The sequence below is a fragment of the Falco peregrinus genome, chromosome 6, assembly GCF_023634155.1.
Source record: "Falco peregrinus isolate bFalPer1 chromosome 6, bFalPer1.pri, whole genome shotgun sequence".
NCBI lineage: Eukaryota > Metazoa > Chordata > Aves > Falconiformes > Falconidae > Falco > Falco peregrinus.
In genome coordinates this window covers 30355584-30499762 of record NC_073726.1, presented here as the reverse complement: position 1 = coordinate 30499762, position 144179 = coordinate 30355584, and positions in this window count along the sequence as shown.

Sequence of the window (144179 nt, the reverse complement as noted above, 5' to 3'; positions counted from 1 at the left end):
CTTATAATGGCCACAGACCAAGGCATCTTACCTGGTCTTGTGTTCCTAAAACCACTCCTCTTTGCTCCTCTCTGTCTTCTGCTTCCATGGAAATATGCACAATAAAGGAGGCAGAAACTCTACAGCACCAAACACAGCCTGGGTGAAGTCAGCCCAATGCAGAGGCAAGATTTAGTGCCGAGGCTGGGGAGGAAGAAGCAGGTAGAAGTGTCTCACATCCCAGACAATTATCTGATTAATGCTTAGAGCCAGAGGGAGTCAAAGGGAGGACTTCATAATTCCTAGGCCACTAATCTCACAATCATTTAATGTCTATAAGAGAAAGAATCCTTCTTTTTCCACGAGGGGCTCTGGCTGAAAAATTTAAGTGACAAACCAACCAGCTATCAATTAACTTTATGAGTCAGCTTCTCTCTTGCTGTGCCATTGAATTCATCGTCCAGTCCAGCCCACAGTGCCATTTCTACTGGCCTTTTCTCTTCAAGAGTAAATGTGCTTTCATGCTTCCCTGTCAAGCCTTTTCTCAACACCCTAATATTTTAGACATGCTCCTGTCTACCTTGCAACATGACAGAGAGCTTTCCTGCTTATTGCTGGTTATTAGAAGACATTTCTCCTTCTTCTGACCTCTGCAGTACTAGCTCATTCATGCAGAGAAAGTGGATGCATATCCTATTATCCCTTGAAGTATTTTATAGCCTATGTTAAGGCTTTGGGCTCTTCATAGTTTGTACCCAATTTTAGGATCACAATACCTCTAAGGAGAAAGTGCTGGGATTTTTTCTTAAAATTACTCTAAGGTCCAGAAGAAGATAAATTAAAATATTTAGTTATAAAATCTAAACCAGGCAATACAGCTAGCAAAAAATGAGCAGGAGAAAAAACCCAAGCAAATAAACCAGTTAACCAACCACAAATTTACCTAGAATTTAAATGATGTGAAAATTCTTTTTCTCTGAATTGCTCAGCTAGCCAGAGGACAGACACCTCCCTGGCTTCCCACACAATCCTTAGTTCTTGAAGGTGCTTTAACAGAAGACAGTCTAGCATCGGAGCCCATATCCATCTTCAGGGATATTAGAGTTCAAACTTTCCTAAAAACTAGCATCTCTTTCACCCATCAGCTGAAGCAATGAATCTACTCACTTTTGTCTCACTTTGCGGATACTGATGTTCTCACTTCAAACACTCAGGTACTGCAGGCATTATATCTTGAATGGCTTTGTGGAAACACATTGCTGCACAGGCAGGAGAGACCTTATTACAGCAGTATCAGCTTGATCTTTGTGAGATCTGCAAATATAATCCATGTGAAGGATGGAGCAATTGATGGCCCAGCCATGCAAGGAGGATCAGCACCTATGTAACGCCAGCGAATCCGCCCATAAGTCTAAGGGAGGCAGCTGGAGCCTGTTCTGAGTAGATGCGCTAGTATGTTACTAAGGATCCACTTATACTGCAGCTTTGGCAGATTTCTGTTACAAAATAACCACTATGGAATACAAATCCGTAGGAGATCTGCTTTGATCAGTAATGCCCTTCAAAGAGATAACTGTTGAGATACAATGGACAATATAAGGGACTAAAATTTTTCCAGGTTCCCAAATGGTGCTGAATTCACATCCTAGCAGGGGCCATTTCAGCATCTGGCAGCTGTTCTTACAGTACCTGTTGATCATTCAAGGTAGAAGATAAATTCCAACAGTTTTTGTTAGTCTGGACTTGTAGTCCATTTGTTTAACTCACTAGGTGAGTGAAGTTTATTTCCTCAGCCAAGTAGGCCTTCACCATAGATGAGGCTTTGGGTCTTTCCTGCACAGGGTTGTTACTCCTGTTCCAGGCTAAGGAAATGTTCTGTGTCGAGGCAGCTGCTGACCAGGACATCTAACTCTGTTCCAGTGCTAGTGAAACAGAAGCCAGTTGTCCATCTTCCTGGCAGTGCCAACAAGCACCAACCTCAGCCGAACTCGGTATGTCAGCTGGGCTCCAGCTCCTTATCTGCCCCTAAAATGATATCTACAGGAGAGCCCCACAGCTTTGCCCTGTTGGCACTGGGATGCTGGCAGGCTGCCCTAGGTTGTGCTAACATCTAGCACACAGTTAATTCAAAACAACAGTGGTCCTCGCCCAGCCATGCACTGGACAGCTGGCTGCTGGTCACCGTCCAGCTTAGTTCCCATATGTTGATGTGGGTTTCACACACAAGATACCCGAACACCATAGTAGAGGAGAAATACAGGCTGGAACACAAATGCGTTGACCCCATTGCACCCTTGAACTTACCCAGAGGCCTTCTAAATCTATGCTCATAAACAAAAGACAACCAAATACCAGTTCCTGCCCCTAGACATGTGGCGACAACTGGCTCAGGTCACATTGCTCAGGGCTAACTGCCTGCAGGGCAGAGGTAGCACACTTTAGAAAGAGCAAGACACAGTGGTCCAGAGCAGAGCCAGGGAGTGCTACACACAAGCTCTTATGAGCAAAAGGGACACACCATACCTCTGGAACCAAGAACCTATAGTTAGTCTAATTCGAGTTTTACACTCCAATCAAAAGGAAACACATGGCTGTTACTAGCCTACTTACAATGGCACTAACACAGTCCAAAGTAGTATAGAAAAGTCTCAATAATACCCTTAAAACTGTTATACAAGAAAATGCCCTAGTATTTCCTCTTTCTTCTGATGTGATGTTCACTCTGCCACCACCCCTCAGGGTGCTGGAGAGACGGTGGTTCTGCTTGTTACCTCCAGCAGAACCTCCAGTTGTCACCCCCCTGAGCCCTTCCCTGGCAGGGTGTGATGCCCATGGTGGGGTTTCTTCCTCCTCACTCTCGGCACCCCCGGGGGTATGTGGCCACCCCACCGCCCGCTCCCTTCTCCCCGGTGCCCAGCACCAGGGCAGAGCTGCCCAGCGCCCAGCCCGGGCACACCAAGGGCTGGTGTTTGCTGGGCAGCGCCTGCCCAGGGCGGCAGCCCTTGGCCGTGCCGGGTGTCCCCAGCGCGGAGCTCAGGCAGGTGGGCACCAGCCCCTTGGCCGCGGGACACGTGTGATCCCAGGGACACCCAGCTCAGGGCACGGCCAGTCCTCAGCATGGCTTTTTTGCACACAGCAAATATTCTTTCCATGCTGCATTTAAGATATAAATGAACAGCATAATTCCCATTAGTTTTTAAGAAACTGAGAGAACTTAGAATTGAAAAAAAGATCCGAAGTAATGTGATTTAAAGATGGGTTCTTGATTAATGTGATTTTACTTGCTGAAATCAAACTGTGAAGTCAAGCATTAGAGAACTAAAATCCTTTTCTGTATTTTATACTTTCTCATGGTTGGTTTTCAGGTAGAAGTTACTGGTGTGACCAAAGGATTTAGCATTTTTTGTGTTAACTTTACTCTTCAGTGAACTCATTATATCATAAATTTCTTCTCATACAAGATCAGGTTGTTTTACTTTTATGAATGTACGAGAAAAAAAAATAATACATAAAAACCCCAACCAAAAAATCCACAACTGAAAAAAACCTTTAAACTTTTTTGTGAAAGGAAATAAAATCAGTTAGTTTTCAGTTCCTAAAAGTATCACCCCCACCTTCATCATCCTTCAGAAATCTGAAAATTAAAACTAAACAATCTTATTCCGCCGTAATAGTTAATTTCCAATAACTGGAAAAAATCTGAAGACCCACTCAGGTTATACAGCCATCCATTTAATGGTGACATTCTTTAGTGTTTTAATATATTCTACAGTGAAAGCTATTAAGTATCTTCTGTCGTTCTGAAACCCTTTGCCAGATGAGGAAAAGTGATTTAAAACTTATATAACCTGCAGAACCAAGTGACAACTTATATATAGCATACTTCGTTGTACGAAGCAGTATGTGAACTTAGCAATTAGTCAGAAGCTAATATTCCTCTTATTTGTCATTAGTTTGTAGACAAAATGGTTTTTCCCAAGGTTAGCATTTTCATTATCATCTGCAAATGATGGTACATTGTCAAAGTTCAAACCATTTGAATGCAGTGCACTTTTAAATTTTTTAAATATTCCTAATACAGTTTTTATGGCTCTCTTGAAAATAATTAGGCAGAAAATGGATTAGTCCCTTTTCAATGAGCAAGTATTGGAAACATTTTGAAATTTCATGCTTTCAGGCACCAGTGGCCACAGAGAAATATGCCCTTTTCAACCAAGCCCTTAATTATTTTATCAATTGAAAGAGGAACTAATATGTTGTTGGCAGTACACAAACCATTGTCCTCGAAACCTGTATGATTTTTTCTATCGGCTAGTCTTGAAAAATAATTAACTGACCCAATCCAGTGATCTGTACGGAGAGCTATGAATAATACTACAGTGCACTTCTGTTGCTCCTCCAGAACAAAAAAAGTTTCAAGAGGTTTTGGGTTTTTTTAGAAACTGTAATAGAACTATTTTTATTATCTTTTATACTTCCACACTTCATTTCCCAGTCCAGAACAAGTAACTGGGAAACAATATCTGTGAAAGAGAAGTTAGCCTTTTGCTTTCTCTATGGTCCATTTCCCTTTGTTCTGAAGGAGCAAAGGATACTGGCAGGGTGTTTGACTTGCTGACCGATGGAGACTAATGCAGTGACGGTCATGATCCATGTGGAGATGTAATTCAATTAACTAATGGAAAACATATATGTAGTACTCAGACTCGACGCAAAGTCATGATTACTTTGCTTGATTCATACTCTGCATGTGTTGGTCCAATGATTTCTAGAAATTATCCCACATCTGGACAAGATTTAGGGCATGATAAACGTGAGATAAAGTTTTCTTTGGAGACCAAGAGGTCAAATGTCTAAGGCTACTTTCAGCAGATCAGATCTGGTTTTGAAAGCACAGCTTTTTGCATTTTGGTGGAAGAAATCATTCAGCATAACATTTGTAGAAGAGTCAGACACCTGTTTAAGAAAAAAAGATCAGAGACAACCAATTATGCTTTATTTAAGAGATGGACAGTCACACGCTGAGGACTCCAGTGATCAGCCAGACCAAGTACACTCCTATGTGTTCGGTTGTCATGGAGACAGGCACATTTTATGAACCTCTTCCCTAAAAAATCACCCCAATTAGATCTGCCTTCATGCATCACATATGCTTGAACTGTTCCCTAAGGTTCCTTAAATAGTTGTGACTGATTCATTCTCCTTACTGACATCTAAAAAATAACCTTTACTTCCCACTTCCTGAAACCCTTTGCCAGATGAGGAAAATTTAATTCTAGTATCATCTATCCATAGTTTCGTCACAGCCCAACCCAGGCCACTGGCTGCTGTGCTGCATAGTGCTCTTAGGTAAAAAGCTGCAATTCAAAATTCCCATCAGTGCTCGGTCAAGGAGAAATGTGGGTCAAAAAGCATGGAAAATAAAAAAAAAAAATAGAGGGAGGAGTTTGGGAAGGAGGAGCAGGCATCAGCATGTCTATCTCATGCTGTTTGACAACTACAGAGATTGCTCATAATGAAAGTTACTGGTGTTTCACAGCATGATCATACCCAGTGCAACAGAGGGAGCATCAGGCAGTTTTGTCTGGATCAGGGACTGGGACAGGTCAGCTTTTTGCTTCCCTTTTTATTCTGAGTTCTTCAGTGCAGCTCAGACAGCACGAAGGTTGCATAACTATCAACATGGCATTGCTGCGTTGCTCAAAAATTATCTCTCAGGATGCCCATCATCTTCAGACAAAATCTTTCAAGACTGGTAGGTCCTGCCATAATTTCAGATAGAGAAAAATAAGGACAAACCCATTGAAGACCCGGGTGGGATTCATTTGACTGAACATAGGCATCTCATAGTAGAGATGTTCACATATGAGTCAGTTGTCTAGACTCCCTTTGTAGTCTTTAGAGAGATCCTGACACTTCCAGGGCGTGATTCATTTCACCCAAACGCAAGGCTTAGATTAAGGCAGGTGCTTGTTTTACTCCACTGCCTGTAAAAGGAGAGTTCAGCTCAGCTGCGGGTAGTGGCATTAAGGGCTTGACTAAGTCCTTATTGGCAGGTAAGTGTCTGTGAATTGAGCCCCATGGTGGGACTCCGCTCAAGACTCAGCAGTTCCTATTGACTGTTAATGTCGGTGTTAGGGAAGTTGTAATGACACTGGTTTATGCAGGTTTAAATAGAAATCCACCATTTATTGATTAATCTTTGGTGAATTGTTGTGAAATTGTAGGGGGAGGGGGGATAAAATTAACATTTTGGAAGGCAGAAAGTGTATTATGTTAATTAACTGCAATCATAAAAGAAGGAGACTGCTTCTCCAAAAGCTGCTCCGCTGTTCTGATTTACAAGGATTTCAACTGATGTTGCTGGAGCTGGTTTTGAACTCGATGATCTTAAATGTCCTTTCCAACCTAAATGATGTTAAGTTTTAAGGATGAAATTACTATTTAAATCTTGCCTTAAAGTATAAGGCAATTGCATAACTGTATTATAACTGGTTATGAAAAGAATAACGGGAATGCTTTCAGTGGCTAAAGCAATTTTTTTCGCTTAGATTTTATGATGATTTTGAAGCTGAATGCAATAGGATTACAATGTTGACCTCTACAAGCTAACACACAAGCAACTTCTTTTGACTATTTAGTCTTGAGAGTCTGCAATCCCATTAAGAGTTTCCAAATACAATACAAAGGTTCAAAGAACCGGGAGGATTTTTTTTTACTATTTTTGGTTTTTTTTACATCTCTGTCTGGATTGATACTACTTTTAATGCTTTACCAAACACAGAACAAAAATTCAGACTTCCTAATGGTGATTTTGAAATCAGATGAGATTCTATTCTTCACAGGAAGCTCTTTACAGGGATACATATTCACCCCTTGTATTAAGTCAAGGCCAGAAAACATCTTTTGCACTGTTTAAGCCATCCAAACCATACGGAAGACTCATAGCTTTAAATTTATGAGCCCTATTAACTTCCCCAGGAAAAGTCTTCTCTCTTATTAAATCATTCCCTGGGAGGAGATGACTGAACAAAGCATCTTCGGAGGACTGAGAATACAGCATTTCTTTATATGGTTCCTGATAAAAATTAATTAGCAAAACTTACTGTGTAAATTCAAGAATATGCAAATGAAAGCAAATCTGAAGGCATGTGTGCAGACTGAGTTGATGCTGAATTAATGTTACATTATGCATAAAAATGTATAAATAGTTTACCTGTTTAATGAAATATTAAAAGATTTGTGAGTTAATTGGGTATAATAATGATTCTATTAAATATACATATGTAGATAGAAAATATTTTGTATAATTTATAGCATCTATGGATTGTACATTTAGAGTTTATACATTTCAATGAAAAATTATTTTTTCAATTTTAATTAAAGTTTAACAGGTTATATGTTGCTGTGGTTCTTAATATTCTCAATAATGGTGAAGTATATTGCTTGAAAGCAAGTGAATTGTGTGTGTGGGGTGAACTTTATTGAACGTTGTTTCATGCTGTTGAACAAGAATTACCTAAATATTGGTCATGGGCAGTATTTTTCCCACAGTGTGCTCAAATACAGACACTTTTACATAGCTGGCAGCTGTTGATTTGTGGATACCCCAGGGACAGGAGTTACAAAGTGTGTGTATATTTACTCTTGCTAAGCCAGGACATGAATTGTTGCTCATAACATGGACCTCCATTTGTGTGCAAATGTGTTGCGCTTAAGATAACAGCTTTATCTATTGCTAGGAAGAGAGAAAAGAGCAGCAAAGTTGTTGAAAAGAGTTCTGGACAATTATCCACCACCTGTCTGGGAAGGCTGGGCAGCAGCTCCAGTGTTGAGTGCAGCTGAGGCTGGATGTAGCCCAGCATGGTTGCTACAGCTGGCATTCATTTTGTCTGACCTGAGACATCAGTTGGCCACAACACAGAGCTTGTGTTGGAACCAGTCACCCTCAGACCTCTTTCCAGTATGTAAGGTACAATTCCTCATTTCCCTTTGTGAGTCAGTCGCTGCAGGATGAGGTGAAAGGTGTCTAGAAGTGCTCCTTTCTCCCACTGCTTTCAAGGGTAGTCCAAATAACTGGGCAAGGGTTGGCATTGTTAAGAGTCACTTGTTAATTAAACAGGGACTGATGGGCAAATGGAAGCTCCCCAAGCAGCTCACTAGCAGCCACACTCAAGGCTACCTTTCTCCTGGTGCTCAGCTATAGTCCCATTGACTGACTGTCTTTGGTGTTCAGGTGCTCAGCATTTTTTAAGCCAAGCATTTTGCAGAATCCACCCAAGGCTGGGTAGATTGGGATGGCTAAGGAGTAAACTACAGGGGTTACAAGGCATACGGGCAAGGAAGTCTCATTAGCTGTGGCAGCTAGTGACCACTCAGGTCAGTGCTCTTACCTGCTAGCACACATATCTCTCATGCAAGTAGGCTGCAGTTCTGTTCACAGAGGTTATTTCTTTCCAGATTCATGAAACAAGCACTAGTTGCCACCCCTACCTGGAGCAGCCTCCTTGCACTTTAGCAGGAATAGTTACCTGCTATTCACAGCCATACTCTGAGGGCAGTTTGTGCTCCCTGTGGTTCTCTGGGTCTCACTGCATGCCAATATCACTTCAACCGACCCTTCAGTTTAACTGCCTCTCAGAGATGAGCTCTCCTTCCCCTTCTGGCCCTGGGGTCCTGTAGCACGTCAGGACTAGACTGGCTCCAGATGGCCCAGAGACATCAAGCTGCAATTCATCAGCGTGTGACTGGGCTCCATACTCATTGCTGTCCCCCATCTGCGCTGTCAGCCTCGCTCGCTGCCTTTCACCCCTTGCTGCTAATGGGAAGAACGTCATCCTGCCCCAAATATTTCATGTTTTGGCTGTGGATTTTAATTACTCTTTGTAAATTAGATCAAGAGAGACAAGGAAGGAAGGAACATCACAGTGATGTAGGGGGACTTTAGCCAAACAGAACTGCTTTGTTGAATGTTTTGAAGAGTGTTGAGAGAAAAGCAACATATCACTCTCCAGTGATGAAGGACCTAGCTACGGTAGCACTTGAAGGCTTTTAATGTCAGTACTGGACCAGGATGCAGTCAGGTTGCTAATGCACCATTCTGCATGTGAACCATAAATCCAGTGTAATGGTTATCCATAAACTTGATGTTTTGGTTGTATCCCAGCATGAATTTCATGGGTGCAGCCTGCAGCATTGGCTGTTTTGAACCTCAGTGTGGCTGCTCTCACAAGCCAGCTATGCTTCACCCTTGAAGTGTTTCTCTGGTTGGACCTGTACTGTTACTTGTCCATTTCTGGCTTCCTGCTGCTTCCATGACAGAGTAGAAATCAGTAAATTTGGTTCCTCATGTAGGGGCAGGACCTGGAGGTATCTCACTGGTCTTGAAGTAGGCACTCCTCACCAGTGGTGGAGATTCTGAGCTGTCACAACTTCCACCCTACTCCCACCCCAGTAGCTTACATGCTGGGCACAAATAAACCACATCTAGAGGCAGGAGGATAACAAGATGTCATTGCCTCTTAGCCAGGAAAATGGTCCCAATGATTTTCCAGTTCCTTATGTTCCTATGTTGTCTTCCTAATATGAGCTGTACAGCAATTGCATCATATAAAAGTCATATATTTGAGTTGTGGATATTTTCATTAGACATCTGAAATGGGGAGAGATGAATCCCAGCACTATTCCACTTGGTCAAGTGGGCAACTAACCTTTTTTCCCCCTTTCACCATTGAGTTATGCATTTATATGGTAAAAAGGGTAACAAAGAAGTGCTTCAATGTGAATTATTTAGCCCAAAGTGTTACCATCTGTCTTTCCATCATCTGACTTATGTCATAGATCTTGCTGACAAAATGTGCCATGAAGCAGTCTGCCCTCAGGCACCTTCATAGGAGCAATGTGGAACCTTTTCATAGAGACTGAGGATGAGTGAGAAAAGTCTAGGGTTATACTGCCGCAGGGGAGATTTAGCCCACGAAGAAAGACTAGCTAAGGACGAGGTCATCAGGGTGCTGGAACAGTGTAAGGTCCCTTAATCATCAGTCATCTAGGAAGAAGTTGGACAAACTTAAGAGCATGGCTCAAGTCAAGAGGGGTTTAGAAGACCTTGTGGGTGCCTGACATCCCTATTAGCAATAATTCCTTGAATTTTGTGCACGTTGTCAATGCCTGGCTTTGTTTCATGAACATGCTCCTGCTGAAACTCAAGGCCTATTGACTGTCTGTGATCCACTGTCACTGGCTCAGCTGCTGGAACCAGGATGGATTTTCCCACTTAATTGTCCATGCAGTGGGCGGTGGTTATGCTCCCTGCTAAAGCAATGACCAGGATTGCTGCAAAGACTAGAATAAACCTCTTAATTCCTCCTTATGCTTAGTGTTTCCTAATATCAAGGCTAATGTCTCTGCTGCAATTTAACCCCGTGACTTTCCTGTCCTGCCTCCAAAGGCCTTGTAGATTCCCACCTTTACAATATAAAAAAGGACTGTGAGGTGGATATCACTGTCAGAGAAAGGGACCTAAATTTGGGGTTATAATCACCCCAAAGGGGTGTAATATTACCATTGCCAGAGCAATAGGTAGGAACCAGAACAAGTACCCATGAAGAGCAATGGAACAGACAGAAAAACAGGTATCTTATTTATTTTTCTTCTTCAGGTGAGAAAACCTGAAACTTATAAAAATTGCATGAGTTGGGTCACATAGGAATTCTGCAACAGAGCTGGAAACTGCATCCAGATCTTCAGAGAGCCTAGAGGAGCTGTAATAGCTTAGTTGTAAAAACTTGCTTCCTTTCCAGCAGCTGCAAATGCTAATCACACATCCAGATAAACAAAACCTTTGCAAACCCCACAAAACTAGCAAATATCCCTTTCCTGGTCTCAAAGGATGGTCACCTGAAACCTGCACAAAATCCAGGGACAACAAATATAGATGTACATGCAGTAATGTCTAGGACATTTTAGTCCATGTTTGGTGGGATTTGGCAGTGTTAGGTTTATAGTTGAACTCTATGATCTTAAAGTTCTTTTCCAACCTAGGTGATTCTATGTCAGAGGCATGCTAGAAGTCTTGCATGGAAGGTGGCTGCCTGTCAGGCTTCCACTTTAGTATAGTCATGTGTTCCCCAGGTGCTGCTTCAGAGCTGGGGTTGGCTTAGAACTCAGGCTTGTCTTACCTGATGCTGGAAAGTGAAGGATATACTGGGTTTTGCTCACTTGTTGCCCACCAACACACTGGATGGTGCCCGTTTCATCTGATTCCTGTTCAAGACCAGAAAGTAGCACTGCTGCATTTTCTGCAGTCTCCACTAATGGGGCTAGATCTGGAAAGAGAGCACAAGTTTGGGCCTGGGAGAACCAAGGCACAAGTTTTGTCATGGCAGGGACACATGTGAAACAACCAATTTCTCCTCTCCTGAGCTCAAGAAGGAACTGAACTCTCATCAGAGCACCACAGCCTGCATGCTGTTGCACTCAGGCACTGCCTTCTAGCCACCTTGTCTGTGTTCACATCTGCCTTCACTGCTCCTTACAGAAAAAAATGCAAACAGGGTGTCCCCAGGAGTGGAGAACTTGATTCAGGTCCTGTAGTTTCAGATAGAAAGCAGGAAAAAACAAAAGTTAATATTGCTGTCCCATGTTATTTTGTCAAAGAAAAGGGGATTAGCAAGTAGGAGATTAAAAGCCTCCACTACATCAGCCATCTGGCAATGCTAGTTAATGTAGACATAATCACGAAGCCCTTTCTGATCTGCCAGCCTGTGGGCTGGTGGGCTGGGAGATAAGATCAACCTGGATGGGTGTTGCAACGCTGAGCCCCACCAAGAGCTACCCAAACCCTCAGTGCCTTGTCAAAATCCCTGTCTCAGGAATAGAAACTGAGGAAAGAAAACAACCCAACCCAAGCCCCCCCCCCTTCCTCTGAGAGACTGATTTATTCTAAGCTGTCAGGAAAAAGAGGAGACGACGTGAACCAGAGACAACAAACGCAATTAGAAGGAGAGGGGAGAGGGGCCTCCCCGGTAATCGCTGTTTCCGGGAGCAATATGCTGTGGATTACAGCGTCTCAGGCCCGGAGTGCTGCCATATGGTGAAACTCTGTTCATTCGACATTAAATCTTGGCATTTTGCAGCTGTCAAGATAAAGCTGTTTATATGAGTAACATTGTAGTTTGTTTATAGGGAAATAATATGTAGCGAGTTATGATTAATCAAGGTGTCCGAAACCTGCTGCAGGCACCTGAAATAGATTGGGTTTCATGGCAGAAGCTTTCTCCCTTAAATTACTGACGTCTTTTTTTCTTCCCTCCCCACCCCTTTTTTTTTTTTTTTTTTCTTTTTTTCCCACTCTTCTTCTGTGCACCTGTGTGTGCTGCTGTTTCTCCCTCCTCCCCAGGGCACAGGCAGAGGTGGGAAGCAGCAGATCTGGTCCCCAGCAGCTCCCCGGTCCCCGGCTCTGCAGCTCAGAGGAAGTCAAGGCAGAGGGCTGGTGCCATCCTTCAACTGAGAGATGATGGCTTTGCTGCACTGACCCAAGCGAGCACAAGGCTGTTCCTTCCAGAGCAGAATATGCCCCTTTTTCCCCACAGTTAGCTGCCTTTGGAGGTCTGGAGGTTTTTCTCTGCACTGGTTCATGGTATTTTCATTGCTAGAGATGCTGGCCACCCTGTAATTAGCAGGGTGGCATGTATGCAAAGCCACCATCTCTTGCCTACACACTTTAAAAAGCCAGTTTGAACTATCCTGTGGGATCCTGGAGTGGGAGAGAAGTTCAAATGCAACGTTGTTGTGAAGTTTCTCCTGATGCTGCTGATCTGCCTCTGTCATATAACCTGATCTTGCACCTCGTCATCACAACAACTCTGCTAACAGTTTTCGCTTGCTCAGCAGCTCCATGCTATGAACAGAGTGCGCAATGCAGGTCAATGAAGAGCTGGCATGGCAAGAATGGCTGCTAAAGCTGTACTGCACAGCCTCAGGTCTTCAGTCACCTTGCTAGCTAGTGTACGTTCTTGAGCAAACTCTGCAAATTTGGGTAGCACCAGAGAGAGCCAAGTTGTTCATATCCCTACATAACTGTGACCATCATTGTCCTTTGGACAGATGCCTGTGTGCCCTCCCTTTTGGATCCTCCTTTTGGTTGGATGCTCTTGCCATATTGGGAACAAACCCTTGCACAAATTTGTCTAAATCTTGTTCTTCAAAATGTACATAACAGGAGTTAGCTAGCAGTTACTGATGGAAAGACAAAGAACGAGCTCTGTTCCTGGCTGTCTCTTCACAGGGGCGGGTATAAAATGTGACTATTTAGGGCCAGAAATCAGCTGGTTTGTAGCAGAATAGCTCCAGAGAAATCAATGCAAATTTACACTAGAAGATGTTGTATGTTGTTCTGAGATCCTCCTGGGAAATGTTTTACACCTAGCTTGCCCTCCCTCTGCTGCAGCCTCCCATTTGGACAATTTAGTGACTGACCATTTCAACAGGGCACCCAGATCTCACTCGGTAACCTTGGACAAGCTTTTTATTCTACACAAACACACAGGACCAAGGTTTGGACCTGGTTTAATACACACACACATACACGCTATATCCTTTCTCAATGGTAATGCAACAGCCTTTTAATCTGCAGATTCATCACTGCTATCATCCTCACAAAAGCCCCCGAGGAGATTTATACCTCCTCCTTTGCCACTATCAATGCTGGTTGCTGATTAGTCAATATTTTCTGGTTGATCTTTTGGAATAAGATGCCTGGCAAATGCAGCCACCCCTCTTCCCGGATGAGACACTTACAGGAAACAATCCTATCCATAGGTGGCTGTTAATAGGGGCTGCAGCAAGAGTTATAGATAATCAATCCAGAAATCACATTTGTAAATGGCCCCTGTAGCTGCTTAATTAAGCACAGCATTCTGGCATTGGACATTAAGGTGCTTTAAGGTCTATTTGTCTTCACAGAAAATATCCCAATAACATATTTGCAACTCTGTGCTAACTCATCCTAATCTCACCTGCCCTTTGTGGATTAACAGAATAAAGTGATTTAAATGAAGGTAAGTAACTTCTGGAGTAGGTGTGGAATCAATGAGAGTGGCGAAGGAATATTTGCCTTTGACGCTTTGCTGAGCAAATTGTTTCTTTCTTTCAGCTTCCCTCTTTCATCACCTTGGTTGTGCTCTGCAAACCCTGGAGTCACCATGAATCTTTCCCTTTCTTACAGAGCTCGGGATGTGGCATGGAGCAGAGCATCAGCCAGGTTATTCCTGCCACAGGGACAAGTGAGAAAAAGTGGGATTCAAAGCCAGGTAGGAGACGGTAGGACAGTCAAGTAGTGGGACAAGCAGGCAGGAGTAGTGGTGCCTGCTTTGCTCCCAGGGTCAGCAGCACCCCATCTCCTAGCTTGGCCAAGAAGGCAACAGCGTTACAGCTAAACAGGGTTACAGCTATTTGGCTGCTCTGGGCAACCACCCTCTTACTTGGTGCTGAGGGAAGAGTTCACAATAAATACCCTAATCCACATTCATGCTGTTGTTGTTGTCATTATTATTATTGCTGTTGTTGTTGTTATTATTATTATTGTTATTGTCTTTTCCACGCTCCCTCCTAACAGATGTGCACTTTGGAAATCTGTGATTATTTTTTTTTTCCTCCACCTCCTCTAATGTCTCTTGCAGTTCCTCTTTCTTCAGCCCTCTACTGCTTACATCTCCAGTGAAAACTCTGTCTTGAAGCGTGTGATCAGCTGCTCTTGGGAGACTGGGCTGGGTCTTGGGAGCACCTCAGTCACCTCTATGTCCCTTCCAAAATCCACCTGCTCCCCAGGTGCAAGGCATCCAAATTCCTTCTCACGTTTCCAGACAGGCAGCAGCTGAGACAGATTTTCAAGGGAAAGTCAAACATGCACCATACAACCCAAACAAATCCCCAAATGTCAAGCTTTTCCTTCCTTTCTCTCCACTTTTCCACTAAGTCACAATACAGATAGATTTTTCTGCGTGAATTTTGTTTGAGTCTAAAAATGCTGTGAAGAGGTGCAGGCAATAGCACAGAACTGAGACCAGGGATCCTGAACAAGCATTGTGACTTCATCCCATGTTATTATCTCAATTTGCATGTCAGTTAGGGACCTTAGTTATTTAGAATAACTTCTTGATTTAGAATAACTTCTTGACGTATGATATTTGTCTCACTAGAAATGAAGATGTATTTCATAAGACCATGTCAAGGAGAGCTGCAAAACAAAGCCAGGCTGTGCCAGACTGAACAACTAGCTGTGGAATGCCCAAAACATATCCCACCTTCTCAGCACCACAACACCATGGTAGGGAAAAAGCCAGTGATATGAGTCCCTCTTATAGATGCAGGCTACGATAGCCCTTTGTTAAATGAACAGGATCCTTTTTATCACCAGTCCTCACCATTTGTTGTGCATCTTGGCAGGGTAAGAGATTGAGCCAGAAATCATCACTACATAGGAGGGGTGAGTGGTGGTGGGATCCAGTCATGGTTCAGTGTGCTGCAACCCCCCTCTGCCCTCCCAGCTTTCATTAATCTGCTGGTGACAAGGACACATGAAGCAGTCGGTGCTGTTGCCCCCCGGGGAAGGAGGGGGCAGTGATGCAGGAAGCCGTGCTGGAGGCAGACAGCCCCTGCGGTAGGTAAATGCGAGGGGGAGACCAAGTGCGATGTGCCCTGATGGCTGTCGACAGCCTTTGGCTTGTACACGGCACAGGACGTGTGAGAGACATAAGGGAAGGAGCAGGTAGGCGTAGAAAAAGATTAAGTAAAAGAAAGTACTAGAAAGAAGGAAAGGGAGAGTGTAAAGGAAAGTAAAAGGGACAGGGAGAGGGGAGGGAGAGGGAGAGGGGAAGGGGAAGGGAAAGGGGAAGGGAAAGGGGAAGGGAAAGGGGAAGGGGAAGGGGAAGGGAAAGGGAAAGGGAAAGGGAAAGGGAAAGGGAAAGGGAAAGGGAAAGGGAAAGGGAAAGGGAAAGGGAAAGGGAAAGGGAAAGGGAAAGGGAAAGGGAAAGGGAAAGGGAAAGGGAAAGGGAAAGGGAAAGGGAAGAAAGAAGGAAATTAAGAAAGAAAGATCAAAGGCAAGACAGAAAGTCAGAAAGACAGATAGACAGGAAGACACATAGACAAACAGAAAGACAGAAAGAAAAAGAAACATTTCTCCCAGTGCAATGGTTTTGGTTTTTTATAGTACTGGATGACTGTAGAAGGAAATGCCTCTATCGCAAAGCTGTCTTCTTGTATAGAGTTATAGCTGCTGGATGCATGGCAGAACTGTGGAAGAGCCCTTCCAGATGCCCTGGGGCCCCAAGCTGTTCCCACAGCGTTTGCTCCCCATCTGACAGTAATGTCATCCCATGGCCTTGTGGGATGCATGCCTCCTCCCTGTCCCCTCCCACACTTGCCTTCAGCAACCAAATTCCTCCGGGCTGGAGCTCTGCACCCAGGTGCTGCTGTGGCATCAGCTGCCACCGGCATGGTGTTGCTGTGGGTGGACAGCCACCAGGCTGCAGACCTAGATGAAACACAAGTTGGGTTCCCAGGTGGGGTTTCTTGACGCTGTGCCAGTGAAAAGAGATGTGCAATAACCTTAACAGGGTATGCACTGATTGCTAGTGGGTCAAGGAGACATTGTACCCCTCTTCTCATTGTAGTGTGGCAAGCCTGCTTAAGCATGAGGAAGGGATGTGTCCTGAGCCTAAGGGACAGAAAAGGGAGGTTTGGTCCCAGTCACCAGAAAACAATTTGGCTTTTCATTAGTGCCATGCTCCTCAGTCTCCCTCCTTTCCTCTGCCAGCCCTTTGCTTACACCAGGTCTGGCCTGGAATAGCCGAAACTTTTGTGCTTTCGGCAGGGATCCATCCACTGTGGGGCACAGCAAGTCCCTGGAGAGATGGGAGCAGATGGGCACCACAAAGGGATGTATCTGTCTCACCCTCACCTGTTTCCTGCTGTATTCCTTCTCTACAGGAGACCCAAGCAGCCTCCAGCACTCCACAGATGTCTGACACCAGAATTACTCTTCCCCAGGCTGGGGTGTCCCACTGACCCTGTAGGTTTAAATTTCTCCGCAAAGAATCAATGTTTCCCTTTTCCAGACATTCTTGGAAAGCAAAGTAACTGACTTACAAAAGCCCCATTACATGTTCTTTGTTCATATTCTCTCCTGGGAATATTTAGACTCTTTCTTCCATCCCTCCCTCCCCTTCTCCATTCTCCACCATCACCTTCTCTTCTTTCCTTCCCCATCTCTGTTTTTAATTGTTGCCAGTTTCTGAACTCCTCCCTGCAGCAATTATTCAGAACGACTCTTATAATTGAGTAAGAGTAGATAAATCAAAACTCAACAACAATAATAGAAAGAAGAAGAAGACAAGGAAGAGGAAGAAGTAAAAAGGACTCTCCCCACATGCAGATGTCTAAGTAGAACAAGAGAAGAAAAATAACAGTATGCATTTTGAACTGAAAAGCAGTCTCAGGTTCTTGGAAGACCTGTGCTCAAGTGTTCTGCTCCCAAGACTGCAGCAGGGACTGATCCTGCCATACCCAGGCATTCTGTGGCCCAACCCAGTCCAGTGTGTGTCACATCCCTCTCTAACACCTGAGATGTCCAAAATGACAAATGTAAACATTAAAACATCCTTTCTACTCCAGTAAAGGAGTTTTGAATCCTAGAATCAGGTGTGAAACCAAGTGAAAAGCTTTTCGCTGCCATGCTGTCTGGCCAGACTCCCTCTCACACCTAGAGCAGTAACACAGAAGATACCACCCGGACAGAGGAAAACCTTTGCAGATCATCCCAAGCACCTGCTGCTTGCCAGGATGTAAAGGAGGAACTCCAGTGTGGTGCAGCTCAACTACCATGATGGCCCAACCCCAGTGGACTCCATTTCATGAGGGCATCGGTTGATGATATGGTTCCAGAGCTGCACAGGCAAAGCTCATGATGTGGGGAGCTGCACTGAAGATGCATGGAGCACTAGGAAGCTGTTATGGTTTTATGAGTGCAACTTTGGGGAGGGCTGCTCCAAAAACATGTGCTGGTGCAAATAAAATGAAGCACTACTACGTGCCTTTAGTTCCTCAGCACTTCCATGCCCCTGAAATATTCAAGACCAAATGCAGCAAGGCCAAAACCATGTTGTTGAGACTCCTGGCCAGAAGCAAGAACCACTCTGTGGTCTCAGAGAAGCCACAAAGGCATCATCCTCCTAGTGCTGCCTAAACGACAGACAGTACATGAGGCTATGCAGCTTAACGCAGTCACATGTAGCCATGGTTTACCCACTCCAAGTACCAGGGCAGAGGTGGTGGTTGATGCTACTTCCTACCCCTAGAGCATCCCAGATGCTTACCCCTCTGAGGCATTATTTACCACGTCTAGTATTGGACAGCCACACCAGATGATGACCAGGGACTTCCTTTGGCTTTTGTGGTAGAGGATAGAGTGAGTAGAAGTCTGGTGAGGGCATTTCTGGATGATATCTACAGCCAGTGAGAAGTATGGTGTCTCCTACTGCTCAGTCTCTCCTCTTACAGCCCCAGGGTCTTCCTCACTGGAGCCAGGAAAGATGCCTTATAGTTACTAAACAGTGGGTCACAAAAGGTTTGCAGTGAGGAGGGATTTGATTTCTTCTGTGTATTTTAGCCAACATTTTTCATCCACAAAGCAATAGATGAACACAGCTGTTTCCTGCTGAGATCCATTACCGGTCCCTAGCTGTGCTATACCATACTTGAGGACAGCAAATGGAAAAGTTTACCATATCCACTGCAGAGGAGTGGAGAGGCTGAGTCAGGTGGGCAGTCAGTACCCAGATTAACCTCTCAACAACTGCAAAATTCCCTGCAGTATCATTGATGGTTAGAGCAGACCAGTTTTAGATATCGTTTATCTTTTTTATTATTATTTTCCTTCAAGATTTAGCATTGTACATGCCAAGGCTCATTTGTTCTTGGACAGTTTGCTCCCATTTGGTAAAAGCAGCTGCTAAACTTGCATTCAGGTTCCAATCCAGGTGCTAATGTCTCCTCTGCTAAAGCCTGTGCTTCCATGACAACCCTCTCCTCCTTCCCCAGTGACATGTAGAAGGCTCTGAAAAAAAATAATCTCCTCTTTGCTCTCCCATATTTAAGGTTGAATGGGGAAATCTTTAAATGTGTCCCCACCACATACTCTGTGACCTTGTTTCTTGATTATTAGTCTACCAGGAGACAGTGGACTTCTAAAGTCATAATAAGTCTTAAGAGCTTAATGTTAATATTTTAAAAACTGTCCAAACACCTTGAAAATACCACTAAGTGATGACCTTTACTCTTAACTATTGAAATATGCTTGAAAATAGGGCTGGAAACACTTAGGAAAATGTGGCTTTGGTTCATAACTTTTGTCTTTTCCACCTCTCATCTAAAAAGTTCAGTATCCAACAATCCCAAGTCAGGATACAGTGTTTGACTTGAAAGTAGGAGACCACAACTTTTTCCTGTGTGCTTCTTATCCCAGTGCCAACGTGACTGCTCACTTCATGAGGGAATTGGGGACTCCCACGAATATCCACAGGCTAGAAGCCAGTCTGCTTCTGCAACATGCATGCTAAGTACTGGGTTCATCAGGTGGCCCAAGAGATGGGAGGACACCTCAACACTGTTCTTCACTGCCGGAAAATTACCTGCTACCTCTCGTCTCTGGGTCTCAGTTACTCTGGCTAGAGAAGGATATTCATGTTACTTCTGTTTTCAAAATTGTATGAGACTTACCACCCCTCTAGGATGGGAAATGTTTATTTCTCAATGGTTACATAAGGAAGGCTGTCCATTGCTTAGTCATAGGCATATTGCTTCTTTCAGACCTAATACTGAAGAGGTCCATGTTGAAGTTAATCCCAGAACCCATTTTCTGCCAAGTTTGCCAAGGTTCAGCATAACCTGTGCCACATTTTTTCTGGAGCTGCCAAGGGGTCAATTAAAAACACAAACACAGTTTGATTTTTTTTTTTCCCCTGAACACTTAAAAAAAATGTTGAAAAATAAATTAAAAATATTTTGGGAGTATAAGGCAAATCCTTTTGAAGCCCTCAGAATAAGAGCTGTGAGGTCCATAGATCTTACTTGGACTTACTGCAGAGGTTCTTTTTCAGGGGGACTTTTATACAGTTTCTTAGCTCAGAGTTCATAAGAACTGTCATTTACATTAGGATGTTTAAGATGCCAGAGTGTTTATCAGCAGAACACCTTGGATGCTTTCATATCTCTGTGAATTAATTTCCCATGCAATCTATCATATCAGTATGACCAATGTTTACACAATGTTTAAACCCCATAACTGGGGTCTAGAGTTCACTGGACTTTGACCCTCCACTGTGCTCTGCCTTGCACATTGAGTCCTGGGTTCATCTCAGATGACTTTTTCCCTCTGAAGCACAAGCATTTCCTATGGGTGGGCTTTGTCTGACAACTTTAAGGGTGGGAGTCAGCTTCAGATGTGAATACCTAAGCTTTGGAGTCTGTGAGGCATGGGTTTCCATATGATCAGGGTGTCCATTCTTCTGCAATATCCAACAAAAACCTAAAAACACTAAAAAGAGCTTAATCTCACTCAACTGTAGACTGCAGCATTTTGTGAGTTCTGGGTTTCATTGGCTTTAGTGATGAGAACTTCACGAACACACATGTGAGCCTGTTTTCATATCCATCCATACCTACAGCATCACAAATGCCATTGGATGTCTGTCTTTGTTTACACAGCTAAATTCCTCTCCCCTCCTTGGGTATTTTTAATGTATAAGTCTGCACCTGAGCTAGGTGTCCTGGCTCCCTTTCCAGACGATTGAGATTGAGTCAATATCAGCAGTGGAGTTTAAGCTGTCATTCAAGCGATGAAAAGTGGATGTCATCTTTGGAAGAGATGAATCACACTAAATTTCATTGCCCACACTGACTGTCTCTTCTGATAAAGAGAGCTGAGGATGACATGCTCAGAGACAGATTCCGTGTTGTAATTGCTGGATACCATCCCTAGAAAATTGTCTAGACTCCTTCCAAAACCACTGATGGGATTGGCACCTAGAGGCGGTGATTCCACGCCTCTGTCTTAGATGCCTCACACAATGATGACACACATCTTCTTTCTACTGACTGCAGAGGGGATGTGCATACTCCACCCTTGCACATCTCACATCAACAACCTGTTAATTTGCTTCAAGCCACGGGACACCACCATCACCATGGTCAGTCAGAGGTGGTCACCCACAAAAGCTGGCCTTCTGCCAATGACTGCTGCAAGTGTGTGAGGAACCCTGGAGATGCCATATGTAGATCACGAGGTACCTGTCTGTGGAGGCACATTTCACTTGCTCTGTATAATTCTGTTCAGATATATTAGAGACCAATTCTTGCTGCAGTATACAGAGGTCAGTGAAAGTGTTGGGATGGGCACGATGCAGCTGGATACTCTGCTGTGTATCTCAACACCCTTCCACCAACAGAACCACCATCCTGCAGGATGGGAGGTACAATCTGATTACGAATGACCTTCAACCTCACTACAGGAGAGATAATTAAGAAGAATGTACCAAGGGAAAAGCTATTTTGATTCATGCCAGCTGTAGATTGGCCCCACCCCAGGCTTGCACATGTCCGTAGAAGCAGAAGATGAAGCAACTGTTGCAAAAGATTCAGTAAAGGAATATAAATGCACATTTGTTTATTACGAGTTCCCTTTGGCTTTGCCACTGAATCCCTCTACAAAAATATTCCTGTTGTTCTCCTCAGAGGGATTTTTTTTATCCTTTTCTCCACTGAAAATTGAGAAATATGTTGTGTGAAACAGCAAGACTAATTAGACCAAATGGTGCTCAGATCTGTTGCTGGTTTTTTGGAGATTGCTGACAGCTTAGGAGACTTTATTTTTCTTTCTTGTTAACTAATTATGAACAATTCTTCACATAGTTGAAAATTCCTATGGAGACCTTAATGAATAAGGGGTGTCTGTGGGAATAGAGAAAGTCCCAGAGCGCATGTTTGTGTTGTGTGTGGAAGGGTGTAGGTTTGAGAAAGGGTCATGTCTTCATGGTGGGCACATTTCTGAATGCACAGCACGTGGGGAGGAGAGCACACTTGGTCGCAAAGGGTGTGCTGCCCACAGCTACAGCGTGGCTGTATGGGAGAGGAGTTGTCCTTGCTTTTTAAAGGGTGCATCTATGTTGTATTCATGGTTTTCTGAAGGGAGCAGTGGTTAGGGCAGAAATTTTTGAGGTCAGGGAGGTTAATGTGTTTCTCTTGTGGCGGGAGGGTTTGCACGAGGAGCTGCTGATCAGGGTGCGGGTATTGCTGGAGGTGTGGAAGAAACATGAGGGGTTGAGAGGCAAAGCTGGCTGGCTGCAAGGAGAGAGGCTGTGGGATGGCCAAAGCAGTACAAGCCTGGAGAGAGCAGCCAGAGCTGGTGTATGTGGCTAAAGATGGCAACCAAAAAGCCAGAAGTGGCTGCAAAAAAAGACTAAGGCTGAAATCATGGAGAGGACAGCTCCTGGGAGGGCTGCTGAGCTAAGCGAGTACCTCAGGGTAGATGATGAATCCTCCCTTTCCATGGTTTGTATCTTGTGAATAAATGTCTATCCTGCACTGAATCCATAGAGGTGTCTTAATCCCAGATTGGTGCCCAAAAGTGAGAGTTGTTAGACTGAGTGCCCCATAGTGGCCCAGGTATGGGGTACTTCAAAACATTGCAAACAAATGCAAAATGCCACTGCGGTGTTCCCTTTCTATTGTGCTAGACCTTGTAAAGTGTAAAAAAAACCTCACCATTTCTCTGACCAGAGATAGGTTTGTGGGAATCTGTGGTGTGAGACATGAGAATCCAAAATTTACCTCCCACTCACAAGCTAACGGAGGTCACTCAGCAGCAGGATCTGATCAACATTCCTGGCAAGCCTGGATTTCACCACCTCCTACTCTAACACAAAATTTGGCCCAGTCCTGGACACTCTCTGCTAGTCTACCAAGTTTCCATTTGAGTGTTTCCCCTCCTTTCCTGTTTTTGGGGTTTTTTTGTTAGTTTTTGTTGTTGTTGTTGTTTTTGTTGTTTTTGTTGGGGGTTTTTTGGCTGGTGTTAGTTCCCTGCACACTGAGCTGACAGCTACATTAAGAGACCTGAAAATACTGTAGCAGAACTAAAGCAATTATTGTAATGTAGCTTTAACTGAGGCTGTAATGAGAGAGAATTAAAAATGTGCCAGTCTCATCACAATTTGATGTTCCCATGACCTTCCAGGGGTACTGTCAGATGAGGCATCAAGCATCCCCTCCACTGTTCCCTTCTTACCTCACAGTAAGGAAGAAGCCAGGGGGAGGGAAAAATTAACCCAAATCCACCAGCGCTTCCTCCAGGGCTGTCTGTGATTCACAATTACTCTGGTATAGAAGGGTAGAGAGGTGCAATCAATCACAGAATAAAGCCCATCAGTCCTAATCCATTCACATCAAACCTGCCTAGCAGACCCCACCACCACTGTGGTGAAATCTAGGATATAAAGAAACCATTGGTGCTGGAAAATGATGTGGATCTGGGAGATGGGTTCTGAATGCAGCTCATGAGAAGAGGGACAGCACAATGGACAAGCCAGCACCATCAGCAGGGGGATAAGGCAAGAAGAGGTGCATGACCAGAAGCAATATCTTGCAAGTGAAAACAAAGAAAAACTTTTTAAAGGCTTCAAGAAGGGATAAAACTAGTATTAAAAGAGGTGGGTTTGGTTCCTAAGCCAATGCCTACCCAAGCTGCAGTCATCTCCTCAGGTCTGAGAGAGGGAGCCAAGATCATACAATCCCCATGCCTCAGTACCAGTTTGCTCCTAATTTTTACATTACAGGCTGTCTCTCTTCCCTGCAGCCTCCACTGACCTCCCAGCTGCTTTCCACCATGCTGATGTGTGAATCGCTCAAGAAAGGTCGCACCAGGGTGTTACCACCCTCCCCGTGCACACCTGTGCCTCTTCCTGCCTGGTGCAGACCAGATATCTCAACACATCCAACCTGAATCTAAGAAACCCATCTGCAAATAAGGGTCAGCAGCACTTCAGCTCCACTTCTCCCCTCTTTTCCACTTCTTTACACTGTGTACACAAGTGCCCTGACTAGTAACATCATCACCTTATATCCTCCTCCAGGTTATGGGCTTTCAGAGGTCCCCAGGAGGTACAGGTAATTCTCCCTTTCACTACCTCAGAGAAGATGGATTGTTCAGCGTGGCTGGGAGAATTCCATGGTTGAACCATGACAACTTGTTTCTTCATCAACTCAGAGTAGGCTGAGAAGCTGCCAATAAGCAACAAGCCCTTGGCCTTGATGCTACTAGACACAGGTGTGCAGGAATCCTTTTTCTCAACAGGTCTTGGTGTACGCCATGCTTCAGCTAGGAAAGCATGGCTATGACCACTGCAAATCACCAGGCCTAATATCTAGAGCTAGACAAAGCTCGTTAGCAAGAGATGAGGTGAGGCAACAGCATGCCTCTGTGTTTCTGGAGACATGGAACTAAGCAGCACTTCTAAAACATGCTATAATTAGACCTTTCTAATCTAGTTCAAAATATAAGCCTTGTAAACATAGGAAAGGTTCCTCATCTCATGTAAACAGGCTGTTTTAGAGAAGCCAGGTGAGTGCTTCAGCAGCAACCAGAGCAGCACGTGCTGTCAGCAGTAACAGATGCAGGGAGGCTCAGTCTCATGTTTATTTGCAAGACACAGAAAGATTTGTGAACTCAGGAAAACTGGATTTTACTCAGGGGAGAGATACAGAAGGTTTGTCCAGGATTGCTCTCTGGGGACAGCACATTTTACAGTGTAGTTTTATTTTCAGCACGAAGCTTATCCCAGCCACTTAAAACAAGATGGACTTTCCTGTTTGCCTTCTGTGCTGCTGTTGAAGCTGTAACTCTGTCAGAGGCAAGATTAGGGCCAAAAAGCAAACATCTGAAAATGAGAAAAGCCTTGCAACTATTTAGACGAGTCAAACTGCTTGAAAACACCAAGGAAAAGTGGTACCAGTCACCCAACTGGTCAGGAAAGAGATGACAGGGAAAGTATTATACCATCTACCAGCTCAGAAACAAGTGCTGGATGCTTGCACCCTCCATTAAGAGGTAGAGTTTCTACTGATCAAAACCTGCAGGTTGTGCTTTGGTAGTAGACCTCCCACCTCCCAGGCTAGCGTTGACATATCATTGACTATAGACCTCTACAGAGCATCCCCATGGCTTTATGACAGGAAAGCAAGTGCCAATCCTGTGCCTTGCTCTTCTTCTATAAGATATCTGAAAGGGAAAAGAGACTTAAGAAATTGTTAAGGAAGAGAGTAGGAGGAGGCTGTTACCGTCTGGCAAACTCTGATATGTTATGTGCTGCTCCATGCCTCCTTTCTTTAGGATCAGGAGCAAAACCACAGGAAAAGATGTTCTTTGAAAACACTTTTGTGTGCATCATTAAAAAGGACTGTGAGAGGTTGTAGCAAAGGGGATGAGCCCAAATACAAAATGAAGTGAAAAACAGTCTGGCTTTCAATTATGCTCTCACAAAACTGAGAGGAACAGGCCTCTGAGCCCAGCAGAAAATGTTCTTTCTTTTTTCATTTCTGACTTTGGAACAATTTGGAGACAACAGCCCCAGCAGCATTCAGACATCTCTGCTACCTGCCTATGTTTAGAAAAGCAGTAGATGTCAGACAGCCCACCTGGCTTGGAGGTCAGAGAAGTTGCAAAGCATTTTTCTAAATCTGTCACCAAGTGCCATCTGAGATGCCCCAGGGTGCCTCAGGCTGGCAAATATGGCACAGGGCCAACTGGAGAGCTGTGCCCTTCTGGGCTGGTAGTGGAGGCCAGGCAGGACACCCTGGGGCATCTCAAATGGCACTCAGTGTCTGAGTAGGCAACTGGATCCCACTCACTGCATTATGGGATATGCACGCTAAAGTGCATCTGGTTGACTCGGGGGAAGCCTTCATACATCTTCATTTTCTGCCTTCTTCAGTCCCATCAGTAGGATAGCTGAACTTGCCTTTACTGCAGTGGGGGGCATGGAAGGGATGGTGATGCAGAAGAACTCGAGGTCCTGCTGGAGACAAGAGTGGACTATGTGCTGACATGGCTGTGTTGTCCTTCATCATTACAACCAAGCCCATTGATTAGTATCTTGTGCATAGCTGTAAGGCAGGAGAAGCCCATATCTCATTTCCAGACTTGCTGTGCTGGTAGCTGCAGGAGCCTGGTTTCCTAGCTTGAGCCTTCTCTGTCTCCATGGGATTGGCTCAAGTAGAGCTGCTTCAGTCTATGCAGCTGGTTGTGGACCTTGCCCACCATGCTGAGGTGTGGATGGCAATCATGATAGAGATATGTGCACTTGCTTGTTTTTAGATCCATCACTCTTCCCCATCAGATCTGCATGTTGCAGTCCAGATCCCGGTACTAGCCCCTACAGAGGTGACTGTTTTCTACTCACTCCAGGCATGTGCATGCTCCTTTCTAGATACTGTTGTCATCAGTATAGTAAGGCTTAATTAAGAAAATAATAAAATAATCTAGTTTGGAAGGGACTTCCAGAGATCATCTAGTCCAGCCCCCTGTTCAAAGGTGGAGAGGATTTTTCCAGACAAACACATGTTGGTTTTGAGACCCTTCTGTGTTCAATTTTAGTGTCATGATTGGTCTAGTACAGACACTTGCTTCGCTGTAGGGTAAAGTCTCTGTTCTGCTGGCAGCAATGGGATGAACACTGTGTAGCAGCGCATCCTTATGGCACCAGCAGTTATGGAAGAGTCTCCTTTAATGCAAGTCTTTTAAGCTGATTTGCTGCACAGTGCAGCCAAGGTCCTAATCCCATGTCGTCCCAGGAGTCATGAATGACTTGTAGCCCACTCAGTATGATTTTAGCCACTGACAGTGAAAGACTACAGGCTTTGAGCTGACCTGACACCGCAGGGTCTCAGACATCTCTGGGCTGGCCGTGCCCTGAGCTGGGTGTCCCTGGGATCACACGTGTCCCGCAGCCAAGGGGCTGGTGCCCACCTGCCTGAGCTCCGCGCTGGGGACACCCGGCACGGCCAAGGGCTGCCGCCCCAGGCAGGCACTGCCCAGCAAACACCAGCCCTTGGTGTGCCCGGGCTGGGCGCTGGGCAGCTCTGCCCTGGTGCTGGGCACTGGGGAGAAGGGAGCAGGTGGTGGGGTGGCCACATACCCCCGGGGGTGCCGAGAGTGAGGAGGAAGAAACCCCACCATGGGCATCACGCCCTGCCAGGGAGGTGAAGATTGCAGTGGCAGCCCTCAAATTTCTGCTGTTGGATGCTGGTGCCTTCGACTGTAGGACCTGGAGGGATGCTAACAAGGTGAGCACCACACCAGAGAAAGGGGAAGTTATCTTGCATCGTGATTTCCCCTTCATTATTAATGATGCTTTTCTGTGCTATTTTGGACTGTGGCTGTCAGCATTAGTTGGACTAAGTATTATATTTTGATCCAACTGTTAATACTATAATTAGGCTAAAAATAAAAGGTTGTTGGGTTTTTTTTCCTACAGATATAGTGTGTCCTTTTTGTTGATAAGAAGGTTTTGAGGGTCACGAGATGGAGGGGTTCTGAAGCTGCAGAGCCTCCTCTCTGTGATCAGCCACTTTCCATTTTTCTAAATGACATGTAAATACAAATCACAGGCCCAGTCTCATTGCCAGTTGCTCTTTGCCATTCTCTCCAAAACTGGCATATTACTTTCCAGAAGGCTTAGGCAGAGCTGAGTAGAGTGTTTGCAGCTTTGTGTCCTTTAAAATAAAAATCCTATGATTGGGGGACAAAAATGCAATGAAAAAGATTGGATCAAGATACGGTGCTCATTAAAGTCAGGAAATAGTACTATCTGAAAGGTCTTAACTCTCAATCCAAAAATAAAAAGTGCCTCTTTGTCTCCCTTTTATTTCCTCACAAGCCATTATATCAGTGCTTACTGCTGCAGAAGTGATCTTGACAAACCTTAAAAATGCTGCAGATACCCTAACTTTATCGGAATTCCCTGCTACAAAATCTCTTAGCTGAGGACTGAGCATGCTGGGCATTGAAACCACTGAGCTGTGTGCTGTAGCTCTCAAACAGACAGCACAGATTTGCCTTCAGGTGTCATTTTTTTGAAAACAAGAGGACTTTTTTTTAAGGAAAAGCATTGCCAGATGGTTGAGGGGGTGATCCTTCCCCTCTGCCCAGCCCTGATGAGGCCACATCTGGAGTGCTGTCTCCAGTCTGGGCTCCCTAGTACAAGAGAGACATGGACATATTGGACAGAGTCCAGCAAAGGACCACAAAGATGATTAATGGTTTGGACCATCTGCTATATGAGAAGACAAGAGAGATGCGACTGTTCAGCCTGGAGAAGAGAAGGTTCATCTTAAGACAGGGATATTATCAATGTGTAGAGAGACCTGACTGGAGGATGTAAAAAAAAACACAACAGAGCCAGACTTTTCTCAGTGGTGCACAATGGACAGACAAGAGGCAATGGCCACAAATTGAAATACAAAAACGTCTGTTTAAAATTTAAAAAAAATAAAATAAAATAAAATAAAATAAAATAAAAGTTTTCCTTGTGAGGGTGGTTGAACATTGGAGCAGGTTACTCTGAGAGGCTGTGGAGTCTCTGTCTCAGGAGATATTCAAAACGTAGCCAGCCAAAGGCTCAATCAACTTGTGCAAGGTGACCTTACTTTGAACGGAATGGTTGACAAGGCAATCTCCAGAGGTGTCTCCAACCTCATCTGTCCTGTGGTTCTGTCCTCCACTGATGCTGGAAGGCTCTGTGTACTCCAGGGTATGCGATAGCAGAGTAGTGTTTACATATTGCTTCACGTGGAGCCCACAATTACCTGTGCAGAGAGTGCAGTTTGGTTGCAACTGTCGATATATTCATTTGAGACAAACACCAGGAAAAATCCAGTCAGGAGGGTGCGTTTGGTTTCCAAGCAGCCTTGGAAACAGTGGCACAAAGTCACATTCAAAGCATATACCAAGGACTAGACATAAGCGTGGAAATCACCCATGTTTGGAGTTAGATTATCAGCCTTGTGAGGAAGTTCCAGTGTCTCTGTATTTGCTGGAGAATGGTTGAGTTGAAAAACTAGTTATATGTCAAACCATAGCCTAAAGGGTGAATGATCCATAAAACCAGATGGATGACAGCAGGCAAGTAGCCATGCATGGCTAGCAGAAGTTATTAGATTCTTTGACATTCTTGTGATATCCAGAAATAAGAGATATTGTACAGAAACTAATGAAGTAGTATTTGGAAAAAAGATATCTCTCTGTGAGGGAGTTGCTTTGATGTTAACTGGTTCTTTGACACATTGCGGTCTTCCTACCATCTGAGACCTGCACTTCAAAAACCTATCCAGCTGGAAATAAGCTGAAACCCAACAGATCTTTTCCTTTTATAAAAGCACTTTTCTAAATACACCTGGGGCAAACACCAGGGAGGATGAAGAGGTACTTAAGAAAAGTGACAGTGATAACATGAGTAAAAATGAGGATAAATAGACCAGGAATCAGTTTAGGGTGAGAATTAGAAGTAAAACTCTGTCTCCTGTAGATCAGCGTCCCTCTAGGACCAGTACAGAGAAGAAACAGAAGTATTAAGGTGTCTCCTCATCACTTGATATGATGGAGTGAGTGTGACAGTGGAGAGAAGGGCCTGATGACACAGTCTATCCTAGTCCAGATTACAGGGACTGGTTTTGAGAAGAACTAAAGAAATTATCTCATCTCTGCAAGAGAAACTTCAGCTCTCCAGTTACCAAAAGCTGTCACTTGGACTCCAAGTACTCCTGAAGCTGTAGATAGATTTGTCTTGGGAGGAGGTCACTTCATGTTGCAGAAGAAAGGCAGAATTTCTTTTACTGAGCCATACAGCAAGCTTCTGCAGACTGCCCTGCTGCTTATTGTCATGTGGCTGTGAAGGCTGATATGGTAGCTCAGAACTCATGTTCCTGGAAATACGCTTCACCTTTTGCAAAAATTCTATAACATCAGGAATCTAACACTCTCAAGAGCAAACAGATGGGAGGAACCTTCCTTAAATGCCATCTGCAGCAACACTATAATTTCATAACTCTTCCTGTCACAAAAGATCATCCCTTTTCAAGTCAAAAGAAGCCTGATCTGGGGGAGAAAAAAGGAAATCTGAGCTCACACCCCCAGTTTCTCTATATTGACATACAAAGAGGAGCTAAGTACAGTGATTACAATTTTAGAAGACTGGTGGGTGCCCTAAATAGGTACAGGTATTTATGATGGCACGTAGGAGCATAATGACTGGCCAGTCACTTGGGTTCCTTCCTTCACACCTCCAGTGACCACTTCATACTACCTTGATTTGCACACTTAATTCAGGAAAGGGTAATTTTCTCCTTGGAAACTCCATTCTCCATTGATGATAGGAAACCCCTAGAAGACCAACTCAGACAAGATGCCTGTTACCTGGCTAAAGCTGTGTGTTGAGTCCAAGCCTACCCAGCTCACCCAAGACTACACAGGATTGGAGAATTGAGCTACATTGCAGCTGGGTACTCCCATCTCAGACTCCCCAGCCACTGGGCTCTGCTTTCTCAACGATGCCCATAGCTTGTCTGTCACCACAAATGAGAACAGGAGAGCTCATAGCTACATCTTTAGGCTAAGCCCTGTGATTTTCAGGAGGTACTTACCAGTTTTCAGCAGGGAGGTGCCCAAGCAGTGCTGTCCTATAGCACAGTGTGCATCCCTTTATCCTGTAGCTTCCTCCTGTGCCTGGCAGCAGCAATGAGGTCATTTTGTCCTCCCCTAGGCATGAATGTTAGTCATCTGCTAGGAGACCCCAGTGTGCCTTTAGCATCCAACTGGTTCCCACTTAGTCTGAGGGGTACTGGCCACACTGCTGCTACCACCTCATTGGTTTACTGGGGCACATAGCTGGCCTCTAAGATACCTATGGGAATGCCAAATCCTAAATAGCTCCTGTGGGAGATGCAGGCAGAAAAACTAAGACCCTCCACCCTAAGGAGACAAATGCTTGTAGAGGAATGAAGCTGGGTTAATTAGCATTGATAGTATACAGCTGTGAGCTGGCTTCAGGGGTGGTGGGTTGGCTGATGTAGATAAGGTGCAGCTGTGGGTGTTCTGTTAAGAGGTTAAATAGCCAATGAATAGAGAATAGTGAATGAAGATAGGCCTGGATGAGGAGAAGGCAGCAGAGGTGAAAAGCAGAGTGACTGGCCAGAAGAGTATGAAGAAATGGTATGAATGGTAGATGGACCTTTGAGACCTTGTGGAGGGTTGGTGGCCATGCTGAGGCAAGGTATGCTAACTACTTATTGAAGTTAACTTGGTATGTGATGGTAAAAGACTTTGTTGCAGCTTGATAGTTTTGAGAGTGCTGCAACAAATGCTCATCACTTAAGGCACTGCAAGATTGTTTAGTCTGTTCGTCCTGGCTCAATAGGAAATGCATGGCAGCAATATTGCCACAACAGGAGACTGCTGGTCCTTACAGAGCTCACAGTTACAGATGAGACAAAACGTATTTATCTTAGAAGAAAAATGGCAGGAAGGGAAGCTAGGGGGTAGGGTGAACCTGCATCTAAATTTCAATCTCCTTCATCTAATATAAAGAAAACAAGTTTTAGAGCAAGGTGGAAGGGAGGAGGTGGGGAGAGGGGAGGTGTCAGTAGACCAGTTTCTCAGCAGAGAGTAGGCTTCTCTACTTCTGCTTAATTGATTAATTCCTTCTTAGCAGAGTCATCTGTTTGATGTGCTTTTCCATAAAAGCAGTCCAGAAAGTTCATGGGAGTTAATCTGTGAAGATGGCTGGAGCTGCAAAGCCAAGCATCTGATTAAAGGACAAGGCGATTGCTTACAGCTTAGCTGCTTTCAAAGTTGTTCCCAAAGTCTTTGCTAACCTTCATTTTTCAAAGTTAGTTTCTTGGCATTGGGGAGCTTAAAGGGGAAGGTTTCTTTTTAACACTAGTACTATTATTGCAAGCAAAATAAATTCAGATGAAGGCCACACACAAAGTCACATGCACACCAGTAAAAAGAAGCAGATGAAAAGATGCACAGGCAAGAGCATGCACAAAGGTTCCCGTTTGACAACCTATTCAAAACAGATTGCTCTGAATTCAGTACATGCGCCCAGCACTCAGATAAAGGCAAAGCCATTACTTGTGTCAGTGCTACCTGCCTATACCCAAGAACTTAGAGAAACAAATAGCATTAGCATGTCTTCTCTGTAGGGGTTTGCATTACTGCTACTTATGGCAGAGCCTGGCCGTCAAGAAGGCAAGGTGTGTAAACACCTCTAAAAGAGATATAGCTAAGGTCTGTTGGTGTTGCATGATGTAATGAGGTGACTTAAATCCTCAGATGATGCTATACAAGGCAGTAATGATGAGGGATGATGTTGAAGAATTGCAGAGGAATGTCACACTACTGAGTGATTTTATAAAAAAAAAAAAAGCAGCTGAAATTCAGTGGTAGTAAGTATAGGGTGGTACGCACGGGGAAGAAAGCAATCCTAACTTTACATACAGTGATGAGCTTTGAATGGACTATTACTTACTCAGGAATGAGTTGGTGTTTATAATAGGCGGTTCTATGAATATGTCACCTCAGTGTTCAATGGTAGTGACAAAAAGCGAATTGAATGTTAAGAATTAATAAAAAAGGAATAGAGATCAAAATACAAAGCACTATTATGTCCCTGGGTAAATTCAATGTGCTCTTGCTTCTTGAATGTTTTGAGTAGCTCTGGTGTCCCCCCTATCAGAAAGGATGCAGCAGAACTGGAAAAGATACGTAGAAGGGCAATAGACTGATCAAAGGTACAGAGCAATGAAATACTCTAGGAATATTTCATCTGAATAAGAGATGACAGAAGCAGAGCATGATAATGGTCTATCAGATTGAGTGGCATAAAGAGGATGAAAGAAAGCAACTATTTTTTGTTTCTTTGAAAAGACAAAAAACGGTGCTTGAGATGATAGCAGGTCAGAACAAAGAACCTGCTTCACACAATGTGCAGTTAATCTGCAGTTAATCCCCCTCTTGCCAAGGGATACTGCAAGTGCTAAAACTTCACTTCATCTAAAAATTTTAAACAACTCAATGGGAAAAATGTTCATGGATTTCCTAATAAATACAAAGATTTTTTAGGAATATTTATGATTCTGTCCTCTAAAGGTTGTAAAATTATAGGCATTACTCTGTCCTTGATCTTACACTCTTCTCTGTACTGGACTAGGTAGACTTACAGTGTGATCCGCCAGGAAAGTAATCAGTGCTTGTATTATGTTAATGACTATTGTGTTAATTTCCTAGCTTCTCCAAAGGATGGGCACTCTATTCTGTCCTGGGCACAGTCAGCCCCACACTCTCAGCCATGATCATCTCAGAGTCATTAGTATCAGTCTCCTAAGATGTTCATCATCCTTCCAGCATAAATTTATTGGGATGCTCAATCATAACCTGCACTAGACTGTTACACAGGGCAGCTCACTTAGTGGCCTTTTTTTCACTGCCTTGTAGCTGTGTCCCTTGTGTTCCTGATGATGCCTCCAATGCTTGTGTTTAAGGACTTGGGAATTCATGGTGGCACATCAGGAAGGCAGGACTCTGACATCTTTTCTAGATCAGCTTCAAGCTTCCTGAAGAGGTTTTTACACGCTAATGCTTCACATTTGCTGTGTGATGTTACGCGGGATTTGAACTCCTAGAAATTTTCTCAGGTTCTTAGAGGTATGACTCTGAATCAAACCTCGCTGCTTTGCCATTGTGCTATACAATTGATGTTGCCTTTCAGTCTTACAGTCAGATCAGGAGACAAAAAGGATTTAACAGTACAAAAGTATACTGACATACCAGAATTCAACTCTGCAAGGGATCATGTAAGGCTCCAGCAAATGTAGAGTCACAGTGGAAAGGGCATGAGATCTTCACTGTTGCCTTTTCTGTTTGACCTTGTCCATGGCACACCCCCTGATACCTCAGTGTCCCTATATATAGCAAAGCCTCCCTATTTATGGTGAAGCTGTCTCTCTTCCAGGAGAATTGAATTAAAGATGGCCAAAATTGATAATATCATTACCATTTTTGCTTCAGTATGGCTCACATCCACATACATCAAATGCAATATTAATAATACCCACAAGGACAAGTCATTACAGTCTCCCGATTTCAGTCCAAACTCCTTCAAAAAATTAGCAGCTTGGTCCTACCAGGAGATCAGTGGAGATGAAAGTTTTTTGATAATTCACAGTACTAACATCTGGTGGATGATCAGTCTGAAAAGAGGTTGGTTTAGTCTCTGGGGAGGTAGGGTCACAAAGGGTGTGATCTGGATTACAGGAGAAACCTAGAGGCGCGCACACACAGAGCAGCATCACTGATGGCACTGGGTGGATGTGCAAAGTCTTGCTGTGAAATAGGAGGAAGCATCTGCTGACAGATCTTCAGCTTCTGGCCCAGGCATTCATTGAAAGTGAACACTCAGGAGTTGACCTTGTTTGTGCCTTGTGGCCTTATTTTTAAAGTCTGTACGCTATTGGGTGACATGCCAGAGCTCTGATCTCCAGCTTCAGATGGATATTCTTGGAGGGCTGGAAACAGCTGGAGATCATTTTGTGTCCTAGTGTAAAGGGTGTTAGAATCCCTTCTGAACTCTGGCAGTAGATGAACTGTCTGTGCACATGCAGACCAGGTTTGCTGAGGATTTGTAACTCCTCCAGAGCAAACACAATACAAGAGAAGAAAGGTTTCAGAAGCATAAAAACACTTGGAATGGGACTGGTCCAGGAAATAAGTTAACTTATCCCAGCTAGCATTTCTCACTTGATTGAAGCATCTAATTAAGGAACAGTCACCACTCCATCCAACAACAGCTTACACCTCTACAGAGTGAATGAGTTATTGAGTTGGAGCAAACAGGCTCACCTCTGCTGGGACTGGGACATCCCACCAAAGATCAACTGGAAGGTAGTTGTCAACACGTGAGCTAGTTACCTTGCACTTCCTTCATGGTCAGAGTGGAGTAAAAGGGCATAGTGCATCTGGCCCAAGGCATCGGTTTCAGAAGAAAGAACCTAAAATAAATGTCCTAGAAGCATTAACTGTTTTCTATTGGCTTTAAATGTGGCCAGGAATAATCACTCCACATGGCCACTCTCAAAAAATAGTATAAGCAGGGGGAAAGTATCTAAAATCACAAATGCAGCAACTGTTGGTGATGAGGGCTTACAAAGGAAAGAACTATGGGAAGCAGCTGGGCTTATATGTGCTCCTAACTGGCTTCTCATATGGCCACTGAGGCAGACAGTCAGGCTAGCTAGACTTTCAGTCTGACCTTACACTGCATTTCTTATGTTCTTGTAGAGAAGATGTCTGCATTTGCTCAGATTATTCCCATGAAAGATAAAAAAGCTTCCAGTGGATGATGTTTTATCAAGCACTTGCTCCTACTCACTGCATACGTTTTCAAAATGCCAGTTGAACCAGGAGAGCTGACTTAGCCCAAAGTTACAAGGCACAGATCCTGGTACTGAAGCATCCTTGTTCTGGAGAGGTTTAAAAGGTTGCCAGCCCTTTTTTCCCATACTGCAGTCCATAAGGAGAACTGTGGTTGTTTAGTTTTTTGGTTTGGTTTTTTCTCCTTTGTTTTCTTCTAATCTGGGGGAGGGGGGGAAAACAGTTGTGGGATATTAGTGAGCTAGGCTATGTAGGAAATGTAGGCAGGCAGAAGATTCAGAAATATTTCACTGGCATCCAGCAGCAAAAAGAATCAGAGAGAAGCTTGTCTATTAAGAACAGAGCCGAACATTTTCATTAGTAAGGCAAAAGACAGCTTGAAGGAGGAAGAACACTTCTGAATGACTAGAAATGTCAGATCTCAAGTCCCATAGTCAAACTGGGTCATGGAATGACTGTGAACAGGTCTTTGTCTTAGCCTCCCGCAAATTGCCCAGCTCATTCCCTCTCTCTGTCGTACATGAAGCATTGGTTGAGGCAGAGGACAGTTGTTACGATGGACTCACACTGTCCATTTGCAAGCCAAGATGCTGTCATCACAAGACTGGAAACACTATCTTCAGCCCTGCGGTAGCAATGAGGGACTACATGCACTGGAGAGACTGCACCACCCAAGTTTGTGCCAAAAGTGTCTAAGAAATGTGTGGGTTGGGTGTGAAGGCAGAACAGATGGTTGTCAATGACGTCTATAGACACATGGGGTAAGGACATGCAGGGTGATGCAGTAACTTTAAGGTCACTCACCCAGTGGAAATTTAACCCATGTGTCCTGCATGACAGTATTTCCTTCTTACAGCGTTCCCCAACCCTTGGCTGGAGAGCAACACAAGCAACATGCAAGCTGGCGCTGGACATAGAAATTTGGAAGAGAGAACCTGTGGTTAATATAGTGGACAGGTGGATTAGTCAAACAGCATTATCATCTGTGGGGAAAATAACTCTTCCTAAAAGGATCAGGACGAGTCAGACTAAGGAAATTGTAACTCTGACTAAAAATACCCGTGCTGTCTTAAAGTTCAGTTAATCCACATTAACAGTTCAGTCAGATTTATTTCCCTTTGACAAGTGTGCAGACACCTGCAATTTTGGGACACAAAGGCACCAGGTACATTTTTAACAAAAAACAATTTAAGTAAAATTTGTTGGCCACCTTCCTCCTTTCCTCCACTCAGACTGACCTTCACCCAGTTCCGCTTTAGAGAAGAGTTTACTTAGGGAATGAATATGTGGAAGGTTGCTCTTCTCTGGACTGACACCTGTCTCTAAGCAGGCACAATGCAGACTGAGGTCAGCAGAGGTAGCTGAATTTTCATTATGAACAGATACTTTTGTCATGGTTTACAATTCTGGACACAGAAATTGGGAGGGATATCAGACTGCCTGCTTTTACCTTTATCATGTCTTTCTTTCAGTATGTGACATCATCCTATTGATGAAGGTCAAGTTGATCTTAGCTCCTTTCTGACTCATTGAATATTAGCAATGGCTGGAGGCGGGAGAAGCCAGTGATTTGATTTGACAGGCCAGGAGGTAGCACACCAGTGGTACAGCAGGACACGGGATGCAGAAATGGGTGATGCCATGATCCATTGTGACAAGAGGAGAGTTTTGGATGGATGGACCAACGGCCTGAAATGACCCAGCAAGGACAGGACAGACAGAGGTAAAAACCTTTGATCTGTGTCCATTCCCACTTCAATGGGACAAATCCAGAGCACCCTTCCTTAGCTAATGATGTGATCAGAGATTTATTGTGTGAGATCTTGTGACAAGATGAACCAAGCTCCTCCCTTTCCCAGGTCCATGGATTCTGTGACCAGAAGATAATGCTTAATTGATGGACTAATGCGTCTCCTCCCCTCTGTTGCAAATCAGAAAACTTCCAGTTACTTCAGTCTCTGCTCCAGCAAAGCACATTTGTTACAGTGTGACCTCAGGACTCATGAATAATATTGTCCCTGGTGCGGGTCAACGGAGCACAGCTGGTGAGACAATGAGGTCTGTGGATGAGCCAAGCCTTGTGAGGGGAAGGAAACTCCCCAGCAGGCACCATCTGCCCCATACTGCTCTGCTGCACTTCTGTTGCTCCATTGGGGTTTGCAGATCAGGCTGGATCATGTGGCCATCAAAGCAGGGGAGAAAGCTGTAGGAAGGATCCTGCTATGCAGATCTGTGGCCATGGAAAAGAGACCCATGAGGCAGGAACCTGTGGTAACTGCCACCAGCCCTGTGCTGCCTGGCTAACCTGTAACTTACATTTGACAAAAATCAAGAATGCGTTTGAAGACACCAGGTTTGCTCCCAGGTGATTTTTCCTGGCTTTTCTTCCAAAGGGCTGATTCTCATGCAGTCAGCATCTGATTATTTTGAGAAAAGGGGTCTCTATTCCTCCAGGCTCATGAAGGCAGGAACAGCTGGTAGGTATTTCATTTCAGCCCTATTGCCTCTTCTCATCCTGTGAAATTTCATGCCAGCTGTGGTCACCTGTTTGATTTCTTTTTGAATAGCTGCCTTCCTCCACAAATTAATTTTGATTATTTAAGCTTGTCTTGTCTGGCAGGGAGGGGACCTCTTAGCGGTGTGAGTTTGAAGCACTGGCTCTCTTTTTATCTTTCTCTTTTTCTCCTGCACGGAGTCTAATTTTGTGGTTCTATGCCTTCACCAAAAATAACCTTTAGACCCAATTCTGATCTGTCATATTCATTACATCACAGCTGTCTGCAGACAGGGCTTATCACTTGCAATCCACTCAGTTACAGTTGTGATTAAAACTGATTGCAAATGTGATCCTGGCTGCTCAGCCTGGAAATTGGGAATGTCTTTATAATTTCTGACAGTAGATCATGAGGCCTTAGATGAGCCTGGCAGGGCTGCAGAGGTAGGATGAGATCTTTGTGAGCTGGTGGGGGTGGGAGAAGAATATGCATCTGTGAGAAAAAGAGGGGAGATGGAGATCTGGTAAAAAAATGCAGGGTATCCCAGACTAAAAACCCTGAACTTGAGATCTGGGAAATGTAGGGGGTGAAAAATAAGTTCAGATTTGACTGCCAGGACTGTCCCTAGGAATGGATGAAGAAGGCAGTTGTATAGCAGAGCAATTCAGACCACTGCCTGCACTGCCCAAGCCAGGGCTCCACAAAGTCGTGTCCCTAACTCAGCCTTGGGTACCAGTAACACCATTAATTGATGTAGCTGTTCTTGGGGAACCAACTGTTGTGCTTCTTCCTGACAGCAGTAGCAGTGTAGCTCAGTCTCCAGGACTCTACTGCATTTCTGCATCTACTATTGCTCCATCCTATTCACTTTGCACACCTGGAGGCACTTATCCCATCTGCAAAATTAAACTTTGAGGAGTGATGGAGCCTTAAATGTGCTCAAACAGTTTGTAAGTTGCTCCAAAACCTGGAAAGGGCTCCATCATCTTTCTGTTGGCCTGAACCTTAGCTTCATTTCATGGATTTATATACTATAAATTAACTGGGACTTTAAGTTTATTTATTCTTATCTTTATATCGTAACCCACTTGGTTTTCTCTGCTTGCGAGGATCCAGTGCCTTTTGCTGAACTAAAGCCTGATTTGGAGACTTTGCTCTGAAGAGCTGAAAATCCAACAGTCTCCTTGGGACCTTGTTCCAGCATGTTTCAACTTAATCTTTATTTCCTGCAACCTGGCTGAAGTTACGCTTTTCTTCATTCCCCGCTCTGAAACTCTTCCATCTCCTTAAGGAGGTAACCTCTCAGACTCCATTCTTATAAACTGAGCAGAGTATGTGTTTGAAATGTTTCCTGGTCAGAGATTTTCCATCAGACTTCTGAGTCGGTTTTGTTAGTCTATTCCAATATCTCTCCGAGGATTGCATGTTCCCTTGCAGGCATGGGCATCCAAGCTGGGTGTCCCCATTTCCTCCATACCCAGAGATAAAAATGACTTGCTTCATCTAATTCAACATGCCCCAGCTTATGCATCTGAGAGCCGAATTAGCTCTTCTGGTGAATTTAGGGCATTGCTCTAAGACCTTGCTTCAAATTATTGGACAGGCCTGACTCTCCTCTAGTTGCTGTTTTCCAGCACAGGCTCTCCCCCTCCCACGCATGTTCCAGGCTTTCTTTACTCAGAAAAGCAAACCTCTGCAGAGACCTATCTCTGTGTCCTGGGATCATCTGTCTAACTCAAGGCATGGAGCTGGTGTGCCTCTGGTAGGAGCCCAGTCAGTAGGATTATCCTGTAGTCAGTAGAGACACCCAAAATAGACTGAATTTCTGCCGGAGATTCCCTCTTTCTCTGTATCTGCAGCAGGCTCTCAAGATCTTGGTTAAAAACCAGAGCTTTGCTGAAACCAGCCTGTGTCTGTGTCGGCCATTCATCTGTTGTAGCGCATTTTTTAAACATTCAGTGTAGAGCTCTTTTTCCCTTGTTACAACCATCCATTGTTACCTTTGAAGCCGACCCTATCACCAAGGAAAAGAAACGGCTCCTCCTAGAGGGCTGTTCATCCTCAGTTATGGGCAGCATATCTGGAATAAAATATTTCCACTGTTTGGGACAATTTTCACCGTAATTAATTTTTAAGGTTAGAAAAGGAAGACTTTGCACCATTCACACCCCTCCCTTTCAAGAAACTAGTTTCCTGCTTTTATTTTGTTGCCTGCCTTCATTTCCTGCCTTCATTTCCTCTGCTTTTCAAAGAAGTAAAATTTTCTGTTTGTGCAAGTGAGACCCATGGTGATAAGTTTTCAATCCTAGGAAAAAAAACCTCTGTCTCCGGGTGAAGTATGGCATTGTCTAACAGCACAGGGCACTGTTATTATTTGTTCAGAATAGCCCCAAGTTAGCCCCTGCTTCAGAGCAGGCTGCATTAGCTGGGACACTAAGCAGATCACTGTATTTATTTAGAATAATAAAGAAAAAGAGGGAAGTGTCCCAAATGAGATATGTCCAGAGCATGCTATAGACCCTGCCACTAGATGCCTGGATTACAAGGTCCTGCCTGGAAGTGTATGGCTGCCAACAAATCATTGCTGTCATCTTGGCAGTGGTACAAATACCACAGACATCTGATATTTTCCTTTGGCTCCTGCACTGGAAGTCCCTCCTTTCATCATGCCAGTATCAGTGTAGTCACTCTGTAGATCACTATCCACAGACACAACCTGGGTGCATTTGTTGTTGCCGTTGCAGTGACCTTGCTGCTCTGGAGGCTACAAACTCACCTTGAAGACTACATGGACTTCTCTGATAGATGGAAAAGGATGGAGGAAAGATGCCTGGTTTTACAGACTGTTAAAAATGAAAATAAACTCTGTGCATTGAATCTGTGGGAGATGGATGATTGCTTCCTGCAAAGACAGAGTTTGGAGGAAGATAACATTTCCACATCTGCTGTGGGACCTGCAAACAATCCCTCTATGGCAGACAGTCATAGCATCCCTTACATGAGTAGGCTGAAGTGGAATAAAAATGATGGGAGTTTGCACCATCAGGCTCACATGTTCCCTACAGTATTTTATTATTTAGGCCTGCAAATCCATCCTGGCTACCCAAAGTGGACCCCTGCTTTTAAACAGCATAGAAAACGAGAGGCACAGATTCTACCACAGTATGCCTAGGACATTCAGTTTCAGTGTCTAAGCCAAAATTAACATGCAACTTGCAACCAAGAGTCTGCTAGTGGCAAGCAGCAGCTTTGAAGGTCACCTCTCCTCCGAGTAAATAAATAAATAGTAAATAAGGAAGCCAGTAGCAATGAATAAACCAGGCAAAGCAAGAGACATTCCATCGGCTTGGACTTGGTATTTTTTTATTTCTTCTCCACTCTCCTCACTTTCATTTCCCTGAAGGTCGGTGCTAATAGGAGACCCCCCCTTATTGCTCATGCATACTGCAGCACCCTCACCAGCCTGCCTGTTTCAGAGACCCTGATACCAATTCAGAGCCTAAGCTGAGAGTGCAAATAGTGTCATCTCCACAGCTGATTACTTTAATGAGACCTTCTTTCAGTACCAGGGCATGACAGGTGGGAGGATCTGTTGCAAATACTGTGTTTGCCTCTAGACTGGAATCTATGCCCTTGTTGCTAAAGAGAAATCATGGTGCCAGGTATTTGTTTTCAGTGCTCCTCTCTGCAATGCCTAATGAGCTCTGCAGGCTCAGAGTTGACTTTTTTCCAACAGTTTTTCCAGCTTGGCCACATGGCCAGAGAAGGCACAGCCTGAAATCACTCAGGGAGTGGCGCCAAAGTTATTTCTGATTGTTTTTGCGTCATGCTGGACCCATCTGCTCAATATGAAGAGATGCTCACAGGAGGAGGTACTGGATATAGAGACCTGCTTCAGCTCTTCTTCTTGCGCAGAGTGTGCACACATCCAAGTGGGGACTCTGTCTTACTTCTCAAAGTGCCTAGTCTCCTGGGCATCCATCCTACGCCTGTGTTCTCGGGCTGCCTTCCAGAATGAGCCAGTGGCTCACTGCAGGCAGAAATCTGGGCAAGCTGTCAGGACAATTTCACTGGGATGCTCTCCAGAGAGACACAATGCACATGCTGCACTAACCAGGTCCAATGCAGTCCCAACAGTCCTTGTCACTCAGACAAGTTTCTGTCACGCTCCAGGTCGTAAAAATACATATCCTGGCATCAGGCTTTGAAAGTAACACATTGAGGGGCCTGACATACCTTGCTGCCAGACAGCATAGCTTCACTGGGACCAAATATTTCATCAGTGTCACTGGCTACTCCCACACATAGTCCAGCAGAAGCCAGAGTTGGATCACAGGGAAGTTTCTTTCCTCCAAAAGGAATGTGCCCTCTGAACATACTCATACCCTCTGGAGATATAGATCTAGAGGCCTAGAGCACAAGCCGTGTGAGGAGCAGCTGGGGAAACTGGGGGTGTGGGGGGGTTCAGCCTGGAGAAAAGGAGGTTCAGGAGGGACCTGCTCACTCCCTACAACTACCTGAAAGGAGACTGTAGGCAAGTGAGGGTCAGTTTCTTCTCCCAGATAACAAGTGACAGGACAAGAGGAAACAGCTTCAAGTTGCACCAGAGGAGGGTTAGATTGGATATCAGGAGAACTTTCTTCACTGAAAGGGTTGTCAAGCATTGGAACAGGCTGTCCAGGGAGGTGGTAGAGTCACAATCCCTAGAAACGTTTAAAAAATGTGTACATGTGGTGCTTAGGGACATGGTTTAGTGATGGACTTCACAGTCCTGGATTGACTGTTGGATTTGATGATCTTCAAGGTCTTTTTCAATCTAAAGGATTCTATGATTCTGATCTATGTTGCCATCTTTAGTCTGCCTACTCCTGCACTGTCACTGTCACTTTTAAGATGAGACCCACCAACCCATCTACAGCAGAAGAGCCTGAGAACACTTAGCATCTCACCCTGCTACTATCCACCTCACCTATTTGTGCTGATTAGATTATATATATATATGTATTAAAAAAATATATAAATATATAAATGTGTGTATAAATATGGCATCCCATATATTCTGGGATCCCAGAAGACCTAGAAGGATTTTACTTCTTCTGTGATTGGTGATAGTGGGATACATCTCAGTGCCATATTCACGCCTTCCTAAACGCAGAGTGGAGGCTCTATGATTATGTTGGGCTTGAACAAGTCATGTGGAGAGGAGCTCTCATACAAGTCCATGTGTTCCCGCCTGCTTGCAAGCCTAGGCTTCATCTTGCAGTGTAAAGGAAACCAGGATGCCTGTTTTGGAAAAAATGGGGTAACCCTGAACCCCTTCATAAGACACTATAACTTCAAGAAGAAATTAGTCCTCTGAACCAAGTGTCCCCGGGGGAATGAGAGACTGTGGGGACAGGCAACAGAACTTGTAGATCCTCTTAAGAATAAACAAAACTGGGCTCTGGTATTAAATACAATCTGATGGTGTTTTTGTCTTCCTATTATAGCCCAATGTCACAGCTCCTTCATGCCATGACCAGACATAACAAACCCTTACCCCATGACTTAATATGCATGATGTCCAATACTGTGAGAAAGCAAGCTGAAACATCTGTTAACACCTCACCTCATGTACCCGGACTGATCCATCACCCCGGCTTCTTTCAAGCACTACAGTGAGATGTTTCAGCCAGGAGCATTGTCGCTTCCAGCTTTTCCAACAGCCCAGGAGGGACAAGGTGGGCCCCAACATAAAGCACAACCCACTGAGGCTCTCCATTCCCTCACCTGCAAGTCTGGTGGGGTGGCTGTAGTCCTGGCCCTCCCTACGTGGTTGGCAGAGCATGCACATAACCTGACCTACATGGCTGGTAACTGGATCTGTCCCCACAGCTGGCTAGAATCATTTCCACAGAAGGTCAAACTAGCTGGCAGGAGAGCAGGCTATCTTCTCCTTATTTCCTCACTATTGAATCTTCCCCAATTAGCATGATAATAATTGTTAACCCGTGGGCCAGACATGATTAATCAGCAATTTTCTTCTTCCTTCCTTCTTATTTTAATTTATTTTAAGAACAGCTGGGAAATGTCATTGTCTCCTTCAGTAGAGTTTGAAAGCTTCTCCATCTGGACAATCTAATTCCTGATGTAAATACAGAGAAAAAAGGGAAGAGAGGAGTGGTGTCCCAAGGGAGCCCCTCCACCCTCCACATCCCCCCATCTCTGCCTGCAGTGACTTTCACCCCCTTCCCTGGTCGTCCTGGTCTTTAGGAACAGAGCCAACCACTCCGCTGAAGGGGAAATGAATAGGTGATGGTAAATTGAAATTAACATCTAGCAGCAAAGAATACAACGCAATGATTAATGGCTTTTTAATGTTCCACTGTTTTACACTCAGAACACTTTGTTTTAATGGTGTATGCAGGAGATGGAGAATAAAAAGTGTGTGCATGTGGGAATACAGTTTTGTACACATGTGACTTTCTCACTCTGTCTGCAATACTCACCATTAAGCAGAGACAATCTAGCACTCCAGCTTAGAATTATGTAGGAAAACCTTATATCTAGCGCATCTCATCTAATGCATCGCAACTAAAAATGGAACAGAGAAAGTCATTAAAAGAAATGCCCTCTAACTAGCTGTTACCCAGATAATTGTTTTTCTGCTTTTGGTTTAATTATAATGTGGACTGCTTGATTAAGTAAGTAAGTTTCTATAGACTCTGCCACCCTTGGCTTAAGGAAGGTTCTAGTTAGGCTGACTGGATAATTGTCTTTCAGTTTGTTTAAGAGATATGGCTCCTTCAGGACCATCTCAATGGGTAGCAGTTTCAGCTGTACATCATTTCATGTTTTGATATATACCAATAGTCATCCACGTCACTTGGCCAGAGCCATGCAGTCAGCAGTCATTCTTAAACAATCGTTTTTCTCTCTCCCTTTTTTTTTTCCCCTAAAGTTAAAAAAGTTACCTGTTATAATTTTTTTCAAATTGCTATCAAACACCACAATCATAGCAGGCTGGAGATGAAGTTCCTCTAGCGTGACTGCAGCCAACATCTGATCAAATGTTGTGATTTGCAGCAGAGGTGATCAAGGTCAAATTGGATGAAACTGCGATCAAGTGAGATAATTATTAATAAGTGAGATAGTTATTAACTATCCATTCTGCTCTTAGAATAGCTACTCACTTCACCTGCTGTTGGATGTCTACAGAGCAGACCTTTCCTCGTGATCTAGTGGTCTAGATTAATTTGTAGTTTGTGGAAAGGAACAGTTGCTTCAGGCACGACCTTGTCTTCTAAAGCAGATACAAGGCAGATTAATGTTTCCCTTGAAGTAGCTTTTCCCCCTTGGGAGAAAAAGGGTCCTATTACAAGTTCAGATGGTGATGTCCACCTGTAGATACCTACAGTCAGCTGAGATTAACTCCATCCTTTCATTCAGGCTGATCACACAACCTTTGGTCTTAAGGACCTAGTTATAAACATTTCTGCTCAATAGTGCACTGCAAAAGGTCTCTAGTAGACTAGGTTCCTGCATTTCCCTATGAATAAATTCCTGCCAGAGGAATCATCTGCATGAAAAAACCAGACTGTTAGAAGAGAGCAATACAACAACTGCATCAAACTTGGCAACTGGCTCCTCCAGGAGACAAAAGCACTTTGCATTTTATAACCCAACACTGCACTGAACCTACTGAGGTTTCTTTTTTATTCTACAGGAGCAAATGCAGGGAGATTTATACTTGGGAATATGACTTGACACAAATTGAACAGTGGGTCTAAGCATGTATAAAAGCTCCTCTGTTACAGAAAAAAAAAGGGGGGGGGGGGGAGGGGGGAGAAAAAAACCCCACTTTAATAATCTGGTTTGCCAGTTAAAAAAGGAAAACACAGACAGTATACTCCTTAGTTAGAGGAGATGTTTTTGTGAGTATTGCTGTTTATTAGTAACTATGGCAAAGCCCTAAGAAGCACCAATACGAATTTGAAACATGGAGTAACTGAATCACCTCATTGCAGGGTGCATGATCTAGAGCAGGATTCGTGCTGCTGATGTTCAAGTCTTTGATCCCCTCTGCTTTCCTTATAAACAGCTGCTGGCAAAAACTCTTTCCCAGACCCTTGGTGCAGCTGGTAACCTTGAAGTCACAGCTAGGTACCTTGGAGCAGTGCAGAGGTCCAGCTGGTCTTTCTGGAAGTAAGGTTCCTCTGGAACATCCCATATCGTTCTGGATGGCAGAATATATGCAACACTGCTCCAGTCTCATCTGGGAAATGTGACAACACTGGGAACTCTACCAAGCATGAGAATAACAAACATGATGCTGTGATGGCTAACAAATGCAGAGGGAAAATCCAAAGGAGGTAAATCACCAGCCTATGTACATCATAACACCAATGCTACCAGAATTTTTGAATTAACGCATCACTACCACAGACCACTTTATTTCCATTAAAAAGCAGAGGGTATTTAGGATCTGTCTGGCCTTTTCAGGCGTCAGTGCCCTGGCACATATTTTAAGGGATCTTGGGCTTCTCCTTGGGAAGTCTTTGGCACAGCGGTAAGACACATTTCATGAGTGATGTTATTTTCATGGCTATCATGCTGATGATACCACAAATGGTTTGCAAACAACAGGAAAAGTTGTTGCAGGATAAGAGGCTCATAATTGTTTGATGAAGCCTGAAAACACACCCCATCTCCCAACACACCATGCTCTTGTGCCTGAGCATGAGCTCAGGAGTCACTGGCAACCACTAAGGACAGCTTATCTCTGCCTGTGCTATTACCATAGCATTGGTCTTTGGAATAAGTACATATCTCTCCTGCTTTCTAACTGGCAGGAGAGATGGGGAAGGTGCGTATGTCAGCTCGCTGGTGGTTTCTCTCTGTCTCACCCCATATATACAGGTGACACTCATCCACACACACACATATGCAGATGATTCTCACAACTGGAGAAGATTTTCCTATGTGAAAATGGAGTGTACTCCAAAGAGACCTGGGAGTCACAGGGTGGATGACAAGTCTACCACATCAGGTCCTAATGACTACAAAATGCAGAAGACTCAGAAATTTCAGACTTGTTATCCATGAACCTTTTTTCCCTGCCATGTTGTTGCAAACTTCTGGACATTTTGGAAGCGGCACCATTGTCAAGGTGGAATAGTTCACACTTCCCTGTGAGGTGGATTAATCCTGAATGCTGTTCTTTCTCTAATTCTTCTGTACATGTAGACTCTACTACCCACATCTTTTATACAGAAGTAGCCCCCATGACAGTGTATCAGCATAGTCAGAGAGATGGAGAGTGCTCAGATATCACCTGACCTCTGTCTCTCTGTCTCTGTAGGAAGCATACAGGCCAACACAGCATAAACCTTTATTCTCCTGCTCAGACACTGTTCGTTTATCATCCTTTGCTTCAACTTGCCTTTTTATTCAAGTCCTCCTCTGCTAACAAGGAGTCTTTGTGGCTGTCACTTGCAAAGGGATCTGCTCTTCCAGATATGATGTATTGCATGCTCAATTTATTATGGCCAATGAGCAGATCTGCAAATTGCATGACCAGATCTGCAAACAACATGACAAACTGCACTTCAGTGCAGTCTCCTTCCCTTCAGTATTAATCTTCTCCTCCTCAGTCCCCTGACTCTCCCCATCAGCTCTATTGCTATTACAATACTCACTCCCACTTTCACATTCCCACCACTTCCTTTTTTCCTTTTCTATGTCCCCAGCATCAGATTTTCTCAGATGACAATCTGAGATTCGTAGCTCACTCCCCTCCCTCTTAGCACAGGGATTCAAGACCTAACAGCAACAGGCAAATAGATCATCTAGTAATGAAGGAAAGGTTTCTCTTAACCACTCAGGACCAATGGCACATTTACCAGCCGTTCTTTATCCAGACAGCACTGGGCACACATCTTACCAGAGACATTACAGTAAAGGGTTATTTGAACATAAGTGGTAGCAATGATCAGTCTCTTGTACCAAAAATAATGCTAATATTACTACTATTAACAAAACAAATCTATTCACGTGGTTGGTTGGTGAGTGGGCTGAGTTCCCATGGCAACTGTTGGCAGCGAAGCTTGTAGGAAGAAAGTAAGTATTCTGTTTGAAATGGTTCAGATTTCTGACACAAAGTTCATACAGCATAGAAACATACATCAGATTCTTTCATTAGCTACACAAAGTGTCCTCCATCCCCCCAGCAGACCTCCAAAACTAAATTATCCAGTTTTGCTCTGCATTTACCTTTGAAGTTGGAAATTTGTACAGGAGATCATAGTGAAAGGGTTCCCAGACTGCTGGATGTTTTCACTCAAGCTGTCTACCTTCACCCCCCTTTCAGTGCTCATTGCTGTCGGCACTTTGTTTCCACCTGAGGTTTGAGCAAGCTATCCTGGCCTCGGGGTACCTGCTGCTCAATTAGGATGTGGCACAGACAGCCCTGAGCCTGCCCCACCACCTCTGCCCAGCCTGAGGAGCCCCTGCCTGCAGGCAGCCCGGTGCTGCACACATCTGCATTTCAGAACTGGCTTCGGTTAAATCTTGGCCAATGGTGGAGACGGATGATTTGTGCGTAGTGTGAGAGAGAAATGTCCTTTCCTCCAGCTCTGCTCCTCCATGAAAAAACATCAGATACCGTATTGTTGAGCATGGCTACAGGCTGCAAAAGGGAAGGACATCAAAGCAGATACTGTGCATCGACAGCTGAGGTGCTGCGCTGGGGAAGCCAGGAGAATTCTGTCTGCTTATGGAGCTAAGGAAAATGCTCTCCCAGGATTTAAACTGAACACCCTAGGAAGTCTTCAGGCAAAGCCTCACCCAAATATGAGGTGGATGAATGACATTTTATACCTGAGCAGACAAGTCACCCAGAGTGCAGTATGGGTGCAGGGCTTGTGCCTGGCTGTGCACCCTTTGCCTTTCACACAGTTCCTTCCAGGAGACACAGGTGTTCTTGGGTTGTTGGAATAACTGAGAAAGAAATCCAGAGCACTGCAATAAAAAGGACTGTTGAGATAGTCTTATGCAGAAACATATGTACTCAGTAAACAGCGTAAGGGCAGCACAAAAAGGATTTTGCTGTGGGATTACCTTCCAGCTGGAACTAACAGTGCTTATCCTCAGAGGACATTTAAAGTTGCAACCTATAGATGCACCTGCCTCTGTGCGGATCCACCCAAGCTCTTCTGAGGAGCAAGGGAGTTCCAGTGATGGCAGCTCATGAGGTGGGTCAAAGTCAATTGCCTCCAGCAATTTTGATGGAAAAAAAACCCACACCAGATCTTTCTATAGTTCCTCATTCCAATGTATTGCTCCCACCCCAAACCACCTTCCTCCCTCTCCCCCTTCAATACCATTTTCAACAAGGCTGGCTCTGAAATAATCCTTGACACTCAGAATAAGAATTCATACATTGGATTATTAAGCAATCTACATATGAAAGGCAGCATCCACCACAACCCAAGAAACAGCCACTGAAGTGAAGTGCTACTGTGCTACTGAAGAAAGGAGGATGGGAGGATTCTTCTCTTGCTCTCCACAAGATGTAGGGTCAACGACATGTGGTCACCATATATGTCTAAACTGTCCTCCATGTGGTTAGTGGGAGACAGTGGAAAGAAGTCTGACTCATTAGGGTGTGGTGGTAACGAGAAGTGGTCATAGCTCTCCTAGACCCACCAGACAGATCCACCAGGGCACTAAAGGTCTTTGGAGAATGCAGCCACCCACCAGTCTACTCACCGTATCTGCAGGAGGGAGGGTGTATTCACAATGCAAAATGCACGGAGAGGTGGCGGACATCATTTCCCTGCACAGTGCTTGGGAGTGTGACTAGATACCTCTGTCGGTGTATGAAGGTCTCCGGGCATGAGAACCGGTTTGACTTCACACTTGGCTTGCAGGGTTGAGGCAGCTAATCTGTCTCTGCCTGTGTCATATTCTTTGCTGTTTTGAGGAGGTGGAAAAAGAGAAATGCCTCATTTCTCTGGTGAGAAACTGACATAGTGACTTGTCCAAGAAAACTAAGGAAAAGGAAGATTCACTCACTTCATTAAAAGCTGATATCTGCAGCTTCTTCTGTGCTGTGCACCCTATACCCTACCAATTTCTTTCCTAGATGTCACCACTTCTAGGGAGATCTTCTCTCAGAAGAGGTCAGATTAATCAGACCCTAACAGTACCTACCTCTTCCTTTACCGTGAACAGAGCTACAGATGCCTAGCTCTGACAGGCAAACAAAGCTAGATTAATCCCATCCCAGAAAACTGTAGTTAGATCTGGAATTGAACACCTATCCACCAAACACAACCTGACTGCTCTATGTTACCCTGCAGGTACTTTCACATGGAAAATACCAGTGCAGGAATGTTCCTGGGCACAGGAATGTAGATCCTTGCAGTCTTTTGATGTTCAGATGGCTTTTGAAGTAGTTTTAGTCCATACCAGCTTTCATGCTCCGGTGCAATTCCCAGACATCATTTGAGGATGAGTATTGGCCATGGGTACTCACAACAGGCAGTTGACACATAGCCATCTCAGGCAGCATCTTAGCCAACAGTCCAAAAACCTGGGGTTTGTTTGTTTGTTTTTAGCTATTTTGTATGGACATAAACTGTGGAGAAATCAGAACTAGGTATGGCATCAATGTTGTGGAAGTAGTTTTTCTTGAGCCCAAAGAGTTCAGAGTCTAAGGGAAGAGGCAATAAGAAGATGGTGAGGACAAGAAGAGAGGCAATGGGTGGGCTGATGGGTCAGTTGATGCCTTAGCACACCTGCAGCATAAATCCTGAGTCTTCTGAAGACGCAACTTTTATCTGAAACAACAGGCGGCAAGACTTGCACAAAGGAAACCACCTCCCCTGTGGTAAGAAAGAGCAGTACCCAGGCAGTGAGGTGGAAAGGAAAAGGGCAGATGGTATTGCTGCTGTTGCCAACATTTCCCTGTAAAGTTCAGGTAAGGTGACATCAGTGCCTTCTCAAGCTGGCCTCATGGGAGCCACACTGCCAGATTTCACCTCCCTCCAGCCCACACCTGGCAGGTGTCAGTGGGGCATGTATGAGTCACATGAAGGGTCTAAGATGATCTCTTGCTCCACAAACCAGAAGGCTGCAGGCTGATGACTGAAAACAGCCTCTGCTGACACCAGAGCTGCAGAAGGCTGGGGAAAAAAAAAAAAAAAAAGACTTCAAAAAGGAGTACTTTTCTTTTTTTCTTTCCTAAAAAAGTGGATGGGGCTTGACTTGTGTTTGAATATGACGTCTCTGACTTGTCCATCTGAGATTTTGGTGGAAGAAAAATGATGTGGTGGCTGCTGTGTGATTCCAGGAAGGAAATCAAAACAGGGAATGGACAAGAAGGTGACCTGAAGATGTCTGGCAGCAGAGAGAACCTGGAGGTGATAGTATGAACACGGGGTGTCAGCAAAGAGGGACAGAGGGAAAGAGCCTGAGGATATCAAAGTTCCCATTTAGCTCCTCCAAATTAACTGAGGGGGATTAAAGGCAACATTAATATGTATGTAGCAGGACGCTGCTCCTCCATGAATTCCTGGCTCTGATATTTTTGGAAAAGCTGGATTGCTGGAGAGAAAAAGCTGTCTCTCAGGGTTTGTCTGCTTATTTGTATTATTTCCCTGTGTTTCTAAATCATGCCAGGATGAGAGGGAAGGGAGGACAGTGACCATTACAGAGAGAAACTGCAAGGATAAGAGATGATCTGGGCTGGAGCAAGGGGTACCTCCTTTTGGCAGTTCTCGGCCCAGCCACCGAGCTGTGTGTTTTTACCTCCTTGGCATGGGTAAGAGGGCTCAGGCAGGTCCAAGTCAGATCAAAGCAGTCTAAAATCTGTGGAGACCACGGCTAAAGGTGTATGTGATGGGGTTTTTTTCTGGAGGGCAGGAGGCAGGATGCCAAATGAAATCACTAACTGTCTTCTGGCTCACTCTGTCAGCTTTCAAGGACTCCAGCCTTGGTCTGCAGGCAAGTCAGGCTGAGAGAGAGAGAGAGAGAGAGAGAGAGGAGTGTCAGCATTATTTTGGTTCCTAAGTGCTCAGGAGTCTATCTCACATCCTTTTTGGGACAAGGGGTAAATCTAGAGGGCTTACCTTTGCTCCAGCCACTGCTTATGCATTTTGCATGAGTGAGTCATTGGACAGGCCCAGCAGCACAGTTTGGACTGCATCTTGCTTTACCGCTGTGTTACAAAGCCAGGCTACTCTAGCTGACTTTGGGTCCCATGTCCATCCCTCTAGAAAAGGGTCCCACACCAGCCTCTATGACATATGAAGGCCCGGACCCCAGGTGAGATCCCCCATTGCGTACACCAGTGCTGGTTATACCCAACCTCTCATCCACCCAGGTTCTGCCCTGGAACGTGCCTACGTGCAGCAAAGCACCTTGGCAGCCAGGTCACACCCCACCGAGCTGTTTACTCCCCCCTGCTCACCTGAGGAGGTCTCTTCTTCCCAGCTCAGGGTTTAAGCTGGGGGGGCTTTGGGCAGCCCCTTGTTGCAGACGGGTGAGCACAGAACTGATGTGCAGGTGAGCTCAGGGAGCCAGATTTAGTGCCAGTTGCTCCCTCACCACATTTTCAGGCAGAATCACTCTGCAGCCCGGCACCCAGGCAATGTGGGCAAAGCCTTTTCTCAGAAAGGGCCCTTACAAGCCTCCAGCCTGGTGTTGTGTCAGGAGAAAGGAACGATGGGACCTGTAATCACCCCAGGCGAGGAAAAGGGGCATGCACCTAGGGGTACCCTGCAAGCCACCTTTGGCAGAGAAGACGCTGTAGTACAAACTCTGGACTGACAGACCTGCATCTGTGTCAGCAGTTAGTCAGGGTCCAGTTTTGAGTTTCATTCCAGCAGCCTTTGACGATTTGCAAGGAGGCAATGTGGATATGCCCAATAGAGGGGATGAGTAATTAGTAAGTCCTGAATCACCAGGGAGACTGGAGTTGCCAGAAAGTCACGTACATGAAAATCTTCTTGCACCTTGCCCAGCTGCTGATACATACTGAATTAAGAGGACACCAGAATGCATGAGGGCTGCATGACTTGCATGGAGAAGACAGAGGTTGTTTACGGAACTTTTGCAAAATTCCTCCAAGACCTTAGCAGGGTCTTTCTAAACCATGGGCTGAATGAAGGTAGACAGCAGACCATCTTTTCTGCCACACAAATGGATCTCGCCAGGTGAAGCACCAGGCTGAGAGAAGTCTGCAGCTTTCTGAGGGTCGCTGACAAAAGGAGGCAGCTGGCCAAGGCTCACCTCCACACTCTTCTGCAGAGGAGGCCACATTCCTCATCTCTCACTCCAAACATTTGTCTCTTTTTCCCTTCCTTCCCCACTTTTGGTTGCAAACACCAACAGCTCGCCCAATAGGGACACTTTGGCTGTGTCTTGTGCATCCAAATAAAACACAGACAAGAAACCGTTATCAGTGTGGAGCCATGCATCTGCTTGCCTTACCCAGGGGAAGTTGCTGGATTTTCTTGGGTTCAGTTGAGACCAGAATCTGTCACAAAGTATTTGCCCTGCTCCACCATCCACAGTTTCTCTAATTAATAAATTGTTGGCAACGATGTAATCATCATTTTGAGGAGGCATAACGTGTATTACTTACTTTGATAGGGTTCAAACACCAGCTCTGATTTTTGCTTCTCTTTATTATAACTTTTCTTAAGTGTGCTGTGGAAATGTGTCACCCCTTGTGATTATACTAAGGAAAAAAAAATTACAGAAATGACACACATTACTAATTACTTTATTATGCAGTGATTAAAAAAAAAAAAAGGAAAAGAAAAGAATTAAAAGCTAGAAGTTGTTTCAGCAAATTCTATTTTTAAAGAAATAATTACTGGGTTTCAAATGTACTAAATTAAGTAATTCTCTGCCAGATTTCTTCCCCCTTTTTAATCTTCAGTCTTGGCTGCGTGGCTGGCTTTGCAGTCAATGCTCTGCTAGGGTGATGTGCTTAGCCCCATATTATTATTATTAATTATTAGCAGTTATGGTGGCACTCCCCGCCAAATGCAGAGCTGTGCTGCCTGTGCTGGGTGATACACAAGCACTGAGTGAGATGTGAGGCCAAGAGAGCTTTTGGGCTAAACAGACAAGGCAGCCGATGCTTATACATTTTACAGAGATGCCTCATGGCTTGTCTGGACTGATACATGCTGGAAACCCTACATGTGGTCAGGGAACAGGAGAGGGGCCTGGGGGCAGGTCGTGTCATCGAGAAAACATCAGTTTTGCAGCTGGGATGTGTGTTTCTGAAGGGTCTACAGGAAAGGAGGCAGGAGATGCCCTGATGTGCCTGGGTGCTGTAGTGATTACCTGCTTTGGATCTGGGGGCTGTGGCTCTCTGGGCTAACGGGATTTCCCCGGGAAGGGTCATTCCCCGAGCTTCACCGTGGTAGTGGTATCCTTCCCCCTGTAGAGATATGGGAAAGCAAAATGGGATGTTGTCACTGTCCTCAGTGATCAGAGAAGCCAGAAGGGATGGCAGGGACAACTAATTTGTGCCCATGCAGGAGCTCCTAGGCCACCCTGGGGGCTCTGGAGAGCTCTAGGTTATGGTGAGTACCCCAGGACACATCTAAATGGAGTCTTCCAAGCACAGTGGCGAGTCCTGTGCTGGGACACCATTTGGGGTGAGTGCGTGGGATGGAGGAAGGCTGGAGGCAGTGGCAGCACAGGGTCTGGGTCCTGCTGAGGAAAAGGGACAGCTTAAAAATCAATAGGAGGGATCCTGCTTTGTGGCAGGGTGAGAAGGCAGGAGTGTGAGGTCTGCTTGGAGATGCCATTCCCCAAGCCAGGTCCCTCTGGGATACTGCAGGGAATATAACACTGAGCCAGGATCCGGGCAGAGGCTGAACCATGGTCTGAAAAAAACTCTGGTTTCTTCTTTTTGATGGGGTCTCAAGTTGACAGGACCAGCCACTTGGTAATACCATTGTCTGAAGATAATCACAGTGATTTTAGGCAACAGAATGGATGGGAAATCTCTGATTTCTAAAGATCTGCTCAGCACTTCAAACACACCTTTCTCTCAAATCCCATGCTGCAGGGAAATGTTTCATATCTTCCTGGATCAGAGAAATGCATGCTGACAGTTTAACAGCCTGCTTCTTTACAATGTTTAGGCACACTCTATGCCAGAATAACTATTGCCCAACTTCATGCCAAGTTTAGTATGTCCTGTTTCTCTTATTCATTCCTGTCATACAGATTTCGGTGAGCCTGGGTACCCCAAACTCTCCCAGGACCTCCCCTCTCCTCTTCCCCTATAATTAAACAAGAACCGTTGACAGCTGCTGTTAAAGCCAGTTCCAACTCTCCAGAATTTTTTAGCAAATAATAAGAGAAGCTCTGAAATAAGAAGTCAGAGAAATACAATAGAGGGGAGGCAAATTCTCAGCATCTCTAAGGGACCTTAGTTTAGAGAAGTGCCACTGACACTGCACGGGAGAAAGGGAAAGAAATGCCTACATTTCTTTGCTGCCTAGTGAGATACCAGAACCGGTTCACAGAGAAGGGGTGTGGGGGTGGGAGGGGGGCGGGGGTTGTAAGGCTTTTTTTTCACTTTATAACTTCAGAGCTGTGTCACTTGCATTGCACAGAGCTTCTGAGCTGGAGTATCAACTCCAACTCAAGGGATCCCATTATGAGAGGGTGCACTCATCATTGCCCTTTGTGGGGCCACGGTAGAGTCACCAGGGAGGCAAATGGGGTGGGCTGATGTGTGGGAAAGAATAACATTTGGAGTGAACTTTCTGACATCATTTTCCTTTCCAAGAGTTTGAAACACCATTGTGTCGGAAGGGATTTGCAGTGGACATTTCTTTAAGCAAGGAATTTGACAGATATTCTTGCTCTGCTGAACTTGCTTTGCTGACTGCTTGGTAAGTCCTTTAAACAATGGTATTGTGATAAAAAATGTCACATAACTAAAAACACCATAATTGCTAAAAACATTCTCATTAACAAAAAAAGTTCTCCTTTCAAATTCCCTATTCAAGCAGCTCTATAAGCTTTTAAGCCTTCAAGCACCACTAAATGACATCTTTGCTAAGAAAGGCTAGTTTACATCAGCAGAGATTGTAGAGGGAATCTGGATTTACTGCAGATGAAAAGTGCTTGATGCTAGCATGGTCTGAGGTTCTCAACTTGCAAAGGGAACTCCTCTTTGCTTATTCAAACTCATAAGTAAAAAATTGAAAGGCTCAGAAGCTCAAAGCCAAGATGCTGGGTTGATGCTAAGAGGAAGTGACCTTTTACAGGAGGATGTGACTTTTCACTTGTGCAAATGCAGGGAGAGGTTTTATCCCAGGACTCAGGGTGAATTAGCTGAGTAGGTTGGGGGGAGAAATAAAAAATAAAGGTCTTCTGTGTTGGGGAGCATTTGCCAAATGAGATCCAGCCACGACCTCAACCAAAATGAAACTAAATTCAGCCTAAATTCTCCCAAATCAAGATCCACTTGGTACACAAATTCCAGGCTGGCCTACACGTTGTCCTCTATAATCATTCAGTAGACAGCTTGATCTTTGACTGCTCTAAATCCAGAAGGCAATTTAACAGCCTTCCCAGGATCTAGTGAAATATCTCAGGCCATAGCCTCAAGGTTAGGTGGGGTAGCCAAACCATGCCCACAATACCATAACCCACCTATATAGGTGTGGCATTAGCAGAGTGCTCTAAGGCTCATCCCAGCATAGTTGAGAAGGATGCTCTACTATCTGTGTGGTGTGATCAGGCAGCTGTTATGGCCCTGAGCCTTTCCTGCTAACGAGGAATGCTGTTGTGCATCTCAGCATGGCACTCAAAGCTCAATTCATGATGCTCATCTCTGAAACATCTTCATCTGCAGGCTTCAAAACTGGTCCCAAAAACTGACCCAGAACTCACCCTGCTGTGCTAGTCTGGACTAAAACTGCCTGGAGGACACCTCTAAATTTCCTCTCCTCTACCCTAAGATATATTCAAGAAAAACCCCTTAGTGTCCCCTTTTTCTTTGGTGTGGTGCACGCGCTGCCTGTGTCCTTCTGGGCCCTATGATCAGAGGCAGCAGTCACCTCCAACAGAAAAGTGGTGAACTTGTGAGCTGTCACCACTTTGACATCTCTGCAAGAAGGAAAGTGAAGTTCAGGGTGGGGTTTCTTCCTCCTCACTCTCGGCACCCCCGGGGGTATGTGGCCACCCCACCGCCCGCTCCCTTCTCCCCGGTGCCCAGCACCAGGGCAGAGCTGCCCAGCGCCCAGCCCGGGCACACCAAGGGCTGGTGTTTGCTGGGCAGTGCCTGCCCGGGGCGGCAGCCCTTGGCCGTGCCGGGTGTCCCCAGTGCGGAGCTCAGGCAGGTGGGCACCAGCCCCTTGGCCGCGGGACATGTGTGATCCCAGGGACACCCAGCTCAGGGCACAGCCAGCCCAGAGATGTCTGAGACCCTGCAATGTCAGATCTTTCTGAAGCCCATACACCAGCCTTCTGCTAGGGATGGCTGTAATTGTATTAAATGGGCTACGGGGCTGAATACACGCCAGCACCGCGATGGCTCAAACGGAATAGAGAAGGGGCTTACAGCCTGGCAGTGTAGATGACCTAAAGAGCAAAGTGATAGCCAGGAAATGAGAAAAAAATTGAGACAATAGAGGAAAATATCTCTTTTCATGATTCCAGAGGTGTGCATGAAATGGATTTACTTTACATCAAAGCTGAAAAAGAACCCAAAAATGAGAAGGCAAGCTGGTTGCTTTTAACCCAGAATAATTACTATAAAAGGGAAATATAGAAAATATGGAGAAATTGTATTTGTGGTTCACTGACCTGAAACTAAGCAATTCTGTTTACATTTTGAATTTTAGAAGCTAAATGTTTCAGTCAACATGGAACGAATAATTGGGTCATTTTTTGAATGAAAATTCTACTTTGCAACAACTGAAACATTCTTCTTGAAGTTGTCCAGACACAAGGTTTTTTTGTTTTTCTAAAAATTTCCCTTTTGTCTCTTTATTTGTGGCCTAAATTACTCATTAGATTCAATGTGAATTTAAAAATAATTTCAGACTTCCTCTCAAACCATTTTTTTTAAGGGTATTTACTACCCTCTTTATATACATATATGTGAGTGTATATATATGTGATTAAATTCTCAGTTGTGCAGAAAGATTCATAGGGAGCCCAAGGCATAAGAGATTGCTTGTTCTGGAGGGGGTAGGGTAGGCTCATGGTAACTTGTATCTTTGCAGCTACAACAGGACATCTGAAATGCTTTCTCCTTGCTCGAGCTTAAACGTCCTGTTGCCAGTTGCCACAAGACTCTGGCTCCCTGGAGAGATTAGGCAGAGCATCCCAAACAGCAAGCATCTGAATATGGCTCTCCATCCTTTCCGCAATCACTGCAACCCGCTTGTCCCAGATGGCACAGGGGAATAGACATTTCTTTTCTGACTCAACGAAGCCTACATGAGCTACACATTTCCCACTCCCCTGCTGCTAAGAAGCAAACAATCCATTAGGGCTTTGCTGACTGGATCTGACATTTCCCAGGTGCAGATTAACACCCCCTCAGGGCCTCAGCACCGTGAAAATCAACTCATCATTTGCGCATCACTTCCCATCACCGCTCCCAGTAGCAAGGAGCCCCAGCACCTGCCAGCCCAGCGTTCACCAGCGTGGTTTTCCAAGGTGTTTGAGTTGGCATAGGAGAGTTGGATGGGGGAACGGGGGCATGACGTTCACAGCATGAAGTGTTTGGAGATAATATTGGTTTAAGGTATTCTGACCTTCCCCTAGTTATTTCTTTAGGCTGTGGATTTATGATGCATAGTCTTTGATGATGGAAGCAGCTTTAGCTATCCCCTCCTCCTGCTGGTTGTTCCTGGCTGGTCCTATCCTCTTAGGTGGGCTGACTCAATGGTCTGTGGGCCGTGCTGTGAAGCGGACAACTGACCCACTGTGGTGGGTTAACCTTAGCTGCATATCAGGTCAGATGCCCACCAAGCTGCTCTATCACTCCCCTCCTCAGCTGGACAGGGGAGAGAAAATACAACAAAAAGCTTGTGAGTCAAGATAAGGACAGTGATATCACTCATCAATTACTGTCATGGGCAAAACAGACTTGACTGATTCATACAATAATATTTTTTTAAATAAATTTTAATTTAAGTATCAGAGTAGGGTAATGAGAAAAAAAAATATCTTAAAACGCTTTACCCCTACCCTTTCCTTCTTCCCAGGTTCAACTTCACTACTGATTTCTCAGCCTCCTCCGCCAAAGCAGTGCAGGGTGACAGGGAATGGGGGTTGTGGTCAGTTCATCACACACTGACTCTGCTACTCCTTCCTCTGCACGCTCTTCCTGCTCCAGCCTGGGCTCCTCTTTCCATGGGGTCCCAGGTTCTGCCAGGAGCCTGCTTCAGTGGGGGCTTCCAATGGCATCACAGCCTCTTTTGGTCATCCCCCTGCCCTGGTATGGGGTCATCCCCCTGCCCTGGTATGGGGTCCTCCCCAGGCTGAGGCTGTTCCCTCAGCATGGGCTTCACCACAGGCTGCCATGGAATCTCTGCTCCAGTGCCTGGAGCATCTCCTGCCCCTTCTTCTGCACTGACTTTGGGGGTCTGCAGAGCTATTGCTCTCACATATTTTCACTCATCTCTTCAGCTGCTGCTCTGCAGCAGTTTTTTCCCCCTTCTTAAATATGTTGTCCCAGAGGTGTTGCCACCATTGCTGATGGGCTCAGCCTTGGCCAGCAGCAGGTCCATCTTGGAACTGGCTGGCATTGGCTCCATCACACATGGGGAAAGCTTTTAGCAGCTTCTTACAGAAGCCACCCCTGTAGCCCCTGCCTCTACCAAAACCTGGCCACACAAACCCAATATACCCACCTCTAAAATATCTGCCTTTTTCTGTAGACTTTCTGAGTGTCTCTTTCCCAAACCAGCCCACACTCTGCTTTTGTCCACCCTGTGGACCCTACCAGTTGTGCCAGAATAACTGCAAGACGGGAAGGCACAATGGCAGGGTGGTGTAAAAGCAGGACCATCCTGAGTTCACATCGCTTAACCACACCACACTGTAGACCAGACAGGCTCAACAACCTGTGAGCTTGCATGTACCCCAGCAAACTTTGTAGTTACCCCCGGAGTGTTGGCTGAACACTGCTCAGACCATTTCAGTCCAAACAAGCTTTCCCAGCAGGGTCTTACTGTTTAAACTGTTGTGGCTAATCTATGAAGGAGGCTGGGGAAAAACATGGGGAGAGGCTAAGGGTGATACCTACCCTGACACAGCTGGACTGAGACAAGGACATGAGCTCACACCTTGCCTAAACCTCCATGGGGACTTGTTAAACACTATTCCTTGGGAAGCAGCACATCTACAGCTGGAATTACCCCCTTTAATGTCACACTTATGGGCCCATCTTGTTCCAGTTTCATTTTGCTCAATGCTTCAACCAGGTGAAACATGAACTTGGGGTGGATACAGTGAGCCAGCACTGTGTCTGAATGTAAAAGCATTTGCAGCCCTACCTGGCACGCTAGGTGTAAACACTTTTGTCCTCTGAATACAGAAGGAAAACTTCTTCCACAGATGGAACAAAGGTCCAAACCCCAGGTTTCTGCCCCCAGCCCTAGCACACGTGCTGCATGGACAGAGGCCCATGAATTCACCTGCAAGTCACTTTCCCAGTTTCAAAAAATGGCTCGATTTTGCAGCCTCACACAGTGCAGAGATGAAAACTAATTAACACAGACAATACCTGAATGAACATCTCCCATGAAGGGATGAATAAATGCTGCAGCTGCTCTTTAAAATCTGAAACATTCCGCAACTTGCAAAAATATTTTCTCTCTTTCCTTGGAGAAGTCCTTCACTCAAAGCAGAAAAACACAGTCCCTCAGGCTGAGGTGAGCCATGCAGGTTATCTTTGTATCTACGGAGTATTCATGGTGCTCTTTGGATTCTGGGCTGTCCTAAATCATAAAAGTCTTCCTCACTCTGTAACCCAGGATGTCCATAGCATGCATGAGCTTACACTGAAAAGCAACAGGATGCTCACAGGCCTGCAGCCCCCATCATGGCATGATGGAGGATGAGCACCTTTGCTGCCTGGCACCCTCCACCCAGCCTTTGCAGGTGCTCCCACTGGTGTTACTTGCCTCCTTTACATGCCTTGCCTTGTCCTGAGGAAGCAGAGCAAATCTCCTTCTCTTAAAACTCACCAACATGGCAATTGGGCCATGTATTATTTTCCTCCACCCCATCCCTTGCTTATGCTGAGTATCACCATGATGGTTTGGACTTTCTTCCATTCTTGGTACCTCCACCACCTCCTTAGCCAGGCACACACTGCTCAATGCAAGCCTCACAAATGCAGATTCATCCAAAAGCTCTCTTTTTGCTGTTAGAGACTGGTACCGATCACAGGTACTCAATCCTATGGGCAGGCATGGAAGCTTGCAGAACCCACACTTTTCTATGTGGATGGGAGGTGTGGGTAGAAGAAAATTATCAGAAGATCCGTTGCTTACATTAATGAGGAAGCAATCACAGAGATTATGGGAGTTAGAGGACAGGGACAGCCATAGCAGGTCAAGCAGAAGATCACTCAGCTCAGTGTCCTGCTGCCAAAAGTGGCCAGCAGCAGGTGTCAAGGTATTATCTACAAAAAAATTAAGTATGGAGTGATTCTTTCCAAAATATCATTTCTGCCCCTGGTGAGCTACAACTCCTGGACTTTTTGAGGAAGAGCTTTTATATTTAACAGCCTTGGGTAGATTTTTCTGCCCATAAATTTACCCAGTCATTTGACTATGCAACCCTTAATGGAAACACTGACAGGGATTCAGGAGATGCATGCTCTTTGACGTACCGTGTTGCAGGGTGATCTCAGGCAGGGTGTTCTGGCCTCCATTCAGCTTCTGAAGCATTGGTGTCTAGTGTCACTGCAGACACTCAGGTTATCTGGGACACCTGCAAGGGAGTGGTAAAGGTAGCATCAGCCCTTGTGGTCTGCAAATGTATCTGCATCAGTCTGGGCAGGCATGAAGGGACCAGGTAAAAGAAGGGTATGTGGTGTCTCAGCCTCCTGCCCCACTCCCCCATCTCTTCCCTTCCAGCTCTGGACCTTTTGTTTGCCACTAAAGTGTCTGCTTCTCATGTGCAGCCTGATCTCATCCCTCCACATATGTGCAAAACCTGTGCTAGGATCTGTAACACTGAGGGGTTTTAACCCCCCCTACCCTTCACTGGAGTTAAACTCAGGCTGGAAGGTGGGGTTGGTGGATCTCACACCACAGCTGGGGGCTAGGTGACAGAGGTGAAAACTCTTTGGAGGCCACATACTTCTGCATTAGCACAGTTAAAAGTCTAATTCTGCCCTTCTTTCTCCTTGTGCTAGGATGTTGTGAGGATTATCTCACCATTTCCAAACAGGCTGAACCTTTCTGTGAGGCTGACAGGCGCTTGCCGTCACTGGAAATTATCTCCTGTAGTCTGCAGAAGATGCATTCATTACCTCATGCCCCTGGAGGCCCTCTGTGCTGGAAGCAAGCACAAGGCTGGCATGGCAGCTCCCTGGACTGACAAACAGAGCTCTGCACCACGCTCACTGAGTGTCTGGGGCAGAGGCACATCCCCACCCCTCCCCACCCGAGCTGTCCTTGCCAAAGTCATCAGGCACTTTGCAACCCCATCCCTCTCCCCATGGCAGCTGCTGCCATACGCCCCACGGAGTTAACTCATTCTTCCTGAATGCAAACAAGCTCTCCCCTGCACTCCCATTAGTGCTGTTTGAAAGCCATGATTTGGCACCTCAGCTTCCCGGCATCCTGCTGCTCCTTCTCATGTAGCTCAGGCTTTGCCAGGGTAGCTTCTGTCATTTAAAACAATGGGGAGGCAAGGGCTTACAAGACATACAAACTCAAATTCAGGCACTTTATGATGGACAGAAAGATTTTTTTTTCCTTCTCTGCCAGCCCTCAAATAAGACTTTCCCCAAATCCTACAGGATTCTGAAATACATTGGGTATGTAGATGGTGCTTTCGCCGTTCTGATAAATCTCTGTGAGGAAGTGTTTCATTTGGTTGGTTTTCACCATATTTCTAGTCATTATTCTAGTATGATGATCTAGCTAAGGGAATATGTCTAAACTTCAGAGTATTGGAGTACCTCTGCAGTTTTTAACAAGCCAGACAGCCCTGCAGAGGAGGAGGCTGCTCTTAGCCGTTTCTGCAGCTAGGAAAGCAAGGGGCAGACTTGCTCGGGAACATATGGTAAGTCAGTGACGGAGCCAGAGATTTGAACTGAGTGCCAAGCTGGTCCCTAACACACTGTCCTAATAATTCCAGGTGCGTCAATTCCCTTCTGTACCCAAAGATAAAAGACTTTGGAAGCACCTGGAATCGGCTCATTCCCCATCTGCATGCAAACCAATGGCTGCGCCTTGGTATTGCTCCTGTCAAAGGACCAGTGTTGCCCTTGCTGCATCCCATGAACTTGCAAAGGCAGCAGCAGGGGTGAGAGCAAAGGCTCTGAAAGAGGATCCAGAGTGGGATGCAAATGAGTGTTCGGCTACAAGTGTAAGGGGAATGAAATGGAGTGAGAAAACCTGGAATCATTACCTGGCAATTAGCTCTAAATTAATGCACAATCACATGGTACAATTGAGCTTGGAAAGGAGAGGTCGTTCTGCCATCTGGAGTCAACAAGATCTGTGGAGATCAGTCCCTGCTGTCTGGAGCAGGATATATGGGGGAGGTCAGCTCAGCTCGTGTGTTTCCTGGACACCTGAGAAAAATCATGGACTCCAGTACTGTGAAGTGAGGGCTTTGGGTAGGAAATGCAGGACAGTGGTCCTCTATTTTCCTGACTACACATAAACAGAGAGACAGGACTAGGATGAACCATCAAGCTGCAGTCCCAGCATTTTAATAATTCCTACTCCTGATCATTTCCCAATCCCCGTTTCCCCAGAGGCCCGGCCAGCCAGTCTCCTGCCTTACCCCACCAGCAACCAACACAGGTCGCTGCTCTCAAAGTCCGAGTGCCTCCCAGCTCTGGTGGCACCACATCTGTGCTGCTTGCCAATGCAGCCTGGGTATCAGGAGTGGTTTTCTTCCTTGCCACACCTGACCCTTCTCTAATTCCCATTATCCTGGCTTTCCCTAGAATCATAGAATCATTTAGGTTGAAAAAAACCTTTAAGATCATCAAGTTCAACCATTAACCCAGCACTGCCAAGCCCATCACTAAACCATGTCCCTACGCACCTCCTTGGAAGTGTTTTTTAAACACTTCCAAGGATGGTGACTCCACCACCTCCCTGGGCAACTTGTTCCAATGCTTGACCACCCTTTCGGTGAAGAAATTTTTCCTAATATCCAAACTAATCCTCCCCTGGAACAACGTGAGGCCATTTCCTCTTGTCCTGTTGCTTGTTACTTGGGAGAAGAGACCAAACCCCACCTCACTGCAGCCTCCTTGCAAGCAGTTGTAGACAGTGAGAAGGTCCCCCCTGAGCCTCCTTTTCTCCAGGCTGACCCCCCACAGTTCCCCCAGCTGTTACCCACCAGCCTTGTACTCCAGACCCTTTATCAGGGGCCCAAAACTGAACACAGTATTTGAGGTGTGGCCTTCCAGTGCTGAGTACAGGGGGATGGTCACTGCCCTGGTCTGCTGGCCACACTATTACGGAAACATGCCAGGGCACTGCTGGCCCTCTTGGCCACCTGGGCACACTGGGGGCTCCTGCCCAGTGGCTGTGCCTGGCCGCCAGCAGGATGTCACTCCAGTCCCCACCACGCGCTGGACCCGGCAGTCCAACAGCTTTTTACCCAGGGAACAGCACATCCACACCATGAGCAGCCGGCTTCTCCAGGTGAATTCTGGGGGAGTCTCCTCACCTCAGAGGGGCTCCAAGTGTATACTTGAGCCTGGCACATGCTGGAGCATCCTGAGTGCAACTTGGTGCAGAGGGAGAGGAGAGGCTGCATCCTATTGCCAGGTGATGTGCTTCCAGCCTGCACCCCCTCCCCATCTTTAAAGGGCCAGAGAGGGGCTTTGCTCTGAGCCAGTGCATTGCTTGAGCAGATCAGAGCAATTTCTGAAGCCTAGAAACCCATTAACAGGCAACCTGATGCTGAAGACCTCTTTTCCAGCCTGCAAGGGAGGGTCTTTCCCTGGTGCCTGATGCAAAAGCTTCCCCTCTGCAGCTCCCTCCTCCCACAGCGGAGGGCAAGTACCCAAAACTCTCCTGCTATGTGCCAAAGTCTCGGGCTTCCTCCCGCCCAAATCATCTGTTGCTACAGAGCCCAGGTCCTACTTGTTCTCATGCTGGAGACAAACATGTCTTGGTGCCAGCTTGTAACAAATCTCTGGCCAGCCAGGACGTCTCTAGTGGTGTAATGCTGCCACAAGCCACAAGTTCAAGTACTTTTGTAGCAGTTCATGGGGCTTCCACCTCACAACCCTGCTCAAAGGGGGTCTTCACCTGCAGTAGGAGCTGCTCCCCTGGGCAATGCTCAGGTACTCTTCCAGCTAGAACATTTCACCCTGGCCATTCTCATCAGGCAGTGTGTTTGCAGCCAGCCTCAGGAGTCCAGGGGAGTTTGCTAGCAAAAAGCTTGCTAGCTGCCACTCCAGGACAGCTGGCCTAAGACATAGGAACAGGCCTCCCCAGTGTTTAATTTACTGGTATAAAGGTAGTTACGTCTTGATGACATTGTCTCAGCAGCTCTGAGCTTGATATCCAGGGTAGTCCACCAAGTGCTAGTTGTCTTCTGCCCCTTGCAGGCTCCCACACAAGGTGTCCTTCAGCCTAACACGTGGGCCCTGCCAGCACTATTGGCTAGAGGATGGCAAAGCAAGGCTGGTGAGATGAGCCATGGTCCCCCGACAGAGGCTGTCCCCACCTCCCAACTACCCTGAGGAGCTAAAGGAGGAGTGTCATGACATGCAGGGCTGGTATGAAAAGAGAGTGCGTACAAGAAAGAGCATGCAGGAGAGTTGATACTGTGGGGAGGAAAGGGAGAAGTTAAGCATGAATGTTTTCCTTGCGTGTTACTGATACTTATTGCACAGGGACTCACCTGGGCTGGAAACCTATTAAACCTGAAGAGACCATGAGTTGTTGTAGTCATTATTTTGTAGCTCAAACTAGGGCCATCCATCATTTAAACCACTGCCACTGTGGACTGAGCACCAGCCAGGTCCAATTTCCTTGACAACAGAGCAAATAAAAAAGATGGTCTGTATAACACCTACATGCCAGCGGTTACACCGGCACTTCCCAGCCCCGAGAGCAGAGCTCATCTTGGCTCCCATGGGACAGTGGTCCTTGCAGACACTCAGCCACTGCTGGAGAAAACTGGACCACTGATGCTAGGGTCTTGTGTGAGCCCTTTAGAAATCCCATCCCTAAAAGTGTGTCCTGAAAGCTAGGCTCACCATCTCCTGCGGACAGCCAAGGTAAATGCTTCTGATGGTCAATCCATCCCAACAAGTCTTTCCTACTGTTTTCATCCCTCTAGGCTCCTGGTGACAGACTCTTGCCATTAGATATGATGGAGAGGGCTGTTGGCCCTACACAGGCACTCTCACATACTATACAGGCTCTGGGAATAATGAAATAAATCACCAAAAGAGCAAGTGGCTGTGATGAATTAGTAGGTGTTAAATGAACAAAGCAGGTGAGCTGGCCAGGGCACTGCCAGTCTTTTTCCCTAGCAAAGACGTGAACGGAGCGGGCAGCGGGGCTTGCAGTGTCTCTAATTCCCCTTTCATACTTTGCCAGGAGTGCTTTCAGAGTCACTTTGTCGATTGAATTTGTCAGCCACCATTCTGGAGATAGCAAAGCTGCTTTAGCTGTCTTTATTGTGGTGCTCACACAAGGCAATTCCAAAGCATCTGTATTCATTCCAAGCAGCATTAGGTAGCTGATGATTCAGCCAGCTGCCAGCAGATAGCTTCTCTCTCCTTGAGATGACTGAGTAATACAGAAATAACTTAGGGATTTTGCTCCCCTTTGGTGTGCCTCCGAGTTTGTTTATTTATTTTGAATGGATCCCATTTATCACATGCATGCAGGAGCCAAGTTTTAAGCGTGGCATCCCCTTGGGCATGGAGAGCTGGACAAGCCTGCTCCTCATTCACTTTGGACAGCTTTGTCTTACCAATTTAAGATGAAACCTCACTGTATCTAGGGAGCAGGACTGGGGGATAGGAAGTTGTGTGTTAGGAAAGCAAAATGGGTTTCTGGCTGTGGACATGTGTGGAGGAGCAGGAAGGGAAGAGGGCAGAAAAGTCAGGTGAGAAAGATGGAGAGATGTCTGTTCCTTCATCAGCAGGCTGGTTTGGTAGATGCTGAGGATCCTGGGATGCATCTCAGCTGACGTGACATCTTCTGGAGACAGGCAAAGGTGAATTGTAGCAGCCAGCAGCAAACCCCGAAGCCCTCAGGGGTGCAATGTGGGGATCTTGCTTGCACTCCAAGGCTTCCTTCTGTGTAGCTGCTTGGAAATCAGTGGGTCACAAAACAGCCAAGTCTGCTCTGGAGCCTGCAGAAGACTTGAACAGAGATGCCAGGGTTGGATGCATTTCTGCTAACTCTTCATGCCTGCAAGTTGAGTTTCTTTTCTAAGCTGTTGGCCTCACCCCCATCTCCACACTGGAAGGAGATAGGGCTATTTCAGCCCTCCTGAGAGTGGTGTCTGAGATAAGTGGTCTTGAATCACCTAAAGCAGCTCTGATTTCTCTTTGCTGGTTACAGAGGGAATTTGATGACAGCCTTAGACCAGACATTAACTACAAAGCAGCCGTGAGCCCAGGCTGCAGCCACAGTTCCTCCGCTCCCATTCTGGGCACTCAGTATTTGTCCTGCCTTTTCTCTGGGAGCCATAAACCAGTTTCTGAAAGTCTGTTTGCCAGTTCCCAGTGTTGCCCCCCTGGCTCCCTGCACAAGACAAGCCTGTTCTGAACACTAGCCATTCTCCCACTGGAGGACACATAGATTTTCCATATTTCCCTTGCTTCCTGAGTAGGAGGCTGGTGGCTTTCCAAACATCTCCATGGCTGCAGAAGCATGCAGGAGGGAAAAACACCTTTCTCCCTGAGACAGCAAAGCCAGCCTTGCAGTGACAATTTTCAGGAGTTACTCAACCTGCTGAGATTTGGACAGAGGTACAGAGCAACAGGGAAAGGAGCATCCTATCATGATGGTGAGCATATTTTGGCAGAGGAGGTGCAGATATCATATCCCAGGGTCTGTTAAGAGTGTTCCTCCCATGCCTTTCCTAAAGGTGAAGTCCATTTCTGCCTCTCGACAAGATCAGTGCTCATAGCTTGCAGATGGGAAAGAGATACGCAAGGCAGAAAGCAGTATTCATCCAAAAGTCACTGTTACACTGTGGTCTCACCTTCTAAAAGCACTTGTTCTACTTGGGACGATACTGCCTGTTGCCTCACTGCCTCACAACCCAGCACAGAAATTTTTGCTTTATGAGGTTTGAGAGAGCACATCCTTACCTCTATCACCACTTTAATACAGAAAAACTTGGTTTCCTACCCTAAACCTCCTTTCCCCCAGAGGTAATGAGGCATTGCTAGTTTGCAAGGGCAGAGCACAGGGTCTACGATCTAGCAACTTCCTTCTGAGACAACCTGCAGGTGAGCAGATAAGCATCTCCTTCCACATCCACTTCCTTTTGCTCTCTGCTCCTGACCTTTCCCCATTAACATATGTTTAATTTCCTTCCAGATGCACTTCAGAGGGGAAAAGTGAAGCTGTCCTTCAGGGTCAAGAAGTGGTGCCCAGCTATCCTTGGAGACAGGTCACAGGACAGCTCTTCTGTTCATCTCTGGCTTCGTTGGGAGGAAAGATCCTTCTCTCTGCAAGGCAAGGCAACAGAAGGGAGAAGATGAAAGGGTGAGAGAGAGGGAGCATTTCAGGCTTGTAATTCAGTTACAGCGCAGCGAATCAATTTGCTGCAGCTCAGAGGCCTGTTTGTTTTTGCAGGAACAGAGGAATGAGCCCAACGACGGTGGCACGACAGAGCTCAAGCCTGCTGTCCGATTGCAAATGCAGCGTGGGGCTGGGAGGAGAGGATGCCACACAAGTGATTTTGCAGGTGCTGGCTCAAATCCAGCCTGTTGGATCAAATCCTGCACAGAGGTGAGGCTGGGTTAAGGAAGGGGGGAGTACCACAGCCAGTCCCTACCAGGCAGCCTGCAACATTGGAAAAAAATCTGATTTTGCTGAAGTGTTTTCTGACTGCAAGGGTAGGAACTGCCTCTTGGGAGTACAGCCCTGAACCTGGACACCTGAAACAGCTATTTTGATGCTCCAGAAGAGGGAGAAGCTAATTGTGATGGCTCATGGCTAAGTTAAAGGGACATAGAACCCAGGAATAGTGGCTGCTTTGGGCCACCTGAGAAAAACAAGTTATTTGAGGCTGAAAATTCACCCAGAAGTGCTACAACAAGAGCAGGGAGAGAGGAAAATTGAGGAGACGTGGGGCAGAGGGTGGGTTGTAGGTTGTGCCCCACAACAGTTGCTGTCCTTCAAAGAGGGAAGTGGACACCCAGCAGCTCTCTTGTATGTGATGCTAGCTCTAGCCATTTAGCTCCATCAGAAAGAAATGCAGTGGTCAAATGACACCCAGAATGGCATCCTGCACAAACTCCATTAACTCTCAAAATCTGTCCAAAACCCTCCTAAGGGATCTCCGTCTGAAATGGGTGGTGTGCCTGGCATTGGACAGACAGCCATAAATCTATCTGGTCTCTGGTGTTGGGGTCATCTGTGTGTTGGGTCCACTGCTCTTGGCAGTGGCCTCAGGAGTTATAAAACTCAGCAAGGATGGACAAGGACTGAAAGCAATACCAGAATTGAGGTACTGAGGGCTAAAAGGTACCAGGTGGTTGGACCTGGCTGAAAACCCCTGTCTCCCCTCACTGTTATTACCCTGTCCATTGAACACCTCATTGGAAAAGGAAGCATGAAAACCAGCCTTTCTTAGCCCTTCTTTAAAGTAGGGAGGAGATCCATCCTAATGTCCTGATGGTCTTCAGCAAGACACCACCTGGCTGGTGAATCTAAGGGGTAACAGAGAGGACAAGGAGAGGATGTTCTGGGAGAGCTACTCAAGAGCTCCTAAACGGCTCAGGACTGCAGGGCTCTGGAGGGACAGGGGTAAGAGCTGCCTACTTGCCAGGAGCTAGAACATGACCAAGACCTGGAGCTAATCTGCTATTACTGGTCTATGAAGAGTGAGCAGCACAGAGGGTCAAGGCAAAACAGTGGAAGAATGTGGGCGTTGCAACTCCAGGTGGGGATACACCAGCAATGCAAAGCTGTTTCCCTCTCTGAGTTGTGGGAAAGAGGGGGAAGACCCTTAGGACCTTGGCCCAACATTCCACTGTGCTACCTGCAACACAAAACCTTCATTTTGAACACATTTTTCAAAACAAGACTGTCATAATGCTGGGAGAGTGCTAGAAGAGGGAGCAGAAATGAGCTTCCTTTGGCTGAGCCTTTCTTTTTGGAGCCTTTATTATATTTCCAACATTGCAGTTAAGAATGGAAGCCTTTGCTTTGCAAGGGCATGCTGCTGACCACCCTGCTGTTTTCAGTTTAATCTTGCCTTATATTTAACACAGCCCTGAGGGTACTGGAGTGACTCACTGACACAAAGTATTCAAGATAGAAAAATGCAGAGATACCCTATGGAGCTCTTAGAAACTGAGAATGCAAGACAGTGAGTTGTGTTTGCTGCCCATCAGATTCAGTCTGTAGGCTGATATCACCTAGTCCCAGGCAAAAAAAAGGAGAATTGTCTCCTGAGTGGCATTACATAAAACCGCTCTGATGCAGGATCAATGGAAGTAAAGCCACCTGCAACTCCAGGTTTGTCCCTTATTGTCACAGATGATAGAGGGCAGACCCTCTGGGACTTTGCCTGGAGACTGTGGGGAAAAGTTTCTCAGAACAGGGCACTTTGGAAGGCTGAAAGTGAAAAACAAAGCTCTACCAAGCTCTTTCAAAGATGTCTTCTTCCCCTGAGTGTAACTGGTGGCCTTTGGCTAGGTAACAGTCTTCATGACAAATTTCTGAGACCTTCTTGTAGTGACCTGATGTTGCTTGTCCAAACTCTGTCCTGTGCTTCAGACAAAGGACACAGGGCTGGAGAAATACACAGTGAAGGGGGAAAGGGTAGTGCCCACACCAGCCTTTTGGAAAATATCTGGCATGGTCATGTTGGATGCCACCTGTGGCATGCTCCCATCCATACAGAGAGACATGAGTCTCTGTCATTTACTTCCAATGACAGCCATTGCATTACACTCCCTCACCCAGAGGCTCACGGCTAAGGAAAGGGCTTTGGCTGTCTGGCTGCTGCTGCTGATGGCCGTAGGGATGGTCCCTACCCCTCCCTGACCCATAGCTTCCCTCCGATACAGGGGGCTGCCAGTCGTCCTGCTGATGAGGCAAGGCTTGCCCACTGCACCGCCACTCTCTGGCACAGCCAAAAGGGAGCTGCTGCCTACAAAGCATTTAACAGATCTCTGGAGCTGCTCCCATTTAATGGGCGGGATTCCTTCACTCCCACATTGACAGCCTGGAATGACAGAGGATCAACCACTTTGCTCCGCCGTCCCACAGGCAGGGAGCTGCCTGCAGCCAGCCAGGCCAGCGGCTGGGCGCCAGCCCACCCAGTGCCCCCAGCCCCACTGTTCCCGCTCCCCGCAGGTGCGGGCTTCAGGATAACTGCGGTGCAGGGTTCCCTCTACTGGCCTGAAAACCCACGGCTCTGAGCCCACGGGGAGGATTTCAGTGCCGGGAAACGTCTAATGATGAGACTGAAAGGGGAGGGCTGGTTTCGGTGGGTCCCCAACCTCCTCCCGCATCAGCACCCTGATTCCAGCCCTTGTGCAGCTTCCTATTCCCTCAGCACTGAAGGTCCTAGTCCCGCAAGGGTCTCCAGAGCTGCTCGTTCCCAATAATTCATGCACACTTCTCTCCGATTTAGAGATGCCATGCTTCTCCCCACACTGGACAAATCCTACACGTGCAACAGGACAAGGTAACTAGTAACAGAACACAGCCCTCTCTGGATGCACCACAATTCAGGTTCGGACCACATGCTTGGCAGCTTTTACAGACCCTACGTGACAGCTAGGAGAGCCACAGGTGGTAGGTGTCTGAGACCCGAGCACCCTGCCTTGCACAGGGACACCTCCCTGCAGTCCTTCATGCCATGATCACTGGGTGGCTGGTTTAGGAAAGGAAAAGACAATGCAAAGGGGACCTACCTCTGCCTCCAGGAAGCACTAATAAAGGAGAACAGGAGTGAAAAAGGGATTAAAGTGGGAGTTTAACTTTACTAAAAGGCATTTAACCAGCCCAAGCTGAAACACCAGGTCTTAGAGGTTAGAGCATGCAACAACCAACAGAAATAAGGGGAAACCCTTCCTCTGTGATTGCTCCTCACTGTCTCTGTTCCATCTTTCCTCCCTCGCACGAACACTTATTTCTTTCGTTCCCTCATCTCTCTCCTTCCCTCTTCCGACCTCTGTCTCTATTACTATCAAAGTGAAATTTATGAAGAGCTTGAGGCATTGGTGATTTCCTGGATTTCAATATAACTTCTTGCAATCTTAAGTGAACAGCTTGGTTGCTTCTGCCTGTCAGAGAATTTAAATTGCAAATTGAATAGTGAAATGCAGCAGCCAAGGGTCTGTATCAGTGACTTTGGAGAGCAGAGATATCGCTTAGCAACTGGAGGGAGGATGGAGGCCACAGTAAACATAGCAATGAAGTATCTGGATTTTGGGACATCCTTTGCCCTTGCATGGCAGAGGGGTGGTAGCTCTGGAACTCTGGGGAGGGTGCCTGTATGGAGCCTGATGCTGGTGTTCTGCCTGTGATGGTGGCACCAACAGAAGCTGCAAGAGCAGGTACTTTCACCTCCCATCTGTACATAGTGGTACATTACATCTCCTATTTGACCCCAGCTGAAGCCCAGCCCCATGAAGCCTGAGGACAAGGTGTTGCAGCATTAGGTCACTCCCCATGGGAAATCACAAGCTTTGTTCTTAGCAGATCTCACCTTGGCACTTAGGAAAAGCGGGCACTATCCCAACATGAGTCAGGGTAAGTACTGTCAGAGTTGGGTGAAATTCCCTGGTTCCTTTACATTGGATGCCAGATGAAATAATCCATTAGTGATTTGGAGGATGTGGAAACACTGAGGGTCCTGGGTTTGCTCAGCCTGGAGAAGTTTGGCAGCTTGCAAGAGGATCTGTTTGTTTTATAACCACCACCTACAGCAGGTGACATAAAACGCAGAGCTGGACTGTCCCTGGAGATGCAGAGGAAAATGGCAAGAGCTGGCAGTCACAGGTTGTAATGAAGGACGTTCCAGCTAGAAACAAGGACAAAATCTTCACAATTTGGCTAAGCACCAGAACTGGGACACACACAGGTGATGCAATGTCCACATGGGAAATCTTCAAAACTCATGTGCATGAGGTCTCCAGCTTCCTGGTCCAGCACTGAAGTCAGCCCTGCTTTGAGCTGGAGGCTGAACTAGAGACCTCTAGAGGTCCCTTTCAACATATGTGATTCTACAGTTCAATCCAGTGGCTCTTTTTTTCCTTAAAGATGCTGAAAACTGACTCCAAGACTGTCAGAACTTAGAATAGAGAAGAGTCCTGAGCAATCAAGCCCCTGGCAGGTTGAGGGACATCCAGATCAAAGCTGTTGACTGTTTACTGGAGCTTTTCTTGCAGCCCTTCAGGGATGGAGACTCCACATGCCCCGTGGACAGTCTGTTCCAACACTTCCTATCTTTGCTATTAGAAAACGTTTTCCAATGTTAGTCGTGCCTAAATGAGTTTCAGTAAATTTTAAACCCGCAATAGTAACAGTTGGCTTGAACTTACTGCTTCATAACACAAACCTGCAATGCAACTACTGTTTAAAGGCATAGTAAACTCTAATATCCTGCAGCAGCCAGTTCCACCAGCCTGTCGTGCTCTGCATTAAAAATAGTACTATATTTTACTAGAGGATCAAAAAGGACAAGAAGGAAGCAGTTTTCCTTGTGTGCTTTTCCTGATTACAACCCCTAAAACTTGCATGGAAAAGTCATTACTTGAATCCATCTCATACTATGTATCTCTAATATGCAGAAACAGAGCTCTGTGACGGAGTAAACCTTGTCCAATGCCCTGTGGTCATGTACATCTTTCCCGTATAGATGATATGTGCAACAGGTGAGATTTATCAGAGCTGTTTCCCTGCAGGACCCATTAAAGGAGAGAAACAGGCATTGTCCAGGAGCTGTTGATCTCATTTTTTTCATCTATCTATTTCCAGATGAGATGGATTGCTCCATATTAAAGTATTTTCCTCCGTAAAAAGGGGTGAAGACAGCTGTCTTGGAGGAAGGTGCCTGCAGTGTTGATTTCCAAGCTTTAGCAACATGAGTCCCCATCCATATATTCCACATAGGTGGCAAATGGGTGGTCATAGACAAGTGACCCAGACAGTGTGGGCTGTGGGCTTGGAAGCTCTAGGAGCTCACAAGAAAAGGCTTGACAGAACACCTGGAGCCAATGGAAAATACTGTATTTTGGGAAATACTGCAGTCAGTAGGGAGGATTTGTTTCCACTGAGGCTGTGCTGTAGCAATTCTTTGGTGTGCTGTTCCGGGGGCTATTCTTAGTGAAAGTACAATGTGTTCCTGAGCAGAACTGGCCAAGGAAACCTATGCAAGAGATTTTGGGGTGGAAGTCTAAGGCCAGCACCATACAAGGCTATTCAGGGAGTCTGTGACAATCAGAGTATTAAATGTATTTCTCCAGTGTTCCAGAATAGTGCTTTAACCCCAAAACATCTCCCTCATAATTAAAAACCCTCATAGGTTGTGACTTAGCAGGAGCAGGGACATTTATATGTCCATCCCTCACCTTCATGGGTACAGTAGTATTGCTGCCTGCCCTAATATGCTGGCATTAGTTCAGGTGTTAGGAACCAGTGAGTCTCACCCCAGAATCAACTGCAATTTCCTAGTCGGTGCACAATTCACTTAAATCCCACACTTCCTTTAGAGGTGTTGACATTTACTCAGCTGCTTGTCAAATGTCTGGAGATGTTAACTTCTCAAACAAGAGCTGTTGTCATTAAAGGAACACAGAATATTGCAAAGGCACGTAGTTAGCATGACTTTGGGAGAGGTGTCTGATGAAAGGGCATTTTGTGTGTGACTGCGTTTCCCTCCAGCTCACAAGGAAACAGTTGGTGCCATGGTAGAACGTTGCACATCAGATGGCAGTGGAATTATCCGTGGGATAAGCAGAGAACATTCAGGTGGGGAAGACCAGCAGAGATGTTGAAAAAGCCTTAACTCTGTCATTCAAGAGACATGCTCCTTTTCTGAAAGATGTATCAATGGCACTCAGATTTGGCTCACCTAGTCAGCATTCAGGTGCCTAATCAGAGTTCCTAAAATGGGAGAGAAAATAGATGTTTCCAGGAACAACGCATCTTTGCTACTTCAGGATGAGCAGTTGCCTCCTCATATCATACCCCTTAGGACCTAATTAGTCTTTGTGCTCTCTAGTTCCCATTGTGAGAATACTGTTACCGTGATTTCTCCATCGAGCTTGGGCCTTGGGCTGTTTTTTATCATCTATGAACACCTCCAATTGAGAGAGCTCTTGACATTGTCCTCCAGGAACTGACTCCACATAAATTATACCCCTGTCCCCAGGAAGTCCAGTCCCTAGGCCTGACCCTTCAAGTCCCACAGCAGCCTGGGGGCAGTGGAGCAACACCTGGGGGAGCTGCCAAGATGCTGGCATGGACCCCACCATCACCACAGGGCTTTGACAGCCAAACCAGAGGCAGAGCATATAACCCCATCTTCACAGTGGTGGCACCAATGCAGGGGTTTATGCCGGTGTGGGCAGTGCTATATGCTTGGCCTGGAGTTTCAGAGCCTTGTGAGTTTAAATCCCCTATGTCTCATTTTCCAAGACCGAGCCGCTAACAGGGGGGCTCTTTCCCTGCAGGCTGAGGTTAATTGGCTTGTGCTTTTAAGAGGATAAAGCTGCGGAGACTCGGAGTCAGGGCTGTTCTCCAGATTTCCATTATAATCTACATCACAGGAAAATAGCTTTCCTGATCAAATCATCTGTCCTTTCAGTACAGAGGATAAAGAGCTGGTGATGTGGGAAATCTGCAGAGTGGGAGATCTGCAGAGTTTCTGTGTGCGACCTTGCCGGACAGAGGAGGAAGAAGAGGCAAAGGCTTTGCTGTAAGGAAACATGAGTGTGGTGCACAAAGGCACCCTGCCCTTGTCCAGCGTCCTGGGAAGGAAAGGACATGCTTGGAGCAGCTGATCCACAGCAGCACTAAGCAGTATATAGGGCCATTTCTGAGCTTGGTATTATGCATCTCTTGACCATCAAATGGAGGAACAAGATGATACATGAGACTGGGAACCCACTGGTGTGAGTCCTGGGACCAAGCCCAAAAGCTGGATAGGACTTGTTACACTCCTGGTCCTTGAAAACTGGCTGAACATTGTCCAAGTCAAAGACAGGTTTCAAAACCTGTAGGAGGGGGCGAGAGAAGGAGGGAGGAGAGACTCCAGCAAGGAAGAGGTGGTGGTGGTACCTCTCCAGAGCCAGAACTGTTTGTGTCAGCTTGTAGCTCATTATCCAGAAAGTCTGGAGGATCACCATTGCTTTTGGGACTGATGGCTATTTCACAAAAGAAGCAGCTACTTGAGGACAAACCAAGAGTGAGAACAAGGACTGGGAAAAAGCTAGTCTGGGACACAGAGTTTTTCACCTCTTCATTCACTACCTGTGAAAATAGAACAGTGAGATTTATTTTCCAGATTTTCTAAACTCGATTTTGCTCCTAGTCAGAAACTAGCTCACCAGGCAGCCTTCATCCCAGCAGAAACTACAAGGAAAGTGTTGTCTGGTTTTGAGGTTTTTTTCCCAACCACACACAAGACTCCTGGTCCTTTCAGTTTCCATCTCTAAAAAATGCTTACTAGTGTACTTGGCCTTGCACGCTTGGCACCTGAACATCCAGGTGGACTCCCAACCCAGTCCCAACCCTCACAAGCACACAGATGCTCAGTTGTACCTTCTATACAGCAAGCTTTTATGGCCCAGAAAGAAAGTGTGGGTAACACTCAAAGCAGTTCATCTAATAATTTTAGCTCTCCTAAAAATTCCTTTTCTAAAGTTCTAAAAATGATTCAAAAATGTTTCTTCAAAACCAGACAGGACAAAAACACCCTAAAACGTGAAGCCTGTGGTGTAGTTGCTTAGTTGCTTGTTTTTTTCCTGATCCAGTTGTGACGGCTGCAACCTATTTCCCACAGAAAAATGTGAGTGACTTGCAGTCTTCAAGTCCCTGGCAACAAAACTACGTGACCCATCCCCTGTGTGGAGACGGCCTCAGAACACAGGAGGACTCCTTGCATTCATAGTGCTAAGGCCAGAAGCAGGGAGGACCTGACTTTCTGCTGCAAGGCTGGGCATCCAGTTTGCCTGGACCATCTTTCCCTGAAGTTTCTTTTCTGGGGCCACTAGTTCAGACTCATTAGAAAACAAATTCAGCTTTTCCTTTCTCCTCCAGCCCTTACCTGGCACACTTCAAACAACCATGAAAATCAGCACCAAGACTGACGTAGCTGGTGCTACATGCTACAGGTACAACGGCACAGGAGAGCCTTCCCTCCTGAGCATCCCACTATCACCTGCTGACACACAGAACAGTCATCACCTCTGCAGCTCAGCGCTTCAAGGAACTGAAATCCAAAGACACTCCTCCCCATCCATCCTAAAAAAAGTGCTTAGGATTGAGAGGGAAAACAAATGCTGAGATCTCTCGCTTTCACACAGCTATATATTCTCACTGCTAGGCTTCTACCTATAAAGATTACAAGTTGGGTGTCACAGGGGTGATTTGTAAGAGGAGAGAGGATGTTTACCTACGGTAAATTACAATCTGCTTCTTTGTGTTTTCCTGAAATTTCAATTACTGAGCTATTCTTTTATTTCTAGCTATAGGTTTTTCTCGTTTAGACAACGAGCTCCACAGTTCAAGTCTGTTCCTGTGTACCTTAAGGTTTTATACTACTGTCACTTTATCTCAGTGCTTTATGCTTTGCGTGTGTTTCTCTCTATATATTCACATTTTCTGCTTTAAGATATGATATAGCACCTTGCTTTTGATTAAGTTGCTGCTGCAGCTGCAGGATAGGCTTTTTGTGTTCAGGAACAGCACTGCAAGCTTTCTGAAATGCTGCAGCTCTTCCCCTCCGTGATGTATCACTACCGACCTGAACTGCCAGCTCCCTCACTGGGAAAACTGGTCAGTGGCTGCAAAGGAGCATTTCAAGGGAGGACACTGACATGCAAGTTAGGCTGGTGTGTTTTGCACTGGCAAGGTAGAATGGTGTAACAGTCTTTGTTATGCTGTGGAGACTTGGTTGCAGAGGCTGACAGAGCAAAGGACTGACACAAACCCAATTCCCAACAGGGAAAACTCTTTGCCTGTTCACTAGGAAAGAGGCAGAATCTATAGCAAACAGGACAGGTCTTGTATAATTTTCCCAGCCTGTAAAATTGTCTCCTTCTTCCGGCTGAGCAAGCTTAATAATCACCTCCCGACCCCAAATCAACCATAAGATCAGGAGAATCTAATATGCTTGACATGTCCAAGCCCAGCCTGGAAGGTATTTAAGTACTTGTTTTCTATGCCTAAGTGCTTTTAGCGTTTCACAAGGGGTTATGTCATCAAGGCTCTCCTTTGTCATACCTGGTTTTGCATGGTTTCCATGCAAATTCTGCAAAAAGGAATGCATAATTTTGGACAAGAAATTGATTTGTTCTGATTATCGTGGTGCTTAAGAATCTCCACCCTGTCTGTGTTGGAGCATAACTCTGATCATAACACATCTTGGCCAGTTTCCTAGTGTTATTGTTGTTTCAGATAATGTTTATGATCGAGTTCAGCAAGTTGTGCATTTCCTTATCTTTCCACATGTCCCTGAAAACCAGTATTTGGAGTCAATCCAGCAGAATCCCAGATGATTTGTCAGAGACAGGCCAACAAGAGAATATGTACAGGAAAAGGTGATGGCAATGGCAACAATATCAAATTTCTTCCACATTGCATTCAGCACAGATGCGCCGTATTCAATAACTTTCAGGTATCACAAGCTCTGAATTCTGGAGTCCAGAAAGAGACTAAACAGATAACATTTAAAGAAGGACCTGTGTACACTGGATCATAGTGGGAAATCTCTTTGACCTGCTGTGTCTTCTTCATAGGACCTGTAGAAGCACAGAAGAGTAGAAATGAGCTCAGTAAAAGATAATTCTCGTGAAATAATTTTTTTTAATGCAGTTGGATTTCTCATTAACTGTAGACTATTGAGGTCATTTTGGAGGCAGGAACATCAGTGCTGAAATCCAAACACATCTGGGATCTTCTTCATAATAATCTGTTCTCAGGAGTGGTGGCCTGGTCTTCAGTCATAGCAAGATCAGGATTTCAGTGATATGCAGTGCAGTTGTGATGGAAGGACTGGGCAGCAGTTAAGAGTACAGGACACTCTGAACTGTTATGCAGACTTCAGGATATCGGTAAATGATGTTCCCTATTGTCCCTACCAGCAAAGTGGAAATGGCATTGCAGACTAATCAGAAATATTTGCAATTACCATGTGCAAAGTGCTCTGAGATCCTTGGGTGGAAGAAATGGGAGATGAGTGAAGCATCTTCCTTACTAAACTCCTTAGCTATGGTAATTCTACATGGTCATCATTCACAGGAGGAATGTTTTATTTAGGAGGGAATAATCACATCTTGCTGCCAAAACATGAAATCCAATTATGCTGTGAACTAAAGGCTGTTTTAAAGGGTTTATCATTTCTCAGCTTTATCCTCATCAGCTGTGAAAGCAGGTTTTCTTTCCTTCTTTCCTTCACTTTTGAAAGGGCTTACTCCCTTCTTTTGCCCTTTCCATCTTCCCCGAGTGTCAAATTTCCCTTCTCTACAACAGAGTTAACAGTTACACTTTACTTTGGTTTTTTCCCCACACCTTCAATATTTCCCAACAAAAATCAAAGCAACCTTGTTAGCCCTGCTTTGGTTTTATTGTTTTCCATTGACTGTGAAATGCAAACTATGGAAGTGTTGAAAATGGGGTTTTCTGCTTGCTTCCCTCTCTTGAACAGATGTAGTGGCTAGACTTTGGGTCCTGTAAAAATATCCATCCATGGGGAAATACTTTCTTAAAGCAGTCATTTAAAGATGCGGTGCTTCCTTTTCTTTCCCCTACTTCATTTTCCCTTTCCCTTCCCCTTTATTTTTCTTGTCTCTTGAACAATAAATAGCATAGCTACCTAAGTATAGAAATAGAAAGAGTGTTTATGGCGTCTCAAGCTTCTTTCTTTTCATGACATTAAAACAGAAGGACAAAACCAAAGGCTCAGCAAGACTGAGAATGTAAAGGCAGAAGAATTAGGTTCCTGCCTGTTGCTGCCACAGTTTTTTAGTATAAGCAAAGATTTGGGAAAAATTTCATAGAGAAGAGGTGCTCCTAAAAATGAGACAAGAAGGGAGATGGGGTGAGGATGGAATTTGGTAAAAGTCTGCTGCTCCAGAGAAGGCTATTTAGATGTGAAGGTTAAAAATACCTCTCCCGTGTAAGGCAAGAATCTGTTGTTTTAAAGAACAGCAAGGACCGTTCAGAATAAGAAACTGTCTTCTGGGACATCGGTGTGTTTACAGAGACTGGCAGTGAGGTAGAGCTGCCACCTTTGAAAGACTAAAGACATGCATCTGTCAGGAACTAATTAGGCGGAAATCACCCTGCCTTGCTATCTCTCAACCTCTTTGCAGCCCTAATTTTCAGTAACTGAGGAAGTCCCTTGCTGAGTTAAGTCTCTGTATCAGCCTTTTTTCTATGCATATTGTAAATCCTTCTATGCAAGTCCTACCCACCCTCCCCTTGCACAATGCCTCTGTCCTGGAATTGAAGGGCCTTTTTTACTGGTTGGAGACCATGTCATTGCCAAAGAGGTAACAGTTGAGTCTGTGTTGAATGTGCTTCCTTTTCTTCATGACCTCTTCATCCGTGACACTTCCCAGCAAGGCTGACGCTCAGGTCAGCTATAGTCACAGTTACAGGCAGCAGAGACCCTGAGGAACAGTCACATTAGTATGTACAGGCATGTGCTAGATTGGACACTTGACAGCTTTCACGTGAATGCTGCACCTTGTGGAGTCAGTTTTTCTTTTCTCTAGAATAAAATGGAAGCTCCTGAAACCCAAACGGGATTCAGACCCCAGGGTTCAAAGACCCCAGGACTATTGAAGAGTCTTTTCTGTCTTTAGCAGAAACCTCTGGCTTCTCCCTCTCTAGTCTGAATCCCATGACAGTTGGGAAGCTCAAGATGGATGAGCTCAAGGCCTTTCCTCCCTGAATCCTCGATTCATTAGTTAATGTCTGAAAAGCACTTTGGAGCTTAAGAGTGCTAAGTGCTATTATTATTAGGGAACTTTCCTATGAATGTTGATTGAAAAAGATAATTATTACCTTTCATTCCTTTTTTTTTCTTTTTTTTTTTTTTTTTAGTTTTATTGAAGAGAATGGTAACTGGCTTTCCCCAGAAGTAGAAAGGAAGAGCTGGATGTGGTACTGACACAGGAAGATGATGTTGTAGTCCTGATGAATAATGCTAAGAATGGAAAGAAAAGGAAAAACAGGATGGGGGCGTCCATCTGCCAATGTTGCAAAGATGTAACAGAAATATGGAACAGAGTTTCTACTGTATGCACATCTGGGCCATTTCAGTTCCTTCTCTATGATAGAGGATAATTTATTTGCTTATGTTTTGGCCATCTATTCAGCTGTCCTCTAGCAGGTATTGTGTCCCAGTCACTGCGTTATCCTGTTTGACACTTAGAAGGGCATGGATGTCTTTATGTCTTGTTCCCTACCAGCCAGCCCTGCATGGATGTCTCTCGTGCCCCGGGTCAGCTCTCATGGCACTGGATGCCTACGTGCAGACAACTCTATCAATTCCGGGATGCTTAGACAGCAGGGATGGGGTTCAGCTGGGTAAATGCAGGGGTCTTCTGTCATTTTAGTTACTGAGGCACATCCTGCCTGGCCTCCAGTTGCCATTGCAGAAAGATAAAGACCTTCAAGTCCTGCTTCATATCTGCCAGCTCCATCCTAGTGTGGCGAAGATCTTTGGCTACATCAAATGGTCAGAGTTGTTCAGGGAACTATCTACCTCACTCTAGAGTAGATGCCTATTTTGGTCCATGAACCTGCAGTGACTGTTGGCTAAATGTTCACTGGCTATGAGGAGAGCTCAGACACTCAGCTCCCATAGGGACATCTGAACTGTGGACACTCTTGGTATCTGACTCTGAACTGAATCCCACCTTCATAGCACAGACATCTCCATCAAATTAAGTCACCAAAAGCTGATGTTGCAACTATTTAAAAGAAAAAGTCAACATTAATCAGGTTCCTTTTGTCTTAAGGCTGACACAAGCTAAAATCAGGGCAGTTGCCCAAAGCTTCTGCAAGCTCTTTGTCCACGGATGTATTCCAAACCTGGCTGGGTGAGACCTTAGAGAACCAGATCAATTGGCACTGCATTTGGGAGGGTGGGCCAGGGTGGACTAGAGACCTTCCAAGGTCTTTCACATCCCTAATCATTCTGTGATTCTTAGATTGGGAAGACAAATTGGACTTCTGGGTATCCATCACTTTCCACTGACTGTAAAGGGAGACAAGTGAAAGGCTAATTCAGACAGAGACACCTACAGCAGAGACATACAAAGTTAAGTGAGTTCAGTACCATGCCACGAGCTTGAATGGCCTTCACAGCTGTACATCAAGGCAGACTCAGAACTGGGGGTGAAAGCAGAGCATGTTAATCATGATAGATGTATCACCCTTGGAGGTCTTACTCTTTCTCCACCAAGAGTAGATAAGAGTTTGGATAACTACAATAAACCCATATTTTTGAATGGGGAAAGGGAGGGAAAAGAATCAATCCTTTTGCCTCTAGGGGGGTTTGTCATGATGGATTTGGAGGATTTTCTGTGCTTGTGGCAGCTGAGATTTAACCTGAATCTCTAGGCAGGAAATCATGAACCTGCTTGATTTGTATGTCCAGTGCTCTCCTGACCTTCCTGTATGCACAAGATGTTCTGAGCCACCTGAACCCACAGAACGGTGAACTCTAAGTCTTGAAACACATTGCAACCTGGAAGATAAGCAGACACCCACTGGAGAGCTGCAGGCCAGATGTCAGCTGGGAGTCAACTACTTGGAGACTGCCAGCCCATAAAAAGCAAAGATGAAGGTTCCTAGAGGGCACCATCCAATTCCCATTTACACACTGGGGAACAAGACTGTCTGCTCCAGTTTAATTGCATCCAGGTCTCATCTGACACCATGTCATGGTCTTCTCCACTCCACACAGGATTTCCATGGAAAGAAAGCAAAAGAAAGTGACCCAAACAGGACCCAGGATGCATTTTGTGTTGATCCTCAACCAGTGGGAACCAAGACTCTCAGTAATACAATCTCCTGCAAGACACATGTAGATTGTCCTGGGACCACAGAAACAGCCATATCTCAGCTGGCCCTAAGACACAGTGGACCAAACAGCCGGACACAGTGCAAAATTAATGTTTAAACACAGAGGGAAAGACCAGGACCCTTGTCCTGGAGCCCTATAGTCACTCTTGCCCTGCATCCCCAACAGCAGTATTGCCCTCCCTCTCTTCAGCTTCATTTCCCCTCTGATGGTTTCACCAGCTTGGCACTTGCCTTTCAGGCTTCCCCATGGAAGCAAGAAACAAAGTCAAAAACCTTCTTCATCTTCCCTTGATCATCTATGCCCAGATCCTTTCACTTTGGGTTAATGGGGCCCGGAGATGCTCATTTTGCACAGCTGTTCTCTCAGAATGAAAATCATTTACACAGACCAAAGATATTACTCTCACAAAATAAATTTGCTAAACCACTATTGCCCTATCTTCCCATTTTTATCAAGCTGAGGTTGCATTAACATTAATGAGATGTTAAAGGAGAATGGGGAAAGAAAAAAAAAGAAAGAAAGAAAGAAAAAAATCTTCCTAAGCAAATAATAAGCATTCAGTCACAATTCCGAAGAAAATTATGGCTCTTTCACATGTGTGAATCTTTCCACTGGATTTCACTCTTGGTTTTGCTAAATTATGTGCAAATGATGGAAGTCCATACATATATATGAATGTGCATTGCAAAGTTGAAATGTTTTCTTATCCTGAAAATTATTTCCTCTTTCACTGAGTCTGTATCTTCGTTCTTTCTCTGGTTCCCTTTCTCTCTGTGCAGTGCTGGTGAGGTGAAATTCCTCTTCGTCCCACAGACTAACTTTGGTTGCCTGGCACAAAGGCAATATTTCATGACTCTGTGGACTGTCTGCAGGGACAACATGAAGATTCCTGGTCCATAGAAGAACACCTCGCAAAAACACAGGTCCCATTGCACTGGGATTTATATGAAGATTGGGTAATGGTAGCACCAGCCAAGACCTACTTTATCAGACTGTGCACAAATAACCTAGTTTCACACTTCAGGATTTAAACAAAAGGCAAATTAGGGAAGCTGGAGGCAAGGAAGAAAAGGAAAACAGTCAACAATTAAAAAGCAAGCTTATCCTCAGGGTTTCTTCAGTCATGCAAGGTCTTGTGGCCCATGGGTCTTTCCAGCAGTTTCCTTCCAGGGACACTTAAGACACTGGTAGCAGAAGGGTCCCAATCATTAACTATTAAGCATTCACAGCCCTGCAGCTTGCACGTCAGGTCCCACTCCTCAGTGTCAGCTCCCTCTGCCACCACTGGCATGCACACTTGGCCCCACTGAGAGAGTGGGAATACTTCCAGCTGTCAGTTCTCCATTGCCCTCCTGTGGTGTAGCTGATATTGCACAGCGTTCTTAGGAAATCGGAGGAAACACTGCTGGCAAAGTGCAAGGCTGGGCATGCAAGTCAGGAGGCCTGTTCCCGAGACCAAACCCCTTGTCTGGTCCTGGCTTCTTGGGGATAACAGTGCACAGGGGAGCTCTTCCACCATACAGATGAACCCCATCGGTATTTGTCATCCCCATCGATGGGGTGTCACAGAGGAACTGCCTAGCTGTACCCATGCCAGCTGCTGGCCCTGCTTTGGCAGTCAGTGTTCAAGCTGCTATTGTGGTCTAGAAAAGCTTTGTTTTATTTTCAGTCTATATGGCTATTTCCCTGCTGTCTTCCTCTCCTGTTCCTCCAGCTTTGCAATCAGCTGCAAAATAGCCAGCTCACATAAAGCAGCCAAAAGTATGGGTGTAAAGAGAAAATTGTAAGTTTCTCGGACTTTCCTGATAAACAATCTTAAGGGGAGTTATACCTATGTTACGGATGCACTCAGCTTGTGCATATCACACTGGGGACCTGACAAAGTATTGTGAGGCTGGGCAGCCAAAGCTCTAATGCTCACCCTTCCCACTTCAGGAAAACAGGCTGACAGCACTTGATCTAATGGAGAACTCTGCTGAGACAGACACCTCAATGATATGTCTGTGCTTGTTTCTGTAAAATACTAATGTAAGTTGGCTCACTCAAAAACATACAACATTTTGTAGAAATAAAGTCCAAGCTGGGAGTTCCTCTTATCCCAGGAAAAAAAAATGAAACAAAACCAATAGAAAACAAACCCCTAAAATCTCATGCCAAAGGCTTTCTTAGGGAAATCAGTTCACTTATTCTCTTGGAACAAGAAAGTATTTCCCTCAATGCAACATCTCCCTTGACTCTGGCTTGCTTTTTGGTTACCTTTTCCTACCATGGTTTCCATATGGTTTTAGATGATGTGACAGTACCTAAGGAACACACATTGTTTGCTGATAGAAAAACAGAACAGCTTGGTATGAGACATGCACTGCATTTATCACCGGGACCTGAAGAAACACTGTCTCTTTTTCCCAGACTCACTTTCAGCCCATATGATCTTCCAAAGGGTCCCTAACTGTCCACTGGTCACCTGGAGGCAGATACAAAGCTTTGTCTGGGAAAGTCACAGTGGTCAAGTTCCACAGGAGCAGCTCCTTTATTTAGTCTTCTGCAAACCAAAGGACTCCTCTCTAAACATGAATAACCACTGACCTGGTGTGCTGTGTGGGACACATGATGCTCTGGACCCATTTGAAACCCTGTCCAAGGCCTGAGAAAGCAATCTTGGTTTCCTCGTGAAAGTTGGGCTCCTTTGAACTTTAACCCATAATGCCTTCCTGACTCAAGACCATAGATTTGCCCTGAACTAAACCTCAGAACCCCTCAAGAACTCGGAAATTTGCACCCATCCCTGCTGCAAATGAAGTTTGCTGAAGACATTGTCTATATCCCATATAACCCATATCTAGATTTATACAAATTAGTTTTCTTTCCAATATATCCAAAGCCTCCATTTGAAATCACTGGCCAGATAGGTGCAAGTCCAGAGGCCAGGGATCCATTCTCAAGTTCTTTATTTTTTAATAAAGTTCTCAGTAAGCCTTACCTCTGTTTCAAAGCCTGCTACAACATCCCTGCACCCTGGAGCTTTGCATAGCTTTGGGTTTCCAAATGAAAGCCTACTGCTGGTTCATTGTTTCAAAACCCCATTTGAGTCTGACCTAAGACCCAAAGCCTAGGATGCAAGGTGGTGTCAGGACTACTCCTGCATTTGGCAGGAAAAATAAATCTGAAACAAACAATTAACATTTTGTTAATGTACCAAGGAACAGACTGATCATGTTGGCCTAAGGCAACTAGCAACTGCTGTTTACCTTGATGTGTATGTGCTAATGTGGGGCAGTTCTGATAGCAGAGTGTATTCTTAGCTTTAAAGCACAATGACAGAGGAGAGGTCCTCCTCTAATTCATGTCCTCTCCATTAGCAGGAAACTCAGATAAAGCCAGCAGCAGAACCCTGCAGTCTGACTCCTACCTGGCAGATAATAATGCAAATTGCAGCAGCAAAAGTGGTAAAAAATAATGGCAGGAAAATAGATGAATGGGGTTGATCTGGGCTCCATGGGACACCGCCAAATGCTGCCCCCAAGGGAGACTCAGGCCCTGTTAAGATCTCTGCTGCTTTTACCAGTCATTAACATGCATGCCCATCTGGGACTGCAGACTGCCATCAGTGCCCTGCGATGTTGCTGTCACTAAATGTGATACAATACCTCGTCAAAGAAGAAAAGAATTTTTGCAAGTGTGTCAAAACTATTTCTGTCTACATGTTCTGCATCCTATGTCTGGCTGGGAAATTTCAAAGAAGTTTGCCACTTAGGGCAGATCCCAGATGTCTCTACACAAGCGTCCTGCTTCCCTCTCCCCTCCACCAAAAGCCTTGCTTCATCTATGACCCTTTAATACTAAACAGCATTTGTGGATATTCAACTCAGATCAGCTCAATTACCCTTCCAACTTCCTCTTAACCCAGGCAGGTTGTTGCTCCCCTGCTCCTCTCCTTCTTTGGGACTGTTACCCCCAAGGGATGTAGTCACCGTGCCCCTGGCTAATTGAGTGATGGGGGACAGGATGGACACAAACAGTCATCTCTTCATGCCTCCATGGCGGGATTGTACTGTCCACAGCAGAAGATGCTGGCCTTCCTCATCTGTCTTTTGATTTAGTCTCAGGCTGCCTGGCAAAAACTCAGAGCTGAAGAAAGGCAGTGATTTATAAAGCAAAATTTCACCAGCAAAGATGCAGTTCTACAACATCTATTCAAGATGGAATAGAAGTCACTACAATAATAAAGACTGATAGGTGGATAGACAGACAGACAGATATGTAGATAGACAGATAGATGATAGTCTGTACCCTGTATATTAAAGCTGTAGGCAATCTATCATCCAGTCTCTCTTCACTTTTTATTCCCTCCCCTTTTTTAAATTATACCTATTGCTCCAGTGAAATTTATTACAATGTAAGAAATAATGACTTTTAAAAGGTATTTTTTACTTTTAAACAGAAGTGTAAGGGCTCCCTGAAAACAAATGGATGAAGATGTGAAAGCTTATTGGATTGTCACGTCGGATACATTATCCCCAGGGCTCTGGATGAAGAATTAGACCATGGAGATCTTATTTGACATTAGATGTTTCAATTTCTCCAAGAACATTAGGCACGTTGGATTCAGCATTGAATTCAATGATAAACAACAGTGCTGACCCTCCCCCCTTCCCCTTTTACCCCTTAGCATTTTAAGTCAGAGACATGTTATTAAGATTTATTTTACATTTTTATTATTGCACTCACAAGAAAAGAGAGATCATATTTGCATAATTCATTTTTATACAAACCTTTATGTATTACTTACAGCTGCCGATTCTCCCCCTTTAATATATGTGTTTATATGACAGTAAAACAATGACATTCAAACAATACACAGAAAATGATTTACTACAGCCCTGCAGGTATTGCTGTATATTTATTAACCCCTGGGAATTACTTTGATTGAAATCCCCTTGGATGATGCTCATCAAGAGATTGAGGCTGTGTACTTTCTAGTAGCTTTCCAGATAGAAGGTGAGAGTTTAGCATCAGACACTTTTGGGGTGACGAGTGAATGGCCATTTGTCCACAGTGGCAGTTGGGGTATTTTTATTGCTAAATGTACCTGTTTGGGACCGCAGTGCTGTGGGCAGGATGAATGCTGGGACATGCTCCCTGGGGCGATGAGCATGGAGGATGAACACAGATCGCCTGGCATGACGCAGAGTTAGGAGCATTGCCTGGGGAGATGTCCCTGTCCTCCAGGCCATACCAACACAGTCACAGGTACAGCTCCTTGCTGCCTTGCTGAGCCCCATGGGCATGTACCCTATGCCTCACCAGACACAGGTCCACCTTCTCTACCTCACCTTGCCGCCCAGGAGCTGCTCAGAGCTGGCTGTAGCAGAATACTCTCTTCTCTGGTAGCTCTCCTGGTCCTTTTCCTAGGAAGAAGCCCTCTCCCTCAGACACACAGAGCTGTGTACCCCAGACTACTCCGTTTCTCTGTGTTATCACACACTGCAGTCCGTGGTGGTGCTGGTGGTGGTGAAGATGGTTGTCATGGTAACTCTGGAGGATTTCTTTCTATAGACTTGTGAATGTGCTTCCTTTTCTTGCTCACCCTTTAAAATAATGGCTATCAGGAATATTTCAAGAACTGAAAATCAGCCAGGCTAAGGGATTCTCTGAGTGGTTGATGCTGAAATTATACTTAAATAGGATAGCTACATTGCCCAGCCGCTTTCAAGGGCAACAGGAGAAGTCTCAAGGAAGAAGAATTTCCCAAAGCAGAAGATCCTTCCCCAGTTGGTGTAGTGATGGGTTCTCCCCCTTACACTTGTCCAGCCTAAAGAAACTCCCACCCTTCTCCTTCACAGTCTGCTCCTCCTTCAAGACCTAAATTCATGGTCTTCTTGACATACGGGGGTAGCGTGTCCCACAATTTAGTTATGGATTAACCAAACTCAGCATTTAGGTTCTCACTTTACCATTGCTGCACACATTTGGGAAGAGGCTTACCCTTCTCTGTAATACTCAGAATAAGATATGTGTCCATTCTTTTTATTAGGTTGTTTTAGATACCTTCTTTTACTCTCTAAAGACATTTTCCCTGGTAGTTCCCAGGGTCTTTGTGTGGTTGTTTCAACTTAGACTCTTTGCTACGTTGGCTCTGTGGTACCATAACAAACCAGCACAGTCTTTTATCAATTGTTCCCACACCAGCCATCTGCAGTGCAACATTGCTGGAAGCATGCTCTGGAGGTCTGGGGCTGAGATGCAGCAGGGCATTCATCCAGATAGCTAAAAATAAGGTATGTAGCTTCAGAAAGTCATCAAAATCCCCATTGCAGGCCATGTGGATAAACAGACACCCTCTCTCCTAGGCAATTCACACCTTGCTGTTGGCGACCTCTCTTAGGACGGGAGAACAGCTCTCTGTCTCCATTGACAAGGGGAAGGGCCTTAAAGTAGAGCCAAGTGCAGAGGTTTGCCCTATGTCACACAACAGCACAGGAACAATATCCAACTTTCTGGTACTAAGCCACAGGCATCCTCTAAAAGTAGTAATAAAAACCCCACAATGCCCCAGAGCAGATTGTCCCTTAGTAAAAGCATCCTTATATGCACTGCCTCCTCCTGGTCTGATATTATATCAGAGAATATGTTTGCCCTGAGCTCAGCATGATGACATGGTGTGTCTGGTGAGAAGGGCTGGTTTTTTTGACTAATGATGCCCTCGTTTCTCAGAAATTTCCAGGAAAATGCAAAGAAAAAAAAAAAAGTTTTTACACTTTTCTTATTTAAAAAAATCACAGATAAGGGTTTCCCAAAGAAGCAGGCAAATGGTGTTATTAAACTATTCTGTCAGTGACATGGCAGATGGATCTGGATTTACTTCTTCACTCCAAGAGATTTAATCTCCAGATCTCTCTCCAGCTTGTTTCTCTTTGCTAGAAACATGGGTGGCCATTTTTAGCCCACTAGCAGATGCTCCTAGGATGGACATAGGTATTTTCTAAGTTACTTAAGGTCAAGAGAACATGAAGTATAGGGACTATCTGCACTCCAGCATGCTGGATTTAATGACACTTCCATCAGTAAAGGTTTCCCAGAGTGTTCTTCACATCTCTCTTGAAGTCAAATTGAAAATTTATTCACCCGGCTAGGGATTTATCTTACATAACCTCTCCCATCTGAGGGCAAACATCACCCTCTGAGACAGCTGTCTTGATGCTCTTTATAATCAGGGCAGAGAGATGGGTACTTCTAGAATGAGATTTGTCTGCCCTGTTTTGGATGTCTCTCCCTTGAGACGAGATGCACTGCACACCAGCAAGGCACATTTCTCTCCCATAGTGATAAAAGAGCTTAGTAATACTGTCAAAACCCATTATGAGACAAAAAGACCATATATGTGAGCTAAAAATTTATTCTTAAACCAGTAAGTGTTTTAAAAGTTTAATAGTCCAAATTATCCAATTAGTACTATGAAGTTTCATTAATGATGCAATTAAAACTGCTATACAGACACGTTCCCACCTTCCCATTATCCATTCCCTACCTCTTGTGTGCTGCTTTCCCTGCCAGTGTTCCTCTTCATCCGAGGGCTGACATCTCCAGTGTCCTCCCAGTAGCATGGAAGAGGTGAGGGATTACAAGTTGTCACCCCGCTGAGCCCTTCCCTGGCAGGGTGTGATGCCCATGTTGGGGTTTCTTCCTCCTCACTCTCGGCACCCCCGGGGGTATGTGGCCACCCCACCGCCCGCTCCCTTCTCCCCGGTGCCCAGCACCAGGGCAGAGCTGCCCAGCGCCCAGCCCGGGCACACCAAGGGCTGGTGTTTGCTGGGCAGCGCCTGCCCAGGGCGGCAGCCCTTGGCCGTGCCGGGTGTCCCCAGCGCGGAGCTCAGGCAGGTGGGCACCAGCCCCTTGGCCGCGGGACACGTGTGATCCCAGGGACACCCAGCTCAGGGCACGGCCAGCCCAGAGATGTCTGAGACCCTGCGGTGTCAGGTCAGCAAAAAGCCTGTAGTCTTTCACTGTCAGTGGCTAAAATCACATTAGCTGGTCTGCAAACATCAGCACAGAGAGATGTCCCCAGGGTGTGTACCTAATGTTATTCCCAGTGATGTTAACCACAGGGCACTGACCTCTTCTTGTTCTTCCTTCCCACCCCAGGGATGGCCACTGTTCTGTTCTCTCCACGGCATACTCTGATCTGCAACATAAAAGGTGCCCATCCATTCCCTCTCATTTTTTTTATTTTTTTTTTTTTAACCATGTGAATAATTCAGATTGCAAGAGACCTATGGCAGTTTTTGCTCCAACACACCATCAGGGTCAATAGAGAAAGTTCTCATGTCAAAGTCAGATGAAGTTGCTCTGGAGGAGAAACATTTTCCTTGAAAATCTCTGGCTGATATTAATTCAGAATAAGAGAATACGTACTCCAGTTCTGAAGTTGTTTCTCACCCATCTAGGTTGAGCACTTTTTACAAACAGAAGTTTCAGATGCCATGAGCATTTTTCTCCTGACACAAAAGAGAGGTCAGAATCCAATGTTAGCTTCACTTATCCATCATGAAAGTCAATGGGAAGCCTCCTATTCCCCCAGCACACAGACCTGCATTTCAGGGACAGGGTATTTTAGTAAGTATTACGCTAGAGTTTGATGGTACCTTGTTTCAGACCATGTAGAGGTGTGCCTTCAGCTTTGAAGAGAAAAGGAGAAGGCACCTAATCAATAGCCATGTGAGTGATAAGCACATAAAATGAGGTTCGCCAGATTGTATAATCATCAGTAAGACCATATGGGTAATGTATTATTCAGGAAGAAAGATGACCATGGTAGGGATGGTTTTTCTGAGCGTCAAGACTGCTTAAGGAGTATCTCCTTGTAGTTAGTTACTTCATGTGACCTATTACCTGGAGCATTCACAGTAGAGATACTAGGATGAGGTGCAAAACAGCAGTCAACATTTTTGGCTGTCTCCTGAAGAGGTCATAGACACTCTATTTTCACTTCCAAAATCTCCTGTCTATAGCGTACACACAGGCAAAGTGCTTAAAGATTATACAGTAAGAACTTTTTTTCTTTTTTTTCCCATGGCAACTACTTTTAGACCAAAGCAGTGTCGTGGCTGTAGAACTTGGATCAAATGGGCTGAAAACAATAGCCAGACCCTGCTATCATACAACTTCCACCTCATCCACCACCAACAATCACAACTGATCCTGGTCTGATTTAAGCCTGCCTGATTTTAGCCTTGTTATTACAGCTGCACAAAACTGACTGGAGATGAAAGCTCAGGATACACTTCTAGCTCCAGCCCAGGTGTGCTTCTTGAAGTGGTTACTGCTCCCAAATGCACCTGCAACTGTTTATCACCTTTTTTGTGTGTCCTTCTCTCTCAGATCAGCTGAACTGCTCATGCAACTGCTTCCTAACCCCCTGCGCTTGATATGAACTGGGTTAGCAGAAATGTACTTTTGAAACTGTTTAAATTAACCTGGCTCACTTTGGCTGTAACACGCTAGGCAGCAAGCTCATGAACAGCTCGACGCAGCGTACACCGCTAGACCGCTAGCATACGTAAGAGGTGATGACAATCTCCAGCTGAGACCTTCGCAGAGGCAGTACTCTCTTCAGACTCAGAGGGACGTTTGTTTCGTACGGAGAGGATTAAATAGTGCACATCTATTTAACCAACTCCCTTCTGTAGCAAATACATGCTCTCTTTTGTAACTGTTGGTGTTTAAAACAGTTACAGTACATAATCAACCCAGTGACCATAGTAAGAGGCAGGGATACTGATTTTCCATTAACATTTATCGACTATGACAACTCTGCTCTTACAAGACATAGTTCTCTTCCAGCACGTGCCTCACAGCTGGCACATCACAAGAAAAGATGACCCCAGAGCTTAATCTGGAGCAGGCTGAAGAAACCAGCCCACTTCAGACCACAGGCTTTACATCATGGAGTGGACAGAGGCTGTATGATACAGCCACCATAGTGCCCTCTCAGATCTAGGATGTTGTATGGTAGATGCTGTTCAAGGCCCAGAAAAGTCAAACAGAAGCTACTACTTGAATTGCCATTCTCATGGTTGCCATTCTCATCTCCTCATGGTGGAGTTTGTGGTGAAAGAATTAATGTGGTTCTAAAGGTAATTTGAAAGCATCAAGAGAGGCAAATCATCACATGAAAATGCAAATCATGCCTTATCTGGGCTGTTCCACAGCTACTGTGATTCATCATCATTTCTTCATCTTTTTTTTTTTTTTTTCTCTTTTCTTTTCCAGGTGAGATCTCAATAAAAAGTGGGGGGAGTGTGTGCCTCTGTGTGTGTGTGAGTGGTAGAGCAGAGCTTCATTTGCCAGAAGAGATTTATGGCTTCTTTTATCCGAATGTAAAACGCCCTTCAACAGGGAAGGAATATTAAACACTTAAAATCACCATCTATCATTCAGCCTTTATCTGGTGGCGACTACAAATTCCTTGCACGTAAAGCACAGGTAGCTCTGCCTTGTCTCTCACATTATCACCTGGTTCATGGGACCAGCATCCTCCAACCTGCTCTCCACAGCCATCCTTCCACACCAGACATGTATGACATTTAAGGACAACTCCAGTGTTGTAAAGCAGTATTACACTTCCAGCTTCACTTGGAGCCGCACAAACTCATCCCAGCAGAAGACCTGCAATGTTGTTCTCCACATTGCTCCTGTATAAGCTCCTTCATTAATGGAAGGCATAGCATGTTGGGCTTACACCGTTCCAGAAACGATACTTTCCTGTGTGGTGGAGCGTGTGCTCTATAGACCCACTCACGTTTACATTGATTGCAGAATTGCTGAGTGTGAGGTACTGGGAAAGGGAAGCAGGGTCTGATTGCTCACACTCCCTAAAGAAGGAGGCATCAGCTGGGTGTAGCTGTTGGTAGATTCAGAACAATTGCATGGAGGTAATTCTTCACACAATGAAGTTCATCTGTGAAATTCCTTGTCTTAGGACACTGTGGTTGCTAAACGTCTGTATGGTACAAAACTGAACTTAAGAAATCTATGAAATAAAAACCTAGCAGGTGCTAATAAACATGAAAATACCATTTCTGGTTCAGTGAGTCCCAAGTATCCCACTCCCAGAAGGCAAGAAGATGTAAAAATGCCACTACATACCAGCTTTACTTTTCTTCCATTGACCACGAGTCAGGACACAACTCTGTAGATTTCTGCTCTGGTTGAGAACATCCTATCCTCTATTTGCATTCCCGGAAACTCTGTGGTGACCTCCACCCAGTCCTGCATGTCTGTGAATGGGAATCAAGACTATATCTTTTCTAAATGATGTTCTGGGGGAACAATGGGAAAATGCAGAAGCAGGTTCCATTGCTTGGGATGTGCACAGAGCATGAACTTTATACCCTTGTGGGGAACTCAGCACTCACACAATGGTAAGCTGAGCCCTAAGATGTGCCTCTGTACCTGATGGGGAGTATTACCTGATGGGAGAGTGAAGATGGGTACCACAGAGAGGTGGAATCCACCAGGTAAGATGATGGGACCCATATCTGCACAAAATGGGTTGTAATTGCATGTGCTGGGAACCATCTGCTAGTGAAAGCATCAAGAAATGTGCCTAGAGCAGCAGGAAAAGAGGCCTGTTGCACACCCTGAGCCAAACTGGCCAAAAAAACTCACTCCAGATGTCCTCCATCTCAGCAGTCCAGACCAGACATTGTCCAGGCACAAAATGAATCCTGTGGATGTTGTGACATTTTTTCCCCAAGTAATTCTGACACATTTTTACATACATTTTCTAAAAGGCAAAGACAGCACATCAGAGTGAGCCCAGTCCTCCTGGCACTGTCCTTCTGACCAGACACAGCAGTGACCTGGGAGCAAAGACACTTTGGGGAACAGCCCCCCAGGCACCACTTCTCAGGGAGTCATGAAAATGTGAATGGTCAGCAGACTGAGCAGCAGATTTCACCTCAAGCAGACAACATGCTGGGTTCATGCCTTGTTTGTGCTAGAATTGTGAGTGTGGGTTGTGCAAGTACAATACTGAATGTATTTTTGAGTGCTCCATTTACCTGCCTCCAGAGGCTATCCACTAAGCCTGTGAGAACATCAGGCTTTTTGGAGTCTAAAGTTTGATTGTGGTCAAGAGCCTCCACACTGTTCCTTCCCCCAACAGTGAACAAGCCACTCCTTACAGCATGCCATCTGCCCCAAGTGGTGCTGAATTTTACTTTTCTTACCTTTTTGGTCAAACCGGAGAAACTGGGATAAAAGAACAAGTCTCTCACAGACTTCTGATGAGTTGCCACTTAATATTACTGGGGAGCATATTGGGATCAGAAGACACCGTGCAGCGTAAGTGCTTTCAGTTTTCATTTGGAAGTGATATGGTGTAACAGAGAGTAGCTGGAGTAACTATACTTGCTGAGGATAGTGCTCAATAAGGTAGAGCCTCCAAATGCAAGGTTTACTGCTTTTAAGAAACTAAACAACAGTTCCATGCAAAGAAAAAACCCTATAATTTTATAAAAAGATATACCATAGCACTATAGAATCCTCTTGCTTATATCTGCAGGCATGCGTTGGTGTTTTAATGGCTATTGCATATCAACTACCAATACAAAATACAGATAAACTGTATTATATCATACAGGTGCTTAGTGTCAGTAAATATATAATTTATAGGCAGTTTAACTGTATTTTCCATTGGCAGCTGATATTGCAGATCATCTATGATATGCACAGATAAATGGCAATTAAGCATCAGTATCTTCAGATCACAGAGCTGGCCAGCTCCGCACAGGGTACCCTTCCAGTGGCAGCAGTGAGAGCATGACCAGAAAGGAAAGCTTTGCCATTATCTCTGTCCTGCACTGTGTGCATATCCATATCCAGCACCACTTAGGAACCACTCCAACAAGTGATCATCTTAACAGGGTCAGCACCTTTCCTCCCCAGGACCCCGTAACAAACTTAGCATCAGCTCCTAACTAATTGAATTGGAGCATGATCAACAGTCTAATTGAAGACTATCTCACATCCATTTCAAGATCATATTATTTCCCAATTTGCTTTCTGAGCTTCTGTTCACAGATTTAGGAAAAAGGCAAAGAATTTAAAAAAAAAAAAAAAAGGAAAAAAAAGGAAAAAAAAAGAAAAAATAACAGAGGGGAAAAAAGCAGCTTTACTTAACAGTTGCTATTTTGGTATCAAAAGGAGTCTGCATTGTTGATTACAGGGAGAGATCATTATCCCTCTTAGGAGCCCGATGAAGGTCGTTGTGTTAACCTTCAAATCACTCTGTAACTGGAGGCTGCTTTTTTCTCCTGCTGAGCCACACTGGGAGGAAAAAAAAATAAAAGCAACTGAAAGGGAACAAGTCCAGCTCAGCTTCTGCAGACTGGAAAAGCAGAGGAGTGACAGGGCAGGATTAACTTTGGATGTTGTTTTGTATTGCTAATGTGTCCTCAAAGGAGGGAGGCAGGATGTAGGGAGATGGAAGTAAACAGATTTAAATGCTTCATCCACTGAATGCTCTGTCGTGACGGGACAGCAACAGGGACCCTGAAATAATTGAGTAAGTGAACTATAGACAGTTCAAAACCAGCACATTAGAGAGCAAGAGCTTATTAAGAACTACTGTATGGAGAGGCATTAGTATATTTACTCAAATAGAAAGACAGTTGGTTTACACCCAACAAACTACCCATGACAAGATAAATCAGGTCAATATACAGGGAGATTCTTCTCTACTGCAAACTGGATGATAATGCTGCTCCTTCTTTTTCGCTGTTCTTGTACAGCAAGTCCCAGGTTTATATGTGGAAAGCAGTGCAGGGTTCTCTACCGTGTTACCAGTGTTCAAGTCTTTGAGGCAGCTGGTTAAGGATTAGACAAAGCTGCCTCTCTAGACACACAGTGCATCATGATCTTCCCACTGCTGCAGTTCTCTGACCCGTAAACCATGATCCTCATGATTTCAGGGTCCCAGGGAGAGACATTACAAACCAGAAGAGTTTCTTGGTTATGGAAGAAGCTAGATGTAATACCTCTTCCTTGGACCCTTACGGTCAGCGGAGGTGAGATCCACCATGGCAGAGAGAGATTCTGGCTTCCACACTGCTCAGTCTGGCCTAGAAAAGATGTCAAAACAGATTTTCTTGGTAAAATGGATTAAAAAACAGGGAAAAAAAGAAGAAATTCATGCCCCAAAGCTCTGCAAATGGCCTCTCTGTCTAAGGTCCCCTGGTTTCTTTCACTTCTTGAAATATATTGTGTGGACAGAGATTCAGACCTTACGCCTTTCTTGTGTCTTACACATATGCCATGCCTCTCTGCCCCACACACCCCTTGTCACTTATTTCCCATGCAGATTGCTCCATGCAAACCCCCAGTACATGCATGTGATCCATCCTGTCTCCATGCTGGTGCGGGTTCATTCCATTAGCTGTTAGAAATGGCCTATTTCTGTGCAAGGCTCCTTTGCAAGACACTGGATCTACTTGTCGCCATCCAGGTTCCTTCCCTGTGGTGCCAGTGCCCTTGCATTGCTAATCCTCTTTGGATAACTTCTATTCTAAGTCAACCATGTGTCAATTTAGCATTCACCTTTTGTTGCATCTTAAATCCTTATAAACCCTGTCCTTGCTTCTACATGTTAAATAAATAAAGCTCACATTTTCTCCTGTCTCTTTTTGCTTCCTGTGCCTGGTGAGGAGCAGGCTCTGAGGTGACATCTCCCAGGCAAGACATACAGATGCAAATCACTGGGACAGGTAATCTGTACAGGGGAGTCACCTCAGTCTGGAGGCAAGGTAAAAAAAGATCCCTGCAAACAAGGAGGAGGGGCTGTCCCTATTTCTACCCTCACCTTCTATGGCCACCTTGGCTAAGAGCTGAAACATTGCAGTGGGAGAGACTTTTCAGGGACAACACTGCATTTGTTGCTGTTTCTAGTAAAGGCATTTGGGAAGGTCTGAAATGAGCGGAGCAAATTCAAGTACACCCTGCTAGGTTTTAATAAAAGGTCTATTTCCATTTTTATATGGGTCCTGCTTTTCTCTGTAGACGATTTCTCTCTCGGTGGTACTCCTAATCTGCAGGCTGTAAGGATGCTACACCAAAGAAGAATTCATCTGCTTCTGATTTTTATTTTTTTGATACAAGACATTTTCCCCAGGCAGAGGTGTAGACAAGGATAAATGCAGGGAATTACACTTGCTCACCTCTTGTATGGGCAAAGCAAAGTTCATCCACAGGTGGATGAGAAAGGCACTCACTCATTTGCTACATGACTGCTGCTTTCTTGACAATACCAGCTAAAGATGGGAACACATTTTTGCATGCCTCAGTAATTTGTATTTTGCCACCATAACCCCACATTAGCAAAATTTTCCCTTTCTGATGTTGTTAGTGACTGAGTTTGACTGGAGGTAGTGGGGGAACAGATTGCTTTACAGTTACAGCTGTATCTGCTAGCACCAGCATTATGAAATTCTCTGTCACATTAAAGGGAACATGGAGTGGTGGAGAAGGTGACAGGCTTAGCACACCAGGATGACACCCAGACCCAGCACTTCACTGGTCTTTTTTCCTATGCACTCTGGGTTTCTACTGTGTATAGGGGCTTGATGTTCCCTGAATGACATCTGGCTCCCACAAAACATCCCATTGGGAAACTTTCTCTCAACTGCCCATGGCTCTGTACACACTGGACAGTCTCACCACCAGAACTTCTGCCCCAACTCTGTGTCCCTGCTACACAAAAACACTGCTGGTCTATTTGTCAGCCAAGACCTTCATTTTAAGTTCTCCTTCATGTTGGTGCTCTGTAATACTCAAGATGTTTTTGGAAAAGCCCTGAAATAAGAAGGGTTAGATGAGGAAAATAGTATTAAGTAGATTAAAGAAGATGAATGGACACTACTTCTTCCTACTGATGCCCGAGATCCATCTCAGCCATGTGGGGAATACAACACATCTCCACTGTCTCTTGACTCTTGGAAGTACAAGGGTATGGCTCTGTCTCCAGCTAGGGGTTGGTACTGGTGCATATACATTCTGGTCATTAATCAGGGGGTGCCAGGGCTGGAGGCTTACAGCAGAATACAGCAGGATGCTCTGGCCCAATGAGGAACATTAAAATAAAATTGAATAATGACAAAATAATTATCCAGGCAATCTAAAACAGCTCCACAGAAAGAATCTGCTCTTCCATTAGATGCTGGGGATTGTCTTATTTAGACTGACAGAACACCTAGCATCATGGGGTCCTGCTTTCTGGCTCCAGATCTTCAGTGCTGTAGTACACATCAGAACTGGAGCAATTGAGTTCACATACCTGAAGAAAGTGCCTGTAACTTTATCTCTTAAAACACCTTAGTCTACTCAGCTGTGAGTGGTATCCACTCTCCAGCATTCCAGTGTCAGCAGAGCCTCTGTGTGTGGATATCTCCCATAAGCTTCCAGATCCCGCTCCAAAAGCACTGCAGTTCCCCAGAGAGACTAATTCTCTGCATCTTCAGTTTCCCATTGAACTCCATGAATGTGGGTCTCGATGCCATTTCAGGCAACATAAAAATTTATATAAACCTTGAACCAACAGCTAAATAGCAAAGGAGGAAAATTCATCCTCCTTGTGGGGAACAGTTCTTCCTCCGATTGTGGACAGGGAACAGAAAAACTTCACCTTCCCTCTGGAAAGGAGAATTACAAGTGCTGAGATCTAAAACTCTTGATTTCAGGCTGAGCTGCCACCCTCCTCATGCTGCCCAGCATCCATCCCTCACCTCAGACACTTCAAGCAGCCATGCTTCTCACGCTGACTTGGAAACATGGGCTTTTCCAATTAACCTGTCAGGAAGAGCAATGTATTATTTTCCAGCACTCAAGTCATTTAAAAATCAGCAGTTCTCAGTGATCTGCTTGGCATGTTAAACTCTAAGTCAGTGTCAAGGAGGTATGTGATGCTGGCTTCACTACAGCCTGCAGAGCAGATGCGGTAGCAGAGGGACCCAAGGTTGGGTGGAGATCTTGCACCTGTGAAGGAGGAAGAGAAAACCACACAGCCAAGATGCTAAAGCTTCACTTGGGAATTTTGTTATATTATTATAAATCCATACCAGTTCTGTCACTGGCAGAGACCCAGTTTAGACCGACATGCCCTAATTCACATGGTCAAGAGAATGCCAAATACTGAATGGTACTAACTGTGGTGGGGGCTATACCCCTTTGATAACACAGAGAAATCCATCTCTTGTCTAAAGGGGTGCTCTCCTATCTGGTCCTGACACCTTTTGACCATGTTCCAGGACACTGAGGACCTGGGCTGGAAGTTTTGGATGCATCCAAGGTGCTCATCACCTGCACCGATGTGAGTCTGATGCCCTGGTCATGTTGGTGGAGATAAGTCCCCCGCTTCACCGCACCAGTGTTTTTCCTCTGGCATCTTTCCCTCCACAACCCAGTCCCTGGTATCAGCCATCCTCTGGCCAGCATATCATGTCCCACCTAAGTATTTCTAGGCAGAAACCATACACCTGAAGTCTGCTCTTTAAAGTACATGTGAATGCCTGGGGACTCGAGGCAGGGTAAATGGATTTCTTTGCAGGCTCCTCCTATGCTCCTGGGAAGATGATGTGTTTTTTTGCCTGTCTTCAATCACAGAACGAGAACTAAGTGTTATTGATCTGAGGTCTAGAGGGAATATTTCTGAGCAGTTCACCCTGGCATTAGTCCATCACTTAACTGGTATTTATTATTCAAGGCTGGCAAGGGATTCCTGGCAGCATGCCCTGGCCAGGCAGCAAACTAGTGACGGAGGAGCTGAGTGAGTCAAGGGCAAATGAAGAGGGAAATGAAGGGAAGAAGGGGAAGAAACTACAAAGAAGATTTTCCCTTCTTAAATTAACTTAAGTGGTTCCCAAAGTCTCTCTCTGCAAGGTTGTCACTGTGTGCATTAAAAACCCAAAGCAGGACGTAGACATGGAGCTTGGCAGATGGTCAGCCTGAGCTGATTTTTAACTAAGAGTTAAGGTAAAAATGAAGAAAACCAGGACAAGAACAGGACAAGGCTTCACTCACCGAGAAATCATGAAGGGTACATGCAATGGAGCAAAGTAGCTGCTGTGTGGACGGTGGCAGAGTAGAAGGGGGCTGTTCCTCAAAGCTGGAAGATCTAAGAGGAAGACTCATGGCAGTATCTGTCCTGCTCAGTAAATAATAATAATAATGATGATGGTGGTTGTTGTTATTATTATTATTATTATTATTATTATACCAGCACACCACTCCATTTGGGTTATTCCTATCCCTCCAGATATTTTTTTCTTGCCTTTTATGATTAAAAGAAAGATGTGTAGCCATGTTAGTAGATCTATCCAGTCCCTCCTTGAAGGCTGCTGTCAAAACCATCCTTTATTCCTTGCTGGGCAGGGCCAAGCTAATTTGACATGACCTGATGCAGCAACTCCTCTTGAAAGCTCATCAGGACATCAGTACAACAGCACAATGGTTGCAAAGCAGATATCTTTGATTGCATAAAGGGTTAGTAAGTAACTGAGTCTAAAGCAGGACAGGAAACTTTAGCAGTCATCACTGGTTTTCTTGCCAAGGAAAAAAACTCAGGAAAACACAGCCTCGATAGCACAGGTCTGTGACAATTCTGTTTCTCTCTAATGGCCATCCAAGAGCGCAGTGGTGATTCAGGGCAGTATCAGAGCTCATTCTCTGGTAATTTTGGGATAAAGGCTGCAAACTTCCAAAGACAGATTAAATGAAAAAAACAATGCCCACAGTGTCAACTCCCTACCGGCTTTCCCCATGCTAGTTTTACAGGGCACTTTGCACAGCTCCTGGCTTTGAAGAATCAATAAAAAACAGCAGCACATCATGCAACATGGAGCAGACTGAATGAGGGTATCCTAAGGGGCTTGTAAGAAGGGTCAGTGGATCTCCTGGGACAAAAGAGTTAAGTCTCTGCTTTGCCTAGCCCCAAACAATGCAGCAGCATTATTGCAAAGCAGGGAAAGATCAAACTCTCTGTGGAGCTGCAGGAAAATCCATACAAATCAGCTTCTGGAGAGACAGCAGTCTGGGCAGAGCCTTTGAGAAGTTGAGCACATGGCACCTCTTTTTCCTAGGCTGCAAACTTGTCTGTGTCTTTCCAAGCAATAATTCTGCCAATTTAAAAGCTCTTGTAACTTTGCACTAACATCACATTGGTAGAGAGGGGGTGTGCGGGGGGGCAAACTCCTCAGACCTGGTCAGATTAAACAGCCCTGTCTGCTAAGGTGCAATGAATTGCCCTGTTATTGATCTCTGGATTTGCTGTCAAGACAGTGGACTAACTAACAAGTGCATTTGCTTAGTTTTCCTCTAGTTAAAAGTAACATTCTGTTCAGGTGGGACATTAATAATAATAATATAGTAATGATGATGATACTACTACTACTACTCATAATAATAATAGCAGCACACCACACTAACTGTCTTAGACAAACAGCTACAAGGCTAGTCCAGCTCTCACTGATTTTACAAAAAAAAAAAAAAATACCCAGGCACTGAGTTTTCCCATCTTGAGTCTTCGTGTTCCTTCCTTCTGAATGTTTCAGTCCTCTAACAAAATGTCCATAGCAAGACCTGAGTAAAAATCTCCCTCTTTGGCATCCACCTTAGAAAGCGTATTTGATTTCTTCAGCTCACTGGTCTGATATCTCAAGTCTGAAACTGGGCTCATTACAAATGTTGGTCTGAAAATGTCATATAAGAAGCTCTCCAATTGCTGCTAAAATAAAACAAAGCCAAGCAAATGGGCAAAAAACAACAACAGCAACAACAAAAAGCTCTATTCAGGCTCCTAAGCTGTTAGTCTGTTAGGTAAAGGTTACACCACCAAAAGATCTGGCTGCTTTTCTCTTTGTGGTACAGCAAAGGGCTACCTGATCTTTCACATCAGTTATTCTTTGGATACAAGGCTGGAAAAGTCAGAGAGAAAATCCAAGTAGCAATGGACGTCTGTTCCCATGAGCTACAAAGCATCTTTTCCCATTAATTGCACAACATTTCCATGCTTTGCACACTCAGTGCTGCCTTTCACAAAGCCAGGATTGTGGCAATGAAGCAATCAGTGTGGCTTGATAATTAAGATGGCAGCTAATGTGAGCTCAGTAGGTTTGGGCTGAAAGAAGGTATATTTTAATTATTAGTGTCCAATTAAATATTGAATAACTTCCATTATTGTAGGGGGATTTTGTGTCTCTCTGGGAGCCTCAAAAGAGTTAATTAGAGAGCCTGCACACTTGTAGACATGATGTGTATATGCGTCTACCGCCTTCAGTGCTGCTGCAGATCCCAATGCAAGGATGCAGGTATTTTCCACCCAGTGAGCCTGACACAGGATTTTTTCTGTGTTCTTTAAATTATAAAGTGGCAGTCTGTCCTCAACAGCACAAATCTTGGCATAAACTGCAAAACACAAAGCTGATCCCATACTGCTGTGGCTGAAGCAACTGGTTAATTTAAATTAAGCATGTACGTGCCCCTGTCAGCCTGCAGGTAGAGCAGTAACCACAGTATGGACACATCCTCACATTGGTACGAGCATGTCTAGCAGTGAGCTCTTCCCTGGCTAGACATGGTTCCTGTTGCTCAGCCTCACCTCAGAAGCCTTATTGTGGATTAAAATCCCACCATGCCATTCATGAGCTTTTCAACAGCTACAACAATATATCTGGCTCTTTTTAGTTAGGTATGGACCACAGCCCTGTCCCTTGGTTGTCCACACAGTTTAACTGTTGGCATGCTCCCTGATTTTGGGGATTTTGGGCCAAATAGCCCACTACTAGACATCAAATAGGTAGGTACTCAAGAGACAGTACAGTTGGGGACCGTTCTCAGCAAGCTGCTTTGATGCAGCATAGTCTTGTCATTAGGGATAAGACAGCTCAATCCTGTCAGTGCAAGCCATGCCATACCAGTAGCAATGGAACGGAAGGACAGTGCCTGGATATTGCATCTGCTAAAATAGATGCAGCCTGTGATTGCAAGTCAGGTTTTGGTAGCATGATGCAGAGGTGCAGAATTATCTGACCAGAGGTCCTGACCACTCAGGGCCTAGCACACCAGTCCAGACCCATAACTTGTCAACATGTAAGGATGGCTTAAATGTCCAGCATCAGAGGGAAGAAAAGCAACCCAGCATGTCATCTGGAAAACAGTGCAATCCTCTCATTTCGTGGGGAAGAGGATGATGTGACCCCAGCTGGCAATCAATTTGCACATGGCATCCATCAAGCTGATGCAAAAGTGAGCTAAAAGAGGAATGCTTGTCATTAAGAGATGATACATGGAAGAGAGGGAGATGGGGAAATAGTCCATAGGGGGTTAATCCTGAGGCAGCCCCATCTAGCAAATAGGATTATTGGTAATGATGAGATAATTCACTAGGAAGTCATGTCAGTATAAGTGACCCTCCTAGATGACAAGGGAATGCTGGGGAAGAGTGAGGTGAGAGGTCCCAGCTGGGTCTTGGCCTTCATTCCCTGCCCAGCAGAGTCTTTTCAATGGGAAACTGGGTGGGCTGGAGGTGATCACAATCTTTTGAAGTTAAATTATTTATTTTCTCTTGAGAGAATCCCTAAGTTTTACAGGTAACATTTCAGACTGAAACTGAATTTACTGCCCACAGATAGTTTGTCCATATTTTTAAGCCTTCTGTCATGCCACAGCCCATCTGTAATGCTTTCATCCTCAGAGAAAAATCCATCTCAAGGGAACCAACATCAAATACAGCCAAGTCCCACAGACAGCATTGGTAGGAAAAGGTTCTAAATCCAAAGCTCTGGCTACTGCAGGCGCTACGTGACCAGCCAGCCTCTCCAATATTGAGGAACATTCACATGGAAATGAGGCAGCAAAATCTGCCCTGTTCAAATCCCCACCAGAATAGCTTTGCTTATAGCTAGGCTGGCCTAAAATTGAGTCACTCCAGTTTCTTCAGTAGTGTGTAAAGGACTTACATTGTAACTCCTTTAAAACCCCTACAACAGTGGATACTTCTCCCATAAATGTATTGGCAAATTAAAAGGGTTCTTTGACCTTGGTGCTTTACAAAGGAAATTAATCCTTGTTTTAGTGAGAAACAAAGCTAAAAACAACCTGAACAGTGACGTTATTACTGTAGTTCCCAGCGTTTAGGGCTGTTCTCATTACACGGATACACAACTAGAAATGAGAAAGCAGTCATGTCTCGATTCACACCGGCAGAAACCAGAACACTTTTTTGATGACAACCTTTTCAAATGTTTTGGAATGTCTGAAAGAGAGATGATAATAATTAGATTAATAGCACTAATTATTCATGATGGCTATTGTAGTGCAGTTTCTCTCAAACAGAAAAATGAAGTGACACATATGCCTGCTGCAACGCAGTTTGATTCTGTTCTCAGCTCTGCCCCTTTTCAGGGGAATCCACCACAGATAAAATGGTGATGCTCAGACAGCTGATGCGAATCAGACTACCATCACCTTGTAAAGAAGTGCATAATTAAGCAATCTCACTCTTTTCTCTGTAATTTGCAGATAAAGCCATTTCTTTGCCCTCCATTATACTAGATAGGCCTAATACAAAAAGATGGTCCACATCCCATAATAAAATAAAAAGATGTACAAATGTGCACCTGAACCCAAATTCCCAAGACCATATCTTCCTTGGTATCTTATTCATAGGAAGAATTCTCATGCTGAGTATATTTTTCTTCTCCATCAGGCAAGTTGTTCTAGGAACAGACACTGTCTTTCCAAGATAGACAGCAAATTGATCCCAATTAAAATTTTTCTTCATCCCTGACCAACCCTATTTAAAGTGCTATCAATCTGAGAGGTGTCTTCCCCGGTGGAAAAGGTGCAAAACAAAGATTTGGCTTTCTTTTTTTTTGTTTGGTTGGATTTTTCCAATTATGTTCTTTGTGTTTTCTTTTGTTTTGCTTTTAATAATACACCAACACAACTGCATCTTCTGGGTGAAGGCAGCTCACCAGCTGCCACTGTTTATTGATTTGTTTATCTTCATTTACCTTTCAGGAAAAAAAAAAAAAAAAGGAGCACAGTTTATGTCCTTCCTGTGACCAGAATCAGGCAGCAGGGATTCTAGGCATATGCATCTTGATGGAGAAAAAGACCTTGAAGAACATGAGATGGACAGCTTTTGAACACCTGGTGACCATATAATTTCAGTTGCAAAATCGCAACCATAATAGAAATGCTGTGGATGCATCACAGTGGTACAACCAACAGAAAATCAGTATTAATCAATTCATTGTCCTCATGAAGTGTGATGTGTCTGACCTTCATCCTAGTCCTACAGAGGGGTGACAGCACTGCCCAGGCGATACATGTGCCCATGCAGAGTGGATAAGGGACTCAATGCATATGCTTTTTAAGATGCTGTGGGAAAAAAGGCTGTTGTTAACCCTTAGTGCAAAACCTGAGAGCAATGACTGTAAGAAGGAAAAGCAAGTTTATTTAGGCTTCAAGAATTGTCATGGGATACTGGCTACTTAACCACTTCAGATGAGGGGCTAAACTTGGAGGATCATCACTAATATGCCCTGTTCTTATATGTACGTCTGCTGGTCATGACAGGAGACATGATACAAGGGCAAACAGTTCATTAGTTTGAGCCAAAGTGGCCATTCTTGTGTTATTCTGGAAAGAGTTCATATTACTTGATAACAGCCACCTCTGAATGACCGTGGCTATTGTCATTCTCTAAAGGGGTAAGACTCACCTCACCGATCAAGGCACCTGAATTTAGGTGTCCACTTACAAGTGTCTCCGTGTGAGTCAAATGTCTTTGTCATTTGAGATGACCAGAAATATCCCGCTTGCCTTCAGCCTTTGTTTCTGAAGGGCTCAGATCACCAGTGGATCCAGCGTCATATCTACCAGTCCCATGGGGATGAACTGGGTACTACAGGGAGTCTCAAATTGCATTAATGCTTATGCTTAGGCAAACACGATGTAGCCAGTGGAGTCTGTAAGGTAGCAGGTAGCACTTTAACATGAGCTGGTGTCAGGGGCCCAAAGGTATTTCTGTACTTGAGTATGGGTAGGGTTGTTCAGCAAGAACCTCCCTAAGGCTGGCATCACTGGCCCTGCTCTGGGAGGGGAGCTTCTCACTGGCTATGCACTTTTTGAGGAGACTACAAACCCATGTAACTTTCCCTTCCCCACAAATTTCCCTTTTCCCCTTTTCATAATGAGCCAGAAGTTTCCTGGGTTTTGTCACTGGGACCTTCACAATATGTCTACACCAGCTTCCATCCTCCAGCCCTGTGACCTACTGGGGTAATATGGCTCAGATTTGTGCATCTAAATGCTATTACCCCAAGGAAATGTTGGGCACATGTCGAGGGACAGTCCTTGACCCATGCTTACCCCATAAACAGGTTTGGGCACTCTCTGGGAGTGCATAGCTGCACACCCTAAAGAGGTGCCAAGACCATGCTCCATCCGGGTCAGGTCTGGTTTGTTCTCCTAGTGAGGACCTAATTAAGACCACTTTGCCATTCTGTTCCTCATGCATATCCCTGTCTCCAGACACAAATCCAAAATCATGTGGGCTTCTCCAAGGCATTGCAACATTGGGGAAGCAGGCACTGGACAGAGGAAATCCCACTCAACACTGAGCAGCGCTTTAGAGGTCCATGGTTAGCTCTCAGATGAATTTTCAAAGGGAAATTAACTCAGATTGTAAAGGGAAAACAAGAACCTGTGTGCTTACAGGACTTATGAAACCCCTCTGTATATTTATGTATATGTCTACTTATATGCCCTTCCCTAACTCAACGATTTCTTCTTTGATTCTGACCAGTTCCTGCCACATGTGATGTAGAGTTAATGGCATCAGGAAGGTGGAGTTCTGACAAGTTTGGAAATGATTGGCAGCCAAGTAAAGGACTCAAGTCTACCTTTGCTCTGAGGGAAAGCTTGCAAAATGAGTTTACCCCTTACAAGACACCTGAGAAACCTGGACACCTGACACCTGGATTGAATGCATGCCAGTGGTCCCACCACTGGAAAAGATTTGGCTGGAGTTTTCACCTTCTGAGATGCTGCCATCCCTCAAGCTGAAGATGCCAGTCCATTGGGAAATGAGGTTTCCTGAGTGCAACAGTGTGGTCGAATGATTTGTTTCCTTAAAAATAGACAGATTTTCCCTTTGTCCCCTAGATTCTGCTATTTGTTGGGATATTTTCCTGCCCTCTCAGAAAGGTGTACACCTGATGCAGTGACAGGAGAAGCAATGTGCAGGGGTAAACAGTCTGTCAGCAGCACCAAGAAGCAATGTGCAGGGGGAATGGTCTGTCTTCCTGCTCCTGTTTTGAGGTTTCTCTTTTCTGATATAATGCTACACAAAGCAGCGTTGATAGATAATGCGTTTTCTGTTTGCAGCTTCATGCTGATCGTATTGGCCAGCTGCCTCCCTGGGCTGGCTTTCTCATGCTGTGCTGCCCTCCAGACTGAGTGCCATGAGTGCCTCAGTGCAGCCCTTGGAGACTGAAAACCTGAGGACTGAAGCATCTAATCCCCAGCAAATGTTTCTGCTGCCTTCAGCCATGAGTTTCTGTCGAAGCTGCAGTAAGAGGTCCCCGCTGGAGGGAGAAATCCCCTGGAAGTCAAGAGGAAACCTGTTGATATAAGGAAACCACAGCAATTTAGCATCAATCTAATGATTGATACTGTCCTGGAAAAGGGGCAGGGAGCATTCAGTAATGGCCTGGGGACCTGGAACAAATCAGCGTGTCACTGGGACAGTGGTTGTTCCCACATTTTTAACACTGGCTGTAGCAAAGCTAGGAGCCATTAATTGACTTTTAGCTCTGACTGTAATCCTGATGTCTTTTAGATGTCAATTAACCACCAGTAATAGGTGGCTAATTGTACAAGATGGCCTTTCAAATGAGATGTAAGACACAGACCCAACCACTCTGTGGTCATTAAGGGCCTTTCTGCATTTTGCACAAGAGTGGGGAATGCAGAGGGCAGTATTCTCTGGCCCTTTTCCAGTGTCATTCACCCTATGTCTGCATTGGAAAATTGTTTACTGTAGCTATACCTTCATTATAGCTTTTCTCTCATGTTTTTATCTGTCCAGGGGTGTACAGAGTTGTTTTATTGTAATTATATTTAAAGGTCAAGGCAGAAGCATCTCACAGGTACACATTATGGGGTCTAACACGAGCGCTGTCTTTCAATGTAGGATAGAGTGAGCAACACAGCTGACAGTTCCTCCCAGGAACTGCAGTCAGTGAAAACAGCTTTTGCAAAGAACAGCTTCTCCTGCTTGGATGGCCCAAGATCTAAACAAGTCCAGGTATCCAACCTGCCCTGGAGCTTTCCCAGAGGTAAAGGTATGGTTGCATCTACATGCAACTGGGGATGCAAAAGGGGACTGGAGCATCTCCCTGATGACGAGAGGCTGAGGCAGCTGGGCATGTTTTGGCTGGAGAGGAGAAGACTGAGAGGGGACCTTACGGGTGTCTACAACCATCTCAAGGGCGAGTGTCAGGAGGATGGGGCCAGGCTCTTGTCAGGGGTGCCCAGCGACAGGGCACGGGGCAACGGGCACAAGCTGCAGCACAGGGAGCCCCACCTGAACAGGAGGGAGAACTTCTTTACCGTGAGGGTGCCAGAGCAGGGGAACAGGCTGCCCAGAGAGGCTGTGGGGTCTCCTGCTCTGGGGACATTCAGAACCCCCTGGACGTGACTGTGTGCAGCTCACTCTGGGAGAGCTGCTCCAGCAGGGGCTGGGCTGGGGGGGCTCCAGGGGTCCCTCCCAACCCCACCATTCTGTGATTCTGTGAATATAAATTTTCAAGCATTACTTACACAGATGCACCCACTGTTCTGGGGTCACAGGGACTCCTGTGTGAGTTATCTGCTAATAGTAACTAAGGCCTTCCCTTAGGAAGACACTGAAAGGTGTATCTGTCTCCTACCTGGCTGTTTCATGCCATTACATATGTAGGAATACCATCTGCACCCTGTTTAACAGCAAACAGAAATGGGGACAGAATCAAATCGGAAATATGTATCCCTGGACTGCATGGGATTTTATTTTTTTTTTCCTTTTCTTTCACTTAGGCAACAAAAACAGGCTATAGAGAAAGTTAAGGTCCTCAGAAGGATCACACTGCTTCAGGGTCTCAGAAGCTGTGTCCTGTCCCTAGCAAAGCTATAAGCAGTTATTACTTTTCCAGAAGCCACTTGAGATATCTGATCACCTCAGTTCACTCTATCCTGAACTATTTCCTATTCAGTTATCTCCTGTTTGGGATGACACCAGAACTGCACACAGTATCCAGGACCTAGAGAAACCCTGAGACAAGTACCTTACATCTTTCTTTTTCCGTTCCTGCCACAATAATTCCCAATGTTTGATTTGTTTAATTTGACTTGTATGAACATTAAACAGATGTTTGGATGGGATTCTCTCTCGCATACATCTCTAAACCCAAGTGCACAGGTATCTGCCACTAGTCAGTTTCCTGCTCCAGCCTTACTGGTGACTGCTCTTACACTTCCCTTCAGGCATCTCTTCTCTGCACTAAATACTCAATCCATATATCCTGGACTCTGCTGTCATCATGGTCCAACTCAGTCCATGACTCCCATGGGCTGGTGGAGGACCAGTTTTGATATGATCTAGTTTAATGATTCTTTCCCACCACAGAATAAAGCTTCAAAAGATGAGGAGCAACTGTGAAGATGTAATGAAAGGAAACCATCGCCATTCGTCGTTGCCTAAGGTGCGAGTGGGGGATCACATGGGCAAGGGTTCCTCAGGAGCATCCTGCAGTGGGCTCTCATAAGTGACAATGGTGATTCCAGCAGCTGTTTCTCTACAAATTTCTCTTTCTTTCTCCTCCTTCCTCTGCTGTACATATTAACCTCCTGTGCATGGTCGCCCCGCAGGCTTGGAAGCCAAATTGGGGGAGCACACTGTATCTTTTACATCTGTATTGAATCCTTACTCAGTGGAAAAACAAAATGCCATCTGAAACATGTAGCATTTGAAATGGTCCAGTGTTTGACAGCATTCCCTATGACAGCAGGCTCCTGGGAGGAAGGACAGCACCCCTTTGTCTCCTCTCAGTCCCTTTCCCTTCAAGTCTGGGGGAAAAGGCACTCACTGCATAATCCAGTGAAAATTTCAACCTCTTCACTAGGAAATCACCTCTCTGAGTAGCATAAGATGCCATACTGGTCCAGTCCAAACCATCAACTGCAGGCTGGTAGAGAAGTGAAAGATTTACAGAGAACTAAGATCTCATGTTTTGGTTTCTCTCCATATGACCATTTCCTTCTTGCATGGTTGACATAATCCATTGCCAACAATATGTACTGAAGATTTTCCGTCCACCGCCCTCACTAGCAACCAGTGCACTCACTGGAGAAAGACCCATTCAGCGGATTGTTGGTAGGAACTGGTGACTGGAGAAGGATCTCAAGGTCTGAGCTCCTGTTCACCTGCATGCCTGGCAAGTACAATCCATAGACTGAACAAGGCGGTTCTTGGTGGAACTGCCAGACACCTGTAGAGTCCTGCTGACAAACCCAGTGGGCAGGCTGGCTCAGAGCTTGAAATAGGAGCATCCTGAAGATAGAAAGAAAGAGCAAGCAGGGACTGTGTGCTTTGCGGTTGTCCCTGGTCATCCTGCCATGGAGATTTGACAAAAATCTTTGCTTGTTTCTGGAAAGTCAAAGAAGGTACCATGGTCCCAGCATCCATTATTTTTTGCACAAATAAATTAACAGGTACTTGCTATCCCTATGGGTGCATACAGTATCCATAAGAATGGAGGTGAGCTACCAGTCTCCATCTCTCCCAAACCACACACACCACCCGTTAGCTCCCTCCACACGTCTCCTGTGAGTGGCTGAGATATTCAGCACTACCATTTACCTCTAGAATAACACTTTTGTAAGAGATGGCAGAAATATTTGCCATCAACAATGTCATTTTTTTTATCTGTACGTTCCCCAAAAGACTCTGAAAGTCAACCAATGCAGCTAATTTTTGTCACCAGAGCTTCCAAGACTCTGTTCTATGCCCAAGTAGAACATGGACTTTTCTCTTTTGCTACTGTAGTAAATTGAGATGGATGAAACTTTCCTGCCCAGAAGCAGATAAATATCAAAGATAGCATCTAAGAACTTGCAAAGGCCTGGAGAAGGAAAGATGTGTTAGCATTGCACACTTGGATCTCTGTGGTTGTGAGATGCAGCTCTGGTGTAGAAAGTAGCAATGTTGCACTCACAATATCATCCAGCTGCATCAAGACTGAAAACGTACTCACAAAATCTCCAGACGTTGCATCTGCCGCAGCAGATGGATTGAAAAACCCAGCACTGCAACATTTAATGTATTTTTCGGTGCAAGAAGATAAACACAAAGTAAGGCTACAACCATGATTGAGGTCTACGATTGCCTAGCATCCGACTCAGTTCACCTAACAATTACAGCAATTCAGAGCCTTGCATCTTCTGCATCACTGCCTTCTTATGTTTTGATAGCAGATTGGAGACAGAGCAGTGCAGATCAGAACAAGCGACACCAACATTCAAGTGCTTGACTGATAAGAAAATCAGTCAGGATGTCACTACAGAAAAAATGACTTCTGTGTTTAAGAAGCACTTCCCCAATGTGGGGGTGTATTGCTCTGCAGAAGAAAGAAAGTGAACACTGCTTGCTGAGTGGGAACTACTGTCTTGGTAATTTCCATCCTTCACAATTACCCAAAACTTTGCACCTGTAGGGTGCTGGTCCCAGCAGTCTTGAACATACAGGAATTTCTGCTAAGTGCTCCTTTGAGGTCATGCAGAGGGTTTGTTTTACTATGTCCAAAGGTTGAGGAGAAGCAGCAGGAGCCCACAGACCTGTATTTTCATCCGGTCTTCGATAGGGCCTTGCTGTGATGCCTTAAGCAAAGCACATGATTGCACAGTGCCTCGGTTTCCTTTCTGCAGAACAGAAATGAGAGACGAGATTGGCATTTACAGGAATATGGCAACATGTTCGCAAAGAACCATGGATAACAAATTCCCTTCTTTCACAACTCTCAGCTCAGCAGTCTCAATACACAACGTGCTGCTTCACACATCACAGCACCATTCCCTCCCTTTTTATCTAGGAGACTGGATTCTGGATCATCTTTCAGTCCAACCTGCGGGTTACATCCAGGGGCACTGCTTGAATGAAGGAACCGCTGTTGGGAGACGCTTGTGCTTGAGTAGTCTTTCAATGCAATTTTTGGCTTGACTGTTACAAAAAGATCAATGTGGGAAAAGAGTACGTTAGAAAAAGAAGGTAGACACAATAAGCCAAGCATAGCCCTTCACTGCGGCTGGTGGAAGACCAGTCCAGAGTGCTTAGGCTGAAAAGCTGATACTGTGGGTGCTGGTCCCTGGTACTCCAACATACATGACTGCTCAGATAGGTATGATCATGTCTCCCTCTACAGACTGCCTCTATAACCTCCAGCAGTTAGGATTTGCATTCTCCTAATGCACAAACAGTTCAAAGAGCATGGATTGGGCTTTGTACCCAGCAGGCTGGAGGTCATGTCCCTGCAGATATACTCCCGTGAACCATGTTAGCCCTGCCCTGCCCAGTGCTGCAGCAGCGATAGACGCCACTGGAGGTATATCACAGGCACATAAACAGCATGCACATCCCAATGACAGGCAGAAGACTAGCAATTTGGAGCTCTCCAGAGGAAGGAGAAGCAATCATTGTCAGGAGAGTAAGCAGGAGGCTGAATTGCATGGCTAGTTCACCCAGCTACGCTTGCTAGACTGGTTTCAACCAGTGGGATAGAGAAATATGCATCTGTACTTGAAATCACAGTGAATCTGGAGTTGGATCTAGCTTGTGGGATTTGGTTTCCCCATGTCAGCCAAGTGACTGAACACTTTGTTGGAATGGATCCATGGTCGGGGGGCTGAGGGAAGCTCAGAGCCTGAGCGGGTGATGCAGCAAAGGGGGAAAGCTGGAAGCACAGATGTTCATTGAGGGGAAACCAAGGTACCAGCAGGAACCAAGTTCAAGTCTGCAAAGCTTTATGGGCTCTAATGCCACCTGACTGCCCTGAGATACGCATATGGAATTAACCTACAACACCAGATGTATTGGAAATACATGGCTTTCTGGGGATGCTTTAGGACAATTCAGATGTTTGTATTTGGTCAGTTGAACTGCACCCTCTCCATCTGCTGATTTACAGGAGACTGGGTAGAAGCAGCCAGACTGACAAGGGGTAAGAGGTGATTTAAGTCATCCTTCATGCCTTGAATGGAGATGCTATACAATTATTTGATGCCTACATCCATACCCAGAATGCAACTCGCTTCACCTACCTTTAGGCATGCAAAGTCTGTATCCAGTCTTAGAGGGCATCCCCAGTATTCAACAAGGAGAGAGAGTTTAGCCTCACTATATTGACTGGTTTAGATAATTAATCCTTCAGGTGGTTTCTGCTAGTCAAAGGAACCCCCAGGGGGCTGATTCTGATGGAGGACCATCAATGTGCTTACTGCTCATGATGTCAAAAATGAAGGTGATGTACTATTGGAAGCTGTCAATGCATTTCCCCACAATGTGGTTCTCCATTAGCAAACATCAATTTACAAGAGTTAAAAGTTCATCTTACACCAGAGGGTTTTTAATGAACACGGTATTAAAATGGTTTCTCAGATCTTTCTGGGACAGAGGGGCACAAGAGGTTGTAGATTAAGACATTTATATTTAGATGTTGATGTCCAGAGATGTTAGAGGATGAATTAATTGCCTGAACGTGTCTGGTGCCATCTGAGATGTGCTGAGATGTTTGATACGGACCCAGCAGTCACGTTAAGGCCTTGGAGAGAGGCCTTCTATAGCAGTGTTTGGAGACCAGTTGAGGGCCTTAGGGCACCTCAGTGTTGCTGGATACTTATATTTAACCAAGTGAGTTCTAAGACATCTACATCTGGACTTGAGTCCATCCAGGATGTCAGGATAACTGACTGTACTGTGGGAATCCGCGGGTACTCCTATGGTTGCGACAAGTCTGAATTCAAGGCTGGAACCTGATGGTGAAGCTGCCTCTGCTCCAAGGATGCCGACTTGCATCCTCTGAATGAGTATTCACTTTTTTGCACAAAACAAGACTTCTCTATAACCAAGAGGAGATTACAACTGGAGGTATGAAGATGCTCTGATGCTGTGAGTGATCCACATTTGGGTCCTTCCTGGGCCAAGACAGCCTGGACTGCAGCTGTCTCACATCCCAGGTGAGTTCTTTGATGCCTAGGGTAGAAAACATTTCCTTTATCTTGCATACCTCTCTGGGGAGCATTTCAAAGGCTTTGCTTTCATCCCAATGCAGAATAAAAAAAAACGGTTTATGTTTGAATTATTTCCTTGCAGAGATGGATTCTTGATGTCTGTTCTGCTTGATGTTCAAGATCTTTCCTAGTACCTTTGTTTTTAGCAACAGGTTTAATCTTACATGGACCAGGAAGACTAAAGGAGGAGAACAAGCTGTGTCAGAGCACTGGGAAACTGAGAAGAAAACTGGAAATCATCTCCATTTCTAAAAGAAGCAGGTGAGATCCCAGGCTGGGGAGATACGCTACAAGGTGAAGGTCTTTCTAAGATCCTCCGAGCTGCACATAGTAGTTTAATCAGACGACTAAAGCCAGCAGCAGGGCGATGTTGATCTCACCTCCTGCCCAATGCACCTCTACAAATAAGCACGGGGACCATAAACCAGGCACTGTACCCACTCCTTCCCTCTCTTCCCTGAGGGCAGCAGAGCTGGATACATGAACCTGCAGCTAGGGGAAGTCTCTGCCACTGACTCCATGAAAGACCTTAGGCCAGCTGTTTCCCCATCCCAGATTTCATCTGAACTGCCTGCAAAGTGTCCTTGCCATTAACGGCTGGCTGTGCTGTTAGGTATTTTGAGATGAAGTCACTTCCAGCATTCAAAGTAACATTCCCAGCATGATCCAGACAGAGAGGGAGACAGCGAGGGCAGTGCAGGTCAGAAAGGGCATGCTACCTTGCACCTCAGAGACCTCTAAAGCATTGCTACTCAGAGAATGGGGCCAGCCACGGCTGCAGATGAAACCAGAGAGGGAGGTTTCACAGAGAACCATTCCTGCTTTAAACACTTCTAAAGTTTCTCCCCAAACGAGGATTAAAATGAGAAAAATAACAATGCAGAAAGAAAGTGTAGAGGGGGAAGAAACTGCAGCAAGAAGCACAAAAAATACACTATAAAGAAGCCGAGAGCAGCATTGCCCAGGTATAGCTGTCTGAGCTGGCGTTAGTGCTTTGGGGTACTTGGGATATCTTCCTCACACACCGCAAACCAGCATGCACATATATAAACAACCATGCCTATAAGCAGTGATAGTATTTTGTAATTAAAGGTGCCCCACAGCAAGTCTGTGCTCAACAGAATAATACTATAATCTTTACAAATCCCTTTGCTTCCTTGAAAAGATGCAGCTAAGTCAAAGACAGAGGCATAGGAAAAATAATAGCACCAAAGGCACTCAGGATGCAATAAAACAGAGGATTAGATCTACATTACTTTCATTACATTATATTGTATTTTTATTATTAGGTCCACAGTTATCATTTAATCTTATAGCTGCTGTGTCTGATAGAGTGGAACAAAAACAAATGGAATTCATCCCCCCACACACACCAAGGGATTGGAGATTAAGGAAAGATTAACATCATGTGTAAATGAATGAAAAATGTAAATTAAAAAAAAAAAAAAAAGGAAAGAAAAGGAGGTGTGTTGGGGCTGGGGAACACTGGGAAAGCCACCCTGGTGTAAGGCTAACTCCTTTATGTCTGCCCACTTTCATACAGCAGGAAGGGAGAACCAGGGACCTCATCTTCCCCTGTGCATTTAGGACCAATGCTCTGAACTGAAGGTACGAATCTCACTTGCACTGAGGATCCCCTTGTGATGGAAACCACCTGCTCTGCAGAGCAGTTTCCCAGGGCATACAAAGCAGGACTCAAAGCATCACACAGCTCTTGGCACCCAGTGTTGATGTTGATACCAGTGGTGTGGGGAAACCAGGGTTCAGCTCTCTTCTCCCTTGTCTGGCTCAGAGTAGGATGAACCAGTCCCCTTTCTTAGCTTGGGAGGCTTAAATATCTTTTCTTCCTACCTTTCCCCTGCCTCAGTGCAGAAGAGGCACATCAGCCAGCAAGATCTTTACAAGAGCAATGAGCAGTCAGCAGTTCAGCTGGTCCACCATCCTCCTCCAAGAGCACACTGCACGCAAGACTTGGCAACTGCAGACTGGCCAATATTCATGCCTTTGCAGGATTAATTTTGGGAGGAGAGAAATGGCTGACACAAACCAGGTATTTCTTGGCTGCAATCCTATTTACCGAGAGCATTCACAAAGGATTTACAAACCTAAAGGGGGATTTATAGGGAATTTAGGCACCTAACTCTAAAACAGCGATCCTGAAAATCCCCATTCATCCATCACCTAATCCCAGAGGTTCCTGAGCTACACGGGTACCACTTTTTTCCCCTTAAAGCTCTGCCTATAGGTGTGTACAGAAGATCCTTGGTCATGGCAAAGCTGACCAGCTCCTAACCAGAAATCCCTATGCTCTTTAGATTACCTGCCCTGAGCATTCCTTTATACATCAGCAGTCCCAAGAGACCCTGAGGTGCTCTGCCTTCACAGTGATAGAACTGTTGTGGGTTTATTTTAAAATAAATGCAGCAGCTCCTTCTTCCCTCCATCTATACAATAGCTTGGGATAGTTTCTTGTGCTGAGGAGACCCAAAGCATGGTTCCCCCTCCACCTGAATCAAATTCTTGTCTCCTGGCGCACATAGAGAGTATAACTGTAGATAACTTGCCACCTCCCTCACCCTGAGTCATTTGTGATAGCTTAAGGTGTCACTTTAGGATGTGACAGAGGTGGACATGAATGTTTTCAGGCAAAGTAGAACATGAACCCTGTCTTTTGAGTATCATAGGAAAATCACCTGAGTACTGAAGGAGAGTCCTGCAGCCCACCCCAGGCTCACTGCTGGGCAGCTCTGCCACTGGTGCTAGGGACCAGGGAGAAGGGAGCAGGTGGTGGGGACAGGGGGGATGAAGATATCCCTGGGGGGACCCAAGAGTGCAAAGGAAGAAACCTCACCATGGACATCACACTCTTGCCAGGGAATGTGCCTACTCAGGATGGTGATGACTCATTGTAACCCTCTCCCTGATTGTGCCCAAAGAGACCAAAGCTGTCAACCCTGTGCTGTGATACAGAAGGACACTGGAAGTCTGAGCAATGCAACAGAGAAAATGGGACATATCAGGTATATTGTGCTATAAATTATATAATTTGTATTATTAGAGTGTTCAAGTATTAATTAGGCTTACAATAAACACTACTTTTTGCTCCATATATGTAAACTTTTCCCTTCAGCCCATAACAAGATTACTATTGTAATTGTTCTTCTGCTGAAGTTATGACATTTGTTCAAGTATTTCAAACTCATGAGGAAGATCTGATCTGCAGTCACCCAGGTCATCTGAGCTCCAGATGGATGGGGTTTTGGGGGAGCTCTGTCCTCAGCATTCCCTCTTTATAAATACCTATGAGTGTTTATCAAGGTGCTCACCTTCAGATCTGTCCAAGAGCTATGGCTGGTGTTCATCTAAGTCAATGTATATATTTGGAAAGGAACATCTCCATCTCAGACAGTCACTCTCAGATGCCTTCACAGTCCTGGAGAAAAAGAAAAGGAATTTTCAGGAAGCAGTCTGTCTCTCTCAAAGGTAGCTGTACCAACTAGATGTGTCTTTCTCCCTTTGTGCTATAGGAGAAGCAAGGGTAACTCACTCAGATGCAGACCTACAATGCAAACATCTGAATTCAAGTGCTTCTTCTGCTTTCTGTATTCCACTCCTGCATCCTACTAGCAAGGTCCTGCAAGAGTCAGCACCTCTGGGTCTACAGTTCTTCTTGTGTGCAATCTTGCATGCAAAGTATGTAGAAGCACCAGGAACTTTTCGCTCAAAGACAATTCCCCATCCTTCACTTGCTACATGTCTAGTGGCCAGCAATCTCTGCCCCTCTGTTCAGCCCCAGGTGAGGATCCTGACTGCTTCAGACACTCGCTGTTGAATGTCATCTGCTCTGTCACATGGCCCTCTGAAGACAGGACTTATCTCACCTTCTGTTGTCCGAAAGTTAATATAAACTAACCTTACAGGACAAAGTCGATGGAAAACAAAACTTCCAGATTCATGCCACTTTAAGGTGTGAGGAGTAAACTACCATATGTGTCTGCTTTGACTGCAGAAGGAGCCGAGAAAAATGGGTATTCAATTCCCAGATAGCTAAATCAAGGAGACAGCATGTGTTCTCTGTCAGAGCCTCAGTCCACAAAGCCTGCTTGCTGTTGGGCCATTACTTTGGGTAGCGGATTCTGTTGCTTCCAGTTATTGCACTATAAAATGGTTTAATTGCTCTTTTCACCTCGTTTGAAATTAGGGTGATGATCATTCCTTATATGTGCCTACAAATGTCTCTCTCACAGACCTGCCTGGTGTTGGCCACTGACTCTTTTCAGAGTAGCAGCGGTGTAGCAGACTCCAGCTGTTCATGCCTGGAAGCACAACCTGATTGTGTTGTGCAGTTTTATTGAGGTTTCTCTGTCCATGGCCAAGGGGTTCCCCTCCACCCTGCTCACCTTACGTTGCCTTTCAGCACATTGAAATCTACGCTTCCCAGAGCAATACATCTGCTGCACGCTTCCACTTTCTCTCTAGCTAATGCTAGAGAAAAACTATGTCTGGAGTCACCTTGACAGCAAGATCCTGATTTATCTTTAAAATGGCACCTTTTCTTTTCCTCTTCCATTAGTTGTGCAATGCTTTATATTACCCACACATGGCAACTGTCCTGTGCAGTGTTATAATCAACAAGGACAGAGCAAGGGAAATGAATTCACAAAGAAGTAGGAGGTTAATGCCAATGCTGCTCCTGCAGCTAAATTATTCTGGGGGGTCATAGGATTACCATGGGGCAAGGGAGAGAATGTCAGAAGATCCTAAATGTTCATACCAGGCACAATCTGTTCCTTCCTTGTGATCTTGTGATCTATCATTTTTCTATTAAATACAAAAACCCCAACCCTCAATCCTTCAGACATCCAGTGAGGAAGCCAAAAGTAATTTCCGCCAGTTTGTATGGCCAGACACATTTCATGAATAAAGGAAAGCTTTAAGTGGCCAGACAGAGAGCAGCTTACAACCAGAAAATCAGTCATGTCTCCTATTTTGTGCTGTGATTATTTATTATCTGTCTTTCAGCAGTGCCCAAGGTTGCATGCAGGATCAGAATTCCATCAGGCTCATTGGAGCACACCCAAATACTAAGATGTGTTCACTAACATGGTAAATGTCGTCATCTAACTTATAAAATAACTAGCAGGGAACAAAAAGTATGAGAGAAGGACAACATTCTGTCAGGCAAGGTGGCACAGTTTCTTCAATTCTTCAGCAAGCTGAGAACTAGAAAACTGGGGAGTGATCAGCCACTGCATGGGGTAAAGAAGAACGTAAGCTCGCTTAAAGATATATAAAAGTTCACTGAGGATCTGGTCCAAACCTCACTGAAATCAGCAAGAGCCTTTCAGCTGGTTTCTTTCCCCTGAAGAACGGTGCTGCAAAGACTGCAAGTTTCAACTACAGAAAGTTGCAAATCACAGGGCATCAAAGTTTGAAAACCCTCTGAACGTACCTCCCTCCAGCAATTACTTAGCTGCTAGCTTTTGTACTGGAAGGAAGTATCAGTTACCTGAGGTTCTGTTTGCAAACACATTTCTCTGTGTGACATTACTGAGACATGCATGAATATAAAAGCAGCAGCCCAGAACTGCACTGATGGGTATTGCTTCCTGGTGAATGCAAATGCCTGCAGAGGAGGAGAACGTCTGCAGTGCTTCCCTGAGGTCAGAAGGAGCTGCGAGCTGCTGCAGGTGGGATAGAATGGGGTAGCTTGCTGTTGCTGAAGCAGGCAGCTGCCATGCAGCTTCCCTTTCCTCTACCTCATCCTCCCAGCCCTGCAGTCCCACTCACAGCTTTCCAGCGACCCTTGCTTTTGCCCAGGCTGAGCTCAATAAGCCAGGCAGAAGAGATTCTCATGTGTCAGCCTCTGTGGTTCTTGGTTAGACTTTTGCCATTGTAAGGAACTACACGAGCATGGCAACAGTCAGGTGAGGTGAAGGTTCAGCAGCAGTATTTTTCATCCAGCTGCTATTTTGGGATGCTAGCACATCACTTTTAATGACTGCAGCCCAGCAAATACTGCTGTCAGTAGCAGCAGCCCCTCAGCCTTGCACTGGCACAGCACCACAGGGTCTCAGACATCTCTGGGCTGGCCGTGCCCTGAGCTGGGTGTCCCTGGGATCACACGTGTCCCGCGGCCAAGGGGCTGGTGCCCACCTGCCTGAGCTCCGCGCTGGGGATACCCGGCACGGCCAAGGGCTGCCGCCCCGGGCAGGCGCTGCCCAGCAAACACCAGCCCTTGGTGTGCCCGGGCTGGGCGCTGGGCAGCTCTGCCCTGGTGCTGGGCACCGGGGAGAAGGGAGCGGGCGGTGGGGTGGCCACATACCCCCGGGGGTGCCGAGAGTGAGGAGGAAGAAACCCCACCGTGGGCATCACACCCTGCCAGGGAAGGGCTCAGAGGGTGGTGATTTGTAACCTTCTCCCTGGTTGTGGCTGATCCTGCCACCCCTGGGACCCAGAGGGACACTGGCAGGGTGAGCATCACACCAGAGAAAATAGGTAGACACTAGCAACTTTTCTTGTATGACAATTCCAATGTTATTCTTGTTACTGAGTGTCATCTGTATCAGCTTGGATGATGAGTGTTAGTTAATTAACTTTCACATTACAGTTAAATTAGCTAACAATAATTTATTCTTTCCTTTGCACATGGTGCTCTCCATTTTGTGCACCACAAAATTCTAAGCATAACATAAGAGCCATTTCAGACCACTTTTGAAGGAGTATGGCAGCGAGTGAGCTAAAAAATAACAGCAACTAAATCCCATAGCAGTTTTGGTGTAGGGGAAAGTGGGACCCATGCTTTCCAAGCAGCTGAAGGAGTCATCCAGGGAACAGGACCAATTGACACCCAGGGGATTTGAATGGCTTGAATATTTATTGGAGAATGAATGCAACAGCATGTGACCTGGTGATAGCTGAAATTTTCAGGCAATTTTTATCTCACAAGGGGGGGGGAAAGCAATATGGGGGAAAAGTGCTGAAAATCTAAAGGTGAAAGGTAACTTCTTCCAGGCTATCTCAGTCACAGTAACTGTCACTTTTTTAAAGAAGTGAAGGAATAAGAACAGCAAAATAGAAACAGACTTGACAAAGCAGGCAACAAATGTGAAATAATACTGCTTCCTTGGTAGACAGTCTCAGTAGCGATGAAATAAATATTTGCTCTTGCTGAAAGAGTCTATCAAATACATATCAGAAAATCCTAGTGTCAAAGGAAAAAAAGAAAACAAGGGAAGAGACCAAGATAATTGTACCAGGAATCCTTTAAGAACAAGGGGGGGGGGGGGGGGGGGGGGGCAGGGAGACAACACACGACATGGACGGGAAATAAAATTACACATGAAATGGAAAGAAGGCTACAAGTTTAATACCAAAACAAAGGAAGAATAATATATAGAGTGAATAAAAATCAGTTAACAACAACCACAACAAAAGAAAGGTCTGGAAATGACTCAAAATAAAGGGAAGACAAAGGGAAGAACAAGTCCATTGTTTCATTGGGAAAGAATATGTATAACCTGTGATGCAAAGACAATGAAAAGTGGACTATACTTTCAGGAAGATAGTAGGAAATTTGTATCTTGTTGAAAAAAAAAAAAAGGTTAATTGTGATCAGATAGATAATACAATTTATTATTAAATTGATGTAGAAGGAAGACCAGATTAAGCAAGTGTGGAGGTAACATGGATGCGTCTGACCCATCAGGACCTCACAGAATCAACTCGAATGCTTAAAGAAGTGGCTTTGAGCAGCTAAGTCATTTTGTTCAATAATTCAGAGATGGCAGGTGAGGTCCCAGAGGACAGGAGAGCAGTAAGTACGACAGCTGTCTTTGAAAGATGGAAGATAAACAAAAGACTAGTCAGTTTAGTTTCAATGCCCAGGAAGATCTTGGAGGAAATTTCTAAATTACTGACATAGGTTACATGGAAACTATGTCCCACACATCTATATGATTTATACTGTGACATAAATTATATTTACCGTGTAACCACATGGATGTGCCATGAAGAATGCAGAGAATGCACCTCCTTGCTTTATAGCATAGCTTGCCCCTGGACCAGAGAAAGCAGAAGGTGTGATGGACAACCCTTTGAATCCCATCCTGTAGGACTTTCTGGTACCTTTGCTAGAGTGAGGTCTAGATGAAATCACGGTACAACAGGTAACCAATGTGAGTCAAATACCAGGCTCAATCAGGAAACAATAATTGTATATGGTATATCAGAAGGTAATCCTACAAGAAGTGAGATCCTAACGGGCCCTGTGTGGGACTCATCTCTTTAATATTTCCTGATGACTTCCACAGAAATGTTGACACCTCAGAAAACACTCAGAGCAGAGCAATGAAAATTGTAAGAGTTCAGAAAACACGATCTAGAAGGAAAGGAAGGAAGAACTTTGTTTACTTCATCTAGACAGAAAATAAGGGGAACACAGAAGTCCTCCAACCTGTAAAGGACAGAATGATGGTTGATTTTGCCACTTTGTCAGGGAAAGGTAAAAAGCATCAGCTTATTTTGTAACAGTGAATAGTTAGATTTACTTTTGGAAATCTCCCTTATTGTAAGGATGGATAGTGAAGCTCTTGAATGAATCACTTATGGACCCTGTAAAGACTCCTTGGAGGATTCTTGCAAAATCTGGGACATTTGATTTGGCTACCACCATTCAGAACTGACCAAAAAGATGAGTCACTGGTACAGCACACACATCTATAACCCCTGGTGGAAACATGCGCAGAAGAAGGTCAGAACAGTGAAGGAGATAACAGAAATTGTGGCAAAGGCAGAAGCATAACACAGAGAGGGAAAAAAAAAAAAGAAGAAGAAGAAGAGCAAGATGCTTGAGAGGAACTAGTCTTGGCTGTTTTTCAGACTTAATTCCAAAATAGTGACCTTTGAGTAGGGGCCATGTAAGGCTTCAAACTTATAAACTCTCTTCTGAAGCATACCTCCACAGCTGGGTGAATCCCCTCTGAGTCTGCAAGCTGAAAATCCTGATCTGTGTCACAAAGTCCGCTCACGATGCCCTATCTGCTTCAAAGAACTGTTAAAAAATAGTACCAGTGCAATTTGCCATCTTTTACCTAGATGTGACAGAGAACAGCTTCTGGGGCAGCGGTCCCAGCCATGCAGTGAAGTGTCCTCCTGCAGCTGCCCCCATCCCTGCTTCAAAGCCAGCAATCACCATTGCCAACAGCTTCATAGATGTGGAGACAAACACTTCCCTCATCACACAGGCAGCTCAATACCAAGACAAAACTCTCTGCTATTGCCACCTTTGCCAAGGACTGAGGTATCTTCTACATTAATAAGGGCAATAGTATAACAGATCCTTGAGATCAACATGAAACCTCCACCAGCAGTTGACGACACTTCAGGGAAGCCATTCAACTACAGTGCTTGCCCTCATCCTTGGAAGATCTGTCAGGTGGACACTGTAGCAGAATCTCATCTATGCCCAGGACATGCACGTGCCAACAAGACGCTGTTTTAAGGTACAACAGATGGCAAGAACAGGTTTGTTTGACTAATATTTTTAAATGTTCATACCATTTAGTAGCAGAAGCCCTGAAAGGAGAAGGCACATGAAAGACTTACACACTTGTCTCAGGTACTTAGTAGTCTATGGAGTGCTGGTGGAGACTGTCAGGCCAATATGCTTTGTGCTGTGGCTGGCTTAGCTTTCCTTCATGCATGGGTTTCAGCACATATTCAAAACTGCTCCCCAACCACCAAGCTTGCACTGCCTTGTTCCTCAGAGAGCACTTCCCACCCCAGAGCCTTACACAGAGACCAAGCCAAGATGAGATAGAGTAATGATTAACTAAGATCAAGAAATCTCACAGGCAGGAGACAGAGCTGGAACCAAAGATCACTCAAAAACCTTATGTTTGCATGTCTGATCTGGTGATGATGAGAGGGAATGGACCTGTTTGCCTGATCAAAGACGAGCATCAAGAGCTCTTCAAAGAACTCCCAGCACAAACAGATTAAGAGCTGCCCAGAGAGAGCTGGCTTCCTTCCACACAGATATCTTCCATATCAACGCATCTTTGGAACTTTCATCATAAAGCTCAGCCATGGTCCTTCACAGCAAAGGACACACTCATCTACAGAAAAAAATCTTTTCCCTTCAAAATGTTCTCATGTCTCACAAATCTGCATCAGCACCCACATATTGTGATACTTTGATCTTCCATGCTACAAGCAGTAAGCCCAACTGTATATGAGGGGGAGTAATAAATTCCAAGGGGCACATGCACAGTCTGTATGAGACCCTATAACTGAGGTTGTTCATGATGTTATCAGCTGTAGGCTTCTATTTTTACATCAATATGGGTTGTCACAGCCATTGTTTTCCCCTACCCTCATGTCCCAGAAGAGATCTCAAGAGGAAAAATGGGGTGGGGAGAAGAGAAAGGTTTGGAATGTAAAAAGTCACATGGTCCCATTTTTTAGGTCATCTTGCCAAGTGCATAGATTTATCTTGTCTCTAAGGCCTGTTGGCAGGATTAGAGAAGGTACAGAATACCTCCTCTCTCATTTCAGCAGAGATGCAACCCACCTTCTCCTTTCCCTTTTCCCCCTTACACAAGGAGCTCCCAGCAGCAGGAACTAATTTCAACAGATCAACACAGTACATCCTTTAACAGATCAAGTTCTGGGAGCCTTCTCTGCTTTATTGATTTAACACATTCCTCTTACAGCTTTGACCCTGGGGATCATTGCAGCATAAAGAATGACAACATGACTACCCACTGCAGCATCACACCAAAGCAAGCAGCTTGCATCACACTGACTGCTTCCAAGAGATGCAGCAGTTTTATGATGTGGCTTCTTGCAGGAGTTTGGGACTGGTATGGTGACCCATCAGGTTTCTTCTAGTCCTTTGTCTTCTCTTCTCATGAGTCCAGAAAGAAGGAGGATGGATTTGCCATCCAATACTTACATACATGGACATAAAGCAGCTTTGATTCTGAGGATAGGTGGAAACAGGCTTAATCCAGGGCTTTTGCTTGCTTGACCCTGCTTGCTGGAATTTTTCTCTTAAATATTCCAAGGACATTGATTTTAAACAGGGAAAAAGCAACTAAGCAACCTTCTTGACTTTATCCTGGCCCGCCACTGGTTTACAGGATTAAAACAGTCAATTTTTGAGGTGAAGACCTACCTATCTTACTGAGGCAACAGTGGTCAATGAAGAACAAGTTCATCCTGCCCACAACCCCATCTACTCATGCAGCAAGGTAAAGCAGGGACCATTCAAGTGACAGAAGACCCTCTTGCAATCCCATCACAAGAGCAGATGGGATGGATGACACCTGCTAGGCCAGACACAGACTGCTACAGGTAACCTAAGTGCTAGAAGCACACTGGGTTCCAAAGCAAGTCACCATGGGGTGACTCCAGCATGTAGATCATGTAAACAAGGAGCAAAACCAGCTGTATAGACAACCTTGAGCAGCTCCTGTACAACCACGTCAACACAGCCAGTGAGGACAGGAGTAATTTCTCTTGACTTGAAATGCCCCCAGAAAAGCTAACCACCCCTGCTTAGTCACCAGAAACAGCCCTGTCATCTTAAAGTGGACACTTGGCCAAAAGAACCAGGATTTACAGTAGTCTCCACTGTCTATAAAAGGATCCAAGGACAACCAGCTCAGCTGTCTCTGGCTACACTTAATCATCCAAATCCCATCTGGAGTGACAGTATGGTTCTGCTTCCCTCACAGTTTAAAAGGTCTGTGTAATCTCCAAGAATACTAGCAATAGTTGTTAGGATTTACTGATAACCCAGACGTGCTATTTTCTATGAACACCAATAAGGTTTGTTTGTTTTTCCTTGTACAAGACTCTTTTTAATCTTTGGTTTGACCTTAAAAGACCTGCCAGTGTTAGTCCATGAAATCAGCTTAACAACTTTTCCATCCTTTCACTTCTGATTTATGAAAATAATTTTCCCATTGGTTCCACTTTCCTACTTCATCCCCACAATTTCATATTTGTTGCTGTTGTTGCTGGTTATTTCTTGCCTCTCACCCTGGTCCCTAGCAGTTCCGGTTCCCTGCAGAGAAATTACAGATTGTGGTAATAATTAGTTTGTAGTGTTATCTGCTTTTGTTCCTCTAATAGCTCTCAGAATAAAGCTGTCACCCAGCACTGACCGGCTCATGTAATCAGAATAATATAAAAATAACCTTCCCCAGCACTGGCAATGTTTTTCTTGCTTTGTTTCCTTAATTGTGTTTGTTAATCAGAAACACAGTTAATTTTCCTGTTTGCACATCTGTCTGCAGCTTCATTTTCCCCCTCCAAGATGAGTTTAAGATGGTGTTCCTGTTTATTTGGCTATTACTTACCGCTCTTCTACTAAAGAAACCTGCATCAGTCCTGGGGGCAGGGACTGTTTGTTTGAGTGTATTTGTTTGCTTGTTTTTATTGGTTGTCCTGGTTTTGTTCTGACTGTGATTTCAACAGATTTTGAAAACTGTATGAGCCTCCACTGTTTTTAACACCATCCCAAGTCAGTATAAGAGACCCTGGGACCCTGGAGTCTATTCTCACACCACCGATCGCTTCCTCACATGTCACCTGGCATACAGTGCTCGATACCTTGGTTTCCTCAGCTGCATCACTGACACTGGTTGCATGGTGCTAACTCTTGTGTTCTGCAAACCATGCTCCTGCTATGACAACTTTAGAGACTTGATCAGGATTGTCAAGTACACGCCAATTTCAGTAGGAAGTAATTTGAGAAAATTCTGAGTCTTTTGAGTGCAAAATGTGTTCCTGTGAGGACAAAATGTGCTTCCTGTGGATGCCAGGTAATGCAACATTTTCTGAGCATCAGTCTTCCCAGGAGCGGTTACCTGAAAGGCCCCCAAAAATGGTTCACGTGCATCCGGTGTTCTGATTGAAGCAGTGACTACAGGAGAAGTGCTGCCTTCCCTTGCAGTTGGTTGTGCTGGTCCCTAGTTCCCTCAGGATGAGCCTATCCAGGACTGAAAGCCTCATCTGGCCTCCAAATGAGGCAGTAGGAGCCACACGTGAAAGAAGGCATCTAGATGTGCCATTACTTTAGGACACATTTCCTTTTTCTTGCATGTGTAATAGTAATTAACTTACTGAGTGGTTAACCAAGGAGGTTTCCCTTGCCACAGAATCAAGGGCACCAATTGCTCCTCAGTTCCATCCCCTGAAAGAGCTTCCACAAACAGTACTGTCACCGATCGTGCAGGGAAGAGTGGCGCACCAGCCAGGATTCACCCTGCGTAATCACAGATGTCTAAAATAAGGATATGTTTTCTTTTAGCTCATTGTCACTGGAAAGGGATGTGCATTTCCACAGGAGGATTCAGCCTGTGAATTTCAGGAACAATGCACTGGATGCAGAGGTGTGAAGCACAGGGCGCTCTGGGCTCACAGAAGTGCAGGCAGCAGCTCTGCAGGGTGACATTGTCCCAAGCAAACCAATGCTCAGATGTGTTGGTTGGGTGAACACCAGATCAAGTATTAGAAATACAGGAGCTGAACACCTCCTGCAAACGACAGCTGTAAGCAAAGGAAATATCCCAGTTCAGGGCCTTAGAAGACCCACGGAGATGGTCCACGGACACTCCAGCAATAAGAGCCAAACGATCTCTGCTGCAAGGTTGCTGCAGAGGGAACAGCTCAGGGGAACTGAACAGTAGTTCCTCATCACAGTCAAAGCAGTGGGAGCACATTTCAGGGCTGCCTACAAAATCCTTGCTTAAACTCCTTACAAGCAGAGATCGATGACTGGGAAACACTGGAGTCCGGGGCCATTTTTGGAACAGGACCATGAGAATTTCTCACTTCAAAATACATAGATGGCCCAGTTCAGCTGTCAAATGTGAGCTGTATTTCAGTAAACCACTTATGAACAATCCACTGAGTGAAACATCAGGAGGGATGGCTTCACATTCAAAGTAGTTGCAATCAACTGATAGGCAAATTATTATTCTATACCACAATTATCCACTTGGTTACTGTTACAGTCCCTGCCAGCTTTAAAAGTCAACATCAGTCCGTCTTGGTGCTAAACGGGATAGCAAACAGAAAGATAAGGGAGCAGAGAAAATGGACTGAGAAAGAAAGTAGCAACAGTTTCAACAGGGACAGGACATCTGTTGGGGCAGTATGTTGTGTGTATACAGGGCAGGGCAGCAGTGCTCCAGAAGGATCTCTAAAAGCTGTCACAGATCACAGGATGAGTGTCTGCAAGATACGGGATGAAATCATTCCTCTCATGTCACTGTGAGGAAGGTTTCAGCTAGAGCTCTGCTCCTCCCCCCAAAAAAGTGGGATAATTGGAGAATCTGGAAAAGGACAGCAAAGGCCCAGAAAATTGATCCTGCTGTGAAAGTCAGTGCTAATTATCATAAAGGAGGTGAGACTGAGAGGTGTTTCAGTAACGGTCTTCAAACAGGCAGAAAGATCCTTCATAATCCAAGGCAGCAAAGTGCTCCCCAGGCCAATCATCAGCAAGGAATCTTCACAGAGGACACAGTAACAAGCTTAAATGGCAAAGAGCAAAGTGCAGGGCAGGTATTAGGAAAATATCTAATGCTCAAAAAACTGCCTTTGATAAGTGTAGAGATCTTCTTATTGTATTGAAGGTTAATGGAAATAGGGTACAGGCACTTCTATGAGAAAACTCCAGATAGGATGGACTCTGTCCTGGGTCAGAGGAATAGACAAAATGAAAAACATCTGCTTTTCTTGGTTGTCTTTTGGCTTCTGCTGACTGCCATAAGGATGCCTGTAACTTTCATAAGATGATGTGGCCTTTAAGATCAACTTGTGGTAGTCACCAGTGAACAAGGCGCAAAGATGTCAACAGTCATGGCACAGTCCAACATAAAGAGACAAAAGGGTTGGAGCCTTTGAACTAATGGGGCAGTAGCAACTAATTACTTGATGTATAAAGCTCCTGCGTCTTGCTCAGAATTTTTCAAGACACTTCCTCAGATCAAGAGCAGACTTACTCAGAGTCCCTTTCTAGTTAATGAGAGGGCAACCAAATACACTTAGGAGGATACTAGCCCTCCAGAGCACTCCATGCAGATCACCTTATTTTCAAGACCTCACACCGAGGCGATGACTTGCTACGAAATTTAGGGCGCTTGCACACTGAAGATATATTTGGGAGCAACTGCACAAGCCCGAAGGAAGGGATGCACTAAAAATAAATACTGGCCTTTCATTTTATGTAAGTGGAAACTTAGGCACAAAAAAGCTGTCTGAAATATTCTGGTAGAAAAAGTGAGTTTCTGGAGATCGAGGAATGGACTCTTTCAATGCTGAGTTACTTTCTCTTCCAGTGGTCACAGCTGCTCACTGTGCTTTCATGCCAAAGATCCTGACCAAGAGCCTGCAATGCTTCTTTCTTTCCTTCTGCAGTGCCCCATTCCTGACAAATAGGACAAGTATCTGTCTAGAGAAGCAGATGAAGGCAATGCAGCCTAGAAAACCCACCTTTCACATGAAAATGTCTTCCTATGTGCTTTTCCTGTTGGGCAGCTGAATGTTGCCACCCTGTGTTAATCCTCCCAGTTGCTCTTGGAAGCCATCCTAACTCACCTTCTCTACTCATTATTTTCCAGGATCGCAGTCTGAGGGCAAAGATAACATCCCGGAAATAAGCTTCAGGTTGTAATTACAATATATATTGGTTTATAAATTCGATTGTTTAGCAGGGCAGTCTGCAGTCAACATTCATGGAAAGAGGAGGAAAGGAATCAGATTAGAAATCAGGTGGAACAAAGGAGGTTTGGAATGAAAACGCAAAAGGAAAAAGAGATGATCAAGACAGAAATAGAAAGATACCACACATGGTCATTTTAATACTAAGGTTAAATTCAGTCTGGACTATACTATTCTGATTGTGAAAACTGAATGTTTTTTAAAAGATGGCTTAGTATTAACACAAAACCAAAAAGTTCACAGGATTTCTATGCCTAGTTTTCCCCATAAAATTAAGGAATGAGTCTTTTCTTCCATCAGCTTTAATCTGGAGACCACAGCAGCATAGTGTACCAGTTGAAGAGATGGGCTTACATGAGAGGTAATCAGCTTGGTTTTGGTTTGGGGTTTTTTTTTCTTTGGTTCTGGGGTGGTGGGTTTTTTTGTTTTGAGACCTGTGACAAGATCATCTAAGTTGAATGGACATCTGTCTTCTCTCCTTGGCTGGGAAGTCAGTAACTCAGTGGGATGAGTCAAACTGAGGTAGATGCCGTGGCTGGTTGACTAGCCTTAGTCCCCTGATGAGGAGGCACAGATTTGTATTACAGGTAACATGACACACTTGCAGTCTGTGTGTATTTGTGATAGCTGGATCTTGGCAATCAGCTTGATAAGTTGCCTCAATTGTTTAGGGAAAAGTGCTAGTGAGCAGCTGTGACCACTGGAAGATGCTGTGTAAACCTGCAGGAAGCATCGGTAAACAGCTAAAACATGCCAAGTCTTCCATTTGGTGTCTGGTTGGTGGATAAGGCGGTTTGTACCAGTTCTGTCCTTTCTTTCAGCAGCCAGTTTGATAGACTTAGAAAATGACACCTTCACGTTTATCAGTTCTGTCATCTTCCTGCATTGTAGCTTTCACCTTTTCTTCCGACTGTGGCACAGAATAGCCTTTGAGAACTGTGGTGCTAGAGCTCATCTTGTGCCAACATAGCTAGCAAAGATGGAATGCTTCTCTGCCAGGGTCCTATGGAAGAAACTTTGGTCAGAACAATTGGACTTTGCTATTTGCAAACTGGTAAGGGCTGGAGGTACCTCTGGAGACAGTCCAGTCAAATCTCACTGTTCAAGCAGGGTCAGCTAGACCAAGTTGCTAAAGGCTGTGTCCAATTGGGTTCTGAATATCTCCATGGATGGAGACTCCACAACCTCTACAGACAACCTGTACTAGTATTTGGTCACACTCTCAGTACAAAAGATTTTGTGGGTTTTTTACATTTAAATGGAATTTCCTGTGTTTCAGTCTTTTGCCCATTGCCTCCTGTCCTGTTGCTGGGCACTACCGAGAAGTCTGCCCCCCTCTCCTTTGCTGCCTCCCACCAGGTATTTATACAGATGGAGAAGATCCCTCTCGGCCTTCTCTTCTCCAGGCTGCACAGTCCCAGCTCTTTCAGACTCTCCTCTTATGAGAGGTGCCCCTAGCCCTTAACTATCATCTTGGCTCCTCACTAGACTAGCTCCAGTATGCTCCTATCTGTCTCACACTCAGGAGCCAAGAACAGGACCCAGCATCCTAGAGGTGTCCCATTAGTGCTGAGAAGAGGGAAAGGATCTAAAATAAACCCCTAATCCAACCCAGCCCAACCAACCAACCAACTAGATAAACAGCCTCTTAATTCGCTTTTAGCTGTAACAACATCCCCTGTCCAGCTATTCACCAAGATATTCACAAAGGAAGCTGCCATTTGACCTCACTGGAAAGTGGGTTTATATCTCTCAGTCGCTGTACTATGTGTAGAGCAAAGGCGTGGTGGAGCTTCCATAGACAACATGACCTCTGCAGTAAAACAGATCACCCAGCCTTACAGGGATGGCAGCTTGCACGCTACCTGCAATCCTTGTTCCGAAACCCATGTTCCCTCAGAGGAAAGAGATTGTAAAACATCTGAGGCATAGCTGCAGAAACTTCTTTTCATTTCAGCTCAGAAGGACCAGATTTGCAGCGTAAGTAAAGGCAAAGATTACAGCTCCCATACAGACACAAAACTTTACTTTCCTACCTACACTGCTGCAAAAGTCAAACTTTTTTTGTCCAGGGACATTGCAAAAAAAAAAAAAAATTAGCTAATAGGCTGCAAACATGGAGGCTTGCAATTGCTTCAAATATTTTAGGAGACATAATTGCTGCAGCTCCAGCTACTTTGCCTTAAATGTTGCATTTAAGTCTCCTCCATAAACTACCTTCGTCAAGGGAGAATCTAAAAGGGATGGTATGGTACTGATTTTAAATTTCTCTTCAATGTTTATAACCCAAACATAGCAACAGTAGGAGGTGCATGAAAATGTCTCTGCATTTTGATCTGCCAGACTCAGGAAAAGCCTCATGCCTAAGTTAAAAACACTAATCCTGTACTAATTTGCATGACAGCCCTCTCCCAGTCTTTCTGTGAATTTTGTGCATGCACAGTCACACAGTGGTGACCCAGCCAGCAGGCACGGATACCTCTGATCTTTGGCAGATGGCACTGAAACCTCCCAGTCCCATGGCAGAAGCCAGGATCTTGGAGTCAACAACAGGTCTTTCCTGAGGGACTGGTGAATCATGCTTTTCTTCTTTCTCAAATGCAAAGCAATTCCCACTTCTAATCTGCTCCCTCACACATCAGCAAACCATTGGATTTTTACCCAGACACTTTGACTTGAATACCTTCAAGCGACCCAGGTACAAGGTGTTTTACAACCCTGTGCAATGGCTGAGAGGATGTACTCACCTGGTTCATCTGTGCCACAAAGGAAGGGAGAAATCACCTCTTACACCAACTCATGCATCTGGAAGACACCAACAAGCTTCAGGGCGCACAAATACTCTGTCCAATTTCTTCCAAGCAATTGAAACCAGCAGAGACCAGATCCCCGATGCTAAGAGCAGCATCCTTTCCATTACAGCACTGGGAGATTCTGCCTCTTCCCTCTTCACCAGCTGAGTGAGGAGGACAAGTGACAAAGCAGGCATGGGAAAAAGCAGCTCTCTTGTCTTAGGTAGCAGCACCCCATCAGAAGCTGAAGAAACAGTAGAATGGATATTTGACAGCTAATGGCTGCTAGGCATCCTGTGAAATGATATTTTTTTTCTCAGATATTTTGTCCATATACTGCTGACCATCTTATAACATCATAGTGGTAGCTGGCAATACAGATACTCTTCCAGAGAGTCTTGGAAAAGTTCAAGAGCTGAGAAGTCTTTGAATAAACTGGAAGGTGAAGGTGGCAGTTCTGGGCAGCCTGCTTGTGCCACTGCTGCTATGGGGTATAAACTATTGCCTCTTTCTTCAGAAACACCGACCTGGCACCTTTCACCAGCCCTAAATGATTTACTAAACAATTCTGCTTGAGAAATCTACAAACCTGAGCAAGCCATATACGTTATTTATAGTGATTTCCTTGAATTCCAGCTGCTCTTCACAATTCATTTGCATATCATTCAGCTCAACTCATGATAGCCAAAGGCTGCGCAAGGGCTTGAACTTCAACCATATGCCAGGCTATCATGACTAACATGAGTCTGCTAGCACCTGGAAAGGTCACTAATGGTTTGCTCTCACTGCACGTTCCTGCACTTCTTGCGAGACTCATTTGACCTCGCTTGTACAAACACACTATAGGAAAATACTGATGACTTCAGGAGAACTCCACCTCACGTACCCCAGCAGGGAGAAGGGAAGAAGCAAAGCCACAGCATCTCATCCATGCCATGGCTTCTCTACTGCTTTCAACTGCTGCATCACAGTCCTTCAGAGGTGTCTATCAATGAGATGGGTGACTTTACTTCCAGGCCTATTGCAACTACACCAGTTTTAGCCTGGGTAAACGTCACTTCAAATCATGCTACAGCTGAGTCCTGCAACAGCTGAATACAGCTCAGCTCCCCATAAGCTCAGGGCAGAAGCTCTGAGCCTTAATTGTAGCCTCTTAACAACCACAATATGGGGGAAAAGACCTTGGTTCATGAACTCTGTATAATCATGTGTCCTGGTTTCAGCTGGGATAAAGTTAATTTTCTTCCTGATAGCTGGTACAGTGCTGTGTTTTGGATTTAGAATGAGAATAGTGTTGATAACACACTGATGTTGTAGTTGCTGCTGAGTAGTGCTTACTCTAAATCAAGGACTTTTCAGTTTCCCTTGCTCTGACAGTGAGCAGGTGCACAAGGAGCAGGGAGGGAGCAGCCAGGACAGCTGACCCAAACTAGCCAAAGGGATAGTCCATCCCACAGAACATCATGCCCAGTGTGTAAACTGGGGGGACCTGGCTGGGGGGATCAATCACTGGTTGGGGACTGGCTGGGCATCAGTCAATGGGTGGTGAGCAACTGGGGGGGGCTCTTTTAATTTGAGTTTTATTCCTCTCTCCTTCTCTCTCATTTTCATTACAATTATTATGATTATTACGTTACTTTATTTCAATTATTAAATCGTTCTTATCTCATCCTACAAGTTTTACTTTTCTTCCAATTCTCCTCCCCATCCCTTGGGGCAGGGGGGAGTGAGTGAGCAGCTGCATCATCCTTAGTTGCTGGGTGGCGTTAAACCATGACAACACATTACTCTGAGTGTCCAATGCTAAGTCTGTGAGTTGCTCTGTGTCTCAGTTTCCCCATCTTTTCAATGAAGCTGATGTAATTTCTTTTCTCCAAACTAATGCCTGCAGGGCTTAACTGTGGTCTGAGATGCTCAGCCCTAGGTCAGCTGTGGAGTAGAGCCAAGCAGGACTCCTTCTTATCTGAAGCAGGGTAAACTGGCGTAATTTCCTCTCAATCTTCTCTGGATTTTTGCTGTCTTATCAAAAATAATCAAAGTCCTACTTTGCATCAGTCCATCTCCAAAATGAGTGAACCACAGACTGCTCACAGGGTCCAGGCTCACTGCACCTGCCCATGCCACAGCCCTTCAGACAGTAAATTCCTCTCCTGGCTCTTCCCAGGCTCCCAGATCTTACTGTTATGTGCTCTGGATTTGATCTCTTGCAGATTTACACAGCCAGAGCAAGGCAATGGATTGCATGTGTTGCTTATGCCCAAACATGCTGGTTTTCTAATAGCTCCGGGATGCCACCTGATGTACACACCTTTTCTCCAACACCCGATCATGTGCCTCCCCCCCAAAAAAAAAAAAAACCAAACACTGGATCACTGTTAACTGAAAATAAATTTAGTTTGAAAAATGAAGGAAGACATCTGCATATGATGTTGTTTATTATTACAATTAGGCAAATGAGGTTTTCAAGCAAACTTGAAATGAATTCAGGAGAATTTATGCCAGCATTAGGACAAACATAATAAAAAGCCATTAGTAGGTTTGTGGCAGCAAAGCAAATCCACTTAGTGCTTGTAGCATGAGGTGTTCCTCAAGCATTCAAAGGTCTAAAAGCCCCTTTACAGCGCTGGGTTTGGGTAGGGAAGGTGATGAGATTTTTGCTATGTTCATGGTTCTTTGGGAAAGAAAGCCCAGATGCAGGCAGCTTAAATTTCGAGCCTAAATTCTCTATTTGTTAGAGACTAGAAAGCCGCTCAGACAGCTTAAGGGAAGTGCAGCGGAGGGAGCGATTGAGAGCCAGCCTGCACGGAGCACCGGGCGTAAGGACTTGCTGGGAAATGAGTCAGGCTGAACGGCACGGTGGCTTCAGGTGTTTACAGAAAACTGGTGTTGTTCTGTGAAATTATCCCTGAAGGGCTGGAAACCTGCAAACACTGGTAAGATTTTAAAACGACAGCATCTCCCGGCCAAAACTTGTGCCTGCACACATACACAAGCACACAGTGCACAGCGAGAAACTCTTAAATTAAAACCAGAAACGAACTCCAGGTATTTGACAGATCTATGTGTAAATGACTGTAAAATTTTACTATAAATGATTTCCCTGCAGTAATGTTTGTACTTTCCCTTTTTTGGAGACTGTCCTGCATTACAGCCAGCCAGGGCTTCCCACAGCTCCAGAGTGGCACCGAAGACCCAGGAGATGTGCTGAGTTTCCCAGGACAGGTCAGGGCTGTTCTGCATATACAAGACACCAGGGCCAAGAGTTATTGGGGTTGACAAGAGCCCGGCACTCTGCCTGTGTCTGCTTGATGTCAGCAAAGACACCTTTGCTTTGTCAGAGCCTGGGTCTTTATTTGCGCTGATCTCTGGAGTAAGCTTGTGCACAGACGGACTTGGTGAAGGAGGGGCAATAATGGGTACATACCCTGCTCCGTCTGACAACTCTGCACAGCTCTGCATCGCCGACGCCAAGCTCAGCATCCTGTCACTGGACTGTACTTGGAGCATGCTGAACGGTGCAGCTGGCACCAGCTAGAGGCAGCGGGCTGAAGGGAGCAATGAAAGATGCAGCCCAGAGCTGCCCGTCCCCACCTTCCTCCCCAGCTGGTGCAGAGCCATGGGCAGCACACTAAGCACTATCTCCTTGATTCACTTTGCATGCCAAATAGTCTGGCTTCTGCTGCCCTTCTTATCCTCCATACTATAAAAGGTTTCCAAACAGAGCCAACATTTTGGATAGGTTTATACAATAAACTCTAGCATGCAATCATTCACAATTTGGTTTTACCTTGTATAACATCAAGCATTGAGAGACTGCAGTTTTTCTTTGCTCTAGTGCCGTGGCACTAAACTTTTAAGCCCTAACACTATTTTCGTCCTCTGTGTTATTGCAAGTAGCATGTCCTCAGCCTCCACCACAAATGGTACTAGCAGAGACTTGCCTGTGGCTCTGGGGGAAGGTGGTGGAAAGCTCATGTCATGCAGAAAGATGGATCTGCACAGGACTTTTGACAGGAACCAGGTCTACATTTGTTGCTAAACTTGGATGGACTTTGACATTAACAAAGCCTACAGTGTAGATCCAGACCGGCACTCCTCATTTCATGGACTGCTTTGGGTCCAGGAATTGGGAGCCATGTGAGGGAGAAAGTTATCTGTAGAGGAGCAACCTCATAAAAACATTTAAAGATTAAAGAAACATGGGAACATTATAAAAACAAACAAGCTGACTGCTAGTATACGCAGTTGTACTTGCCAGGCTGCCTGTTTTCCACCTCCCTTACAGCAGTCCTTTCAACAGCTGCAGTTTACAGGGTGAACAGTTTAAGGACACAGAGCAGAATGTGTGGTTCAGGATGCTCTGCCAGTGCTGTCTCTCCCAACATCTGTGCCTTTTGAGGTGGGTCACAGATACTCTGCCAGGCTGGACTTCATGCCACCTAACACAGTTTACTTGATCCACTTTAGACGTAGACTTGAATTAATCACACCCAGGGTGTGCCTGTTTCTCTCCAGTGATGGTAAAAGTGTCAAGGCTTTGTTGGGCATAGGTAAATGTCTCTTTCAAGCCGGATGAATCTTTAGCAGAAGTTCCCTGGTGTTGGCTAGAAAAAGTGTGTGAATACTCAAGCAAAAAAGAAAAGGAGAGGGCACAAAGAGAGACATGAAAGGTTTGGGAAGAAGAAGGGAGAGGGCATGTTTTGTTATGGTAGAAGAAAGGAAGGTAGTCAGAATGGCACTGCAGAGAAAAAGCATCAGAGGAAGAGAGATTTAAGCTTAGCTCAGCTGCAGATCTTGAGTGATACTGGAAGGAAGGTGTTTGGGTAGTCTACAGTTCATCAACAGCAAGATCTACCCGCTATTTCAGTTAAGCTTTGTCCTGTGTTGCCTATGTGTCACTGAGTGTGCAAGAAAGGTGTTTATTTAGTAACTAAGGCATGATGCTCACCCTTAGCATTTTCCATAATGTCCACAATGCAAAAGCAGACAGGAACAATTTTGGTCCTAAGACAAATGTCACAATTAAATTGTTGCTGGCGTAACTAAGCCCTGGCTATACCAGTAGCCCAACCAAGCACCAACCATCAGTTGTCCATACTGCTAAAACTCTTGCATGGGTCCTGCAATGGCTTTGGTTATGTCCAGACAACACTTCCCTGAACCCCACTGGATGACAGCTCAGGGGCTATCCCAGGCTAGGGACATTTCCAATAGAAAGCACAGACCAAACCACTGTGATCTGGTGACAAGAGAGCTCAGCAGTATGGATGCAAGCCATGCTGTGCCAGTTGGCCTCAGGATCAGAGAACTAGCCCTGGTTTGTTTTGTTTCTAGCTCAGTCTAGCAGTGTGCTTGACAGACCCAGAGCTACTCATTAGCCACCTTCATTCAGAGCGCTACATTGCCCTCCTTAGGAAAGTGCTCACAGGAGGCTGCAGCTCCTCCGTTTGCACTGCAGCCTGGTATTTACAGAGGTTTTCTGAGAGGCAGATGTAATCTCTTTTCTGGCTTCCCAGGAGAGCTCCCAGCTAGCAGATCTATGGCAAGGCCAAAACACAGACTTTTTTTACCTCTATCTGCCCAAATAGAATTTGTGAACAGAGAAAAAGTAAGAAAGCACCTTATTCTTTAGCCTAAGGATACAGGAGTCCTAGTTTCCCGCAGCTTGGTCATATGAGAGTGAAACTGTGGCCTGAGGAACAGCAGCAGCTTCACAGCTAACAGGGTTTTGCTGCAACCTTAAAAGAAAAAGGGAAAAAAAGCTAGATTGTTTATTTGGGGGAAAAAAAAAGCAACTTTCTGTCATTTTGACAAGGTCACATGACAGAGGCCCCCAAAAAATATTTGCAAAGTTGCAGCTAGCAAACCTTCCAAGTGACAAAGCCATAGCAACCGAAGCCAGAAACCAAAGGGCATGATCAATGTTTGCAATTAAAATCTCTTTTGTTTTGTGCTATTCACATATAACGACCCCTTGCATTTTGGTCAACAGAGCATAGTCCATGAAATGCTCAGCTCAGCCTTTGTTCTGTGCGTGTTCATTCTCTTATGGCAGGAAACAAGAGCCATCCCAGCCAGCATATTGTCTGAACCCTGCTTCCTATTGTTTGCAGCAACAGCAGTGAACACAAGGTCTCCCCGCCTTTAGTTTTTAATTCCCTACAATACACTTTTCAAGATGAAATTACCAATCTATACTCTAACTGTGTTTCCAGAGTCATAACAATGGAAGCACATGGAGAGAACAATGCAATGACTCATTATTAAAGAAAAAAAAAATAATTAAAACCTCAACAGAAATGATACTTGGGTTGGGGGGGGGGGGGAGGGGGAAAGAAAGAGAAAGAGTTTGTGCTCATTTTTATTTCCCAGCTAGCATGTTTCCCAGCACTCTATCTGTGAAGGCCACAGGGAAACTACACCAAGCAGAGCTCCCCAGCTTGTGGCAGACTTGCCCCAGTTAGCTTTACGATGTGGGAACCATAATCACTACATCTTTATATGACGATCTGCCCTTCCTCTCCCACATCCCACGGGGAAGGAAGACGCTTCAGCACTGCAGAACAACCCTCTGTCATTTGAACCATACGATCTGGTAGAAACGCAAAGCTATTATCACCTAGCAAATTCATCATCCTCCTGAAAAAGAGTAAAAAGAAAGGAGAGCCTAGGGAATTAGGGACAAAATAGCTTGACTTCAATGCTCAGAAAAATCTTGGAACGAACAGTCAAGCAATCTGTCCCTTAGCACCTAGAAAACAGCAAGGGGATAAGTAGCATCCGGCCTCAATTTCCCAGGAACAAATCATGTCCGACCAACCTAATTTCCTCCTATGACAGTGCAATGATCCTTGTGGGTCAGGGGAGCAGCAGCAGATGTAAGACAGCTTAACCTCAGTAAACCTCCTGACAGGCTCATGTAACATCCTCTCCATCAATAAATACCTTAGCTACTTGATCATCCTAAGCTGGCAACTGATCCGATCAAAAATCAGCCAAATAATTGGGTTTTGTTGGAGAAGGTCCATTTGAGTGTCCCTCTCTACCACATTTCATCTTGCTGTGTCAAATATTTCAAGGAGCTGCCAAGGGAGAGCAGAAAGACAAAGGGAGAGTGGGATAGAGACAGTGAAAGAGTTGGAGACCTGGCTGGACTCTGGAGCAGAGGCAGCACTAGGAAGGGCATGAGGGGCACCACCTCAAACCAGCCGTCAGAAGAACTGGCTGCACAAAGGTCATTTCCCCAGCATGCTGATGTTGAGATGCAGATGTTCAGGGGTGTTACGAAAGCATCACAAATGCCCCCCACCCCCCAACCCCCACCCAGGTTAATGTCTGGCCAGACACCTGCAGGTCTTCCTGTTGAAAGTACAGGATGGAGCTACAGACACTGGTCAGAAAGTGTGGTGGAAAGCAGAACTGATCGTGGCTTTCTATTTAAAAGGAAAAAGCAGGAAGACTCAGTACACTGAATAAAAATGCAGTGTAGACTTCTGCAAGCTTCTCCAGCCCTGCACATCAGCCTTGGGACTGACGGAAAAAAGTCACTGTCGGATTGGAAAATTAAAAATAATAATAAAAAAAATAATTAAAAAAGAGATCTTTCACATCTGGCTTCAAGACACATTTTAAAATAAAATTTGAACCTCCAGACAGTGAGATTAAAGTAAAATGCCAACTCCCTTTCCTCCTGCACTCAAATAGGAAGCTATTGATGGCTTAAAGACCTTGTCTTAATTTTCTCCATGACTAATCTATTCAGTTTTCACTTAAAGAACCCTCAATGGTATAATGAGACAGCTGTTGCCTTCTATCCCTCCCCCAACTCCCCCAGCTAGGAAATTAAATTTAAAACCACTGCTTTAAATAGTCCTGGCACTGTCTCATCTTCTCTTGAGTTGCTCTGGGAGCATCTTACCCATAAGTGCAGGTGTCAGGTCAATCAGAATTCACCCAGCTCTCTGGGTCAGTAGTTTGCAAGGAAATAGAGATACAAAACTTGTGGAACTTATCCCTGTGTTCTGCGGGTGGAGTTGGGGGGGGGGGTGTGTGTGTTTATTTTTTGGTTTGTTTAGAAATGGTAGGTGGGCATCTGTTGGAATTTTAAGGCTGATTATGGGGTACTAGGCTAGATTATATCAGACTAGATACGAGGGAGACATTTTTTGCAATTAGAGTAGTGAGACACTGGCAGAGGTTGCCCAGAGGGGTGGTAGGTGCCCCATCCCTGGAAACACTCAAGGTCAGGTTGGACTGGGCTGTGAGGAGCCTGGTCTAGTAGAAGGTGTCCCTGCTCATTGCAGGAACGTTGGAACTGGATGGTCTTTAAGGTCCCCTCCAACCCAAACCATTCTATGATTCTGTGAATTTATACTGAAGTGTGACTCTGCCATAGATTTCATGGGGGCAGATTGTTTAGGGCCTGGAATGTTAAATGGGATTTGAAGTGTGAACACTGCACGCTGTCCTGGAGAAAGCTGAAGGCTGAGACACAGGTCTGATGTTGGTGGGAACCAGGGGCAGATCCTGCCTCAGTGCTTAGAGCTTTATGCTTTCTGGATCTCCCTCTGCATTACACCCGAAGATTAGCCTTCATTTAGTGCCTGGGGGGCTTTTCTAAGCCAAACATGATAGCATCCGCAATCCTGTATAAATCATTGCAGCCACAATTTACCTGGAAGGTCACTACATCTACGGACAGACACAGGAGAGGTTTCGGGGAAGAATAAGAAGGATTAACTTCCTGAGAAATACCTCCTGTAAATAAAGCCTGTGAAATTACACTTTGGCATATTAGAAATGGGAGGAAAGGGCACAGACCAAAGGATGTACATAAAATGAGGGAGGTAGGCTAGGAATGGTTCTCCTCCCTGTCTCGTACAACAAGAATGAGACAGAGATATTCAATGCAAAGGAAATCTCTTGTCATCCAAAGTGTAATTAGACTGAGGGACTCATTTCCATAAGATGTCAGTGAGGCCAGGAACTCAGCCAGATGCAAAGATGGCTTGGACATTTATAAGGATAACCCGGACATCTGAAGTTGTAACAGCTAATGTTAAAAAAAAACTCTCAAGAGGGATCTAACATCCTATGTCTCAAACTTTAAATGAATCTCCTAGGTATTAGGAGGATACTGCATTATGGGGGAACAAATCATTTTGCCTCTCTGTCTTGGAGTGTACTGACACTTTCCTTTGAAACTTCTGCCAATGACCACAGCCAGAAACAGCGTCCTGCATTAGACAGCTCAGATTCCTGTGTACCGGGAAAATCCCTGTGTGACAGAGGAGAAGATGTCCCTGAATTATGTAAATTTGATGGTCTAGTTCAGATGCAAAAGAGGGAGCAGGAGGCAAACCCTGCACAGGAAGGTAAAATCATGCGGGTCCTACCTCTTGTTTTTTCTATTACGGGGTTTGTCCACATCTGATTTCCCCGTGTGCTGAACCCTTAGTGCTTCACCAGGACAGCAAGGATATATCTCAGGTCATGAGGAACTCATCACTTCACCTTGGTGACCCTGTGGTCTACCCCACTTTGGGTGCCCGGTAGCCCTCACTAACTCAGTCCATCCAGCCATGGGGAAATATCAAC